Source organism: Pseudopodoces humilis, chromosome 16, assembly GCF_049639895.1.
Source record: "Pseudopodoces humilis isolate 2021_Gansu_Grassland_sample_001 chromosome 16, ASM4963989v1, whole genome shotgun sequence".
Taxonomy (NCBI): Eukaryota; Metazoa; Chordata; class Aves; order Passeriformes; family Paridae; genus Pseudopodoces; species Pseudopodoces humilis.
The window spans coordinates 8,629,889-8,774,067 of NC_142215.1; the positions used below are offsets into that span (position 1 = coordinate 8,629,889).

The 144,179-nt window shown below is 39.2% G+C and overlaps 3 protein-coding genes across 5 annotated transcripts; 1 reads left to right on the plus strand and 2 right to left on the minus strand.

Moving 5' to 3' along the window:
* Positions 1-7,235: 7,235 nt before the first annotated feature.
* IL16 (interleukin 16) lies at positions 7,236-36,810 on the plus strand. Of its 3 annotated transcripts, none has more exons than XM_088063103.1 (21): positions 7,236-7,285; positions 11,378-11,783; positions 19,418-19,554; positions 20,218-20,350; positions 21,578-21,671; positions 22,133-22,314; positions 24,125-24,235; positions 24,633-24,747; positions 24,947-25,020; positions 25,112-25,325; positions 26,333-26,450; positions 27,133-27,265; positions 28,003-28,090; positions 28,787-29,262; positions 30,750-30,891; positions 32,147-33,233; positions 33,737-33,920; positions 34,125-34,226; positions 34,857-35,109; positions 35,985-36,110; positions 36,355-36,810. In XM_088063103.1, exons 1-21 carry the CDS (start codon positions 7,236-7,238, stop codon positions 36,546-36,548), a joined length of 4,419 nt encoding a protein of 1,472 aa, XP_087919229.1. In that variant the 3' UTR covers positions 36,549-36,810. The 3 variants fall into 3 exon arrangements, with proteins under 3 accessions (XP_087919229.1, XP_087919230.1, XP_087919231.1); XM_088063104.1 differs by having other exon boundaries at positions 30,753-30,891; XM_088063105.1 differs by lacking the exons at positions 7,236-7,285; positions 11,378-11,783 and adding an exon at positions 18,513-18,577.
* Positions 36,811-38,646: 1,836 nt separating this feature from the next.
* On the minus strand, positions 38,647-43,785 carry STARD5 (StAR related lipid transfer domain containing 5). The gene is made up of 6 exons (XM_005521769.3): positions 43,679-43,785; positions 43,499-43,548; positions 43,265-43,397; positions 41,775-41,892; positions 40,623-40,716; positions 38,647-40,115 (listed from the first exon to the last, which is right to left on the minus strand). Exons 1-6 carry the CDS (start codon positions 43,766-43,768, stop codon positions 39,968-39,970), a joined length of 633 nt encoding a protein of 210 aa, XP_005521826.2. The 5' UTR covers positions 43,769-43,785; the 3' UTR covers positions 38,647-39,967.
* A 935-nt stretch (positions 43,786-44,720) lies between these two features.
* TMC3 (transmembrane channel like 3) lies at positions 44,721-65,723 on the minus strand. Its single transcript, XM_005521768.3, has 22 exons — positions 65,614-65,723; positions 64,168-64,311; positions 62,759-62,834; positions 60,136-60,217; positions 59,640-59,746; positions 58,477-58,575; positions 58,243-58,385; positions 56,631-56,778; positions 55,312-55,355; positions 55,007-55,154; positions 54,140-54,249; positions 53,908-53,986; positions 53,176-53,409; positions 51,506-51,634; positions 50,775-50,842; positions 50,414-50,542; positions 49,469-49,579; positions 48,951-49,076; positions 47,513-47,591; positions 47,293-47,335; positions 46,386-46,683; positions 44,721-45,668 (listed from the first exon to the last, which is right to left on the minus strand). Exons 1-22 carry the CDS (start codon positions 65,721-65,723, stop codon positions 44,831-44,833), a joined length of 3,345 nt encoding a protein of 1,114 aa, XP_005521825.2. The 3' UTR covers positions 44,721-44,830.
* Between the last annotated feature and the right edge of the window lie 78,456 nt (positions 65,724-144,179).

Below are 144,179 nucleotides of genomic sequence, written 5' to 3' on the forward strand. Positions count from 1 at the left end.
AGCATTCAGTCAAAAATGAGCTGAGGCAGATTTTTCGTGCTTTATAGTGCATTAGATACGGTTGGTAAGACTCAGCTAAGGGTAGTTTACCTCTTTGCTCAAGATTAATGCTGAGCCTAAACTGATATTGTCAAAGTCTTAACATTTTTCTGATACCAATTTTATATATTTAGGGTCCTTTCTTTAAGCCAGAAATAAGAGAAAACCCTCAACTTATGCAACCCTCAAAGGTCTAGGTATTCTTGACTGTTTATTTGAGTCGAGTCTTTAAAGTTTCAGTCAATAAATAAAAAGACAAAATTTATAAGCAGTTCAAAATGTGTTGAAATAAAAAAGAAAGAACCACAGAAAGAAAATCCTGGGTAATATTGCTGGTCATATTTTTGTCTTGGAACATGATTTTGGACAATTACTTGGGAGTTAAATCCCAAAAGAGGCTGCTTCTTTTGGGAAATCCAACTGAGACAAATAATATAGCATCAGTTCTTATAGAAATCATTATTAGGTATGCTCTGGATCAAAAATGAGCATACATAAGAAAAGGACACTGGAAATTTGACTTCCCTGAGTGCAGCTCTGTTGCAGGGTCGGGCTCATTCAGTGGCCAGATACACAAAGCCTGCTCTTAGTAGATGGCACTGTGTTGAGCCTCAGCACACACCAGCTCTTTGCATGAATCCAGCCCTTCCAGAGCATCAGTTCACAAGCCAGCTCCGTGTCTGGAGGCAGAAAGTCTGTCCCACAATCCAGGTTATAGCTGCTCTTCCATGACACCTCTCACTCCGTGGTTCTGTTGATATTCATAAAAAATGCTGGGAAAGTGATCATAGGTATTCAGTGTGCCGTACAGCAATAGTCAAGCTCTTTTGGGCCAACACAGAACAAAGGCAAATGAGGACACAGTGATAAAAGAAATGGTAACTAAGCAGCATGACAATCTGTCTGAGTGTATAGCAAGTTTTCAAGACTGGTGTAATAATGTCTTTACATTCAGATTTGGTGCTTATTTTAAAAGATAAACTTTAGCTAGGGTAGGAATTATTTTAATCACTACAGGAATTACAGGTTAATGTTTTCTCTTCAACAGGTTAATCATGCTAGATAATTAGAACAACTTCTGGGCTTGAAAACTGATTCTGTAGAAAAATCAAAACCCAAGATCAGGAATCCTCAGCTGAGATCTCTCAGCCACTAGCTCTAAACTACTTAACATTAGATACTGCTCTGGAGGTGTAGGCTGATTTCAAAATGTGGAAGAAAAGTAATGTCCCACAGACGCTAAATCCTAGACTTGGTTGTGATGCTGCAGCTGACCCCAGCACCATTTATGACACCTATGACCAAGGTATCATCAGATCTCATGAAGGAGCAGAAGCATTATATTTTGTGCCTTACCAGGAACCTATTTATGTGACGGATTATACTGTTTCCCTCATGGGAAACCTGTAAAATAACCTCATTTTTCTGTCAACAGTGATGCTGGTGAGTGACGTATGTGGTGTGCACTGCGACTAAAGTCAGTGTTAAAAGCTACAGTATGGCCAGAAACCAAGACAGCTGCGCTTGGAACTTTTTACTGTTATCTTCAACACCACAAACAAAACCTGTCTGCTCAGCTTCATTCTGATTGTCACAGCCTTTGAGATAAGGTGCAGCAGATGAAATGTGAAGGGTCCTCAAGACTTTTCTAATGCAGACTTAAGAAGCAGCCTGTGTTAAGTAGCTTTGCCTCTGCCAAGCTCCAGGGATGACAAATACTCAGAAATAGCTACTGCTTAAAACTTGTGCTTGAAATGACAACTCTACAAATGTGGTAAAGTCATTTTATTCAGATACAAATATCCAAGAGAAGAGGTTGAGCAATTCATCCCCAATCCCTCACACAGCTAACTGAAAAAAAAAAAAAAAAAAAAAAGAAACAAACAAAGAAGCTCAAACCAAACCATAACAACACCCTGCAATACCTTTTCCCCTTCAAAAAACCCCCACAAACAACCCAAACTAACAAAGTTAGCCACCCAGAGAGCACCATGCATGTTATCTGTGAAATGCTGAAGGATAACAAGCCCCTGACTCTGGTGAGCCTGAGAGCAGCTGGAGCAAGTGGTGCCTGGACCAGAATGTGAAATATGGAGCAAATTCTGCCACTGGTTCTCAGGTTCACATCTAAGTATATTCACCTTTTCAGTACTTCCATTCATTCACATCTGGCTGTTCAAGGAGTAAAGAATGTGACAAAATCCAACATGGATTCACAGTAAGAGGTTATAAAAAAAGGGCAGGTCTAAATACACATTTTAACTGAACTCAGGAAAAATACAGAGAAAATTTTCATATCACTTTTTTAGGTAGAGTAAATTCAGTTTTCTTTTGCTGTTTATGGTTTTTCCTTATAAATCATAGTTAGGCTATTGATAATTCTCCTTTCATTCAGCCTAAAGGGCCCTTTATATCTGCCTACAGTTTAGGGAACTATAAATTAAAAGAAATACTAAGTCAGATGAAAAAGGAGCATTGTGTGGAAAGAAGAGGTAAAGTCACGACATTTTAAAATATTTTTTTATATTTGAATGACACCATACAGGAGAGCTCACATAATGCTTTTACTACTCTGGTGCTGTATTAAGTTATAAACTGTGTATTGGTCAATGGTTTAAAAAAAAAAAAAAAGATGGATCTTTCCTTCAGTACCAGATATTTAGCAACTTCATAGCTGACATAAATATTTAGTGTCTCTCAAAGCCCAACATAATGTCACACATAGTCTATGTACACACTATATAAATATTAAAATAACAATACAGCCCACAACTCTTGGCTGAAAGGGTACCATTCTTGCCTCATGCATCCCTCCTACAGCCAACAAACTTTACACTCATAGTGCTGTACTTTTTCAGTCACACACTCTTAACACAATCACTTACGTACATCACATGGGATACTTTTTAAAAAAAAAACATTGTATGCATAAAGTAACATATTCTTCATGGAGCTCAAGGATATGTTCTTGAGATGAGGTAAAAATACTTTTTATGGGTGTGCACATTAGACCCTCTTGCTTAGAACTATATAAGCAGTGTTTTACTGCTCATCTCTGGGGCACTGCAGCAAGAGAGGTTAGTAATGACAGAGTGGGAGTGCAAGTCATGAAACACAAATGTTTCTGGCAAGACAAGGTGTAGGAAATTTTAGTTAATTCACAGGAAAGCAATTCACTTGAAAATAGTCTAGAAGGTTGCAGAGCTGGATACCACCATAAAATAGTCGAGTAGTAAAGTTCACAGAAGGAAGTGAATTTTTTCACAAAGGATTTGAAGAAAAAGGAGTTCCAAACATGTGAAAGCAGTGTGAAGCTGGAAGCAGGGGCAGAAGTAAAAAAGATAAAATTATGCAGAAGATAGAAGATGACATCAGTACAGAGATCAGTGAGAAAAAGATTCCACAGAGATGTGAAGATCAGAATATTTTTCCTAGTACAAGAACTGAACAAATCTTAGAGGCAACAAATTTCAAATTACAAGGAAGTACATTTATATGTAACATACGAAACTCATTGCCTGTGGATACTCTTGAAATCAAAAGCTTAATGGGAGCCAGAAAAGGATAAATTACAGTTCTATTAGATAGGATTAATTTCATGTGTAGAAGGGAAAAATTATCTTTGTGCTTCCTGGCAAAAGTTAGGTACTAAGTAATGAAAAGAATTAAAAAGAGATTTGACATTCACTGTGCAATACTTATCCAAGATGGGGCAGCTGTAACTTCTGCTGAAACAAGAGTATCATACCATATTATATCATCATTTAATATCATATCATATATTGACATGTCCAAGCATTTTGGAATAATATACATAACCCCATAATGCCAGTCTACTCTACCAACAAAGTACTCAGAAACTCTTCCTGAAAGCAAGCTCTGTCTTGATGATTTTTTTTTAAGTTAATCCCTTTAAAACAATTGCTACCAGTTATTGCTGGAGAAGGTTACTGGATTAGCTGGGCTAATATGGTGACTCAACACGCCATGTAGCCATGTTTTCATGGACGGAAAGGCAGTGTGAAAGTCATGAAAACAAAGAGATGACTTTGGTTTAGATCCAGCCTGGTTTAGAAGCAATGAGGGGATGGATTGTCTGTGCAACATAACTGTAGTCTGGAATATGGCAAATGTGAAAATTGTGGCTGCATTTAAGGCAAAAATAAATTACCAGTTTGCTGAACAATGTAAGGATAGGACAAAAACTTGAACACTCCAAACTATTGGCTTTCTTTCATATTAAGGCAAGCAGTATTTGGGGCTGGGTGGAGATCAGGACTGAAGCTGTTCCATCATTACCTACATCTGCTTTGCCCAGTACTTGTTTAAATTTATACATTCCTTTTTGGAAAAGGTTATCACCAGTAGCAACAGGAAAAATATTTAGTAGTGAATAGTCTGCATATTTGTCCTCTAGAACCCAAACCTGTGCATATGGAAAATAATTTGGAGAAAAGAGGAATCAGCTCCTGTATCTGTTATAGTTCCAGACACATCCTGATTTTAGTCATTCTTCAAAGAGAAGAATTGCCATAATTATTAAGTTCAGCAGCTCTTCTCTTTCCTTTACCCACTGCCAATAGACACTAAGTGCAGACATCTGAGGAGTTATTCCATCTTATGGTAACTATCCCATGGCAGGACTATCACTCTATCTGTAAACTGCATTGTTTGACTTTCATTCTGGAGCAGGAGTTGCTTCCCCCTCTGCATGTTATTCCCTTTATCTACAGATATATATTTTCATCAATTCAACTCTTGAGGTGAAATCTCTGTCTGATTGAAATCAAACAGCTAACTTCAAAGTGTTCATAATTTCTGCTGCCTTCTTGTTCCACACATTCATTATGCTTTATATTTTAAGTATTTCCTTTTATTTGTTTGAACACTCTTCATTTTACTGCATTCTTTTGTTGTCCCTCACATGAGAAGGAAGTAAGGAAACCACACTCATTTGCCTTATATTTCCTATTATCTCACAAACTTTTATCAATGCAGTTCATTTCTGCATAGGAGAGTCCACATAATTTCAATCTTTTAATACAAAATTCCAGCCTCTGATCAGTGTTCATTGCCCTTTTCCTGCTACAATACCTTTGAGCTAAGTAATGAAGATTGACCACAGTATCCAATATCAAAGCATACCATTAATGCAACAAGGCAGGCACAGTAGAGGTTCTCTCTCTCTCTCCTTTTCCTCATGGCTTCTAAAAACCTGCTTTTCTGTTCACCACTGGGCACTGAACAATTACTGTACAGAGGAGATGGAAAAAACTGCAAAAGGTTGAAGTAAAGCAACATGAAAAAACAGCCCCTCCTTGTGATATTTATGTTTCTGCTGCTGGCCCTGGCAGAGGTCCAGGCTTGGAATGAACAAAACTCCCAGTGGCGTAGGGACGACATTATTCAGCCCCTAGTCAGGAAGTGCAAAAGCATGTGACAATGGGAAGAAATAAAGCAAGCTTTCCAATGTTTTTGAGCTTCCAGCTCAATCAGCTTGGATCAGAACTCAGGGATGGTTGATATTTTGTATGAATGAGTTCTCTATTGCTAAACAAAAACATATGTGTGCTGTAGTGAAAGACAGTAAAGTGGTAAACAGTCTGTATGGCTTTGCTTCCATTTCTTTTTTACAGCACTAGCACTACATACAAAACCCCATTTTATGTACAAGGCCACTGTCCTCTCTCTTTAAATAGTGACAAACTCTTTCCCAAAATACAAAGTCAGCTCCCTAGGTGTCCTTCTTTCCAGGAAAGTTACCTCATAATTATTGATCAGTACTTAGTGCCAAGGCTTGGTTCTTCTGAAAGAGTTGGGTAATGTTCCATGTAATTTGTTAACCAGTGAGTCAGGTAGAAACTGTGTCCTTTAGAGAAGATTTCCTTTGGAGAATAATTATCCCAAAAGTTTAGATGTTAGGAAAATAATGTTAAATTTTCTTGATAAACGTTTAAAATACAGAATGCCCACAATTGTATTATCAAGGACAGAGTTTTCCAGGACTCCTGTAGACACTGTACAGAGCACAGATTTCATTTTCTCTTTTTCTCACAGAATGAGAGTCATTCTCATGGGACAGATATTTGTCTTTACAGTCCATGCTTTACCTAGAAGCCATAGGATCACTAAAATGAGCCCCTATTTGTGCAATATTTAAAACCTCTTCTATAATTCCTCTCCCTCTTTTGCAAGGTTAATGACAGAGCAATAAAAAAAAGACAGAACCTTCAAGACACAGAACATAGAGGGCAGCAGGTGTCTAAGCACTCTCATGTTGACCATTTCCATGACCAGACAGGGCCAGGTTTATGCTTACATTTTCCTGAAAAGCATGAGATTTATGGTTTGTGAGAACACTCTAAAGAGGCCTAACTATTTCAAGAAACTAACATTAACTGTTTCAGATACAATGTTTTCTTTTATGTTTTTTTTTTTTCAAATTAACAAATACCCGTATGAATCTTATCACACAAATTCATTGAGAGCAAGCAGCTTACTGCAGCAAGATTGTTATCCATCTGTCTGAGCACAACTGAGGATCAACAGCTGGGGATTGACATGATCTGTGTGATAAACAACAACTTTCTGAGTCCTTGATCAGGTGGGATCACAAAGTTGCAGATAGCCCAGTCTCCTCAGTTTCCCCTAGTCTTCCCCTAGGGGAAAGTATTTAAGAACTGGTAGGTTAAAGAGACTGTGTTCATGGTGAACCATACAGGGGTCTGGCATTCAAAAGTGGCACCTATTATGTTTTTCTCCTGGAGCAGAATTTGTCTAGGACAGTCTTACTAGCCTAATGTTAAAATATCAGATGAAAAATACAAGAAACATGCCTGGCATCTCAGCCTCAGCCTTCACTGGATTGGCACAGACTCTGCTGTTGCCCCAGCTCCCCTCAGGTAGGTTTAACATGCCTGTACCCCATCAGTCCTTGGACCAGAGAGCAATGGGTGAAAACAAATTATAAACTCCTTAAATGGTCCTGCCATCTCTGGGTAGCTGGGAGCCTGCTGGAAACAGCTTCCCCAATGCTGCATCCCATTTCTTTTGTTTATCTAGCCTTGCTGACATTTTCTTCAATTAGGAAACAATAGCTCCGTTCCAATGTACTGAGCAGAATTACTGAAACTGAGTCACGTGGCACCAGGAGAGTGTGTTTTCAATTATTCACTCTGTCTTTTTTTGCCAGGCCTATGAAGAAGAACAGCCTTCTGCAGGAGTCAGGTTTGTCTGCCTCGTTGTTGTAAGTTCCTCCTTTTGAATTTTTATTTTACCATTAGGGTTTTTTTAATTATAATTTTTTATTTCAACTCTCTGAGAGTTTCTTACTCTCTATTAGAAAACTTCAAAACCTTTAGCTCTTACTACTATGGAGAAACCCTAGACATCTGCAATAGTTCAGTGCTAATAGTACTGCTCAGTAATGAATCTGAGTAAGATCACAAGATCTAGATTAAATTAAGATGCAAGATCTAGATTAAAAGAGGATGCTGCTAGCACTTGTTAATGTAAAACTCATATTGTTCTTGCTAGTAAAGTCCTGTCTTTCCTACTGCCTGGTTACTAGCAGAGCATTCACATTCAATCTGGGAGCTACACCAGATTATTTGTATCTTGTAAATGCTTGGTTTAATATCCAACCAAAAATTTGAACCAAATGGCCACAGCTCAGATTGTGTATTTTGTTTGCAGAAGACAGACTGAGTTTGGGCTTTTAAGATTTAAAGCTGGAAAAATAAAGCTTGGGAAAAAAAAAAAAAAAAGAAACAGAGAAGGAACATTTGGTTTGTATTACAAACCACAGACAGCTTCCATCAAGCAAGCTGGAGGTATAAGAATGGCAGAAGAAAATGACAAGCAGTGAGTGCACTGGAGAAAAAGATGAATGGTTTGAATAATTGACTTTGAAGTAATTGTTCATGCCATCAATATCTCAAATTAAATTTGGTGGAAGATGGCAATGAATCATAAAGTTTCTCTGGCACTTGTGATATTGTAGGCTGTGTAAAATAACATTTCTGGATATTTTTATTGGAAAACTTATAGATTATGTTTTTGGTGCCTCTTATATTTCTGTCACTTATGCAACACTGAATCAGCAGCTGTGGAAAGAATGTTGCCTTAGTTAGGACTTGTGATCTAATACTTATATATATTATATAGCAAGAGCAAGTATTTAACTGGAAGTCTTCAGGTCTAGCGGGTTCATTTTCACATCAGCCTCTCTCTCCCTGTGAGATTAGGTAAGTCATTCAGGGTTAAACTTGGTCTTTGAGTGGATGGAGCTCTCATGGGGGCTGGGGAGGAGGAAACAGCTGATGGAGCAAGGCAAAGAGTTCTCTCTGCATAACATAAAATTCCTCAGGAGCATTACAGGGGGATGGGAAAGCAGAATGCACTTAGACCCGTGTTTCCTTCACTGTTTTAACAGGTGCTTCTATGCATCCCTGCATCCCAGATGTTAACAGAGCCAGAGAGGCACTTCTTGGACATTTAGTACTGATGGCTGTTCTCCCTTCTTAAGCTCAACAGCTTCAGGCAGGGCAAGAAAGGATTTCATTCTAGCATACCAGTGTGCAAAGAGCTGTATTCTGACAATTAAGCTATCAAGTCCTCTGCTTATCCAAATTCTTAATAGCTCTTTTTAAATTCTTCCTCTTTGAGAAAAGCAAGAATGTGTTTAATGTTTGTACAAAATTGAAATATTTGAATGAAAAGTGTTCTTTCTTTTAGTTTCCCCACATAGGCAGGATTGTTTAGGTCTGATTGTGCAGCTTGGGTACATTTGTGATGGTGTTACCAGTGTCTAATAGCAATGGCCAGTATCACAGAAGGAGCACTGATCCCTGTGGCAGATTTTCAAGTGATGCACACTCCACTCACCTCCAGGTCTGTTGCTTCCTACCCAGGTGCTGAGTAGAGACTTGCAGAAATTACCTTCACCCCAGCCATCCTTTTTCAACTCCACATTCTGGTCTAATGGGCCAGATTGCATTTTTGCCTTCATTTAAACATAAAGAAAACACATAATAGGCTTTAACAAGATTAATTTTCAAATAGTGGAGATGCTAACAGGGATTTCTGAGTTCAAAAATTTTGTTCATGTATATGATGGCAGACTAGAGCTTTAGGCTTATCAAAACATTAAAAAGTGCATTTTTTAAAAGTCACAAGCAAGATCTCCAAACCTTACATTTGTGTGCTCTGTGTCACAGGAAGAGAGCATGGCTGTGCTGCTGGGCAGTTCTCAATCACACCAAACTCGTCATTTATAAGAGAGGCTACTCTGAAAAAACGAAAAAAAGTAGAATGTCTTGTGAATTGAAGGGAATGGGGAATATGCAAGTCCAGTTTGACTCTGAAAGCTTCCCTCATGCCAGTGTCAGGGAGGCTGGGAGCCCAGTGACTTCCATTCCCCTGTTCCAATCCAGCAGGGTCAGACTCCCACAGGAGCAGAGAGGATCCCAAAGACACACAGAGAGGGGCAGAAAGCATACTGGCTTTGGGGATCTTGACATATTCTGGCTACTTTCAACCTCTGCCCTGAAATAGTGTCTTGCTAGGAAATCTCAGGAGTTCCAATAATGAGGGCATGAGTTTCTGAAGTGTTAGGGATTTTCATTTGGAAAAAGAGACATAAGGGAGTAGAGAATAACAGGACTGGTGTGATAGAAGATAAGTAATGATGGAAAGCTGTAGAAATATTACCTATCAAAAATACCAGAAAAGACTGCACAAATAAACATCCTTCTCCCTGGGACATTTCTGCTGCACCTGAAAATTGTTTTAATTTACAATTTCAAGCAAATTCAGATTCATGCTGAACTGTGGATTTCTCCAGAAATGCCATATAGTTCCCTTAGGCAGGTGCTCAGTGGCATAGTGTTTATCATCTGCTTTGGTTTTTCCTGTTTAATTGTATAAGGAAAAAAACAACAAAAACAAACCCAAGAAAAATAATCCTGCAGCTTTATTACAATGCTGACTTGGATTTGTTATCTGATTCTGGCTTGGTCTGAGTTTGTAGGCCTGTGTTTATTGTCATGGCTGAAAGGAGCCTTTAGAAAATCTCCTTCTTCCTTTCTGTATCACCAATGGAATCACTTCAGGTATAAAGTGCATATATATCTACTCAATTCTGCATAGAATCAGGGGAAAAAACAAAACCCCAAACCAAACACAACTCAGTTTAGAGCACAACGGACAAACTTTTTCTTTCAACAGGATATCTTAGAAGTGCTTTTCAAATTACATTAATTTTCAGTTTTGTATATAAAACCTACAAATTATTTATGCAAATACTTAAGTTTCAATTGGTATTTTTTCTAGAATGGCAACTTTGGTATCTGCTAGGTTCTGTGAGGAGAATAGAAACGTTTGTGTAGTAAATATGATGATAAAACTCAGGTGAGAGAGTCAAAGTAATTAAATTAGATGTTCTCTTGTTGAATTTTCATCACTGACACATACCACCAAAGCATTTCTAGAAAGCTTTTTCTGAGGGAGTTTTAATGGCTCCCCTTTGTTATCTTAAAATGCTCATTACATTGCTCATTTTACAAAAGCTCTGAATTTTGCTATATTTTGATTGTATATTTTGTTTTCCACTTTATCTTAATTTTATATGCTGAATCATGTGCTGAAAGAAACCATTTCTGTAATACGACACTTTTTGATTGATTTACTGGGGCTGTATTCCTTCATAGAATTCAAGCCCTAATCAGATATTCACTCCTTAAGTGCTTCACTGGATCTCTCTGTAACTCTTAAATGCAGTCTTAAGTGAGTTCTGGTTTGCAAAGGTGGAAGTTTTATGGCAGACTGACATTCCTTACTCTCTCAAGGCTAAGATCTACTTTTGCTAAACCACTTACAATGTGGATGTGCCAGGCAGAGAACTTAGAGTTGACAATTTGATTAATCTTCTTTGAATTATAGTGGTTTACATGAATCAAACTTCAGAAGGAGCTTCTTCTTTCCAAATAATATTAGGAGGATAGAATAATGCTTTTAAAGTATCTTCCTTTTCAATTTGGGATTTCAACATGCAAATTCAGCAGATGCCCAAAGCAAGCAGACAATTGTAGCACCACAAACATTTATTAAAAGCACTCCACTCTGCTTGGGTAACATGGCAAGAGAATGAAAAGGTGAAGGAGGATCTAGGAGAGCTCTGCACAGAAGTAGAATTAGCAAGTCATGAGATATCACGTGGCTGTTCTCAGACTGAAAGGCTCTGTTGATTTGATTTATTCATTAGGGCTTTCCAGTAGCGTAGGTTATTAAGTGGGAGAAAGTGGGGTATATTACAACTTTTATATTTCCTTTCCTGGAGGATATTTAGCACCACAGAAGCAGAGAAAATTACTGAAAGTATCATGCCACATAAATGGGAGAACGATAGAAAAAAGAACAGCAGCTCTCTGAAGATGGATCAAAAGAACAGTACTGGGAACAGGAAGTCAAGAAAGTTTCGCTCCATTTCAAGATCGCTTATACTCTGCAATGCCAAAACCAGTGATGATGGGTCAAGTCCCGACGAGAAATGCCCTGATCCCTTTGAGATCTCTACCAGCTGGGGTCAAGAGGATTTTGACTGCTGTCCCAGAACACAGGTGCCATGCACGTCAGAGGCAGAGGACAGCCCACCTGATCCTCCACGTGTGGTCACCAGCATTCTCCAGTCCAAAGCTGCAGCAAATGAGAACTGCAACAACACGAGAAGAATGTTCCTCACCAAGGTAGGCAACTCGTGCTGTGTATTGTAATGTTTCCCACTGCAGTAGCTCCTAAATGGATTAATTAATATTTCTCAGGAACTTAGGGTTCTACTTGGCTTTTTCAGAGCCTATGAGCCTGCAGTATTCAGGCTCTGCGTAAAAGGCAGAGCCTTTTAAAAATATACCGGCTTCCCTGCTGTGCTGTTGTGTTCTGCTGATGCACAATCTGCTGAAATCAGTGCCTCTAGGCCACTGTCAGTGTTCAGACAAGTACAGCTGGTGTGTTCTATCTGCAAGAGACTCTTCAGTTCAAACTATAAACCTGTCACTGTAGCGAAGCACACTTGTAGTGTGATACCATGATATCTCACAAGACATGCAAGCATGAATTATATTAATACTGTGTCAGACACAGGAGATGCACTAGGCAGATGCTCTTTCCCTTTGATTCAGGAAGAAGGTAGTGATGGCTCTAAAACTACCAGAGATGTCACATTTCCTAGAGATGTGAAAAGTCTAAGAGCCTTGTATTACAATGCTATTCTTTCATCAGCTATGTGAAACCCTAACAATCTGAACAATTTTTCAGTCTGAGCAATATATTTTAGATGGCTTTAGGAAGTTCTTTCAGTAGAGCAGCCTAATTTCTCCACTTTCTCTCTACCTTTTGCTGTGATGTGTAAAAGGGACTTTGCTGCAAGTGTCATCCTGGCACTTCCTTTTTTACGTGCCTTTTATCTGTGCAAATATGTGCTTATGTGAAAGAACTGATTCTTTCACATAGTTTTTCTTGTATATTCTCTTTTATTTTATATAAAATAGAATATATATTGGCTAAAATTAGGCATATATGTCTAAACACACAGTGGCAAAAGTGTCACTGAATCAGAATCTCCCCTTACCCTTGATAATGACCACAGCATGCCCAGCATTGTTAAGACTGCAGCAGGATGGATGCAAGGTGTTTCCACCCTTGGCAAAATCCCAGCAGGAAGACAAAACCAAACCAACTTGCTATGGCATTCTGACAGAAAACAAGACCCAAGTCCCAAAACTCACTCAAGTTCTCTGCAAAACCTTGCCAACTTTTTTGGAAACAGTCCATATGTACCCTGCTGATGTCTCTGTGAGGGAAGAAGGAGCTGGCCCCTGTGCACTCCCCCATCTTCTCTTCAAAAGTTGAAGCACTTTGGTGTGTGTCAGCTGCCACAGTCTATTTCCTTGCACATTTCCTAAGTGTGCAGGGCTCCAGTAACTGCTGTGATCCATATCCATATGCAACTACTCATTATCTTATTGCAGACTGTAAGTTTAGATCATTTGCTTTTATAGTCGGGAAGCAGCTAAAATAGGGATCTGGGGAACGGAGTAAGTCCCACAATGCCTTTGCACATATAAAATAGAACTGCTAAGGATATAAATCCACTTTTAGGCTGAAGCATCAGTGTCGCTGAAGAACATGTGTCAGATGTTGACATAAATTAGGGAGCAGCTCAGTCCCTCACAGCAGCATTTGGGTGCTTAGTGCTGCTGTAGACTATGAGTACCATTAAATTCTCACTCTAGAGCTCTCATAACAATCTAAACCTCTTCAAGTTCTACTTGCTAATCTTCCATACCTTTCAGAGTCATGGATCAATGAGTGGCTCTAAAGTCTTATCTTGGCACGCTAAGTAGGATGAACATTAGTAACAGCCGTACCAACCCTGTCCTGTGCTGCTGCTGCTGAGGCTTTCCCCCTGGAGTATGAGGGCAATGATCTCTACCTTCCATATGGAACAAGCCTGTCAGAACAATCTTCCTGTACCACATATCTTACAAAGCTTAAGCCTTCTCTCATTAAGAAGTCAAACAAGAATTTTTTCATGTCCCAGTGTAATTCTTTCTCCATTTAAATGTGACACTTCAGAAATTCATGATGTGTGACTCAGAGCTGAAGAATCCTTGTCTTTGTTCAAGAAAATTGATTCCATTCTTTCTGTGGTGTTCTTGAGGATATTCCACTATTCTTCTGCTTTCCAGCACCTCCAGCACCTCCAGCCCTGAGCGTGACTCTGAAGGTGTTAATAACTCCCACAGAACTGAATAACTTAATATTGCTGTCACAAGGAAGGAGAGAAGAATGCTTAAAAGTGCTGCATGATTTAATGCTCCCTGTGCATTTCTTCTCCAGAATAAGGGGGAACCTGTAACATCAGTACTCAAAATGCAAATTCCATTTTTTTTTCTGTTGAAAATCCTACATGCCTCTCTGAGCCATATTCTACTGACTGCAGGGGATTCACCATAAGCAATAAATGATTAGCAAATGAGTGTTTCAGGACTAAATAACAGAGGCATTTTTTTCCTTCTCTAATATTCTGTCAGCAATGAGAGCAGATGAAGAGTCTTTTAATTAATTTGGCTTCTATCACCCACTATTCACATATACTGACTATTGCTTGCTGTGTCTAGAGGCCCTGGGTTACCCAAGCATCATTTGCTCAGACGCTTTCTGAGATGAGGTGGGCTTGGTCTGGTCTCGTGGACTGCCAGCTGGTCTATGTATAAATAAGCAGATCTCCTGCACAGTTTGCTTCTCACAAAATCAGAAACTTTCACACAGCCTGAAAGAAAAGAAACCAAAGAACTGGTAAGCAGTATCTGATACCAGGAGCATAGATGCAGCAAACACTGTGGAAGATGTCTTTGATCACTTAACTGGAGTGATCTCAGACTGAAATCACTCCAGTTGTTGGAGAACTTGGCAGGAAAAGATATCAACTCCTTCAGAGAAGAGCAGGTTCTGCTGAGTGTGAGAGCTGCAAGAAGGACTTCTACTGCTCCAAGAAGCATTCCATTACATCTTCCCAACAATCCCAGAACCCTGGGAAGCACTGAGAACTGCCAGTGGGGCTGGTATCAGGGTAGAAATAGCATCTAGAATAAACTGGAATAGAAAAGGGCTGACTTCTGATGAAATAAGTATGGGAGCTAAGCTGACCTGACTGCATGGCTCTGCTTGGTTCTAGAAGCTTCTGCACCCTTTCTTCCTTTGAACCCTGACCCTCTGCTTGAAGGAGGGAATTGGAAAAAGGAAATTTTTCTCCTTTGGTCATCAGCAGAATATATTTTTATTAACTTGCCTTGATGCAAACACCAGTTAGCTGGCCCTTTGGTACCAGGACAAGTGCTATGGCAACAGACTGTAATGTCTCAAACACAAGCCCACAGGCAGGATGGAAAACCAAAGCCAAGAGAGGAGACTGCATTTATTTAGATAGTTATGTGTTCTCCTCAGTTTTCATACTTCTCTCTTTCTGTCTTCCCAGCCTTCTTGCTTTTGCTGCACATCACCCAGGTCATCCTCAGAGCAAGCTGGGAAAGCGTCTGTTCCATTAATACAGTGTGTGCTGCAAAATGCAGGCCAGCAAAGGCTCCCAGAAAAACAGACCTAAGGGCAGAGGATGGGTGGAAAGGTCCTTCTGTAACATCTGATGTGCTGAATTGTCAATCTAGGGCAAAGTTTGGTCTCATGCCCTGCTCCTTGAATCATCCTTGCTTTCCAGCTTCTGCCATTTTACTGGTTTCAAAGGGAATATGCTGCTGGGAAAATTAATTACATCTACTATAAATATTTTTAGAAGACCAAGGCTTATATTTTTAAAAGACCAAGGGTAAGGTACATCAGAGCCAGTGGAGTGAGTTTATGCCAGAGAGATTCTGGCCCTTTCTCTGTTAGAACTGATGCAGAAAAAAATTGCTCCTTGAAGAAAATCCCCAAAGACTGTATTGTCTTGGAAATCCCAGCCATTTCACAGTCATAAGACCAGAAAAGCTAAATATTTTAATACATTATTATACTGGTGTTAGATGTATTTCTTTTCCTTTTATTTTTTTCCTTTTTTTTTTTTAAACCAGCAGTCAATTAGCTCATTGTCATGCACTGGCTAAGTGAGTCCAAGACCTTACTTGAACTAGCCTTGTATAACATTTCAATTCAGACAATCTAACTACTGTGTCTTACTTTAAGAGTGCACAAAAGTTTTTCAGTTTTCCACAGATGCCATGGTTACCCTTATTTCTAAATAACATCTGGAATTAGATGTTTTGAGATGGGACTCTAGGCTAGAAATGTCTAATGAAAGCATGAAGGAAAAAAGAATCTTTTAAATGGCAGATAAAAAACATCCTCAGAAGCTTTGCATTTTGTACGACAAAAAAACAGGAACAGGAAGAGAGAGTTGGCCTGGATGTACAAATTACTTTTCCAGAACTAAACACAAGAAAAGTTAATCTATTCTCACCTGTGGAAAATTCAAGAAGGCTCTTAAACTCTAATTTTTTATCTTTCAGCCAAGCAGATTCAGTTTAAATAAAAATTTTGCTTTGAGTGGAACTTACAATGCAGATAAGAGTTTCCCCGGAGTCTTGAAGCACTGTGAGAAAAAGCAGAGAGTTTATTCACTCGCAGCAAATATATGCTTAAATATATGTTCTAATAATGAAGAGACAAGGTTGACCGAGGATCCACCTGCCCCCACATCAAACCTGGCAACCTTCTTTTAGCAAATTTTCACTACTCACTGTATTTAGACCTATAAATCACCTTTCAAAACAAACAGGACACTTTAAAAAGGAGAAGGATGCAAAAATAAGTATTGTCTTTACTCTTGGAACCATCAGCATTATTTATATGCATAAAAAAATCAGAGAGGGAAAGAAAATTAAAGAACTAAAGCCAAAGCAAATTGACTGTGGGCACAAGAATTGGTAAGACATTTATTTTTCTGAAGAACAGCTTTTATTAATTTTCTGTCATGTTGCAGAAACTTGGATATGAATATAATGATCTATATCCAGGACCCAAAAAATACAAATGTTGACAACATACAGATATTTGCCACATGTCCATAGACCAACAAAAACTTTATTTTTTTAAGTAATTCATCTAAATGAATTTCAGCAATGATTGAGACACAGAGATAATTTGAAATGTGTCCCAACCGGGTAAGATGACTACATATCTAAACAAAAATTGTTCCCAAGATTTTTCTGCAGTGTACAAGGGATTTAACCTCTACTTTCCTAGTGACTAAGTGCATGCAGCTTCATATCAATTTTGATTTGATGACATTTCACATGGATGTCCCAATAAACCCAGAATTTCCAGCCTGGAATGTGTCCCATTGTACAAAATACTATCCTATCCCCAAAGGAGTTACATGTGCTGCAATGAAAAAGCTCAGAGCCAAACCCACTGCTCTCTGTGATGTCCTGTGACACTGGGCAGAGGCACATCACTTTTAGACAATTAATTATGAAAATATTTATAAACACAGGCTATAGGAAATGTGTGACTCAGCTTTTAACAGAGACGAGTTGGGGACAGTCTGAAAAGGCCAATGAAAATCAATAAGAAAATGAAGTGTGGAGAACAGCTGTGCAAAGTTGTGCGTATGTGTCTGACAAGTGTCTGTGAGAAGATACGTGTATCTTTCAAGGGAGCATTTCACAAGAGTAGGGACTCCTAAGAAGAGAAGTTGGCAAGTCCAAACTTGAATTCTGACTACAGGAAAAATAAAGGAAATTACTTTTTTAAACACTGAGTTTTTAATAGCATTGTTCTTTTACAACAGCCCCAGTCTAAAAGCAGCTGACATCTCAGAAATACTCAGCCAAATGGCAGACACAATTTCCTACCTTTAATATCTATGTTACATTTCTCATGTTTTACAACAAGCACACTACCTTACAGAAAACCTTGTGAGTTTTAATGGATGCTCCATGTATGCAGAATCTGACCTGTAATGTCATAATCATACCTGAAATAAAGGACAGTGCAAACAAACAGAAAAGGGAACTCAGGTTTTTTGCTACCCAAGATCTCAAATTTTAAGGCATCAGAATGTTAAGCTTTATTTTGTTACCATGCCGAAGACTTCAAAGAACTGCCATAAGACCAAAAAAAAAAAAACCAAAAAAAAAACCCTATAATGTAATCCTGATTTCAAGTAAGTATTTCCCAAGATATTTATCTTGGGTGAAAAGTACATATAAAAGCTCCAAAACTAATATTAGAGTTCAAGCCAATTGGTTTAAGATAGAATCCTGTCCATGCTTATATCCTTACCAACATATTACTCACCAGAAGAATTCTTCACGAACAAAAAAGGCTTCGTAAAATTCAGACACTCCTCTTTAAAGTCAGACAATCTGGAACGTAAGCAAACCCACAGAGTTAACGAGTCAGTCAATACAAGTATAGCCCTTATCCATTACCTACTGAATACAGCCTGCAGTGAGCCCAGGGCCCCAAGTTAAATATTTCATTCATTCACAGCCTTAGATTTACTCTGGCAGGTTTCAGAATGGGAGCCAGCCTTTGGCAGTCAGCCTGAAAGATAATGACCTTTATTGACATTGCTGTAAATTTGCGTTTTGTGTTTGCTGTCAGTCAGGTATGATGTGATCCCAATTGATTTGTGGTAAAGGAGCACAATGATTCTCATCCTCAGGGCTGGATGAGCTCTGCCTAGGGCAGAAATGAAGCCATACTGATGGTGAAAATGGCTACACACAGCTTTCCTTGTGCTCTCAGAGGACTACAGATTACTGGAAATAGTTTATGCCACTTTGACCAGGGGCCCTGGGAGCAACAAAGACAGTTGACCACTGTTATGTTTTGTGGCCTGTCCTAACATATGAAATTTGCCTCCCCTTCAGAAATCTATACCTCAGTCATACAAATCTCTTGGGAACAAGCCTGGATCCAGGATACACTGAGAGCCCTCTTCACTTTGTGGAGTATGGAGAGGCTGGCGAGGGCAGAGGAGGTGGGTTCAGTTGGGAGCAGAATGAGTGAATACTTGAATCAGGAGAAATACTAAGCAAATGGAAAAGAAATTCTGTGCTAACCTTCCAGCTTTCCTCATCTCTTTAGAATTTTTAGGTATATTTGTGCCACAAGAGTGTATTTCCTAGTCAAATGTGTTGTGCTTCATGAGCTTAGTTGCTCCATTCTTTGCTTTCCATATATGTCTCAAAGCACTACTTCTCCTTCTGAATGGCCCTGTGTTAATGATTCAAAACTGCATTAAAGATATGCTTACAATGAGTCCTCCAGATGCAATGCAGACTACAGCAACTTCAACCAGTCTGGAGTGGACAAAGAATTTTCCACTGCTGCAGACCTCTCTGGTCCCCTGCCCCCACTTAACAAGTCAGCAGCAGGGGTGAAGCTTCTAGTGTTTTGTATACACTTATTTTACTTATTTTCCATTCAGACCTCTTCTGTTTTCCAGAGCATTTAATTTTCTGGCATGTGTTTACTTTCCTCCCTGTCTTTTCTTACAATAGTTAGCATAGGCAAAGTTTACTCAGTTACTATGAAAAGTCTGTTATCTGTTTTCTTCCCCTCATGCAAAGGGACACTATATTATGATTCTTCCCTCTTGTAGCCAGAAGCCACTGAAGTCCTAAGGAAAATAACTTTTGTAAAACACTGACTCTATATTACCATTGTTTTTTCTCAAATGGACAGTGTTAAAGGCTCCTGTTCTCCTGGGAGGCAACCTGGTTCTAAACCTTTCTTAAAAGGGCTCAGAATAAGTGTAAGTGACTTTCAACAGCTTCAGTACATTTTCGCTCATGCAACCTTTTATCTTCTGGATCAGGACAGCTGCATCTGCAGGTTGTGTTCAACACCAGGGAACAGCAGCTCAGGAATCAAGCTCTCTAGGAGTCCAAGATGTGCATCTTTCTGGAAAGGGTTAACAGGCAGCCGAGTTCCTGCTGAAGGCCCAGCAAACAGGTACAGTACATGTGGAGTTAGCAAGTTATTACAGAGACATTTGCATGGACTTTGCACAACTAGCTTTCTGTGACAAGCTATGCCTTGCAGCTCAGCTCCAGAGAAAAGAAGTGATGTCTGGGAATCATTCCTTACATCGCTTCCAGTTGGAGACATAGGTCAAGATTCTAGAAAAATAAAACTGCGACCACTCAGGGATCTAATGCTGCTCAATTACACCAAGAAATAAGACCTGGAAGAATGAAAGAGTGTACATAACATCAGGTTTTCCAACAGTGATACCTTGTTAAAGGGCAGTGTGAGTGGCATCAGTCCCGCAAGGCCACTGGAAAGCAATGCAAGCCAAGGTTCCTGACAGGGAGTAAATGTAGTCTTCAATCAATTTTTGAATGCAAGATGGTGAGAAGAGAGGAATATCTTGCCTGAATGTTAGCTGTGTGATCACCAGGAGCCAGTGATCACCAGGACTAAGCACAGAGAGCAGCAACGGGAAAAAATCCTAGCAGGGGATGAGGTGTGTCACACATCCAGGCACCTCATGGCAGGTCAAGGCAAAGGGAGAACTGCAGCTGGCTCCTCAGATAGAGAGACAGGCAGCACATGGAACAGGGCCATATTATTCTGAGTGAAATAATATACAAATGGTTGTTTTTTTCCTTTAAGGGACGGTTGCCTGAGCCCAAGGGATGAGCTGTTAACACTAAATGTACAATCACTGAAAGACATGTCCAGAAAGGAGGCTGAGTCTCTCATTCCCCCAACAACACGGCTGGTGAACATCATGATGGCTCACAAAGTAAGCATGAGCAACTGTGGGGTGATTGGATATTTACTTTAGAGAGGAGGGGAATTTGTTCACCAGATGTTTGAAGAACATGGTTTTGCCTTTCCTGACAAAACCCAAAACCTCTTGTGGTCAGACTCTGGTGACTTTCAGCATAGCTTTTTCCCAGATAAACAGAGGCTATGGGGAGGCCGAGGCCCTGGGAAACTCTCACAAGGGCTGTTCAAACCCTTCTTTTAGAAACACACAGCTTGCCAACGTTAATTTTCCATTTAGAAGTTGAAGAAAGGCAGAAATGGATTTAAGGTAAGATCCATGAACCCCAGAAGGCCAGAAAGCAGGTCCTGTAACAAAGTTCTGTGGATCTAGGTTCTATGGTTAATAGCAAAGACTTTTCAAGATAGCTAGCTTGGTAAGAATAACACTGCAAAATAATTTTCAAAAATCATCTTTAAGGATCTTCTCTGTATTTCTTATTCTGAAGAGTTCCCTAAAGGAATGGGACTGGAAAGCCCAAGTAGGATTTTGTTACTTGGCAATACCCCCACCTGCTGTCCAAGAGGAAAATTAGCATTCCTTATCTCCTAACAGAACTCCAGAAATCAGGATTCTGAAACTAAGTGTTTGTCTTGGCTAGCTCCAGTTAGATTAGAACATACAGCTCTGCAACAGGAGATGACAACTGGAAGGTACTGATTTTTTTGAAAACTCTAAAACTTGGAACTCAGAGGTTTTTAAATGCTCAGATTGTATTTTGACTAAAAAACATCCCTCTGAATCAGAAGACACCTATCCACCATTGCATAGATGGGCTTAAGAATTTTCCTCTTGAATTTAACACCTCCCTAAGGTGCTTGAGTAGCTGAAAAGTATGAGCTATCTCCAGAAATTAGACAAGCATGGCTGTATCTTACCCATCCATCAAACCATTAATCTGTCTGGACCAACTGGGGGTATCCAATCAATTTTCTGTTCATTCTGTCTAAGGACCTGAATCTATTTTTATCTTATTCCTTTCCTATAATCATTTTTGTAGCAAACTTGAGCTTCATTCCCCTTTATTGTCCTATTTATTTTAAATAATGAATTTTGCTCCATGTTTTTGTTTTTTTCTTTTATTCAGATGAAATCTGTGCAAGCCAAATTAGATTAAGTTTGTTTTTTAAGAATAGATCATTTTGGAAACTTCTTGCATAGCGATGGGTTTTGTTTGTTGGGTTTTTGTTTGTTTTGTTTTAGGAAACACTAACACAAAAGGAAAGGCCTTTGGAAATACAGAATGGCTTTCTGCACAGTAAGGCTGCATGTCAGCGGACTCGCAGTAACTCCACCAGTAAGTCACAGAGCAATAATCTGTTTTAATGCTCAGGGAATGCAGATCACAGGCCCCCATTTTGTGATGGTACTGTGGTGCTAAAAGAAATGTTGTCCAAATTTATTCTGGGATCCTTAGCTAAGATTTGCTGATGCATAAAATCATCAGCTTCTGTATTCACAACATCCTGCAGCCAGGTTTGGTGCATAAGGTTTGCATTTTATGGTTTGGGGCTTTTTTAATGGTGTATTCTACTTTTTTGGTAGGGAATGCTTGCTTTTTTACTATATTTAACATTAATGGCTATCCCTAACCTGACAATTGGAAACATCAATCCCTTCACAAAGAGACCTACAAAGGGGAAAAAAGAGACCTACAAAGGGGAAAAAACATTTCTAAGTAACATTTACCTAAAATGCCTGTGCATATGTGTGTAGTAACCCTTGTGAAGTAACACGCTCTGTCTCCACCGCTGGCAGGTGTGAGCCCGTTCTGGGCCGGGGATGGGGAGGCCGCAGCGCCCCTCAGGGACCGACAGCCCCTCAGGGACCGACAGCCCCTCAGGGACCGACAGCCCCTCAGGGACCGACAGCCCCACACCCTCCAGGCCAGCCGAAAGTCACTGTCCCAGCAGCTGGACTGCCCGGCAGGGAGAGCCCCGGTAAGTGCCGCAGGAGTCACCTGAAGCACCCAGCGCTGTGGCCAGCAGGGCCCTCTGCATGGCCACGGCAGCGCTTTCCTGCCAGAACCCACCTGCCCTGCAGGCCCTGCTGTGCTCACTCTGCCTCCTCTGCTTTCCGCCCCCATCTCCTCTCTGAGGGGTAGGAGAGCGGGAGAGGCTCCGTGCCAGCAACCCCCCATTTCTCCAGCTTCTCCCTCGCATTGCCCAGCGGGTTTTACGGTGTGTCTGAATTCCCAAGGCTGGTTTACACCACCCACTCTGAGCCCGAGTGCCGCCGATCTTCCCCAGGCACCGGCGCTGGCCCAGCCACGGCCACAAGCAGGTACTGACAGCATGGTCCCCACTGAACGAGACAGATGGAAACACCTGCTAAAGGAGGCTGCAGACTGGCTCCTGTGCTCTCCAGCTGGATGCCAAGTGGCCCATCAGAGGCTGAGAGAGGTTGCGGTGTTTATGGCCAAAGGTCTCCAAAGTCAGACCTGGAGGAGGAGATGAAGGCAAAGCTCCTCACACTCAGCTCCCACCTCCCTCCCTGCTTCTCCCTGCCTTTTCCTGGCCCATCACTCACCCTGAAGGATCCAAGGCTTTAACACGAATAAGGAGGCTGCAAACCAGAGCACAAACCCCAACCAAACCACACGTGAGTGCACAGACAGATCCTCAGGGATTCACCAGGCTTCCTTCTCATCAAAGCTCCTGCAGGGCACATGCTGCCCATTTGACGAGGCTCTTTGGCAGCATCCTGGCTTTGGGTCTTGCTACCCACCACAGACAGAAATAAACAATACACCTCTTCACACAGAAGCAAAAGAAATTTGAAAATTTCCCATTTCAGATACAGAAGACCCATACTGGTATAAACAGTCACCCTGGTCTGACAAAGGAATGCATTTTGGAGGAATGCATTTTATGTTTTTGATGTTGCACACCTGTTTGCCCCTTAATCCCATTCCCAATCCCATGTTGAATAGATAATCTGGTTTTCATGTCAAAATTGAAATTGTAGCATATGCAGAAGCCAAAATTTTCTCTGATTTTCCACATTCTTCAACATCTGTTTCACTTTGCTGCATTAAAAAAAAAAAAAAAAAGTGTTGAACTCTTTCAGATGTGTAATGATTGCAATTAACTCTGACCCTGCTGAACTTCATGCACAGTTAGCTGTGGGTAATGACTTCTGTCAGTGCTTAAATTATCTTGTAATACCCAATTGCATGTTGAAATAGGAGGTTTTCATTAAACATTTCACTGAATATTTCATTAAAAGTTCATTAAAATGGGGCAAATCTCAGAGGCTGAATTTAGGAAATACAGCACAAATTCATATTTTGGGGGAAATGCTGAAAACAGGTTTGGTATTTGCCAAGATAAAGTTTTTAGTCACGAGATGAAGGAAAGATTTTGAATGTCTTGATTCTAGTTCAGTTCTTGAAGGCAAAAATGATAATACTTGTTTATATCCCCTAATGACCACAAATGGGGTTTTGGCATGGGGACTCAAGCCAGAGCACAAAATATCTTTTTACACCATTGCACCACTTCAATGAAAAACATCTTAATTTTTCTCCAGTTTAGTCTCTACAGAACAAATTCAGTGAGCAATGATTTTCTAAATAACAAATGGCTTATGAAAATTAGAATTTTTTTTTTAAAAAAGGAATTTTTAATACTATCAGTTATAAGGAAGAAAATTTGAAATAAACATGTTGCTGCAATGTATGTTCAAAAAATTCTGCTTATGCATAAAAGAAAATGGTGGGTTTTGTTGTTTTTTTTTTAATGTTCACAGGCAATTTCAAGGCCATCTAGATCCCTAAGTACAGCACAACTAGTGCACACATCCTGTGGCTCACAGGCTTCAGTAATCTCAAACATTGTATTGATGAAAGGACAAGGGAAGGTAAGACTGGCTCTGTTGATTTACTGTGAGTTTTCCTTCATCTCACAAATGTGATCTGCAAAGTCCAGAGAAGTGACTGCAGGTATTAATATTGCCACTTTTGGGCTGCCAATTCATATCCAAGCAAAAATTAAAAAAATAATTTAGACACCTTCCTATGTGCATATAATAGTGAATTAATTGATTGGAACAAACAAAAACCAAAACATGAGTGGATTCTGCTGAAACTCCCATTTACTCTTACTACAGGAATGTGTTTGACTATTTTTTTTTATGCATTATACTACTCCACTGACAATACTGCCCATGTAAGTAATGCAAAAGAAACTGCAAATGAATGAAAATTATTATGAGAACTGATCATGTGTTCTCACACACTTTTTCTTCCATAAATTAGGGTTTGGGCTTCAGTATCGTTGGTGGTAAAGACAGCATTTATGGACCAATAGGGATCTACGTAAAAACCATCTTTCCTGGTGGAGCTGCTGCTGCTGATGGAAGGCTACAAGAAGGTGGGAAATACATCTTCTCTCCCTTTTCCCACTTCCCAAAAAATGGCACTGAAAGACTGATTGAAGCTGAAATGAACCATGTCTTTTACAACACCTGCATCCATTTTTGCATTTGCAAGAGTCCTTTTGAGTGCATGTATGTTATCATGTAACTTATTGCACAACAATAAGTAATATAATTTTTTCTCTATCAAAACAGGTGATGAAATCCTGGAATTGAATGGAGAATCCATGCATGGATTAACACATTATGATGCTTTACAGAAGTTCAAGGTTATGTACTCTCCTTCCAGAACAACCTGTTTTTAGACACAATGTGCATGTAAGCTCAACCCATTCACTCACTGTCTGTTCCTTCTAGCAGGCTAAAAAGGGTCTTCTGACACTTACAGTCAGAACAAGCTTCAGCACACCTCATTCTGCTTCCAGCTGTCAGTCACCCCTCTTGTGTCAGTCACTGAGCTCCAGCACATGCATAACCAAGGAAAACAGCTCTTTCAGCTCAGAAAATGCAGCATTCTCATTAAATCCTACAAAGCCCAATGACAGGGTCATAATGGAAGTTACCCTAAACAAAGGTGAGTGTTGACATTAACTGAACACTGCCAACAAAGCAATGACTGAAAAACCACTGCTCATTTGCTCTCTGAATGTCTTTCCTCACTAACCTGATTATTTTTCTGAACTAAGTTTTTTCAATACACTAAATTAGATCTTGATGCCTGTCAGTGCTAACAAGTATCTATCAACAGCAGGATTTTGAACACCATCTGTCCTCAAGAGCCAATCATTGAGTTTTTTTCTCTCAAGCATTAGAGTCACATTCATATCCTTCATGTGAAAAAGGCTCTTGTCAACAAATGTGTCTTATTAAGCAGACTGTGCAACTCTTACCCATAATTATGCAAGCAGTTAATTTCACTCTTGAAAAGGCTTAAAACCAAATAAAATAAGTATCTATAGCTTCTTGTAGTTCTTTCACCTCCTCTCCAACTGTCATCATCTTCTATTTATAAACAATCACTGGCACAATTAAATACACTTTTAAATATAGGAACATCCGAGCAGCAAACAAAGCAAAGCCTCTATGAGGTACCAGTGACTTCCCAAACACATAGTATGGGATCTGACATCAGTGACTGTCCAGAGCAATGAGGGTAAACTCACAGAAGTCTGAAGTTGTATTATATAAAACAGAGGGAGGACTGAAATTATATAGCTAACAGTAGCCATATATCCTTCATTTTAGCTCCTTGTTTTCTTATTCTGTCTCCTTGTAAGGTCATTTGAATTCTTCTGTAATGACAGATATTTTGCAAAATAAACCTGCATTCCATTCTGTCTGTTACACTTTAATCATGAGGGGGACAAAAGCCCCCATGACAGCCCCACAATAAAACAACAGAAAGGTATAGAAAAATGCAGTGGAAGCAGCAACAAATACTGAATGTGCAACATTTATGAACATAAGACTTTGGTTCTGCTTTGTGCAGAAAAAAAAATTAAATTAATTTTTAAAAAGGTTCTTCAATGGTTGCTTTGACTGTTTCTTATGTCTTTTTAAAATGATTATTGATTCTTTCAGAGCCAGGTGTTGGCCTTGGAATTGGGTTATGCAGCATCCCTTACTTCCAGTGTATTTCAGGGATCTTTATTCACACCCTCTCGCCAGGCTCAGTGGCACATATGGATGGGAGACTCAGGTAGGAAGAGAAAAGCTGGCTGTCTTCTGCACAAGTTTCTCACTGATCTGTTTTATGGGTTTATTTTTGACTTATTTGGGCAGGAAGAAGTATTGATTTCTGGGAATTTGAGGTTTAAAGCACATGTGCTATTCTACAAATCAGTGACTTCAGTCAGGCTCTTAATGTGTGTGAGAACTAGAGCAGAATAAGGTAATCTTAGTTTCCATGTGAGCCAAATTTGGATTTTTTCTAGAAAGATCCAGTTTAGCAGATTTTGATAGCTTGTCATTAGGATTTTTCTTTTAACAAGTTACTCACATATGTAGCAGAAACATCCTTTTTGACCTTAAATTGCACTAACATAATATAAAGACATGAAAAGTGAAGTGTTAACTGGAAAGGAAGGAAGGAAGGTGTAGGTGGAAGCAGCAGCTGAGCTGCAGGCAGCAGAAAGAACACCAAGTGTGCACAGCTGCACATGCAGAAAGCTCATTTTGCATGCAATATGTCAGATCAAAGCCCCTTGACATCCAACTCATTCCCATTTCTGTAACAGGACAGAAAGAAAGATTAAATCTGTAAGCAAATTAGAGGTCAACCTTATGAATTTGCTTTTTGTATATTTTCAAATGGGTGAGACAAGGTCAGGAGAAAATCTCTTTTGTTTACATCCTTTCTCTTTTTCAAAATATCTCTCTAGGTGTGGAGATGAAATTCTTGAAATTAACGAAACTTCAGTACAAAATACAACCCTTAATGAAGTTTATGCTGTGCTAAGCCACTGTGATCCTGGTGCAGTACAAATCATTATTAGCAGACACCCTGAACCACAGGTAGCACAGTCCATTTTCTTTCTGACTTTTGATATAGCATGTATTGAGAACTAAGAGGGAGTAAGTGCTAATCTAATACAGGTGGAAAAATGTTGACTACAAAAATGCTGATCTCTTTATGATCATCACTGCACACAAAAAAATCTGAGATATGCACTCCTAAGTAGAATCATTTAAGATTTGAAGATTGCTGGTGACAGTCTTAGATGAGGTTCTATGCAGTGAATAAGGAAATTACAGAAATAACATTTAAGGAATAACTGAAAATATAGTTCTTATGTAAGAAAGAACTGACAATAATAAGTAAATAATTTGAAAGAGGGAACATACCTCCCTGAAAATAAATAAATGTTTATACACTTGTCTTTCAGTAATTAAAATTTAGGTCTTGCCCTGCCAATATTTATAATTAAATTAATATTGAAGTAAAATGTTTTATGCTTGCAAGGTTTTTCTACAAAATGCTTCCTAACACCAAATACTGTATAAATTATTATCAAGTTTAAACTGTTACATAAACTATGCTATATTGAGTTACCTTATACTGGTAAATCTAAGACTCTGCTTCTAGTGAAATCTGCAAAAGAATGTTTATCTTTGAAAAGTCCCATTTTACCTAAACAGCCACTAAAAGCAGCATGTCCATATATATACCTCATATATACTGGGATATATACAATTATAATGGTGTGCAATTAACTCGCCTCATGAGAGTAAAATGGCATGATATTTCTTAGGTGTCTGAGCAACAGCTAAAAGAAGCTGTTGCACAAGCTGTGGAAAGCAACAGATTTGGAAAGGAGAGACACCAATGGAGTACTGAAGGTAAGGGAATAAATGCATTCACTGAGACATGGTGATTTTGTCTTAAAAGATGTCAAGGATGAGTACATGGTGTATTAGAATCCTTGAAAACAGACAAGTAACCCAGAGCAGAAAGAAAGAGAAGGAAACCTCACAGGACAACCCTCCTAACATATCTCCAACATTACCAGAGTGATGAGAGCAGACCAAGTCTGTCTGATTACCAACAAAAATTGTTGTGCGAATTTCCTCTCACAGTTGCTCATCCTCTCCAATTCACAAGCTCTGCTTAGAGCTTTTCAAGCAATGATAAGACTATGACAACAAGAACTGCACAATGAAGGTGATGTCCTAGGGGTAAACTTTGTTAATCCCTTATTTGTGAGGAAAGGCATATGCAGTCATGGCTGGAGCTTTTAGCCCAGCTCAGGTATGACAGAAATGCATTGAATGATGCTCCTTTGAGTGTCTTCTAAAGGACTAATAGGTAACAGTCATCATCAGTAAAACTATAGTGCTTACATATATATAGGGAAAAGGTTATTTGGGTGTTCAGGAGCTTGGCTGTTGACTTTTGAGCCTACAAGCCTTCAATGCATAAATCATACCTTCACATCCACTGTGGATGATATTTAGCTGCAGATTTCATCAGCTGACTCCTAGAAGCGAGCACTTTGCATGTACTGAACAGACATTTTGAACATGTTCCTGACCCAGGTGTTAAGAGGCTGGACACAAGCTGGCACGGGAGGCACCCCTGTGAGAAGCACATGGACAGAAGCGCGGGTTACTGCAGCCGCAGGGCAGAGCGGCTCATGACCCGCTCCAGCAGCGACAGCAGCTACAACCCCCGGGCCTCGTGTGCCACTGCTGCTGTGCACCAGCTCACGGACTTGAAAGCGAGAGTACACAGTGTAGATGTACCAATCACACAGCAACCTGGGCTGCTGTACTCATTCTCTGCCAATAATTCAGGGAGAAATTCCCCTCCGACCTGTAGTGAAAGCGGTCGAGCCTTGCAAAACACTAAGAAGTCATCAGAGATCCTCGTTAGAAAACCTAAATCATCGAAGCCCAAGCCTCCACCAAGGAAATACTTCAAGCAGGACTGCACGTGTGATGACCAGGGTAATGCAGACAAAAAAGAAAAGCTTGTATCAGAAGTGGCTGCATCACCTTCTGCAAGTGTTCAGGTAAAGTAAAATTTACAACATTTTTCTTGTGTCTGCTTATTTGTGAGGCAGGGGAAGGAGGAAGGCAAAGTGGCTTTGCATGGCAGCAGGAAGAAGGGTAAGAAAGAAAGAGAAACACATGAAAACTGGGGGAAGAAGATGAGGCTCTTCTGTTTTGAAAAGAAGGTGTGTATCTTAGTGAAAGCAGTTTAGTACAAAATGCTATGTTCAAGGTAAGGTCAGAAGGCAGAGTATTGTCTGAAGAAAATCTTCCATACTAAGGTATCTGAGTCAAAATCCCAGTGAGAGCAGCTGCAAGAATGAATCTGAGTCCCTGCCCCTCCTCATGAGCGTGTGCCACTGGTGGTATCGAGCACACTCTGGTTCTGGGGTTATGCCCTAGGCTGGGACAGGAGGGGTTTACACAGCCTCTGATGCCAGCTTGGTGTAGCTGACCCCAACTACCTGTGCCACAGTCATAGCATTTATGAAGTAATCATGAAACAATAATTTCTTTGTTTCTGTAGTGGATTTTTATTGGAAGCACTAATGTTATGTACAGTAGGGAATCTTGGTCTCAGATGCATTAATGAGACCAGGAGGTATTAAATAAACCCATTAAGTTGTAGTGCACATACATATTTGTTGATGAGCTACAGTATTTGAAAAGAGTGTACTTTTGTGCGTTACTAAATTTCAGTTCCCTCTCTTATCTAAGGCAACAGAGAGTGTTTCTCTTTTGCATGAGCGTGAAGGATTGTGAGATTTGCATGTTGAAACAAAATTGTGCTTTGTTTAAAACTGAAACCTCTTTTCCCCAGGTTTAGTAATATGCCGGTAGAAATGAACTGTTCTCAGTTCAGTGCAAAGGAAAAAACCAACAAAACCCCACAAACCCACAAAACCCCAAACAGTTCCCAAGCTGCAAAGATCAATACAAAATTATATAGAGCAAACTGAAATCCACATATAATGTTACTATCCAAGAAAACATCAGTTAAGCATCTTAGGTAAGGTCACTTTTACCATCCCCTAAACAGAAACCACTGCTAGAAGATCAACTTTCTGAAGTAAAATTAAGGGAAATAAGTACTTGTTGAACTTATCACTCCCTGCAACTTCTTATTCTTTGGTCATTCTAAATGACAGTGAGAAAAAACTAAATCTTAAGGTCAATAAAATCCATGAAAAATCAAGGTTTGTTTAGGAAGACAACTTCCTCCATTAAGACAGTCTATATATCTATATGTACCCAAGAAAGAAAGTTTCTTGTCAGAATGTATTTCAGATCATTAAGAGAAGGTTATATTAATACTTTTAATCTTTTTTTTAACCTTTATTCCCCACAAAGTTTGTATTGGTCAGTCTGAGGCCTGCATACCACAATTTTATATGGGGTTTCTGGATTATTTCCAGATTCATATATTTTTTCAGACTTTTTTCAGATTCATATATAGTGTGGTTTGCATAATTGCATTCTGACACACTTCTCTTTCCTGTTTGTTCAGCAGGAAGTTGGAGAACCAGCGCTAGAGGAACATCAAACTGATGTAACTCACGGTATCTTCACCACTTCTCCTACAGCATTTGGTAAGGAACCCTCAACTGCTGCTCCAGTGGGCAGAGATCAAGAAAGAAAAGAAAAATTAGGTATGTTTAACTCCAAGAACTAATTTTTTTTCCACAGCTAAATAAATAGTATTTAGTTTGGATTCCAAAATGCTTACTGAGCTGACTTCACTTTCTCCTTAAATATAGTCTTCAAACCAAAACTGTAAATTTTGGGGCAAATAGATGAAATTTCAAATTATTGATTAATCTCTGTACAGAAAGGGAAAGTAGATAAAAATCAGCATAAGAGATGATTTACTGTATTTTTGAAAATTATTGATTAATCTTTGTAAAAAAGAGAAACTAGATAAAAAGCAGAGTAAGAGATGATTTCTTGTAAAAATTGTTAATGGACAGGTACAATATTGCTGTTTTGCTTCAGATGAAGCTGCTTATTTATACTGAATATCTGATATTAAAGCTCTTAGTTTTTAGCACTTCTAAAGGATATTTTTATGCACAATTTCAGGGCTCTGGTGTTGCAATGGCACAAACCAGTGACAAGTTACTTTTCTGCTATGCTAGTTAGAATTAAGGAAACTTAGTGTTAAGGGAACAAGACAATCTCAAGAGGTCTCTTACAACATAAAGGCTTATGTAATTCTCTAAGTTATAGCTCAGATCATTAAAAAAGTAAAAATGTTGCCTTAAAAAAGAAGTTCACACTGAAGCAGAAAACAGTACCTGTTTGCACAAACAGAAGTTTGCTGCCATTCAGCCTAACCATGTCTAACATTAAAATTCATAATTGCTCTGTGAACTAAAAAAATATTCCCATATTAGAATCAAGTTTTTACTTACCAGAAAAATCAACTGGAAATGCCTGGGGAAATTTGAGGAAGCATAAATATCGAAGATCTTCCTGTGATAGTCTTTTTAGAGTAGGATATACTTATAAATGTAGAAAATAAAAAATGTTTTTAAAAATAATTTATCGTAGCACCAGCTTTTTCTCCAGGCTGCAAACATTGCAGTTTTAACTTTCTCTTTTAGCTGTTACAGCCTGTATCAAGATTTCAGCACCCCAGAATTTCAGTATTTATAAACCTTTAAAAAAAGCAATCTTGTATTTAAGTGTACAGGAGCCTTGTTTTTCCATTTAATTTCAGTGTCTGGATTAAGAACTTAGAGATCGAGTTATGAATTTTTAAAAAGTTTAAACTTTCTAAAAACTTTAAAAAAATCTATCAGAGGCTTGAATGAAATTCAAGCTTAATGAATTAGTAATGGTGCAGTGAGAAGGGATGGAGAAGCAGACAGATGGTTGTTTATAATCGATGTCTCTTTATTACAGGGACTCCACTTTCAGCAGTACAAAGACCTGTACTTAAAAGACAAGCACGAGTAGATTATAGTCTTGATACAACAGAAGACCCCTGGGTTAAAATTTCTGACTGCATAAAAAGCTTATTTAATCCTACCATGAGTGAAAACAACGTCCACTTGGATTTACAATCTGGCAAAGACAAAAAAAAAGAGAATCAAAATCGAAGCAGCTCAGAGACAGTTCTGAAGAAATCAGAATCAGAATTAGTCAGTTCCAAAGTTCTAAAATCAGATGAAAATGACACTGTGAAAAAAGGTCCTCCTGTTGCACCGAAGCCCACCTGGTTCCGCCAAAGTCTGAAAGGACTGAGGAAAGCAAATTCAGATCTAAAACCACAGGCAGATCAAAGTCCTCCCAACCATGACAGTATTTCCAGCAAAAAACTGCCATCCAGCTTATCACGTGTGTCTCCTGGGGGATCATCAATAAAACAAAGAATAAGCTCATTTGAATCCTTGAGTGCTCCACAGTCACCTGAAAAAGCCCCCCGAAGGTTGAGCCTAAAACCATCGGTGCAGAAAGAACCTTCTCCCACGGCAGCAGGGGCAGAGGCAGCTCCAGTGTGTTCAAACCAACCCTTCCTCCACCATTGTGAAAACAGCCACCAACAGCCACCTGTGGCTGTGGCTACAAAGAGCCTGGATAGAGCTTCCTCTCGCAGGGAGCGTATTGCAGCCAGCTCAGAGAAAAACAGCAATGCCAGCACTGAAAATTCATCAAGCCTCTTAACTCCAGGAGCCACTGCAAACTCCCATCTTGTGTCGGTAGCAAAAGCACACAGCCTAAGGTCACGAAGCTTCCCTCTTTCTGCAGCCCAGGCTTGTGAGATAATGAAGCCGTGTGATGAGAAGTGTAACAAAATCTATTCCATCAGCAGCCAGGTGTCATCTGCTTTAATGAAATCATTGCTTTGCCTTCCTCAGTCCCAAGCCTCTTCTGGAAACAGTGCATGGGAAACTCTGGACACAGTCTCTCAGTCCTCCATGGAGGAGGATGGGGCTTCCATCTCACCTGCAAGTGAGAATCATCACCTAGACACTGGGTTTTCCCTAAAGTAAGATACCATGTTTAAAACTCAGATTTACAGGTTTACTGATTCACTGACAGATTAAAGTTCTAAGGTAGCAGCACACTTATAGAAGTAAAGCACAGATTAAGTTAAGAACTTTTGAGAGCATCAAGGTTAAAGGACCCATAACTGTTAATTTTCTTCCTAATTTGTATTATGTACATACATGCATATTTCAAACATGCTCCTCCAGCATTATTTCTAGTATCTCCACGATAAAGCAGATTTAAGTGTCTTTGCCTGAGGCCATGAGATTATTCTTATTCTTTTATGCAATAGATTCCACTTCCTTTAAGTTAACACAATTAATTTCCATTTGCCATTATATATTTTTAAATATATTTTCCATTATAATAGTTTGTAGGAGTTACCACCAAATTACATGCTAATAAGATAAAAAGGTGACTGCTCCAACATTGCCTTTTATTTAGTGGGTATGTTCTCTCATAGCTCAATGTTTCTTTTTTGTTCTTGTCACAATGGGACAGCCTCTCAGAGCTGAGAGAATACACAGTGAGCCTTGCAGACAAAGGGAAGGAGGAAGACAAACAGCAACAGGGCTCACCTCAAGCATCCGGTGTGTCCGGGCAGTCAGTCATCTCCCTGCTTTCCCCTGAGGAGCTGGCAAAGCTTATAGAGGAAGTCAAAGCCCTAGATGAAGAAACCTTAAAGGTAAACCTGCTTTTTTCTTTTTTTTTTTTTTTTTTTTTGTGCATGAGTTTCAGAAAGCTGTAGAGTGAATGTGTCTAATTAATCTTTGCAACCTTATATTTTACTTATGCTACTAAGTCTGATTAAAAAAATGCACAACAGATTTTCCAATCATTGTGCCATATCTTTTGGGAAGTTCTTGACTTTATTCCTTTCTCTGCCTAGGAATTTGATGATATTCATGTTACAGTTTTGCATAAAGAAGAAGATACTGGGCTTGGATTCAGCCTGGCAGGGGGCATTGATCTAGAAAACAAAGTGGTAACAGTAAGTAGCATCTTAAAAAATACTCCCAAATCAATGTTCTATCTACAAATACATACCTTACTGATTTTCTATTACAGTTTTTGGCTTTCAGATAATCAAAGCAGGCAGCTGTATTGATAGGGTTGGAAGGACCATAAGAGGTGAAAATGGGTTTCTTCTGCACCTCCTTCCCCAGCAGCTCTGAAAGCCGAGGCAGAACACACAGCCCTCGGCAGGAAATAACAACACCTTACTCACGTGCTTACAGAAGACCATGCAGGATGGTCTGGAGGAACAGGGTGGGTGAAAACATATCAGGGGTCTGGAGGTTAGAGATAAGTCTCACACCTCCTTCCTCTCACAAGCAGAGCAGCAAGAGGGTCAGGAAGTAGTATATGCAAGATACACAGCACGGGCAGCATGGCTGTACTAGAGCCAAAGTGCTCCCCTGGCTGCTTGAGGAGGGATGTGCACAGGAAAACTTCTCCATGCAAATTTATTCAGTCCTCCATCCTGAAATGTGATAGCAGCAACTTGCTCCTGGCAAAGAATGCAAAATGCACATGGTGTAAACTGTTAACTAAGGGATTTAGTGACTTGTCCTTGTTTCTTCTTCCCTTGTGTGTGTGTGGTGACTGGGCTCTTCAATAGGTTCACAAAGTATTTCCCAATGGACTGGCCTGTCAGGAAGGAACTATTCAGAAAGGAGATGAAGTACTCTCCATTAATGGGAAGTCTCTGAAAGGTGCAACTCACAGTGATGCCTCAGCAATCATGCGACAGGCCCGGCAACCCAGACAAGCTGTGGTTGTCACCAGAAAATCCAAAGATGGAGAAAAAAATCTCAATGTTTCAATCAGTTCTAGTACATCATCAGTAGCAAGCAATGCCTCACAAGAGTCTGGTAAGTTTAGTGGCATTATCTTGCAGCCCCCACCTGATAAGTGTTTACTCATCACCTGAAATCTAGGTGTTCATAAAACCAGTAGTGGCTGCAGAAACTGTGAACCCTGATTAAAGACAGCACAGTTAATAAAACATTCCTGAAATAAACACTGAAATATTTGAAATAACATTATTGAAAAGGGAAAAAAACAATGGATTTCTAAACTAACTCCTTAAAAAACCCAAGCAAGTGTAATTCTCCATATGAATTTCTGTAGATGTACAAAGATGGTTATTGTAGCAACACATCTAATTGAAGGTATAATGACCGCTCAGTGAACAGTGGTTCTTTATTCTAATATTGTTACATGACTTGTTCTCCATGAAAGAGAATTCCAGTTTGAACAAACAATGTGCTGTTGTTTGATATAGCAGGTGGCTACATCAGAAACACAGCAAGGTTAGAGTTTTGCAGAATATTTCACTTTCAGAATTATTTGGTGTTTTGGTTTGGTTTTGGGTTTTTTTTCTAAAGCATGATTTGGAGATCTGTAGCTTTATTTTCATACTGCAAATTAGCAGCCTTGTAGTCAACAACAACTTCATAACTAATACGAAGTCAAGTATTTCCCTTAGATTTTGTTAATTTAACAGATTTTTATAATTCCAATAACTGTCTTACATTTCCATCCTCCCATTAATTCAAATGTAATTTTCCCCAGCTTCCCAGAGGGTCTTATATGTGAAAATGAGAAATTAAAAGCTTTCATTTTCTCTTTCATTTGACAGTTTATAAGACCTTTGCAAACAATCCAAAAGTTATTATTTTGTAACAGATGTTTGAGCTTTTTAGACTGTGTGCTGTCCATGTGGTAACTTTCCATTTGTTTGCAGCCACTGGAGATACAATCTGCACTGTAACTCTAGAAAAAACATCTGCTGGTTTAGGATTCAGTCTGGAAGGAGGCAAAGGCTCTATTCAGGGAGATAAACCCATCATGATCAACAGGATATTTAAAGGTAAACACACTTAACATTTTCCCAACTCAGGCAGACTTGTGGGCTTCATAACTGAATGCTGATTTATAACTATGGAAATGTTATTTTTTCAAATGCAGCATTATATTGTTCGGTGCCAGTAATTTGTTGCCTGCTGGGATCAGGTGGTTTATAACATGCTGATGATCCATTCACTAGTAAGTGAAAGATCCATTAAAGTTTCTTCCACGGAAAGAATTAAAAGAAATGCTTTTTCTGTCCCCAGGGACTGCACTGGAACAGAGCAGCCCTGTTCAGCCTGGTGATGAGCTCCTACAAGTGCACACAAGTGCCATGCAAGGACTCACTCGTTTCGAGGCATGGAATGTAATCAAGGCATTACCTGATGGGCCCATCACAGCCATCATCAAGAGGAAGAATCGCAGCTCTGTTACCAGCAAGTCATCTGAAACTTTGTGAGAGGAGGGATTAGACTACTGCCAATATTCAAACAAAGGATTTTATTACTTGCAGACACTTGGCTGGTACAGCGATATACTCAGAAAGTACCCATGAGGAGTACACTGGAACTTACTGCCAGTTACAGAGAAAACTGTCTGGGATTAACTAAAATGATTCTTATTTCAGTCTTCTGAAACAGATGTTACAAAGCATATAATTATAAAATAATGACTTTGTTAATAATATACTGGTTGTAATAAAATACATGACAGCTATAGTACTCTCATATTTAAAGTTATTAACTTAACAAGTATCAGAAACAGATCCTGTGCTGAATTTTCAGTGCTACTCTTCAAGTCCTGTTCTCTCCCTTATCTTCCCAGCAACAAGAAACATGTCTATGAGCCTGTAACTAAACATTGCCTTTAGAGAATGGGTAGGGCACAGAAAAGGGTTGCAGCTTTGTGTGTCAAAACGTTCCCTAGAAAATTCTATCTTTCCTATTAAAAACAGAGCATTCAGGACAGCCAAAATCTGTGAAAGTGACTTTCTACTGGCAGCTGACAAAGCCATCTCAACTGCAGCAGGCAAACACAGGGTGGGAGAGAGTTCTCATGGTACTGCAAGGGGAAGGCAGGAAGCTGAGGGTAACGTAGTGGAAGTTTTCCTAACCCTCCTCTGGCCAGAGGTCTCAAGAGGACTACAGCAGGAGAATAACAAGGCTGGTCATAACAAAATCTTACCTTCAAACAACACTTTTTCTTTTAAACGTCTGTGTTAATTTTGCAAGGCAAAGTACCAGCAGGAGTAATTGTGCATCCAAGTACTTCTGAACTGTTTATTCTGGAAAGGCTAAATAACTTGGAGACAAATCTATGCTTCAAACACTGCCTCCTATATGCACTGTATGGAATTCTACCAGCAGCACAAGCACCTGTGGCAAAATGATCTCGTACACCCACTTGGTCTTCTCTGACCTGCTTCATTAAAGAGAGAGACGCAAGGGCAGGATGGAAGCAGTGACTCCCTAGCTGAGAGCCAGATGGCTGGCCTGGTTATTGTCCTTGGCTCTTCACCTTCCCAGAGATGGGAATTTTCTGTCCCCTCCTTCAATTACCTAATTTCACCAGGAAGAAATGAAGGAGCTCAGGAGCTGTTTTCCATACACCCAACACAATGCCTCAAAAACAGCAATTAAGAGAAAAGGAAGGATAATAGGCAGGAGAAGGTATTAATAAAATCCAGGCATTGAACTTCCTGTGGCCTTTTCTTGCAAGAAAACTGTAAATTAATCCTTGAAAGAACATTCTTGACAAGCCATCTGTCCCCACACTTCCAAACACTTCCTCAGCTGAGCTCTCTTTCCCTAAAAATAACCTCTATCTCAAAACAAAAATTTTATTAGTTGGGTATCAATAAGAGAAATATGTGAGAAAATCTTCCTATACTTTTTTGAACTGGTACCTACATAAAAAACTTTGCCAAAACATTTCCAACTCAAATATGGCAGGGCAGAAGGCTGAATGTGAAAGGCTCTTAATTCCTGGCTAGAAGGTGTTGAGCACTCACAAAAGGTGATCTTAAGTTATTCCAGTGAAGTGTCTTACCTTTATTGCTCAAAGCAATAAAAAAAATTATGAATAGCTAATAAGAAGCCACATTACCTGCAAAAATAATTTGCATTATTTGCAGAAATAATGAGTGGCAACCTCAGCTGTGCTTCTTGAATTTCTGCTAATTAAATTCATGATAATCCTGACAGGACTTGCCAAGATATGAGACTGCATGCCTAACAACCTCAGTACATTTACAAAAATATGTATAAGCCTCCGTAGTATCAAGGCCCACATCTCTTCTCAGTGAACTTGTTATTCTTCCTAAGTATAGACAGCAGCAACTGGAAGTAAATACCAAACAAGGGCAAAGAACCTTGAGGGAGTGTTCTCACCAAAATACCTCTTCCCTAGGCAGTAGACATCATCAGGGAAGGTTTTTCCCTCTCCTTGCTTTAAATTCAGAGAAATGCTGGAGCTCTAAGCAGCTCTTTGTCTTCCCTGATGGTGGAACAGGTGTACGAGGAACCATTTCAAAGGATGATTCAGGAAAAACAGTAAGATATAGCACACAAAATATTTATTTACCACACCCACACAAGTTTTTACATCTTTGTATACAAAGGAGACTGGACTAAAAACTGTTCCCTTGAAAAACTGGTCCATAGGATGAGGTTTACAGTGGAAAATTTATTGTGCAAGTCCATGCCCTATACCAAAGATAAAAAAATACAGGGACAGAAAGCAGAGCATATTAACCTTGTTAAACAATCGAGTCACCACAGTAAAATCACAACCTTAATTTAGCTTCCTCACTCAAAAACTATTTTTACTTCTGTAATTATATGTAATCCATAGTAATGGTAACATTCCTGCAGCAACCAGCACCATAGATATCTCTTCAAATGGACACACCTTGGCACACAAAATCAGGTGCTGATTTCCCAATGTAATGTTGGGAGGCAAACCAGTCTTAGAAAAAAGCAACATCCTTATGGCCTGTCAAGGCAAAGCTAATGAAAAGATTATTTACCCGTTAAAACCTCTCACCACAGGAAACCAAAAAACATTCAAATACGGTTCAAAATGGTAATTTCATGTGCCTTTTAAAAACTGGTAAGTAAAGTGCTTAATCCTCTTTATTTATTGCCTCTATGTCGGTTCAGTTTGTGTCGTGACACTATGAAACCACTGGTTTTGGTAGCAGAGAGGGGAAAGCAAGAATGTCTATTTGCCAGCCCACATACTTGTGCATTGATTAGCACTGCTGGACCTTGACTTACAAAAAAGCACTTAAGGCATATTTACCATCAATATTGATGTCTGCTGGAACAAACAAGTGAAATCCTCTACATAATCCCATTTTTTCTGGCGTTCATGATTTGCTGGCTGGACCCACTGAGGCATCTTAGCAGCTCTAGCTAGCAGCAGGAGGGATACATCTTTAGGGAGAGAAGCATTTTTCCACAGAAATCTACAGGGAACTTCAGAGACCAAGCAGAGCTGACCTGCACCTGGCTGTGGTGCTAAGTAGATTTGAGAAATGCTTTTCCTCACAGACACTGACAAAGAATAGATCCAGCATGTCCGTCTTCTCCTGCAGACAGTCACCACTGCTGCCTCCAGGATTTTTCCAGCCTCTGGTGTGGTATTTTTCTAATCATTGAAGTGAAGAATTTAATATTACATAAGACTGCATTGTTCTGCATGGAGTCAGGTAGAAAACGCTGTTTTAAAATGTATTGTACTCAGTTCATTGTTTCATATCTCCTTTCTTAAGTATCTTAGCTGATAGAAGAGTCCTGAGGCCAACTTTGTATTTTTTACCCACAAGCTGACAGGTTGTTTCCTACCCTCAGCTGGTGATGTCAGCAACTCGTCCTGTCATGCTTTTAATGCCTTAAGAGCTTTCGTCAGGTTGCTGTAAAATCCAGATATACTAGACGGAAAAAAGGAATCCACCACTGTCTGAGGAAGATAGCCACCAAGATCCGTCTGAAAGAAAGTGAGGAGCTCAGTCCTGTCTGGCTCCCTGCAAAGACAATAAAAGTGATTTTATAGCCCACGGTTTAAGAGCATTAAGAACTTTTCAGTGACTCTTACTTGTATCAGAATAGATATTTCCAAAAGCTTTTCTTTTTTTAAACAAACAAACAAATTTCAGTGAATGTCACTACAAAATTAAAGTTTATGTATGCCCTAATTAGCTACATGACTCCATCCATAAATTATGGCAAATCAACCAGATATTCATTCACCAAAACTTAAGACCATACTTGTACATTTTGCTGACTCTCTGCTCAAGAGGTCACGATAACAGTTCCTGTAACATTAAAAACTTCCCTCTAGGAAATGGAGAGAAACTAATTCATTGCACAAAAATGAGAACAGAAAGGGCACTCAGTTATAACAGTTACTGGGAAGACATTGCCATTGCCAAGAGCTTACAGGTCACATGTGGCCACACACACATGAAGACACCACACAATGGAGAAGAGGAGCTTCAGAATTTAAAATATTCAAGCAGATTGTTTCTTACCCTGGAACAGGTATGCAGAAACAGCCACAGGGATAATTAAAACCTCTCACAAAATTTGGTTGAGGAGGACACAGAGGGTGTTCCACGTTGGTGGCTGAAAGAAAAAGCATTGAAGGAAGGTGTCATTCTTCCAGAAGACATGAAAGATTTCTTGGTATGCAAAGCTCCAGATGGGAAGCAAACTCACTATACAAAATGTATTGAAAAAGAACTGCAGTACAACCTGTTCAATGTGGGGCTGACAAGTGGTCAGAAAAGACCATTAAAATGAACTACTCTGGCCTTAGAATGGGGAAATCAAAGAAGTACTGAATTTATAAGCAATTGTTACTGAGCTCTGAAGGAGGAAGCATCCACACTTCGACACAGTTTCATCGAGCCCATGTTGCGTGAGGGCACTGCTTTTCTTGAGAGATCATTTAATTTTCATTAGAGGTCAACAATTTTAATTGTTGGTTACTTCCAACAATCTCAAACCTCACACAGATACATCACTTCCCTGCTGAAAAGCTGCACTCAAGCAAGAATATAAACTCCTGACAAGGCTTTTCTGAACAGGATGGGAAAACGGGACACGATGAACAGTGGAGCAATAAAAGTTCAGACTTGTAACAGTTAAACAGAATGAAAGTGAAAAAACAAATTAACGTCCTTCTGTACAGTGGTAGCCCCTTGAAAATCAGCACTATTTGTTTTCATGAAACCAAATATTTTCACAAACAGGACTGGTACATTTATTCAATAGCTTCACTGAAACCTGTGCAGAAAATGCTCAAACAGTATTTAGTCTAAACAGGACTCCTTTTAGAAAGTTCTGTGAACTCATAAAACAAAGAAACACACTCAAAATACCCCAGAATTTAACAAAGTAAATTAAATACTTATTCATTCTCAAAAGCATAGCAAGGGAAAAAACCATAGGCCAGTCTTATCATTATCTGAGTGTTAAGATGATTTACGTACTCTAGGAACAACAATGTAGAGAGATTACTATTTTCTCTTCTGATCAAGATGAGGTCAACTACTGAACAGCTTGTTACTTAGTTTTAATTATATGTTTATTTCTGGTAGCTTTTATTTTATAGTTGTTTCCAGTAGTCGTTGGTTATCTCCAAATGCAGCATGAAGCTGTTTAGAATACAAGTGCCTTACCAGCAGACAGCATTGTCCCATCTTCACATTCCTTCATTACTACTACATCCACAAATTCCCTTGGTGAAATAATCCTCATGCAGGCTGAAGGGGTTGTGGTTCTGCATACAGACACAGTCTGGAAATCATAGAACAGAGTTATGTCAGTTGATGTTCTCAAAAGTACAGCAGAAAAATCCCTGTACTTTCTGGCACTCTTTTAGTTGCACTTTCTAAACTCCATCAAGGAGTTCTACATCCTTTGTTGAACCAGATGTAAATCAGCACAGTCAAAAGGCACTACCAAAATCAATCAAGAACAGGAAAAAAACAGAGTGACAAAGTGTTTCTTCGACATTCAGAGGGGACAGATACCACAAGGGATGCTGAAATGTAAATCTGGCATATCTGTGTTCCCAGGACAGTTAAAACCCTCGCCCTCCCCCGGACACTAGCAAAGAAAACTTCTTTGTGAAGTGTACACAGGATACAACCTGATAACTTGGTCTGCTACACTACACAAACATTAATGCTATCATCTGCTCCCCTGATTGGCTCCCAAAACAGAAGTTTCTACCACACTGGTAGGTGCTGGCAAGTCTGTGAATTTCAAGTGGCAGGCTGCAGCATTCCTGAAGTTGTCTATAATGAATACTAAATGCCTATAGGATTCCTCCAAGAAAAATAAACTTCCTGGAACTTCCAAAAACATTTCTGGGACTAGCTGTCCTTGCACCTGGCTGTCTCCCAGCACATACAACCACTTCAGACTGGGGATCTAAACTCAATGCCCTTTTAATTTTCCAACACACTTTAAAAAAAAAGGAATTAGACTGTACAAGTGTGACAGTAGAAGCTGCTGCTCATACACAGCCCTGCTCATCTGTCTGCTCAAAAGTGCAGCATCTCCATTTTAATGAAAGATGCAAACCACTGGTTGCTGAGGCAGGGTGTGATGTGCAGGCCAGTGTCACTGCTGCCATCGCAAAAGATGGACGGGGCCTGAACTGATGGCTGATGACGTGAATGCTTCACTGCTTAGCTAAGTCTATGTACGCTCTAAACGTTCTCTTCCCTCACACTGAGCTTGCTAAAAACAATTGTGCTTAGCTTGATTTGCAGCATTAACAACAACGTTGTGCAGGAATCTTTAACATTATATGTTATACATATATATATATATATATATATATATATATATATATATTACACATTTGCAGATTTTAAGTACACAGTATTTAGCCACAAATGATTTTCCTTTCCTTTCAGAAAGATGAGCTATTTTCTATATACATATATATGCTAATAAAATGTATAAAATTTATGGAAAAGGATAAAGAAAAAAACAAAAAACAAAGGCAAAAAGGTAATTTTTTTCCAGCATCGTTCAGCTGATCCAGCCAGAAACACAGCACAACTTAAGACTTGCTACCTCCCTGCATATAACATTGGCTGTCCCATAAGGCCCGACGCTGCATAAATCTTGCCGGAACAGTTTTTAAGGAACTCACATCACTGATGGCTTCGATGACCTCGAAGTCCTTCACGTTTTGGTCCCACTTGGTCCTGAGCCCGCCGGCCACCGGCTTTATGTACTCCCAGACATTCTGCGGGCTGGCGGGCAGGATGCCCTCGCCCTTGTACCTGCGGGGGACGAAAGGAAAGCGAACCGCGCTGCTCTACCCTGCCCGGCCCCGGCAGCACCGCGGGCAGGACCCCGCGCCCCGGGAACGAGCCGTACTCACAGATTCCCAGCGAACTCCGCCGAGGGTCTCCAGGACACCGCGACCTCACCCTGCGGGACGGGAAGCGTTCAGCCGCCGGCTGAGCCGGGCAGGCTCCCGCCCCTCCCCGCCGCAGCCCCCTGACCCACCGTGCTGCGGCAGCCCCCTGACCCACCGTGCTGCGGCAGCCCCCTGACCCACCGTGCTGCGGCAGCCCCGCCAGCCCTCGGGCTCCCGCCGGTAGAGCCGCAGCTTCTCCGCCGCCGCCTCAGCGCGCCCCACGCAGTCCATGGCGGGCGGGCGGAGCCGCTGCGGCGCCGCTTTGAGCGCCCGCGCCGCGCCGCCCCTGGGCCGATGGCGGCACCGCCCCTCACCTGAGGGTGACGCCGGCTCGGCCCGGCCCGGCCCGGCCCGGCCCGGCGGGACAAGCGAGCGCGGGGCTGGGAGAGCCCGGGCAGCGGGGATGGCACCGCGGGGATGTGCTAACGCGTGTGGGATCGGAGGCGGAGCAGTGCTTCCTCAGAGATGGGGCCGCCCCGCGCTCGTCACTGGTGTGATCCCAGTCCCAGTGGAAAGGAGAGAAACAAGCGAAAAACCAACCAACCAACCAATCTTCAGTATCTAAAGGAAGTGCAAAATTGCAGTGGCGTGTGAAAAACGGGGTAGAATTTAGAAACTACAAGTAATGAAGTGAGTCTTTTAAAGTCCACGGATCGAAAGTTTACCGCTGAGAAGTTTACTAGGATGGTCTGAGGCTTACCAGAAAATTAGTAGAGGATCTAGGATTTAATCTAGAAGTCTGACTCACGTTGTCAAATAACTCCCCTGCCCATGTGATACACTCTAAAGAAACTCACTAGTCTCTCTAGTTAACCTTTCTTCCTGATTTGTTTGGGACACAGCATATTCAAACAAAGCACACCAAGATCAACTCTAAGTAGCAACTCCGTTTGCAGGAAGCTGATTCCCTGCTGAATTTATTCAGGAAGCATCTTCAGCTCTGTCTGTGTCAGACAAAAAGAGCCTTATCTGGTGTATTTTTGTACTGGTTTAATTGAAGTGCCCCAAGTACATGGCTTTTGATTTTCCCATAGGCAGAGATTTTGGGTTCTGACAGTTTAAGAGTAAGGAATAAATTGGAATAAGCTTCTTCTCTAAAATATGCGACATATCAGTTGTGATATTAAAGCAAGGTACAGTAAAGAGTAAAACAGACACCTTTTCCTACCATGAGTGGCTGCATACGTGATTCTTACAGAAAGTACATCGCAGTTACTCTGACAGACATCAAACAGAAAGTAAAGTACAACACACATACACTGGCTCAAAACACAGCGAGGTTGAGGCACTTCCTCAGACATTTGAGCACACCAGTTCACTAGGCTCAGACACACTTAGATCAACACTGTTTTTAGATTTCTTTTTGTTGAGTTTTGCCCCAGCTTTTGGATACTTGTCCTTGGTATGAATGACCTGGATGTACTGGTCATTGCTGCTGTTCTGCGGATCACTGCTCGATGCAATGGAAATGGAATCAGACTCTGTTAGAGATTGCTCCAGCTTTTGCTTTGATTTTTGTTTCACACGTGGCTCCAGATAATTCAGGTGTACTTTCTTGTAAGCATATGGAGGCCTGTCCAGGTCCAGCTCAAAACCATCATCCCAGGATTTGTAATGTACTCGGGCTAGATCTTTGCTCATTAGAATGTGACCGTCAGCACGATCCCCAGTGTAAAACCGTGGTGCTGGGCGAAGGTCAGACAGTGAGCGAGGACGATGGGATCTGTTCATGAATTCTCTCTCAAGTTCTTCTTCATCCTCATCTTCACTGGGATGAGGGGAATACATCTGATGTGGTGTTCTAACCACATATCTTCTGATGTGGCGTGGGTACAACTCAATAATGTCTCCTGATTCCTCCTTTCTGAAATGCCTTTGGAGTCGGGAGGAAGAACGGAGCGATTTTTTGCGGGACTCGTTTTCATTAACCAGAAAATACCTGGTAGCATATGGTCTACATCCCAAAAACACAGGAGCCCCTGCCCCATGGGCATCCGAATTTACCTGCCGAGTGGCTTTTCTGAAGAGAGGGTCAGAATGAACATCTTCAGTGTGCTTTTTGAAAGTCACTGGTGTATAGGGCTTTGTTTTGCACAGCTCACTTGCACTCCTATGAACAACACTTGGGTATCTTTGAGAAGGAAGGAAAAGAGAGGAAATACTTATATACACACTTATCAGCTAATAAAATTGAAACATATAAGAGAATTCACTGTTCTGGAAGTCAAAGACTAGGTTGAAAAAGTGGAGATTATTATATTTCCACAGTTCCAAATTTTTAGAACTATTTTGAGAACTACAAATTAGGAGATGTATTTATTCTTGTCTAAGAAAAGGTAACACAATGGTCCTCTCAAGTTATATTCCTTTTCTGTTTTCTTAGTGTTCTGAGAATTTTTCTTTATTCACTTGGAAAAAACCCCAATAGTTTAAAGCATCCTTCTACTGATATACCAGACTGGTTGTCTTACAACTAAAGCTGCACAGACATTCTACAGAGAGTTTCTTCACTCTGTATTTGTTTTGTTCATGGAGATGGTATCCTGCACAATCTATTTTAGTTATGTGCCTGAGGGCAAGTCTAGTGTTTACCTTTGCTTGAGCTGTGTGTAAACTCGATCAGCTACATCATTTCAAAAGGTTTATAATCCCATCTCTGTTAAGGGAAAGTTAAGGATGTGGTGTCCCCAGTGCTATCAATAGTACCTGTAAATGAATCTGCTTTAAAAAAAATTCCTCTGCTGTCTTACAGCTCCAGACAGTCTGAATGCACAGATGTTGTGTAAATAAACAGGTATGGCATGGAGCTGCTGGAATAAATACGATTTCAAAACCAAAGCAGTCTTACCTGTTTGTGATATGATCATTTCTTGGTTTCTGTACACTTGACACAGAGGGAGCTGGTGTTAAAGAGGTCGAAGTTGTGGGAGTTGTGTTGGCAGGTCTCACAACATCAGATGATGGCACAGCTTGGGGCACAGACTGGGAAATGGTTTGTATTCTGGTGCCTTTGCTCACAGGAGATTCAAAGTTCAAGACGCTGCCATTCTTTCGGGGTGTTGAGGACCGAACAGAAGACTCCTGGCTGATAATATCGGTTTCTTGCTCTGGTCTTTTGTCATTAGCATCCAGATTTTGGATTCTGGCTAGAAAACAGAAATTGTTATAGGAACTTTCCAGGTCTCTGCATTTAGAAACTGCTGTATAAATTCAGTGGCTGGAATTCCCCCTTCAGTCAGGGATCCAAGTCCAGCAGAACCCCCTGTATTCAGAAAAGAAAAACTGATGTCACAGGGGAGACTTGGTGATAAAGGGGTAGATCTTCATACTACAGTACACAGCAGATGGAGTACTGGGGACACTGAACAAACTGAATGTTGCACTGTAGGATTCCAAAAGTAGCAACAAGTCAATTTTTCTTTTGCCTACCAGCCTCTGATTTGCATGCAAAGTCTGAGATTATTTGAATCATTAGAGATGCATCCCAGGTTCTTCTCTGTGGTGATAAAAGCAGGAGAATATCCAGTTCAAAGATTCTGGGTGAATTCAAGTTTAAACTACACACAATGTCTTTCAGTGTTGCCAAGATTAAGTCAAACTGAGCTCAGAAACCATCTAAAAGAAGGATTCTATGGGAAATACACTTTTTAAAATGTAGTTGTACTTCCCTATGTGTATGAGAAATCAAAATGGGTTTATGTGCACATGCTTTAGTGGCATTCTAAATTCAGTTTCTAAATTCATCACCAACTTACCTACTGCCATCTGAACCACCTTTTTCTTATCTTCAGTTCTTTCCTAAAATACATTCAGAAGAATGAGAATTTGTAAATTATTATGGATTAGAGTGATGAAAAAGACAGGATTTGTTTTCTGTTGCAGAACAGTAGAAGTGACTTTTGAGATTTAATTAGGCTCATACTCTACTGAAGACCCCACCAAATTACATGTAAAAGTGCTTTTCACCATACTCACTGTTTGTATCTTCATTCTTAGTTGATTGTTGGTGAATTTTAATGATCTTGCAATACTTTGTAGGTAGTAGATTAGCATGCTAGGAGTGAAAGGGGTGATATGAGTCACTTCAGACATTCTTGATGGTTTCTTTTTGAGGGTTTATAGGTCAAAATGATGTACAAGTTCAGCTGCTGCTCTGTAGCATTTCCCTTATACTGTAATAATGGATTACAGCCCTCTTTCAAGCAACCATGGATTAAAGAAAGAAATAACACTGGAAATAGACTTAACAGCAGCTCTAATTTCTCCTGTGTTTTTTTCAGGTCTTTTCATTGTGTTTGTAACCTGGGATGCATTTCTAGTTGGTTTTATTTGTTTTGTTTGTTTTGTTTTCATTAATTCTAGACAAATCATTTTGTCAGATATTGTTTTGTCTTTTTTTCCCAGTCCAAGGTTACAGAACAGAGACACCAGAGTTACAGCGGAGTTTGCACAACCATACCAATGCAATTTTGTTGGCTGGCTGACAGAACACCTTGTTTACCCTGGCACAGATGAGATCAGATCCTGGCAGATTATGGCCTGACATAATGGATTGCACTGGCTTTCAGACAAAGTCTTATAGCTAGACTTCATACCACAAACAATTACATACGTGCTTAGCTGTCAGTTTGAAGCAATCAGTATGAATAGTTAAATTTGTAAATATTACATGGCTGGAACCTCAGAGGAAAAGTTTGCAAATAGGAAATGTTGCTTTGGTCTTTCTGATTTGCAAAGCCACCAGTGGGACAAACTCTGCCTTTGTTTGCAGTTTACATAGGAAAAAAGAGGTACAAAGGTACAAGCAAAACAAAATAGAACTTTTCAGAGTAGCAAAGTGAATTACAAACAGCTCAAAATCAATACTATTTCCCAACTGTGAACAATTATTTATAACCCAAGTGAGAAAAGACTTCTACTGGAGGGTCTGCAGCCAGTTATATTACATTAACACTTAATAGCAGAGCATCATAATTGATTTAACTTGTCATAAATCAGGATGACTGAGTAGCTTCTTTAAACGACAGCCTGAACCCTGTTCACTGTCATAAACTGAACTAATGACCATGAAGAAATGGAAAATTTATTTCTGAGGAACTCTTAAGAGGGAAAAGGGTTCTTAAACTTCCTGGAACCATCAGCAGTGCAAGCCTTGACACAATACAGTGAACTTGCTCTAACAAAATAACCCAGAATGAGAAATTCCTTTTGACAGTCTTTTTAATATACTTTAATTCCTTTCTGGTCCATATACCACACATTCAGTGAGGTGTTGGAATTGTTTTTTCAGTTATACTTAATGAAACTACAACAATGTGGTGTTTGTTCCTCAGTATCCACATTTGACTCTCCAGAGATAAGGCCAGTATTAATACAATCAATTTAGCCTGCCTACAAAAGCCAAAGTACTTACAATAACAGTAGTAGTGCAGGGAGGACAACCACAGGACTGCTGATGTAAGTAATCACTGTGTTGAACCATGTGGGAAAATCATTTTGAATCGTTTCAGAAACAATGTCATATATTTTTTCTTGACCACTATAGAAGGTGTGTGAGGGAAAAAAGGTAAAATTAGGTTGTAATGAATGCTGAGTATATCTGTTAAGCAGTGTTGCACTGAATAATAAACAAGCTTGGAGGATGCTTGAAGGGAGACACAAGACAGTGATGTTTGGGAGATTGGTCAGTGGCATATTACCTTATATAAATATAAACTAACTAAATTATGTATATAAAGCAAATCAACTCAGAACTTTGACCTATTCACCTTATTAAACCTTAAAATGTAAAATACTGGTGGCAGAAAAGCATTGTCCTATCAATTTGTTTTGAATTTACATCTGTAATTTGCATATTATTAAACACGATAAGTTTATTGCAGGAGGGGGAAATAAAATCTTTGTAATTTTCGTTGGTCCATTATACCTTACCTGAAGGGGCCGCAGCTTAAGGATGGCTTATATCGGGCAATAGCAAAAATTGTCGGTAACATGCACAAGAACAACATAAACAGCAACATGGCCAAGTAGAAATTATTGGATCTGCAAGAAGGTGGAACGTGTTTCAGATTATACTAATCAGAGAGGAAAACAGAGACAACATAAAAGGTGCAAGTCTGAATCTACCTATCCAGTTCAAGATCAACATGTCTGAAAGATTAAAATCATTCTGCTATAATTAGAAAGTCTGAACAGAGATGGTTTAAACAGACTCTTAATGATCAAAATTTTATTTGTACTGCTTTCCAGATACCACTGTGGCAGCCAGAGAACTGGTTACTGCACTCTTTCACAAAAGCTGCCCTTACTGCCCAGTTGTGTTGGAGGCGAAAAAGAACAGCAGCAGAAGTTAACTCATCTTAAGAAAAAACATTAGAAATAACTGATTACTAAGAATTAAAGATGCCCAAAATTATCTCCATTTTGAGTAAACAATTAAGATATTCATCATGATAGAAGCAAAATGAGGAAGTCTGTTGTGCAGTTCAACAGACAAAAGCAGATATTGCATAGCTTTTAAAGAGAGAAACATCAAGAAATAGGACTTGCAACAGTTAACACATACAGGTTATTGTGCTCTGTCAGATTTGTATGGAAATAAAGCATTTATGTTAGGCCATAATAGCTATCTAGGAATAGTCCCTGAAATATTTCCTAGTTCTTGCACATCTTCAACTACTATCCTGCTTCACAAACCCTCCAGTTTCTCAGTAACTATGTCTTTTTTCCTTAGACCTTTGCTATCAATGTTAGTGTGAAATTTGGTTGTCAACTTTTAGAGCTAAAATCTCCTGTAATTTTCTTCATATTGATGAAAGATATTTCCATTGTCTGCTTTTGATTTTTTCCTTATCTTTGGTTCTCATTTTGACTCACCGAGATGCTCTGAAAACCTGCTGATGTGGTACATTGCACGTCAGCACAGCCCAGCTCCTCAGGTACATGAGTCCAATCAACTTGAGTACATTGAATGCTGGTAAGCAAGGTGAAAAGAAAGCTCCCATCCTGGAAAAATCATGTCAGTGCTCAGTGTTGCCAGAAGCCATTTTGATAGCAATAGAATAGACTAAACCCCACACCAGGTAAACAGATTAACAGCTCACTATTAACAAATGATCTCTTAATATAAAAGAATACACTGTCAATATCCTACTTAAATAGAGGTTTCATTTAAATCATCAGACTGACTAGCAATCAGTCAACACAAGACAAGAAAAAACTCGTTGGGACTACATACCAGATCATTCCTTGGTTGTAAACCAAATGCAATACATTCTCTGCAATTTTGAATTCTCCATATTCTGGCTACAAGAAACACAGTGTAAGATTAAAACTTTTGTCTTAATCTTGTTTTCAGACCATTTATTAGACTCATTTGACTGAATCTGTTTGCAGACAGTACATAGCCTGAAACATCCAGATCAAATACCAGCTGGTGGCAGGCTGTGGGAACACAGCAAAACCTACTCTGCAGCCATAGATTAAATTAATTTATTCCTCTCTAGTTTACTTCACATCTTTAAGGACAAAGAATAGTCCACAGCCTTTCATGCCAACAGCTTCTTGCTAAGCATTACCCACTGTAATTTCCTTAAAGGGCTGTATTCTGCTGGTTACTCTTTCTTGTACCACTGTCTGCATTAGATAAAGATGTTACAGCTGCAGAAGAGAGGATATGGGGAACAACTACACGCATTCTGTGTCACCTTAAACTTTAGGAACTGCTCTATGATGTTATTTTGTGTAAACCAAAAGTTTTTTGCACCAGAGCCATGTGAGTAGGCTTGAGAAAAACATTAATCACAACATTTATCCTGTACCCTCCAACTTAAGCTCAGTGTGACTTTATAGATGTGGGCTACCAAGAAATTTTTCATCTGTGGAAAGACTTTAAGGACATTTATTACTGAGGGAAGAAGCTTACCCATCTTCAACATCTTAGCTTGATAAAATAAGGACTGTACTTACAAACTTGCTTTCTAGATCCCAGCACCAGCAATCACTCAAATATCGTACACACAGTCCACGGAAAAAATCAATTAGCAGGATGCTTGCGACTGTGAAAATCATGTCGATAATTGAAAGCTTGAGCATCTCCTGAAATACACATTGTTCACACATACTGAGTCATTCTGAAAGAAAATGGACTGCATATGGCTCTTTTGCATTTGTACTTGTATTTCTGGCTCAAGATTGGTATCCTGACAAAATATGAATTGAATATATAAATTATTTCCTTTTAAAATTTTCCTGTTTGACTTTTTCCTTACTTATCTTTGTTCTGTTAAAGAGAATAAATATAATCAAGCTTCCAGAGTGCCGTTTATAGCTTGCAGCAGTAAAATTCTGATCATGATGGTATCAAACTTTCATTTTAATGAGTTTCTTTTTAATGTTCTAAAAATGTATCTAGCTAAATGGGTTGCTTTTTTTCTATTGCACCCATGCTTTTACTAAGCTGACTCTTGTAATACATATTTGCAAAGTGTTTCATAATGAGAAAACCTTATTACTCAGATAAACCCACAACCCAATGTCATAGGGTCATTAAGGCATAAAAAATAGTTGTTTAGTGCTTACAAAATGATGTGGTTATCCTATATTTAATTGAGCTTTAAAAAGATACAATTAAAATAGGAAGAATTCAGTACTATACATCTCTCGGCCATTCTGGAGAAAAAAGTCAAATATTCAAACCCTCTATTTTCTATGAGATTGTGCAAAAGGGATATGCAAGAATACAAGTCAGGCTAATAAAGCTCAAAGAGGTCTTTTCCTCTGAAACAAGACCTTTAGTATTCCTCATTCTGGAACAAGAAGCTCAGAAAATCAGAAGCCCACTAACATAGTTCTTAATCCAGTGGCCTAGATGAGTGATACTGCCAGAGACCACAGACTCAAATGGATCAGTGACATCTGCATTTTTGTGGTTAAAATTTCTCTCTGAATGTATTAGTCCCCCTGGAAGTCACAAGTAATGTTCCCTTCACATGTAGGGAAGCAAAAGGTGTCATATTAAATCTGCAGATTTTCTGCACCCCAAATATGGGAACATGGCACTGCCATCCAGCTGTCCCCATTCCTACAAACTGATGGGATTTTGAAACCCTTTGTTGTTGTTGTTCTCTCTCCCTCTGAAAAACTGAAGAGCACTTGATTGCTTAGAGGTTTATTGAGGCAGAATGAATAGAGACTTCTGATATTGTACAGCTGACCAAGAGCACAATCTCATGCTTGTTTCAGGTCTGCATCTCTTGAGGCAGCAATCTGAATCTGCACAGAGTGCATGTTACTGCTCATGTTGTTATGATATTGTTTCTCTGTAAGGGTTAGAAGGATGTACCCTGTTAAAATAGGATCCATATCACAGATCTGTACAGAGCTGAAGACAGAGACCAAAGCCTGTCAAAAGAGCATCTGAACAGCACTAATCATACTGTAGATACTGCAAAAAACCCAAAGCTCATATCTGTGGCCATAGCACTTTGCACAGTTTTTACTCTTCCTACATCATCCTTAGCTAAATTCTGCAATTTATACAAAGAAAAGTTCTAAAATTTAACACAGCACAACATTTTAATTTTTTGTCAAAGGTGGATTAAGTGGAGTAAGTTGATGACAATAAAACAATTACATACTTGACCAACATATGTCTCCCAGCACTGATCCTGTGGGTTCTGGGTGTTAAAGGAAATTGTTTGGTTAACCACTGAGTCTGAGACTGTCAGGCCTTGGGTGCGATGCTCTTCTGATGTGACAAAGCCATTTCTCTTAATTTGTACTTTGGGAATGGTTAAATTGTCATCCTTAGAAAGAGCGTTGGTTGCTAAGGAGGTGGTAGAATTACTTGCATTGTTGTTCACATCAGAGTCCTGAAATAATAAATGTCCCAAAAGCTACTTTTTAACTGTACCTAGGTGCAGATGTCTGCACCTTCTACAGCACACACACACACAGACATTTCTTCATATATTTCCAAGCAGCAGTTAGGCAACTGTTAAACAGCTGCCAATGGGCAGAGTCAGATGGAACACCAAGGGGCAGGACTTAAAGCTAATTTAGGTAGGTGGAAAAATTTGACCTACAGTGATGAGGTTGGTTTTTTTAAATAGTTCAGCAATGCACAGAAATCTATCTCGTTACATCAGCAATTACATAGATCCAGTTACCCTTAAAGACTAATTTAAAAGACTCAATAAGTAGTTGTGAATACACATTACTATCTAAACTTAACTCTACAGTCTTATCAAACCATAATATTTTAATCAATTTCTAACAGATTTTCATCTGACTTCATATACTTCACAATAAAAAGAATTCTATCTGTGAAGTCTACTAACTTTACACATCAGAAAACAAGTTAAACTTACAGTGACACTCATACTGTCCACTTTATCCAGGAGAGCAATGATTAAACTGTAGAGGTTTCCCAGGTATAGGACAAGAACCCTGAAAAGAGAATAAAACATGGGTTACCAGCATTGGTAACCACTGACATCTCATACGTTCTCTTGTTTGGCTGTACTAAAACATCAACCAGAACACACCTCTCCTTTCCTCCTTTTCTCTACACATATTTTTTACACTGAATAATGCCCATACCTGGCAAGCTGGAAGCGAAGAGTGGTCCTTGGATGATACATCTCCAGAGCTGCAACAAGTTCAAAAGCAGAGGGTGCAATCATTGTGATCAGTGACACAACTACGCTGACCTATGGAACAGAAACATGTGGCATTTTTGTGGTGTTTGATGAAGGTCTTCTGTGAAATCTTGAGGGATGATTGAAATACTGCTGAGGCACCTGCTTTGGTGATTGCTTTTCTTGGAGATGATGCTTTAAAAAGTTATTATTGATATTGTTAATAACAGTAGTTGTGATCAAAAATTATAGATCTGGAATACTTCTCAGGAGTCTTTACTCCAGATATTGTAGCTTCAAAGTTCCATTTCATTAATTCAAATTAAAAGTTAACATGTAGCCAATATGACACTAGCATCTTCCACTGAATGGGTGAGCAGCTTCTTCATGCCTATTCACTTCCTACTCTCGCTCATTTCTCTGAAAATAGTCACAGAACATTCAGTGTCCCCTGATACTGAATCAGTCCCTGTTATCCAAGTCAATTCTGTTCTAGTCCATCAGCCCAGTGTTTGCTCAGCTCAGTTCTGGGTGTAAAAGTAGGTTTATGAGTGACAGGAGAGATTAAGCTTGGTGCTCACAAAATAGGGACCTGCTAGAACTGCGGTGTCTGTGAAATGAGCACTTGCACTCCCTCTGCCCAGTTCAGCTGCGCTAACACCTGGCTGCAGAGCTGAGGGAGCAAGTGTGCCAAGGCAGATCCTGGTCTGCCCACTCAATCCTCCTGGCTCACCTCTTGCTATTCACACCTCTGTGCACAATATTGCTGCAGAAAGACCCCAGACAGCAACCCTGCTTCCAACAGAGAGGTGGCATAAAGACAGTGTACCTCATTTTTTTCCCAAAGAGTCAGTTCCTTTTTGGTGCGCTCTAACCTTTGGGATCGATCCACGACAAAGTAGATGATGTAAATACTTCCCGCAAGGGAGAGAAGCACGAGGATGTTTGCAATAATTCTTAAGCTTATGGTCACTGCCCTAGGAGAAATAGGAAGATACAACCAATACAGCAGATGACTTGTATGACACCAGGGGTCATTTTTAACAGGGTTTAGAAGTACAGGACAAGCAGATTAGCACTGATATCTGCATTGAAACAGTGCTTTGAAAAGTATCTCTTATCTTATATACATACAAGTTTTTGCTTTTCTTCTTTTCCTGCTCTTCCAATATAGCTTCCTTGAAAAAAACACAGCATTACCATTTTAATAAAGTTCAGCAAAAATAATGCACGTATCTTTCACAGAAATTAAAGTATACTAATAAAAAACCATCACATCCTGGAGGTGCAAGCAGATAAACACCACTGTCCTCATTGATTTGTAGCACTGATATGTGATATTAAAGAGTGATGGAGATTTCTGGAAACAAATACACAGTAATCAGATACTCAGACACTTTCAGCCATGCATGTTCAAGGAGATACAACAAGAGGGTTACACTTCCAGACTTTTTGGAAAGTGTGCCTTTAAAATCTGTGTGTCACTAATGTAATAAAGTACTGTCAAAAGTTATCCTCAGTCACTGGAATAAATAAATATCATAGGTTATTCATTTACCCTTGGCACAATTTGAAGTAATTTTTGTTCAATGATAGTGGGAATACACCAAGTTTGGGAAATAAATTACTTTTGATAAAACCACATATACTCTTAAATTCTAGATGCAAACATCTGTATTTTTAACAATTTTCTAATATTGAGAGACCTGTAAGATGTGCCTCCATTTGTTATGGAGAGATTAAATAAACCATAGAATTATAGAATATCTCAAGTTGGAAAGGACCCAAAAAGGCCATTGGGTCCAACTTCCTGGTACTCAGAGGAATACTTAAAACTAAACCATTTTACTAAAAGCATCATCCAGATGCTCCTCGGACTCCAACAGGCTTGATGCCATGACCTTTTCCCTGGGGAGCCTAATTAATAGCTGATAAAATAAAGAAGAAAGAACAATAAATTGTGTGCAGAAAGTTTTAAACCAAAGAGAGATATAAAACTTACTATCATGTAAAAAAGCATCTTGTAAAATATGAGCTGTTGTACATGGATTCCTTGAGGCATAAAACACTTCCTTTGCATAAAAACAATTATACATTCTATAAATTTGGTTATTTTCCTGCCAAATCAATTGTTAACACAAATTTGATTCCAACACTCAATGAAATTTCATCACTAGCAGATTTGTTTCTAGTTATCTAACTTCTTGTCACACATACAGGAGCATTAAATAAAACTCTCCCAAGGAAGGACACAGTGGCCTTGCCAGGATGTCAGCAAATATGATGTGCCTGTAATACCACACAGATGTGATCCTAGCCCTCCTCTAGGCAAATAGATCTGTAAATAGATACAAAAAGCAATAGGAAGTGCAAGGGGATGAGAGGAAACACTTACATGGCTTACAGATTAACAAGTAAATCAACTTGAAATAATTTGAAGGTCAGTTGCTCACCCTGATGCTGTTGACTATGGCAGCAGCTTTGCTCTCTGCAGCCTCAGGGTTTCCTATCAAATAGTCCCAAGCACAGAACAGTCTCCAGCAGAAAGTGTAATTTTCATCAGAGGCACTTGCTAAACTCATTCTTGAGTTCTTTGCCATTCTGTAAAAAAAATTAACAGGTATTTAACTGCTTCTGGTGTGTGAAGATGGTAATGAAGGAAGTCACTGGTTTGGTTCATGGTTTTCAGATGTTTATACATTTAGAGCTACCAAAGGTAATTAGTATCACTGAAATTAGTATCACTGCTGGCAGCTTTCTGAGGAACATAAAACAGGGTGAGGTGCAGCTCCTGAACTTGACTTTACATCTAGAGAGAAATGACTCACTGTGGAAGGGCATTTCAATATTTACAGTCTTTATAACTGACAAATAAAGGACATAAATCTCACTAGAACTGTGGGCTTACAGCTATTTCAGTTTTACAGCCTCTAGGTAAGTTCCTGCTGGAATATACCATCACTATGATCGCTGCTACAGGAATTAAATCTAGTCTGACATAACTAGCAATTGTGCACAAGATCTGTTTGTTTGCTGTACTGTTTTAACCCTCAAAATGTATGTTATTGTCAAATAGAAACCCAGTGCCATTTTACAGACCTTTAAAAAAGGAAGAAAACCCCTCCTACTCATGTCAGGTGAGCAAGATGGCAGAATATTGCAAAACACAGGAAATTAAATGAAGATTAATAGATTATGAAATAAAGGGCATCTGAAAGGACAGTGTTAAAGGGAAGCTGTATACAGCTAAGCAGAGAATCACTGAGCTAAGCCAGAAGGAGAGGAGCTGATCATATCTAGAAATTGCAGATATGTAGATCAGTGTCAAATATACCAGTGACCCTTGGCACAAACCAGCAGGTAGATTAAAAATAAATGAAAAGGGAAGGTTTAACATCAAAACTGAGAGCTATTAAAGACAGCACTGGAAACATCCCTGGACTGCGCTGTGCCAGATAAATAGGTATCCAGAAGGAAAGAGAAAGCAAATCAGGAGAGGATAGAGTGACCTTGCCCCTTCTCCAAGCATTGCTCATCCCTGGATTTATGGTCAGCACAGGCAGTCTTGCTTTCTCTGCTAAATAACTCGTACTCCTGTCCCTTCCACAGCAAAGAAATTCAGCTTCCAAGGTGATGCCACGTACCCACTAAAGAAATGCGAATGATATTACATTTAGGATGGAAGCTTTATATTTGTATATCAATAGAGGGGAATATTAATAATGCTGAAAGCATTACTCCTTCCAATATAAATTTCTGTGATAGCTTTATTTGTAACAGAAAAGAGGGGAAAGGACTTCCATGGGTGTTGGGCCTTAAACTGCACAAAGTATGCAGATGATCTGTGCTGCCCTCTTTTTATAGGCTGGGAAATGGAACAGAGAGTGAACATTAAAACAAGATAAAGGGCAGTGTAGAGCTGAGCTCAGTCTGCCTCCATGATACTAGCAGAGGTGAGCATGTTAATAGAACAACACAGAAAAAATACAGAGGAAGTGGAGTGAATACCATTGCTGATTGCCTGAACACACAAGTTTATGAACAGCAGTAAATGGGCCATCTTACTTTTTTAGGAGAATGATGAAGCTGTAAGCAAACACAGCCATTCCAACAAGGAAGTAGGCAAGAGGCAGCCGGTATCCAGCCTTCCCAATCTTCCTGTCACGACCATAATAGCCATAAAACAGAACAGAGTACTGGAGGTAGCCCTGCAAAGACCAGAGCCCGTCAGTGAGAGCAGTAACCAACAATTGCAACAGAACAGCGACAGCAAATAATAAGGAGTGGTTTGAGTCTTGCCCCTAGTGACCAGATGGTGTCCAGGTCCTGAGCAGATGCAATGTGCTCCTTGGGAATGGTCTTGCTGAGCGTGCTGCCGAACGGGGCTCCAGCCAGGAGCTGCGGGAGAGAGAGGAGGTGTCAGGAGATGGGGAAAGGAGAGGAGGTGTCAGGAGATGGGGAAAGGAGAGGAGGTCTCAGGAGATGGGGAAAGGAGAGGAGGTCTCAGGAGATGGGGAAAGGAGAGGAGGTCTCAGGAGATGGGGAAAGGAGAGGAGGTCTCAGGAGATGGGGAAAGGAGAGGAGGTCTCAGGAGATGGGGAAAGGAGAGGAGGTCTCAGGAGCTTCCCAAGCCCATCTGAGCCAGGGCTGCACATTGGAACCCATCAAGAGCTGCTCACGTGGGTGGTATTCCCAGGGTAGCAAGTACTGTGTCAGCACTGTGCCAGCTTTAAAAGCCATGCTTTCAATGTGAGCATTTTTAAATTAAATGGGGCAGTGTTTGATCTCAAAATGATTGTTCAGGATTAAATTTACTTTTCTTTAAAAATTAAAAAATGAATGTGAATATGTTTTGGGTTTTTTTCCCAGTCTACTTTTTATTTGTTTGAGGGGTATTTGTTTTTTATTTTGCTCAATGAAAATAAAATCAGGTATTCCCATGTTTTCTGATAACATTATTAAAGTACAGGGTAGGTGAGGCAAAATAATGTTTATGAATAATTTAACAAAGTTAACAAATTGCCTTACTTGTATGCAAGAATTAAAAAAAAAGTCGTGGCTGTTCAGAACTTGCAGGAAATGCTTTCTAATGAATAATAATCCAGAGTCTGGAGAGGGATGCTCTGTTTTTTTCCCTGTAAATGACACTAATGGGACTTGAATGTATTCAACACCCACTATGTCTTTTAAGAATGGGTTCTTTATTTTGGTAATCAGATAAAAACATATTCTCTAAAAGCATTAGTACCATGTTGACAAAATACCATCTCTAACACTAATAGAAAAAATGTGTTAACATTTGGCAGAGAAAAACCTCTTAGTAGGGGAATTTACTTTAAATAATTCATTTTAAAGCGTACATTTAAAACTGATGCATGATTTTAAGAGTGGTGTTTGTTCCATTGAGAAAGGAAAGTGCAACAGTCAGTGTTTCTCTGTAAATATTAACAGTGTGTTCTTACCTCTGGTAGGACTACAAATGCTCCTGTCATTATGGTAAGGACAATATTGATTCCAAATAGCCATCTCAGGAAGATGAAGTAAGAGGCAACTCCAGACCCAAAATGACCTTAAACCACAAAAACCAGTTACCTGACCTGCTCAGTCCATGAAAGCTTGTATCATTTATCCATGAAGTATTTCAGTAACAGATCAGAAAGAAAAACCTCTCTTATGGAGGGCACTCAGCAAACTAGAGAATTTTTTCATTTTCAGAATCCCAAAGGGAAAAAACTGACCCAAAAGTTGCCCCTCAATTAAGACCATCAATGAGAACTGTGCAGTCTCTGAGGCACCAGGAAAAGTGAAAAAGCAAAGTTTTAAATAAAGAATTCACTGCTGAAAATACACATTTAGCTCCCTCCCAAATATTATTTAATTCAATACATTAAAAAATACACCATAAGGCTCAGCATTTTAGAAGGAGTTTTACTAATACCATTAAATCTTTATACTTACTCTCGATTTTCTTTATTCTCATTTCCCAAGGAATGAAGATTACCACAAAATTATATGCAAGTCGAATAAACTTCCTCCAAAGCTGAGAAAAAAGCAGAGAAATATGACACCTCTCCACACTAAAAAAAAATGAGGTGCTGAGTATTTTGCTCATGTCTTACAAACATGATGTACACGTTACAAACATTGATGACTAAGGTCTTATTAGGAGCATGATGCCTCAGAGGAAATTCTCTTAAAGGAAAAATAAGCCTTTTTAATTTAACAGCAGCAAATTTGACTGCTGTATTCTCAGCTCTATATATTGCAGCCACCCCCTGCAGAAATCCTGTGGTTATATTTTGTAGAGTCTTTATTCAACCTCCATTTTTTGCACTGTCAGAGGATCTTCCTGGACACACGTGAGAGAAAAAGTAAAATCCACCTGTGCAAAAGTGAGAGCAATTTTTGAGTTGTTGAGTTAAGAGCCATAACTTTACAGTAGCAACAGGAAAAAAAAAAATTGTATTCCAGGCATTATAAATTTTTAGTACAGCTAGATATTAAAATCCCACCTCTATTTTAGGCCTTTTTTAATAGCAGTGTCAATATCCTATCTTGTAATTTAATCTCCTAAAATTATAGAGGAGTAAATAACATTTTAATTACTGAATAATATTTTTTAAAAATTAGTCTTTTTGGCCAAAGTTAATATCTATGAAGATATGGGCATTTAATTGCATGAATGGGAAGTATTTTAGTTAAAGAAATGGTAGATGCTGGGAACTGCATGGGAATTGCTGGGATTGCAACTTTCAGTTGAAAACAGGGTTCACAGGGCCGAGAAAGGACTCAAGCACCTGGTGCCAGCTGCACTACAGATTTATAAAGAATACCAATGTGTCCACAGTGAAGTAAAACTTGCTAAAATTATCATTTCATAGCTATAATCTCTTTTCTTCCCTATTGTGTGCATGAATGTATAATTTACACTCCTAGAACCCACAGTATGGGCATCTGGCTGTAACTGGGGAAAAACAAACAAACAAACAAACAACTACAAAGTGTAAAATAATTGAATTGAAAAAAAAAGAAAATACTTTCAGTGTCAAGAGAGTAAAAATGCATTTTAACGTAAATTTTCCTGAATAATGCCATGAGTGGATTGTCCAATCATGAACAGTATATATTTTGCAAATTAAAAAAAAACTTATGTAAATACATATACACCTAGTAGCTGCATTTTGTTCTTAGCACATGTTCAGCCACTGAATTCTTAATTTTGATTATGTAGTGCTTGTTTTGCTCTGCTACAATTTTTGTCTCCTTGGTCACCATGCTATTTTCTAAGAAAATATGTGGGGAAAAAAATCTCTTCCAGTTAAAAAAAACACAAACAAAAAAGCCCCCCCACACCAAAAAAAAAGGCAGCTCATTCTGTTGCTGTTGCTGAATTTAGCCTAATGTAAAGGCTATACCCCCTAATTTGTGCTAGGATAAAAGAATACAGATCCCCTACATGTAATGAATGGTACTAATTGACTGCTGAATTACATCCCTGTGCTGAATGTCTTCAAGCAAATACAATAGAGGCAATTAGATTAGACACAAACTTTTATTCACTGTGAACACTAAGATAAAAGCTTTTGGTTTTGTATAGGAAGAATTATATGAATAAGCCCTGAGCCCAGTCTCTGATTTATTGACATTCTGATTTAGCACTTCTCTTTCTAGCTAAAGTCCTAATTCCACTCATATCAAAGGCAAAAAATGGCATTTATTTTGTCAGCATTGCTTCCACTGCATTTTCCACACATGCAAAGGCAGAACAAGGAAAACTTACTCTTTCTATATTGGAAAGTGGACATTGCTTCTGAGGGCCAGCATCCCAGAGCACCAGATACATGTGCAGCTCTCCACTTGTTCACATGAATAAAATGCAATAAAATCTACTGACCTAACCCTGCTTTTTTGAATTAAAATATATTAGTAATTAAAAGTCTACTTGTAATGAGGCCAAAAATATTCTTGACTGCTTAGATGACTAAAGAAGTCTTCTCTTGGTTGCTTATTAAATATAATTTCCTGCATATTATAAAATTCCAGAAACTCAGGCCAGTGTCTATTTTCAGTGGTGTAAATAGATTTGCTAAGATTTTATTCCAATTCTCTGAGTATTATGCAAGCAAAACCCCCTCTTTAATAATGTATTTAACATAAGCTATTGTAGGATTGTTTTCCAAACCCAAATCTAGACACATTTTTCATACTTAGCTATTGAACTGTGGCCTCAGTTTGTTGAAATAGCTCTTCAGAGGATACTGCATCGTGTTTATTGTTATCCTATTCTAATCACCCCCCTCACAGGCATCAATATTTGTAGGCTGTCTGAAAAGAAAGCTTATACTGCATTAACAGGAGGATATTCATCCCTCAACACATGAAATTAATCAGCAAAAATGTAATTACTAAAACTACAATGAAAAAAAAAAAAGGAAAAAAATAGTAAAGAAGCTTTCAACTGCTTTTTTCTCCCTCTGCAATCCTGAGCTGAAGTATCAGGAGTGCTTAGCAAACACACACTTCCCTTTATCAGAGGTGCAAATGGCTATTGGAACAATAAATTGATAATAAATAAAAGTACCTCTGCCCCAGCAGCCTGGTATCCTCTCGTCCTCGTGAGCCTCCCTTCGTACTTGAGCACGATCTCCTTGGCCTGCCTGTGTGAGAGGGGAGGCTCAGTCTCCACACTGATCCCATTGCTCACATCTCTTACCCTGCACAAGCAGCAGCTACAAAGGGCTCCAATGCTCTGAAATACAGCCATGGGCTGCCCCACCATCAGCCCCTAATCCAGGCAGGGCTTTTTTTCTCTTACTGTTGAGCTTTTTACTGATATTTTAAAACCACTCAGACTTTTGTCTGAGAGAACTTGGCATTCGAGAATTTGACTGCAGGGAGGGTTTTCTGTTCCTCTAACTTATTTCTCTGTCCTTTTGTTTCAAAGTCTTTCTTTTAAAATGGTAGAACCCAAATGAGTAAAATAGCAAGATCCCCTTTACAGTCTGGTAATCTCCTGGATACTGACACCTCCTCTGCAGGTATGGAGTAGCTGTCTTGTGAGATTCAAAGAGGTGCACGTTCACCTGGCATAGACAGTCTTTGACCTCAACAGAAGGTGGATTGGAAGCACCAAGATCTGATCAAAAGGAATGGGAAAGCAGGAAGGCACAGACTCTGCCTAAGAGAGAAAAACTTCCCTTTGCTTTCAAGATTACACAAGGGCTCTTGGTAGGGTAGGGATTCCTCATGGCTGCATTGCCATCTGAGCACCATACAGGGTTTTGAGAGAAAATTCCAGATGAAAAGGGCAAAAAAAAAAAAAAAACAACCAAACCCAAGCATCACAGAGATCATGGAATGAAAGACCTTACACAGTTTAGACAGGTGGCCCAAGGAGTTACTCACACGCTCTTTCATTGGAAATCTGGAATTATAATAATTGAAATCCTAAACTGTAAAAGATATTTTTACTACACTAACCATACTTTTCAAACTTAAAAGTGTCCAGTATTTACTGCATCTACAATATACTGCATTTACATATGTTGAAGATATGACAAGCTTCTGTTCTCATACCATGTAACTACCTTAAGAAGGCAGGCTGGTTCTCCTTTTTGGGACACAGTGAAACAATTTAACTAAAAAACATATTATGGAGCATTATCAACAGTCTTAGACCAGTGAATAGCTGACAGTCTCTTTTAGTAGTTAATAGCCAAGGCATGATTTCTTGCTCTCTTTTGTGCTGTGACTCTCTAAAGGGAGCCACAGGCATGTGCTGGAGACACCTTCCCTTACAGACTGTCCACCCAGAGGCTGCTGCCTTCAGCCAGCCCTCAGATCATCCCAGAGCATCCTCATGGAACACTTCCCTAGCAGCTCTAAATCATTCCTGTGCTCAAACCCTTCCATCTTACACTGAAAATCTCCTGAGGCTGGAAGCACTGTGACAGTCAGTGAGCCTGAAAACCTCTGTGCAGGCACCTTTACCTGAGCGCCCTCAGCTTCTGCCTCATCGGCCACGGCCGGCAGCGGATATTGGACATAATCTCCTTCTGGTACTGGATGTTCTGAAAGATCTGCTCTGGGTCATGGCTCTCAGCCTTCTCTTCACCAGTGTCATCATCCGAGTTGCTGGCAGCCCAGCCCATGCCCCACGAGAGGAAAAAGGAGACAAGTTATTCCCGTTCGGATTCCCGTTCGGATTCCCAGCAGAGCGCTGATTGCACAGGATCCAACCTATTACAGCACTGTAAGAACAGGGAGCTAGGAAACCCACATGACCTTATTGTTCTAATGTTGATTAATAGTTTGGATGGTTTCCCCATCTCCAGGACATACATCTTTCCTTCCCCACCTCTTGCTCAGTCACTTATGGTCAGTCATAAATTATTCCCTCTCCTGACCATGAACCCCAGTCTTTCTTCTCCAAGCATTTCCAGCCATTCAGCTTGTACATCATGCTAGCAAGACTCACTGTATATTTTTTCTGGAACTAAGTGCTGTCTAAACATTTCCAGAAAAAGCAGATAACACTAATTTATTAATCATACCTATTATTTTTATTTGAATAATGATAAAATATTTTATTGCTAGAATGAGGAAAGCAGGTGATTCAGTTGTGGTCACCATTTAATCCTATTCCCTGCTGAGGGGCACAGGGGTGTGGGACCCCACATATCCAGAATTACTTCTGTGAAAAGATTCATGTGCTTTGATAGATTTCCATGGATGTTTATTAAATCGTCTGTTCTGATGCTGTCACCACATTTGCTAAGCTACAGCTCTTGCAATCCCCTGTTGGTCTATGAAGCAGCAGCAACATTCATTCTTACAGAGGCTTAGGTCTAAAAACCTGTGGGTGACTGCTTTTCCCTGAATGACATGAAGGGATCTGAAGTACTGCAGCAACCACCAGCCAGGAAGTTTCCCAATTGTATTGCTATGTATTTGTTGGTAAAGTTTCCTGCAATTTTGCTGAAAAGGCAGTATTTTAATCATTTAGAAATAAATCATAACCTAAACAATGTCATAGAATAATATTTAGGGGACATACTTCATCAGACCACTAATCCACTGGTCTGCAGTCCTGTCCCTTCAGTCACAGGGGACATTCAAGGGAAATTTTTAATTTCATAGGAAAAGAATAACAGACTTCTAACCATGTTATACCCTGAAGTCTTTGGAGTTACTTTGCTTTATGTATAGTGTTTATATTTCAGTACGAAATGTGACCTTGACAAAATAAAAAAACCCAAGGATGTTTGAAATAGATCTTAAAATACAGAAAATTATTTTTCTCATGCTCATTTCCATGCTACCACATTGTTACTCAAAACAGACTACCTTCTCCAGTCTGACACACACTCTGTCTGCATGAAAGTGAAAAGACAAGATCCCAGTGCTGTGCCAGGTAAAGCAGGGGTGATCCCTTACCTGTGGGGTGGCTCCTGGTAGGTGTAGATGCCAGTTTGCCTCTTCACCGTGCGCTGTTTCTTGCAGGACTTGGCAGCTCTGAGCGCAGGGGAGCCCGGCGCTGCTGCCATGGTGCAGGTGGGACTCTGCTGAGCTGGAAGGCAGCTTGGAGCTCGCTGCTCAGGCGTCTCAGCAGCAGCCAAACGTTATTAAGCAGAGAGCTGCGAGTGCTGTGGAGCAGAGCATCACTGCCTGGTGCTCCTGGCTGGAGGAGCCGCTGCCTGGCAGAGCCTTAAAGCCGCAGCACAGGGCAGCCCCACCACCGCCCCTGCAAGCCCAGACCAAGGTGGGAAGCAGAGCTCAAAGGTGGCCCAGCTGTGACCCTCAAGTCACAGCCAAATTTTTCTTGTTGTGGCTGAGGGCCATCACTCTGAGTGCCATCCCAGCATACTGCACTGCCCCACTTTGGGTGCTGTCTCCAACACTCTGTACAGGCAGTTGATGTTTCTGCTTCCTGTGCTTGAGACAAGGTTCTTGCTTAGGTAAAGCGAGATGGTTTGTGTTTTGGCCTTTAGGAACAGGGAAACATGCAAAGTCATTCTCCCCCAGGGCTTCCAGTTTTAATGGTGGAGAGTCCCCTGACACCCTTTCCATGGTCAGCAGCAGCACAACCTCTCTGCCAGCATCTCTGTTATACTGGGCTTGGTTGCCAGGGTAGAATAAACTGCTCCAGGTCCTGCTGGGGCCAGAGAAGAAAATTGTCAGTGTTTTCCTCCGTCATAGAAATTACAGATGTTCTGGTCCCATTGTTAAAACACAGCAAAATAGACCAAAAATACTAGATATTAATAGTTCCTGCAGCCATAATTTGATGCTCAGAAAGCAGGAGTGAAAGGAAGAGTTTGCAGAGAGTTTTTACTTGTTCCTAACTTGGTATTTTCTCTCCTTAATAGCTCTGCACACAGTGCAGCAACATTTTTGATTGCATAAATCAGTGGTCTGCTGTAGTTAACTTTTCTTTGCAGCGTCTGACAAAAAGAACATTTAGTTCTCTCTTCTAAATTTCCTGTAGAGAATACCACAGGCTGCTTTTTCTCTCTGTCCTGAATTAATCTAAAATATTGGCACTTGGTGGGAAGTCTTACTTTTTGACTGTCTATTGTCTTAGACTTATTTAGTTGAATAACTTAAGGGGTAAGTAGTCACGAGCCTTATCTTTTGTTACATTATTGAAAGAGTAAGTCCATTTGGTGTAATTCAATTTCTGAGTTGACAAGTATGGACCTGATAAATTTGATTCTGCATTTCAAAAACGTATCTCACAATAAAGCCCAGAGTTTGCTTGTAGGGTCTGGTTTGAAGCCTCCCCAGAAATCTGGGATTTCCATTAGCACAAAGCAGAATACTAAAGAAATGCCCCTATTCAGAGTTCAGCTGTATTTTGCACCACAGGATGTGTCATATGCATGACTATTAAAGCCTGCTAAAACCCACTTACTGTGTGAGGCTTTTTCTGTGAGCTGAACTCTCTAGTCCCAACTTCACTCTAAGCATCTCCTGCACCCACCTCCTTTAGCCATAACAGACTAAAGCCTCTGGACTCCAGTTTGCAGCTTACCATGGATGGATCACAGAAAAATTTATTTTTTTCTGTACTGTGTTTTACTATTTTTTGTTTGAAATCAGTAGAACAAAGGCTGTTAGAGCTTTGACATCTCAGTCTTTCTGTACCATTCCTAAATCCACAAACCTCTGAATGGCTTTCCTATTTGGCTTCTAGTTCACAGGATAAAGGACACATCCCACAACCCTCTCTCTCTCAGACCATTCATCAAGTGAAAGCAAACAGCCAAAAGGAGTAGCTATCAGCCCAGAAGCACATCTCCATTAAAAATCTTATCACTTCTTCCCAGCTGGAAAAACAAAAGAACTATTCTGGATGCCAGGAACACCCTTTAGAGCTTTGATGCTCAGAGAACTGCAAGAACACCCACATCACCACTTTTTTGACATGGCTCAAGATACATTTTCAATTATATAATTTAAAAGCAGGAATATGCTAGTTCAAATGTCCTTCCTTGGCTGTAGTTATTTTCCTTTGCATGTCAGCCAGTGGCACAGCACTGGGGGCCAGGCTCTGTGCCTTAGCTCATGAGGATAAGTACCCCTCTAGTCAGGCCACTCTACCACAGTCCATTAGCTCCTTGCTTATTCCAGCTATGTGCACAAACATTAATCTCATGTTGCAGATAAACACTCATGAAGGAAATGCCCCAAAAGGCAGGTTTTGGCACAACAATGGCCTGAATTTCCCAGAAGACATAAGCTACATCTCCAAAATCTGCAGGAGAGAGACACAGATATCTCTCCTTCTGTACTACCATTCCTGCCTCATAGTTTTCCTTGAGACTTTAGATGTCATACTTTTTCATCTGAAGGAGCCAGAGTGGAGAGATTAAAATCTAACACCATCTATAGCTCCTAGAGATGACTCTATTTCACAAATAAAGCAGTATCACCATGTCATGGTGTTCGAAAACCAAACCCATTAAAACACTGTCATTACTGATTTACATGGATTTAATTGGCTAGTCTATCTTTACGTGTCAATGAGGCAGACAGATTTTGTTCCCCTTTGTTAGAAGAAAGCTGAGAGTATAAAAAAAAACAAAGGGACAATTTAAGCCTGACATTTATACAGCTCTAATGGTGCCAGTGCTCGAGGCACATACATCATATGAAGTTACTATCAAACACCAAAAGCACAATGGGCAGCAAGAGACTTATGAACTCCGAGCCCATCTGACAGAAGGATGCAGGGAAAACAGAAAGCAGGATTCAACAGCTTAGCCCTGAAGCTGGCAACATCCTCTGTTGTCCATGATCCCTGCAGTAGTCTCTTTAAGGAATTCAAGCGTTAACTCAGGTCACAGAGAGGGTTTTGGTTTTGCTTTTCAACTCAGCCAGCAATTCAGCAACCAGAACACCCAGCTGCCCATTTCAATATGCTCTATTGAATCCAGAAACCTATTTGGGTTTGTTTTAGTCTGAGTGAATACTACAAGGGTTATAGATTTGATTTCAATTGCTATTAACGGGATGTAAAACAGGACATTAGCTTTTTACTGCAAAACTTTCAGCTCTCTGTGTGTAATAGGAAGACTCACATTTGATCCATAGGATCATTTTGCATTTTCAAACACTTACCCAGGAAAAAGCTGGGCTGATGAACTCTGCTTACTGAAAATTCAAGGAAACAGTAGGCTTTATTCTTTCCCATATACTCTATTCCCATAGAGGTAGAGTTTAAATTTTACCCATCATTCCAGCACTGCAGTTCAACTTGGGACCTTTTCAAGATCTCCCTGCCTGGGAGATTCAGAACATCACTGATCTCAATTTCAAGGTAAAAAATCAAGAAAGGGACTAGTTTTCCAGTCATCTTTGTAAGAAAAAGAGATTATTCCTCCAGATCCTTAAGTACGTAAAACAAAGGGGGGAAAAAGCATTTGGAAACACTGACCAAGACAGTTTGTGTATCTAATGTGAACTAATTATCAGTAGTGCTGAAAACATTCACAGAACCCAGTGATAGGTAATGATGCTGTAGAGCATCCAAGTTTGTGTGAAAACATTGAAGCTCCTCGTGGCTAGAGGACCTTTACTTGCCGAGCTGAAAGAACTAAGATGAAAAAATGCCTCAGTTAGACTTCAAAGACAGACATTTCATTCTCAAATTACAATCTCAGTTCACCTGTTTAGTCCCCAGAGGAAACACAGATCTGCAGCTGCACATTAAGTGCAGTTATGGGATTTCTAGGGTAACAGTGCCAAAGCCATCTTTTTCACTTACTGAGCATAAAATTGATCTACTGAGCTCTGGTAAATCATTTGCTCCCCCTAAGATTGTTTGGACAGTCTAATTTCATTCAGTAGGTTCTGCTCTTCAGTTTCACCATGTTCATAACTCTTGCTGACATTTATCACACTTGGATCAAGGGGAATGCTCCCATTGTAGTTTAATTTTCTTTGTGAATTCACAACCCACATAAAAAAAAAATCCATTTAAAAAGGTCCTCCTGTGCGGTTACCTGATCTTACAGCATCAAGAGATGACTATTTTTATTCTTGGATGAGTATCATGACTATTAAAATATACATTTCTGTGACAATGCAACTCACAAGAGAATATATTGAAATCAGGAAATTTTCAGGAGTGTTTAAGAGGCCAATGCTAAGACAGAGGCTAAGGAAGAAAACCAAGAAAACAGCCAAGCCAAGCACCCATGGAGGGACAGAACAGGCATGAACAGCTTTTACAGCCAGTTCAGCCCTGCCCTGGCCTGCCTGGCTCACTGTCCCTGGGACTTGAGGCTCTCTACTTTCAGGTGGCAAAGAAGTAATTAGACACCATCAGAAAACCGATTTTTCAAGCTGCAGCTTCTCCTGCTGTGAGGAAATCAGTATTGTGCAGCTTTGCCTACCCAGCAGCATGACGTGCATCCCACAGGCGTGTGCATTTCACCAGGGACGGTTTTGAAAGCAATGTAACCAAATTATTGTCCAGACTTACGTGAGTCGTTACAAGCCAGACCTAGGAGTCAGTGAAAGTGAAGAAGATAATTTTAGGTTATTTAATAAATAAATTAGAAAAAGATATAAAAAGAGAGAGAGAAGAAATTTCTCATTTCAGAAGAAGGGAGGAAGAGTTCCAGGAACTGACAAAGACAGAAAGTAACTGAATATAGCCAGGACTTTCCAGAGTGATGATATTTGGGACAACCTTGCTAGTCAAAAGTCTGGAAGAGGTGGGACGTATCTGGAGCAGCCGTAAAAATCTATTTCTATTTTCCTTTGGTTTTGTAACATACACTCAATTTCCCAGGGTAAAACAGCACCCTAATTTTAGAGGGTTTGGCATTGGAATAGTAAGATTAGTTCACCTACATTTATTGACTAACATCTTCACAAAGGAGATGTTCATAAAAAATGGGCGAGGAAAATCAGATGAGCTTAATTCACTGCATAAGGAATGTTAGTAATTCTATTACAACCCAGGAGGTTGTTTAGGTACATAATACTTAACTCATTAGCAAACAGTAATCATCATTTGTTCAAGAAAAAAACACAAATGCAGCTACTCAAATTACTGTCTGCAAAGAGATGAGTTTATTCCTCTTGCTCTCCAGGATATTGCATCAACCCTGTACTTGGGAAAGCTGGGGCTGTCAGGATGTGCTTACATGATCACCTAAATTCAGCACCTAACACATTAGTTAAAAAAAATAGATCAAGAAACTATGAAGGAGAAACTCTGAAAGTGTAACAAAACAAAAAAGAAAATCTTGGGAGACTTCAAAATATTACACCCTTGCAGAAAACTATTTTTAATATTCTTCACACAAAGACATTGTGTTACTGGCTAAATGCTGCAGTAACTCAATGTAATAAAATTGGTAATTTCTTCTTACCCTACCCCAAAGACACACCTCTACAGCTAAAAATAATGATGTTCAGACTGATATTTATTAAAAGCAGGCAAAATATTATTAATTTTGTACGGTCTCAGAAGCACTGTTCTGCCTGAGCTTACTAAATATCAGGTGACCTTGAAAGTGTCTGAGTCACGGGCAGTTCAAGCTGCAACCTAAACAACCATCCTAAATCTTGTACGTTGTCACGTGCTCATTATCTGGACTTTGTACTTTCCTACCACTGAGGGGTTTTCACGTAAATTACACAGGAAATGAAGCAAAATGCAATTACAGTCTCCAGCAGCTCCAAGGCAGATAGATAGCAAAGGCATGCAGCACAGTTCAAGAGTCAGCTTTCAACAAATGTCACCTATTAGGAAGAATCTAAATGAAACATATATCACTAAGACTCCCACTTCTAAATTATATCATTATCTCATCACTAGGAGAAGCAGTTATAAGGTTACAGTGATTTCAAATAATCAGCTTTCAAACAGATTTCTCAAAGGGACTTTTCATCTCTGCTTTTACACATCACCATTTGGACTTTCACATATACTAGAAAATTCTATTATATTATATTAAATTGAGTTATCCCAATGAAAACATCTCTAGTAAGGTTAACCCAGACACTTAATAATCCATTAGCACCCTCTCTTTTTCAGCATAACAAGTTTTCTCATAATAGCTTTTCAGTCTCAAAAGGAAAAGACACAGCTATAGAACTTCTGAGTGTTCTGAATTGATGGGATTCAGCTCAACAGTGGGAGCACTGCAATGATGAATGAAATCATATTTTTTCCCCTGCCTTCAGTGGATGGTAAATCAGCCCCACAGCCTTTGCATTAACTGCTCACAGGAGCAGGTCCTAGGAGGCCACATGGAACACTCACATCTTCAAGGGAGGATCCTTTCTTAACCCTTTTTTTAAAGTGAGGATCTCAGACTTTTTTTTGCTTGCATTTGGGGGTGCTTTTATGTGTTCTACATTCAGTGCAAAAGGATTAGAAAAGTAATGCAAAATGCAGTTTACAAACATTAGGTAAACACTAACAATATCTTGATACATATATTTAAAACAGTTCTTTCTTCCCAGGATCTCACCATGCAAATACCTTTATCTGCTGCTGAATTAATTATCACTGAGGTTATGGACATCAAGTGTTTGAGGCCAAACGTTACAAGAAAAGCCTCAAATCATAAAGCAGTGAAGAGACTCTCTTAGTTACTGTGGTAATGATCTCCTTCCTGCCAGCACACATTAAACACACGCTGGTTTTTGTAAGTTCATCTATTGTGTTCACTGGTCTCGTGGTATGTTTTATTTCCTCTGTAGGTGGAATGTTTTGAGAAAGCTCTTTAATAACCAGCATGGGCTTTGCCAAATTAACCCATCAAAGATTTGAGATGTGCTATGAAGATGCATATGAGCAGCCTCTAAGGCTCAGCTCCAGCAAAACAGTTTAAATCTTAATAAGAAAATTATGACTCACAACCTATCATTAATATTTAGCTGTTCATTATTATTACACAACAAACTAAGTCTGATTTCTTTTTTTCTTCACTCCCCTTTCTTGTATTTCCTGCTTATGGTGTAATCATTAAGTTCTCATTACAGAATTTTCACACTCTTAAACAACACCTTATATTCTTAAGGTTTTAAGATGTGCAGTTTTTTTCACGATTGAAAAATACTTTTAAAGTGACACCTAAATGCAGAATATATATCAACAGAATGAAATAATTTTATTTAGGTTTAATTAAATAAGTGCAATCTCTTCACAACTCGTAAATCATCTTAGCTGTAACTAATTCTGATTTGTTTAATTGGGTAACTGGTTTAAATGCTTAAAGAATTAAACTACACCAGCTCCAAGGTAGGAAGATTTTTTTATTTAATTCAGCCTGTGCAGACCTTTAGATTAATACTGTATTTCAAAGCACATAAAGGTGAAGAAGAAAACAGAACTACCAAAAATATTGGTTTATGGTTTAATTAGTCCTTTCAGGATGTGTACTTGTTTTTAAATAGATAACATATCTATCAATAGGAAAGAAAAAGTTATGAAAGTGGTGACAGCTGGAAAAAAAACCAACCAAAAAGAACATGAGTGAAAGTTCTTATAGAAAGTCTTACTTTTTATGAATAAAAGGATTTTCCTTTGAGTCTCTTATCACACAATGACTCTTCTGCTATCACAAACACAGATGTTCCCTTCAGTCTGCACAAACACCTAAAGCTCTTTGTCTTACCTTCACCCTGGAAGGGCTTCTGTGTTAATGAGGATGTATCAGCAGTTTATTGGGTAATGTTCCTGCATCTCCTGCTGGTCCTTAGCCTTTCCCTTCCACATGTGCCGAGTCAAGCATCGCCCAGGGTGAGGCTGGAGCAAGGCAGAGCACCTTGGGAGCTTTGCAGGCCTGAGGACAGGTGAGGACAGGTGAGGATAGGTGAGGATAGGTGAGGACAGGTGAGGATAGGTGAGGAAGGTGAGGATAGGTGAGGAAGGTGAGGATAGGTGAGGACAGGTGAGGAAGGTGAGGATATGTGAGGAAGGTGAGGATAGGTTGGGATAGGTGAGGATAGGTGAGGATAGGTGAGGAAGGTGAGGATAGGTTGGGATAGGTGAGGAAGGTGAGGATAGGTGAGGAAGGTGAGGATAGGTGAGGAAGGTGAGGATAGGTGAGGAAGGTGAGGATAGGTGAGGATAGGTGAGGAAGGTGAGGATAGGTGAGGAAGGTGAGGATAGGTGAGGATAGGTGAGGATAGGTGAGGAAGGTGAGGATAGGTGAGGATAGGTGAGGAAGGTGAGGATAGGTGAGGAAGGTGAGGATAGGTGAGGATAGGTGAGGATAGGTGAGGAAGGTGAGGATAGGTGAGGAAGGTGAGGATAGGTGAGGATAGGTGAGGATAGGTGAGGATAGGTGAGGAAGGTGAGGATAGGTGAGGAAGGTGAGGATAGGTGAGGATAGGTGAGGAAGGTGAGGATAGGTGAGGATAGGTGAGGAAGGTGAGGATAGGTGAGGATAGGTGAGGAAGGTGAGGATAGGTGAGGATAGGTGAGGATAGGTGAGGATAGGTGAGGAAGGTGAGGCCAGGTGAGGAAGGTGAGGAAGGTGAGGATATGTGAGGAAGGTGAGGATAGGTTGGGATAGGTGAGGATAGGTTGGGATAGGTGAGGATAGGTGAGGATAGGTGAGGATAGGTGAGGAAGGTGAGGATAGGTGAGGATAGGTGAGGATAGGTGAGGAAGGTGAGGAAGGTGAGGATAGGTGAGGAAGGTGAGGATAGGTGAGGAAGGTGAGGATAGGTGAGGAAGGTGAGGATAGGTGAGGATAGGTGAGGAAGGTGAGGAAGGTGAGGATAGGTGAGGAAGGTGAGGATAGGTGAGGAAGGTGAGGATAGGTGAGGATAGGTGAGGATAGGTGAGGAAGGTGAGGCCAGGTGAGGCCAGGTGAGGAAGGTGAGGAAGGTGAGGATATGTGAGGAAGGTGAGGATAGGTTGGGATAGGTGAGGATAGGTGAGGATAGGTGAGGATGTGTGAGGAAGGTGAGGATAGGTGAGGCCAGGTGAGGACAGCACCCTGCTGCTCTCTGCAGCCCAGGTGTGTGTGTGTCAGGAACCTGATGCATCCAGGGGGCTCAGTACAATGAGAACCCCTTCACCTGCACTTGATGGGAGGTTAAGAGTGCAGCCCTAATGCTGAAGGTAAACTGGATTTTCTGGCCTCATTTAAACTCAGTTAAACAATTAATTTCACATTAATTTGATGCTGTTTCTGGACCTGGGCAGAGGTAAAAGCTATTCCCGCCTCTTATTGCACGTATAAGCATAAATCTCCGTAAAGATCGGTGCTTCCAGGAGAACTTCCAGGACTCACAGCATCCCTCTCTGCTGGAGAACCCTGGCAGTGAGGCAGCTTTTGGGTTTTTCCCTGCAGAGAGCCGAACGCTCCACCGCGTGGCCAAGCTGCTCCTGCCTACACGGCTGCTCTGGGTTAACGGGCCCCTTTGGGAAAGGTGTTACACCACCAAGAAAATTCGATTAACTCTTGGGAAAGAAGCAAAACAGCCCGTCAAATAGATGCTCCTGATACAGTCACATCTATCTGATTTACTTATAGAATGTAGGGTAAGTGTATAATACAGATTATCAGCCGTGGGAAGCTGAGACAAACCCACCGCAGGAAAATGATGTAAAAGTCTAGAAGCAGTTACATTCCCACTCAAGGTCCATATCAGAGTTTAAAAATCAAGGACCATTCTTTTCATTGGTTAATAAGGTGTAAGCAATTAATAAGGGGGAAAAAAAACCAACTATATATTATGCAAAATGCTTTTATTATCCTTGTTCCTCTCTGGGATATATAAACTGCACCACTTTTTCACTCAGGGTTGGGGTTCTTTTCCTTTATTTTTTAATATCAGAAGCATTAAGAATGGAATGCTCTTTAACCTTTTTCCTTAAGTGAACTTTTTAAGCACTACTTCTTCAGTGTAGTACAAATATTCAGTGCCACATAAAATGTTTAATATCTGCAGGTGACTAGAAAAATAAATATTATTGTTATTAACATTTATCAATTAAAAAACCCAAAAAGAAGGGCTATTCAGGCTCCCATTTAGAGACATAACCTTCTGCTGAAAGGTGAAGTTCTCATAAGTAACTAGATGGTTTTGATACTGAAGAGAGGCATCTGATTCTGAGTAATGTTTCCTAGAAATGTGACTTCATTTTCTAATTTTCATAAAACTAATTTCTTTCTTCTCGTAATGATGACTAAGAAAATCAATATATCAGAAGTGTCAGAACATAAAACAAACTTGGAGTGCAGAGCATGTGATTTGTCACATTCATAGTCCTTTTTGAATGAGGTAAATGACAACAATGATATTTCAACTGCCAGAGCATACTCCTAAAAATTACTTTCTCAAATTCTGAGTATAATCCACTGTTTACTTATTGTGAAAAGTCTCCTTGAAATAAAATTAAGGGGTGGTGCATTCAATACTGAGTTCTCTGCTCCTCCTGCACACCCAAAGCAGACAAATTCTGTAAAACAAAAGTTTTTAAGTACAAGTTCACATTTAAGTCTTCTGTTTAAGCACAAGGAACTAATCTGATTTTCTTGTAACCTGATTTGAAATTTGTAACATGACCTAAAATGAAGAAACCAGATCAATGAGATTAAGAACCTGTACTTCTCTTAGGAAAAAAAAGCCAACAGAATAAATTTATTCACAGACATGCACACAGACAAAACAACTGGAATCTGAGATGAACGTAGCTAAACAAGATTCTATCATTTGAGATGACATACACTGATTTCCTGGAACATTTAACATCAATGTGATTTGCTGTAGATCAATTATAAACTAAGAATACCTGAAAGGGAAAGGTTCAAGTCACTGGATCATAAATCTCCATTTTAGAAGGTAAAATTTCTTCAGCACCCATTCCTGATGGTCATATTCTCCCTGTGACCACTGCAGCACCTCGCAGGAAATTCTCTAGTGGGAAGAAAAGTCAGGGCATGAAAGCAATGCCTAAAGCATTTGTCTCCTGGTTTAGGAAAGTGTTGCAAATCACAACTTGATAGAAGTGGGAAATGTAAGAGTGCAGCAAGCAGGCAGCAACAGGAGGGACTGGAGGGGAACAGGATTCAGCAGAGTTCCAACCCAGTCTGAAAGGAATTCTTCTGAGACATTGCTGTGATAAACAGACGTTGTTTAAATGTCCAGATCTCAGAATACATAAAAGATTATTTAGCAGTGAGTTTCACTGGTTGTCCATGGGCCATGTGTGTTTCAGCAAATAACATGAGTGACACATAGAGAGAAATTATCAGGTGAGGAAAATTATTGAGTGATTCCTAGGAACAGAAGTTGTAGGGGAAACATTGAGATGCCTGAAAAAAACATTTTTGAAAACCCAGGTATCCACATCAATAATTATTACACCTCTGGTAATTACACTTTGATTTAGCTTTCATATTTCATCCCACACCTCAGATCTGGTTAACACTGCTTAAACAACTTACGGTGCTTTTTTATACACACACAGGTGGTTTGGCTATTTAATCCTTTTCACTGCAAGTTCAGCTGTTGGGGATAATAGTCTGAGCATTTAAATGAGTGCTACAATAAACTGCAATTCCCTGATCAAACAGCAAGATTTTTATTTTTTTTTTATCCTTTTCTGTGTACACATTTCTGAAGCACAGTTGAGAGAAGAACTTCAGTGGGGGACAGAGAACTTTAGAAAGCAACAAGGCTACAGCTTCTGCAGCTACTCAGCTCTTCACCTTTTGCCATGACCTCTCATACATTTAGGACACAGGCACTTGTCCTCACCAAGAAGTCATGTCCACTCTGCCCACCAGGCCAAGGAAACAAAGTCATTAAGAGCCAAACCTGAGGACTGGAATCCTCCCATTGCCAAATGAATGGTTAAACATGGCCAGCTCACCTGGGAATGGTGGTGGTGGGCCATCTTGCTAGGGATCTGCAGGAACTTCCCCTAAAGAATTCAAAGAAATTGTATTCAGTGTGGTGAAGGTATTTCTACCTGGCTGGGTGAGCAGCCTGTGATACCTTTGTGTCCCAAGCTGCTGGTGAATCACTGGAAGCAGAAAGGGAAGCTTTGCCTGGAATATTTAACTGCACCTGCTGGGGCACAAGGCTGACTGCTGGCAGTGATATAAGCATAGTCAAAAGACATTAATAGCCCTTAGAAAAGAATCCATGAAGTGAATGGCCTGTACCTCCATCGCTTGATCCTGTCAGGACAAATCAGCTTGCTTGGTCTCTGCCTTTCTGTAAGCTGAGTAAACAAAACCCCCAGGAAAACGATTGCTATTTCCAGTGAAATGAGCAGCCTTTCTTTCACTGATTTGCAGAGGGAAAAGCTGCCAAGAGGACATAGAGAGGAAGACAGTCAAACAGTTATGAAAAAGGAAATACTGTCCCCAAGTTGAATTTGGCTGGTTAAGTTGGCAGGATGGGATCAGTAAGGGTATAATCAGAGAGAACAGAATAACAGAAGGCATCTGAGACGAAGGGAGGAGGGAGCAGAAATAGATTGTTCAGCCTTGCAGCCTGTTGGTGCTGCTGTCAAACACGGGCAGCCCTTCCAAGGCTCCTTTGGGAAGTCGGGTGCTCTGCCAGGACACGATAGATGGAGCTCCAGCATGGAAGGGACCTTCAGCTGCTCTGCAGCCAGTGCCCCAGGCTCTGCTTGCTTGCTCCTGCAGTAAGTCTGTGATGATTAGGGAGGGGGAAAACGCCCAGGATTTGGATGTAAGTGAGAAATCACCCGCCAGTATTTGCAGTCACTACTCGCTGGCATGTGCTGCAGGACTCTGCCCACTGTGCCCCAGAAAGAATTGATTGTGACAAGGAAACAAAGGCTGGAGATGAGCCTTTCCCAGGCAGGCTGTGCTGCTGACCAGCTCAGTGTCCAGCCTGGCTCTCCTCAGTGACCAGGCACAGTGTCCCCACGAGATGGCTGCAGAGCCTGTGGCATCACAGTGAGCACACAGAGCCCTCAGCCAAAGGGCTCAAAGCCCCTCACATGCATGTGGCCACTGCAAGAAGTTCCTTCATTCAAAAGTGCAAATCCTTGTGACATTTGTCAAAACATCATTATTTTATTTTTTTTTAAATGGAATTTAATAATTTGCCCGGTTTTTAGATTTTTTTCCCTTCCTGTTTGGTATTTTGTTCTGCTTATCTTTTGGTTATATGCTCCACACAATTCAAATGTTCAGCACCAGATTATATTTTCTTTCTGTTTTTTTTGAAATCATTCTCTTTTTTGGTGGAAGTTCTTTTGAAGCCTCTGCATCTCTGTTTTCTGCAATTAGCCTTTTTGTGTTAATTACACTGATGGTCAAACCTCCCATCTTTCCCATGCTTGGCTGCCATTCACTGCTCACGGTGCCTGTTCTCTACACCACCCATTCCTTTCCATTTTGGATTTCTTGGCAACTGGCCGTGGGTCTTAAGCTAACCAGCTTACCAGCTGTGGGTCTTAAGCTCCAATTCAGCCAAGAAACATATGCATAATTCTAAACACAAGCTTGAGCAGGAAAAGCTTGGCTGGTCACCCAGCCCTGGAAATGTTGCCCTGACAAGGAAGATCAACAGCACCTAAACAGCAACCTCAGCCAAGGACTCCCACTCTGAGTGTGAACAGCTGAAATCCAAGTTCTACCTCATCTGTCTGAAACAGTTTTAGCATGGGGAACACACTTTAGTCCAGGGAGATCTACATGCCTTTTTGATAACTGTAATTTTCTGAGGCCTGAAGGATATAGTGCTGATTTTAGCCTGGAAAACGCTTCTGTAACAGATATTAAATATCAAACAATGCAGAATCCCTTTCTTAGGCTATAGCTAATAACAGCCTTAGTTTGGAAAGTCCCACAGAGAAAACCTACATATGATTTCTCCAAAATCCATCTCTATCCCACTCTAGGTTGAACACAGGCTCATTGTAAGGTTTCCCTGCCATTCAGAATTGCTACACTTGTTCAAATCCATTTAATTATAACAATATTGGAGCAAACTTTGGCTAAACAGTAAACCAAAGCCTACCTATTTCTAACCAGCCTGGCTTTAGGCATGATTACCTACAGATTACATCTCCTTCTTACCATGAACCCACTTTTCAGACTGATTCTTCTAAAGTTTAAACAAACAAAAAAATTTGATGCCAGCCTCAGCCACAACCTCAGTATAAAAGCCAAAAACTTTTGCTGTTGTCAGTTTTAATTTTCTTCTAGATCTAACAAAATATCCTATTTTATCTTTTAAATGGGCCCAACCATTAACCAATTAAAGAAAAAAAAGAAAATCTACTGTCACACATATATTTAGAACATTTGGGTTTTTTACATCCTTTCTTTTCTGCCCCAAGAGGGAATAAAATTATTCAGTGTCAGACTTTCATGGACCTTGTTCATCAGGAAAAAAAACCCCAAAACTCTGGTCTAAATTTCAACCATGAGTAAACCTTCATGGCCTCATCTAAACCCAGTTCCTTAATTTTCATTATTACAGTGTCTGCAAAGTATGTGAGTCACACAGATATGCCCTTTGGATAAGGCCACAAAGACTTTGTTCTAAGCCCTGAATGAGCACATTTAACCTTCTGAAATCAATTCACATCGCCATTACTAGCTGTTGTTTCATGCTTGTGGATTTGAGGCTTGGCTCTTATTGGAGAGTTGATTGATTAATTTCAACATTGCAAAAGCCTAATTTAGCCAGGGGGACATTTCTGGAGTTCAATTTTCTAACTGAAAACCAACCATAAGAGTACATTAAAATTATCTAATTTTGAACCTCTGAATCTTTTCATGAGAACTTGCATATGGACATCTTTTGTATTTATTTTTTAAGAATACTTTCAGTCATTGTGTCACTGAAATTAGACATGTATATGATTTTTCCTCCTATTTCTTATTATAGAATCTAAAAGGGGTTCTCTTGTAGCTTGCTTGCAATTTAAAACCTCTAAAAAGTGTGAAAATTAAGACAAAGTTGAGAGACCCTAAAACAAGGTCCAGAACATACCATGTATAGGTTAAGGTTCTAGAATTGGGCATAAATACATGAGAAAAATGCTAAACCAGGCAAAACTGTTTATTTTAGAAAGATCTCATTACTGAAGCAGAAAGGACAGTTAATCACTTTGCTTCTGTTTCCCTGGGAAACTGTTCCATTAATGGCATTTCCCACCAAGAAAAGTTAGCACTTTAATAATATTTTATTTGAAATTAAATCAAACTATGATCATTTGAAGAGTGTAATATAATTGCAATTCAATCTCTTTTTCATTTCCCCTTCTAATTTAATTCAATATATGATAAAGAGTGTGAAAATCAGAGGGGGTGGATTTTTGTAGTTGTGAGAAAAGAGTAGGTAGTTCTAAATATTTGTGGAAACTTTAAATCTTGAAAAACTAACATGAAAACATGGAACACTTTCATGTGCAATTCAAAATCAGCCTTTGAGGTGAAACAAAGTGCCCTGCAACATTCTAAGACTTCTTTTAAAAGTACTGATAATTTTTATCTAGGCTTGCGAACAAAGGAAGCTGCAGATTTCTCAATAAACACAGAGATATGAAGAAATGATAACAGCAGAGGATGTATGAGAAAAGTTACTTCCCCTGCTCAAAAAATTAGTATTTTCTACCTTTCACTGAAGTACTGTAATGATTGACTGTAGAGTTTAAAAAAACCTGCTAAGAAATAATTTTATTATATATACATACATATATATATATAAATACATAAGAAGCATTTTCAAATCATCGATGAACCGTAAAATTTTTGGAATTCTGAAGTAGGATTTCTTTTCCAAATGATGACACATGGATTTTAAATATTTGTAGTAAATTATTATTAAAATATATTATGAATATAAACATTACTTCTATGTCCATTTGTTTTAAACAAAAAAATTATCCTGCATGTATTTAATTTTTCTAAGTGTGGCATTAATATTAACATATCTGTATATTGTACAAAATTATGGAAATAACTGGAATATTAAGATTACAATGGAATTGTATGTGTTCATAGCACTTATATCTGCTGTCTGAAAGGGCTGTATCAGATATTCTGAGCAGACTAATCAAGTGTTGTAGGCTTTTCTCGTTATCTCTTTTTCTAGATACTGCTTTAGTCATGACAAGTGACACAACAAACTGAGCACTGAACAAAAGGCAACTCTTGGACTGAAAATAAATCTTGTCTAGCTGGAAAAAAATCATGCATTGAGAGTAATTCCTTCTCAGGAGAGAAATGTAAACTGATTTCCAGACAAGAGCAGTCTCAGTAATCTCAGTTCTGGGGGAATCCTGGGAAGGCAGCAGGGTTATGGGTGAGGAGTTTGGGATGTCCTCCACAGCACTTATCTCCTCCTCACGTTGTCTGAGAAAGCAACATCTGTCTCTTCCTCTGACATGGTCAGCAGTGCCCCAGAGGTGGTTAACTCATAGGATCCAAAAAAATATCTGTACAAGAAAAAGAAATGCACTCCATCCCTTATTTGGCTAATTAAGGAGAAAACTGATCTTAGCAGCTTTGAGAAAATCCAAGACAAATTTAAGCATCTGGTATTTTCCACTCATCCCTTCATTTGTGCTCTCTTGGCATATGAGCTGTGTTTCTGGCTGATTTCCACTACAAGCAGAGAAGAGAAGAAGTCAAGAAGTGTCCTCGCTTTCCCACCATTCATCCTCACTCTTTTCCAAAAAAACACTGATAAGACCAGAGTAATCTCTATGGGCATCCAAGCATTGTGGGACATCTGACTTTCTTCTAAAAAATTTATTCTATATACAGTTGCAATGATTTTGACATATTTTCTCCATACATCAAAATTAGTTGGAGAGTCTTGACAGCTCTTTTGGCAACTCCTTTTCTTGCTGCCTCCTCAGCTACAAAAGGCTGTTTTTCTTGTCAACCCTAGTTGCATTTGCAAAAAAAAAAAAAAAAGAAAAAATAGCCAGGAAGAGATTGCCAAGAAATCAGAAAAAGAATAAAAATCTTCCCCCTTCCTCTATAAATATCATTATGTATCTACATTCTGTACCAATAACTTTATGTTCCCACATTTAACCAGGAGTTGCACTCATTACTGAAAAAAAAAATAAAAAATCATCCTATTCATCTTCAAAATGATGGTGTGTGAGAAAGGTTCAGCCTCTTAACGGAGCTTATTTGACTTTGCTTTATCAGGAACGTAAGTTTACAACAGCAGATGACCAAAATAAATAAAACCTGTTTCTTGCACATGAGGAATACAGGTCTTGCACGTGTTCCCATAAAACAGTTCAGCTTCTGTCAAGCAAAACTACAGTGAAATGTAGTTTGGGGTCTCATGATTAACAGCAGAAGAAGAAATCACAACAATATAAATTACAGTTTGATCTCCAACACAGACAGTTTAATAGGCCGTGATTTAGCAAAGCATTTAAGCAAATGTTTAAATCCCATTGATTTAAGTGGGATTTAAGTGCATATTAAGTACTTAGTTGAATTGAGGCCATACTGTGAAGGGACTCTTAGAACCAGGAAAGCACAGTAGGCTTTAGGGATCTTTATTTACAGCTCAGATGTTTAACTTTGCAAATTTGGCTTAGGAACCTGTATAATGCAAAAAGGAGCCAAGGACAGACTGCAAGAACATTTGGCTGCCCAGGGTCACTTCAGGATAATGCAACATACCAATATGGGATTTAGTTTCTAAAATGCTTTTATCCTGAAATTTACCACATATAATTTATAATTAAGCTGATTTGCCTTAATGTGGCATTCAGCAATTCATTGTGCATACAGATTTCTGATGCTGCCAAATTTCTTGTGCTCTCATTTATTTTCTCATTTTTCCCTCTCACTTTTAACCCCAACCTTCTGGTTGCAGGGTGAGGAGGAGGCATATGGCATTTGCTGTAGGTCAATCAACTCTCACTGCAGAACTAGAAACATAAAAAGCTAAAAGCAACAAGTGTTTAATCCTGGAACATGAAAACGTGTTTCCCTAAGAGGGGATCAAAACAGATATTTCACTTAAAGGAGCTCTGTTAAAATGATATGATTTCTCTCATAGGTGTATCAAAACTGTGTTGTGTCTATATGGACCTTGCTAAATATTGTAGGTGTAACAAAATATTATATTGACTATAGGGTGACTTTTAGTTATCTTTTCCTGACCCCAGATCTTATCTGACTCTTATTTAACTTATTAACTCTACTGACACTATTGCAGAAGACTGACCTATATCTATTTATCTTGAAGAGTAGGAGTTTGCTTTTGGGGACATTAATTACTCTTGTCAGTTTTTCTTTTTGGGAATCAGCTTATTTCTGGAGAGGTCTGGGAAGCTTGGTTGTCTTGGCCTGATTACAACCAACAGGAAACAGAACATTATGTCATGTCCAAACACTGCATTTTGTAGGGAAATAAAGACTCAAGGTTTTATGGAATCACCTAATCATATATTTAAAAAGATTACTTTTGAAAGAAGTTCTTATGTAGCAGTATACCCTGAGACTTATTAGAAATCTTCTTGGTACTGTTTTCATAGCATGTCCAAATAACAACATGATCAAATTTTAGATATGTAAAAAAATCTCTAATTTCACTGCTCGGACTTGGCTGATTTCTAATGAACATCTAGTTATATATATATAACACCGTAGAAATCAATAATATTCATAATTCCATAAATAAATAATAAAGAGTATTTTCTGTTAGTTAAGAGGGATGAGCAATGTTTTCAAGGCATTTAATTTGCTGCAAAGGGGAAAGTGTCCTAGCAAAACTAATCCCTGATATATGAAAATTCAATTTTCAGATTTGTGCTGAACAAGTTTGTGATAATGCTACAAGTAAATCTCACCCTTTCCCGACTCCTACCAGGCAGTAAATTTTCAGAAGAACATTTTTTCATTCCAGAGAAGACACAGAGATCCGTTTACAGTACAGCCACTACAATCAAAGTACTTACAAGTACTCACCCAGTTCAAAAACACACAAGTGCAAGGCCAGATTAACTACATGATAAACTGACTTTCCTGTCACTGCACGCACTTTTGCTGGTAATTAGAGCCTGATAAGGAAATTGTCTCAGCCATGGAGAATCCTGAGCTCTGTGGTGTCTGTGGAGATGAGCACACAGCCCTCAGCCCCACTTGCTCTCACCTGTGTGCAAAGTTCTCTAATGCCATCACAGATTTGCTCTGGTTTTCTTGGAACTGTGCTAATCCCAGCTTAAATCCCAGGACACAGCAGTCTCTGAGCTGAGGCCAAATGCATTTCCAATGATTAGTAGATAAATTAGGGAAATACTGAGCCTATTAAAATGATCGTACTCAGGAATGTAATAGGATAGTGAATTAAATCATTCCTTTCACACTGATTAAACCAATAAAACAGGATGATGATTCGTGCTCTGAAAGTGTATTACCTGACATTTCATCATACAATCTGTCAGAAAACAAAGAAGAAATAGTAACTAAGCTTAGAACAACATTCAGAACATTATGGCTATTTTAAAAACAGTCGGTGTTTCCACTGTAAATACCTCAAAGTAAATTTTTACACAACCCAATGTGTAAATATTTACAATGGAAAGAAGCTTAATTTTTCTTCATTCTCAGTCATGACAAAACACATTTGTCTCATTTACCCCCTCAGCTGAATCAAACGTTTTTGATAGTAGTATAATGTGGCTACAAAAATCTACTTTGGGAAAAGATTTAAGTAAATAATCAAAGCAGATTACATTTTCAGGAAATACACTAGAGGTTTCCAATACTCTTTGTTTTCACTTACAATCTCCCCAAACAGTCCAAATTCCCAAGCAGTAGGAAGTAAATAGCTTGTACAGCACACTAAAACAGTGGTTCTGTGCTGGAGGGGGGAAAAGCTTATCAATTTTTCAGTAAACTTTCTGTTCAGTATATTACTACACTGAGCCAGTGTCAGTTTTATTCCAAATTTGTGTTGAAAGTTGTGTATTTTAACAAAATAGATGCCAGAGAGGCTGTTCTCATTCAGAAAATTCAAATTAATATCCAATTTCAATTAACTGTGAAGTAGGAATCTCAGGAATTGCAGTAGGTGTGAGAATCTCGTGCCTGTGGAGTTGAAATACTCTCAGCACTCACGCCCCAAATGTCTTTGGGTTTTGTTTGTTTGTTTAAATGACCATGTAAGAGCTCAACGATTTAGGACAAATGTCAGTGTCTCTGTTTAGGGGGTGAAATGTGGGACTGATGGGCTCTAACCAGGGCAGCTGCACTTGGTTTGTGTCCTATGGAGAGGCTCAGTAAAAGAAAAATCTCAGGCACTGAGGTCTGCCACTGCATCCTGTGCTCTGCCCTCTGCGGAGCTGCCAGGCTGTGAGTGGAGAACTGAAGCAGCATTTATAGGATGTGTCTTTTTCAGACCACAGGAACCCTGAAGTACTCGAGCTAATGCTCCACAGGCCGGCTCGAGCCTTGGAAGCCGTCCAGCAGTCCCAGTGGAGAGATCAGGAGAGATTAATTTCATCTGCTGCTCGAGTCAAGTATCCTGCTGCAGGGTAAACCAGCACTTTTTGACCTCACCCTGGTAAGATTCGACTCTTCCTGGTACCAGAGTTATTTTAACACAGAGAAAGGCTCCACTGCAGGTTTCAGAGCAGGCCTGCTGCTCTCTGGCTTTCCTTGGCTTTGTGATTGTCAGTTTATCACATCGGGCAGCAGCCAGGGCTCCTGGCAGGTGACAGCAGCAGGCACAGGGGACACAGGGCAGTGTCACACCCCACTCTGCCACACTGGGACACGGCTGGGACTCACCAGGGAGGAGACTCCTAAAGGAATGTGCTGAAAACCCAGCTTGGCCTGGGAAACTGATGGAGGAATCATCCCAGATGAGAAGGGAATTTACTGAAGGAATTGACCAAATAGACTGGAAGGCTCTAAACAATGAAATATGCTGTTTATTTCCAGCATCTAGGGGATATATATATTTATATCCCTCAGCTAAAAACTAAATCCTTAAGAGGGGAAAGCTATTTGGTAAAATCACCACAATAAACCAGAAAGAGTCACTGTATCTTCAAAAGCCAAGCTATTTTCAGGCCAACAAAGAGAAGGATTTTGAATTTTTAGCTATAAATATTCAAAATATTCCATGAAGCACTTTGAGAACCCCCTAGACATGGCCAAAAGTCCAGGCCTGACAGCTGTTCCTGTTTCTGTCACATTGGCATCAGGTGTTTTTCTATAATTTTCCAAAGAAACCTTTGCTTTGTCCACAGCTGTGTAAGGTTACTGAGAAACAATGCCACACACAACAGTTTTCCCTGAAGCTTTCCTCCATTTTTATAGGTTATGCTTTATGGTTTATGGTACTGCAGTAGACTTAAAAGGCAATTATTTCTTTCAATGTCCTACAGGTTTTATACCAGAGCTGTGGTTCTATTACAGACATTTCTGCTCATCTCATTGCCAGTTGTAGCTTACTTGCAGATGACAGTGTGTCCATCTGAATTCCTGCTGATAGCTAAGAATAAAGCAACTAAATTAAACAAGTATCCTTATAGTCGAACCCACAATAATCTCTATAATTATCTCTTTTTATCTTTTTTGGTTTTCCATAATAGAACAGCAAAAGACCAGGACTTCTCAGACAGTAATAAGAATCAAGAACAGAAAACAGGATCAAATATCTTTGTTTTTACCAACAATTTTTAGGCTCAGAGACCAGCAAGTCTGTGGAAAAGTCAATACACAGACTTGTGGGCACCATTATATAATTTCCTGTTGCTTTTCCAAGAATCCCATGATCATTTAATGTGGCACTTGCAGGAAATATATAAAAAGGAGTATTGAAGACAGAACTGCAGCAGTGTGATGACATCAATACAAATGCAAATATATACCAACCAGAGATTATTCCAAGAATGTTATTAAAAAATAATCAGCTCTGTGAATTCTGGGAGCCCATGATGGGTGTGCCAAAGTAGCCCTTTGGAAATCCATTGCCAGCAGAGTACAGAAGGCACAATCCAATAAGTGAGGCCATTCTTTTGAAGAAATGCTAAGGTTGATACATTACCAATACCTGAAGAACCACTCAGGTCCAAGTATGGCAAAACAAATAATTAAATGAGTACAAAACCACATGACCTGAAGTTTCCAGAGGTCTGGGGAGACGCCCATTTGTCCAGGTGCAGCCAGCACAAAATATTCTCAAAACACACCATTTTCCTTTGTGCCAATCATTCTATGGAGTAACAGCCTCGAGGCCTGACACCTTCAGAGTTTCACTTGCATTTGAGGAACTGAGGAGAGGCACCTGTAGCTCTCCCCAGCCCCAGGCAGGTCCAGCAGCCCTTTGTGCCAGCCTGGCACTGCAGAAACACCCAGGCCAGCAAACCAAGAGGGAGGACCAATATTTGCAGCAGAACAGCAGCAGCAGAAAGCAGGGTGGAAAATCCAGCTCAGGCTGTTTTCATCAGGGTTTAATCTGTGCTAGCACGGCTAAAACTGTGTTAGTGTCAGCTGCTGCTCTGAGATTTATTAAAAAGGAGTTTCAGTGGCACCTTAAAACAGTATCTTTTGTTTGGAAGAGGAAAGCACTTGGGATTTCTAATATGATTCCCAAATACACTTAAGACTCCAAAATAGGCTATGGACAGTAAATTTTATTAGAATCAAGTTTTAGTAACTTATTTTTAGTCTATGTCAAGCACTCAGTAGAGGGGAAGGGATCCCCCACCAAGTATTCAATTAGTAACAATGATCTCACAATCTTTTCCTGCTTCCTGGGACACTCATTACTCATAAAATACTGAGCTCTGAATACTGGCTGAAAACTGCTGCCAAGTGTGAAATAAGGCAGTGGGAAAGAATAGGGAATAATGATAAAAAGAGGACTTCTGAAAGTTATAAACCTGTAAAAAGGAGTCTGAGCACTACAAGGTAAAAAGCAGGAGGTGTTAGAGAAATGCCCACATAGGAAAGGCCTCAGGCTTCTTTTATGCCACCTATCCCAAAGAACTTGGAAATCCAGAGGTTTACTTCAGTGTGTAGTAAGTACATACTAAAATATCACAGGTTGGATCAGGTACTGCAGTTCCCACCTTAGTGATTTTCAGAGGAAGGTGAGAAATTTGTGAAGGACAATTATAGGACAAACAGAATGGTATCAAAACCTCTGCATAGGAGGAAGAACAGTCCTTTCAGAATTTTACAATCCACCTGCAAGCATACTCTAAACTCTTACTAGCTGCTGTGACAGCCAGAGGTGTCTGCAGGATGCACATGTCCAAGAATTCCCCAGGGGCCCTAAGCTCAGCTGCTTTCCAAGAACCTCATTCTGCAACCTCTTAGAACAAATTTGCATTAACATCACAGAGCCCTGGCATTTCCCTTCAGCTCTCCCTGTAGTGTCTCACGGTGTGTACAATCTCAATTAAAGTAAATAATGTTTCTCTTGATGACTTTCACCTGGTAACTGAGAGGGCTCTGGTCATCCAGACTGGAAATGTATTTTCCCTTTGTCTCTGTCAGTGTCACGCCCCAATTTGTTTTTTCTGTTGAAGGCAGTCAGGGACTCAAGATGGCAATAGAGAGCTGGAAAACACATATTCCAGCAAAGTGCTATAAATATTCCTTTTGTTGCTTAATGTGTTGTTAAACCACTTGCTAGAGAGGCCTTTAGTGTTAATCAGCCCATCAGTCTCTCAAAAATTCCCATCTAAAATTATCAACAAGTAGTTTGGTCAGTAGAGAATGTTTATTTGCAGTTGCACAACTCTCAGTTTGCAGAATATTATCTGCTTAAAACATAAGCAAACAGCCACAGTCTGGGAAAGGCAGGACTGTGGAAATTAATTCATAACCTTATTTTGCAGTAAATTTTGTGTTAGAAGGCTTAGTGACATTTAGCATACTTTGGATAGATCATGTGCCTTATGAGCAAATATTGTACTCTTTTTTTTTTAATGGCTATCAGTAAAAAATAGGATAGTAGAAAGCAAACGTGTGTTTTTGTAAAGAAGAGGTTTCCAGTTCCCCATGTGTGGAACCACCCTTCAATACAAACTGGATTCAGGGTTTCTGGCTTGGCTTTGAAGCTGCTGTGCAGAACTGCTGTGTGCTCCCTGCCAGCTGCTACCTTCCATCCCAGAGGTGGCAGCCTGGAAATGATGAATGAACTAATTCATACACTCTGCAGAGGAGTGCCAGAGGTATATCTAATATACATTGTATATGTCTGGATATAAGGACACAAACTAAATGTGGGTTACTAGAACTGAAAAGCCAAGGAATTGTACAATTATTGCTTACCAGTACTTCCCATGTTAAATATATCCAAAAAAAAGGTAATATTTTCTACAAGATTATCCTTAATTAGTCTTTGTTCCTTGAAGATCTTGTAATAGTTTACCTCTTTCAGCCTAAGTGACTCTCCTGGCCAAAGAACGTGCTGTGTGAAGGGCTGGGCCAGAGCTGATAAGGGTTTATCCCTTTGCTTCTGTGGATTTCACATCAAGCCTACAGCTCCTGCCGGGAGACAAAAAAAAAAATATGTTTTTTTTAAATAGAAAAGGCTAATTTATGCCTAAGCTCCTGTTTCTGATCAGAGTAAATGTTGAAAGCTTTAAAGCTTTAAAGCTGATTACAAATTAAAATATCTCTGTCCCCAAATGCTTGCCTAACTTCAAACAATTGGCTGCTGAGCAGGAGCTGCAGGGACAGGTGTGCTGAGAACTGACACCTATTTCAAGATCAGAAGAGGGCACTAGGACTTAAGTTATATTCAGCATAATCCCAGACAAAGAGGGAAAAAAACAGTGAAAAGTGTCAGAATTTTTCTTTTGTTGTTCCACTGCTCCTCTCCCATGAAGTGAGAAAGCAGGCGGGGCTGGAGGCCCATGGGATGGGGATGTGTGGCAGCTCCAGCACAGCTCAAGGGGCAGGTTCTGTCACAAACATTTACAGCAGAGCCTCCAAGCTGTGGGACCTGGCTCTCCCAGCCCACCCTGCTCGGGTGGATCTCTGCCTGTCGCTCCTGAGCTGGGCTCTGTGCTGGCAGCAAAGGCAGCAGGATGGCAGCAGCTGACAGGGACAAAGAGCAGCCCTGCTGAGCACCAGGCAGGGTCAGGAGTTGCCCCTCGTAGGCTTAAGAGATACCGTGGATTTTACACTGCGGCGATAAAAAAGCCCCTTTGTGTCGTGCTCTCCTCACAGCCATGAAACTGTAATTGCATTATGATTGTCACTAGCTGCCAAAGCCAATGGGGCATTTTGAAACAGCACAAAATGAATTTTCAGCGCACAGGACTTTGCCACAGATGGTGCATGTCCTGTGGTAAGGGGTGCGTTCAGTGGTGGTGTGGAAGCCACACGACACTGTGTGGTTCATAGCAGCCAGCTCAGCTGTTTTATCTCCCTCTGCTATCATTGCAGAGAGGATTACCTGGACAAAGGGAACCCAAGGTTTCTCTGAAACACCTTCTGCATGGATATTTTTCCTCCCCTTTGGCTCTAAAGAGGATTTAGGAAGGTCTGCACCACATAGTATTAAAATGAACATGTGAATAACCACTATGTATCAATAAATCCATATAAATCTGAGTTAAAAGACATACAGGCAACTGTACTAGCTGAAGCCAAATTATCTTGTGTGATAAAAGATAAACACAGAAGACTGTTACAGGAGACCACCCTAATGGGAACATTTGGCTTTAAGCTTCCAAGACTTGGAGAAATCAGAAGCCAGAAAGGCCATTCAGAGAAGAGAAAAAAACCTTTAAAAAGACAAACCTTGAACACAAGCACTGTTTAAAAATGCATTTAGATCTTATTAAAATGGAAAAGTCAAGTACAGCACCAATGTTGGGACAATTTGTGAAAGCAGGGGGACAGATATGGAGTGTAGCAGCCTTCAGAGCACAGACAACAGCTCTCCAAAAAGCCAGTGTAGGGCCACTGCATTTAATCCTTCCTCCTGGCCTTAACTGTAGCATATATTGAAATATTGAAGGATTAATTCACTAGGAAATTTTCATCCTTGAAACTTTTTCTGTCAATTCTGTAAAAGAATTCTTGGAATCTATACACTAAAAGACCTGAATAATGTACATGACTTTTCAATAGAGCTTGTATTATTGTTAGCTTGCAATATATGTACATGTAAACAATGTGTATATTTAAGAGGCATCTCACAGTGAAAAAAAATTATGCATCAAGTATTTATTATCTAGTGTATATTCCTCTGTAAGCTGGAGGGAAAAAAAATTGGCTTATGCCTAGAAAAACAGATATTCTGAACCCACCGAGAATAAATCAAATTGCACTTTATAAGAAGAAATTATGGGTACAAGAGACCATCTGTCTTTGGTTTTTTAAATGGTGCTTTTCAAAATGCAAGATCCCCAGCCTGAGCCTATTTTCTATTTAAAAATAATTATTGTGTTTTACTAAAAATCGAGTGAGGAAAATCTGAATTCCTCATGCTTCTTGTAAGATAGACATGAACAGAAGGGGACTGGCACGTTTGTGTGTAAATCAGGAGCAACTTTCTCAAAGGAATTATTAATTTGGGTAGAATTCTGGAAAAAAATAATTAAAAATCAGAGAACAAAACATTTGGATTTCTGAAGCAGCCTGTGTTACAGAACCTCCCCACAGACTGACCCTGACAAAGCTTATCAGAGTGGTTTTCCAATGTGTTTGAGTGTAGCAAAATTAAACTAATTAACTAAATTAAAATCTTCTAAGGTGACTTGATATTGCTCTGGCCTCTCCCTTTGACCAAGACTTTTAAATCTTATTCTGCAGCTTGGAGATCACCTTGCCAGGTACCTGTCCTGTTCCACTGAGAAGGTGCTAACACTTGTCTTCTCAAACCTTAGAAAGAGATACACAAGAGATCTCTAGCACAAATATCAGCATGTGAAGAATCCACATGGACTTGAGAGGAAAGGGATGGGAAGACTGAATTACAGGGAGGTAAAGCTGCTGTACATGCTGTGGGCTTTCCCAGGGGACCTGGGCAGCCTTTGCTCTTCACCAGGTATAAACGAGTGTGGACGCTGGATATCAATCACAAATCAACAACAGAACATGCAGAATTTCTAAAATATTAATTTGGTTCACATGGAAGACCTTGTCAGAACTTTTTTAACTCCTCATGATTGAATTGTGACACCACTGTTTTCTTGACTGCCATCCCAGACTGGCTATCACTTCCCTCCAAAACAACCTCCTTTTGGTTGTCTTTGCTTTTCAAACTCAAACAGTTGAGCAAAGAACTTAAAAATGCAGATTATCAGAGGAACACAATGTTGTCTTTCATATAGTCCATCCCATGCTGACAGTACACTTGCCATATTTATCTGAGGACTAAAATAAGAGCCCATGTCTAGCCAGATTCTCCTTGTTGTCAGGGCTCTCACATCAGAATTCATCATGTCACATGAACACATCACTGAAATAAATTGTCTTACTGGACAATTGGTTCTTCACAGTCACAGTCACGACAGCAGAGGAGTCTGATTGCACAGATTAAAGGTATGATCTCCCACAGAGATCTAAAAAGGCAGTAACACCCACCAGAAATTTACTACAGTTATGATTCAGGATCTTGCCACCAACGTTTTGGAATGTCTGGGTATTTTAGGATATTCCAGGGGGCATACACTGTCAGAAATATCCAAAGGATTTCCACTAGCCAAGAAAAATGAAGAAAATACTTAAGGAGGATATATCCCTGACTGCAGTCAAAGTTACACTGATGTAGTTCTTAAAATTTTGAAATTGATCTCCCTACTCCACCAGTGTAAGGCTGGCCAGGAGAGAAGGATTCTTGATAGTACCTTAGGAGAAATGAAAGTTTAACTTGAAATGAAGTAGCTAATTTATGGCTAATGGCTGCTAATGATAGCAGCAAAATTGTGTGTTTATTGCAAACATTTAAAACTTTGAGGGCAGACATTTACAGAGGTGAGAGTCAATAGTGCCTTCATAAAGCTGGAAAGTAAAAAGACATAAATGAGTATTAATATTATGTTTAAAAGGGAAAAACCAAAATTACACTAATGCAGATGTAGAATAAGAAATGCAGCAATTGAAAAAAATAATTAGGATAAAGAGTGTGGCAGTTTAGTGGGATTGATTTGCTCTTTGAAAGCCAATAATAAAAAATCACTGCTTTGAAAAGGAGGGACAGGTTCACTAAAAGGCAAATGTTCATTACTTTTATTTTTAAAAGCGTGCAAAATAATGGGGAAAAGTTGAAAGCTTGGGGTGTATTTTGGGGGAATATGTCATACACTAAACATTAAATGGGAATAAAGACCACATGATTTCAAATTAGGACTTTTAGAGACATGAGATACATATTATATATCTCTTGGAAAAGGGAAAGTGATTTTATAGATCTTCCTTTAAATTTAGACCTTTGGTATTTTCAAATATTGAACATACCATCAGGAAAGGTTAGGAGCAATGTGCCAGCTTTACTGATACCATCCATTTCTATCTGATCAAGCCAGTAACAGATTGGACACAGACTGATCAGGATAAATTTGTACAGAGTTCAGTTCTCCCTGAAAGAAAGCACTACGTGAAGTTAAACATGCTTTCATGGTATTAGAAAAAAAATATGAAAACAGGACAGAAAAGCAGAGAAATGCTTTGAGAGAGTCAGAATTTGTAGATGAAGGAAGTGATAAAAATGGTGCAGGAATTGCCCTAACACCTAGCACTGAACCTTTTGGGCACACTCTGCTCCCAGAGGGGAAGGACACTTGTGTATTGATGGCTGCAGGATATCTGGACATGCACCCATCATTACAGCCCATCATCCCAGCCCTTAATTATGTCAGCAAAGGAGACATGAGGACATGGCATGCTCCTTTTGCTATGAGTCTCCTCTCAGAGCACAGTGGGGATTTGGACTCAGGGTTTAATTTAGTGCCAACTTGCACACAGCTCTCCTGAATAAACACCCAAGTGACCAGAGCATCCCAGGACGGTGCCTCTTTAACTATAAAAGATGCTTTTCCAATGACAAAAGAACTACCACCATCCACCCATTCCAAAATCCAAACCAGACTAGAACCTTGGAGAATTTACAATAAAATAAAACCATAACTCATTTTTAAGATCAGTGCTCTGTCTTTTCAAGCTTTGTGTCATTTGCTTCACCTTAATGTCATATTATATTATAGTTTGCTCCACTGTAGCTGTCTCTCTGAAAAGAGATCCCAAAAAGATTCAGAAAGGCATCTCTTTACCCAGTGTACTGACTGTGCTTATTGATGTAAGTGGCAGAATAATTTGCATTACAGCTATCCAGATATTCTACAGCCAATTCATAATCTTCTGTTTTCATGGTAGAGATAGCAACATTTTCATGAAAGAAGGCCAACTTATTTGTATGGATTTTTAACTTGGGGGATGACTTTCCTTTTAAAATTAAGACAAATGCAGACCTCAGGAAAAAAAGAAAAGGGAGAGAAGAACCCTCACAACTTCTGTTTCTCTGTGGAAGATGTTGGGAACTATCACATTACACTGCAGTCACAGGTGTGCACATCTGTCCCTCATGCACAGCATGCACAAAACAGCATTTGAGGTGATTGAATGGAAGAGTGTACAGGCTCACTCAATGTGCTCCTTCCTTTAACCACAGAATTTACTGCTTGTAGCAGCAGCTGAGAGAGAAATTTAAATTGTGGTTTTTACTCAAGTGCACGGCTAACCAACAACTCTGCCATAAGAAAAACTGATTACATAGAGCCATAAAGCATTGCAGCATAACAATATACATAATTAAGAAATTAAAAAGTAGTTAGGAAATCTCACCAAGACCTTGGCGGAATTAAGATAAACTTTCACAAACTGAGGAGCCAGCACTGAGACTGGAACAGTTTTCAGAGGGAGCACAATGTGTAGGATTGGGTTTTGTAAGGCAATGCTTATCCATAACTCAGGAAATGTTTTTGGTGAGCCTCATGGGGCAGAGACAGCTCCTTCCACCCTCAGGCCACAAGTCTCAAGTTTCACACCCTACTCACAATAACCATAAAGGACACTGTTAAAAAATAAATTAAAAAAAAAAAAAAAAAGCTCTATTTTCCCACCTCATCTATTCCTGCAGTGACTCCCACAGTTCTGAAGGCACAGAAGAAATGGAAGTTTCCTTCAGGAGAAACCTTATGAGCTAAAAGAATGGAACACAGATAATGACAACTCACTCCTTGACTAAATACTAACGTTTCCCTGCAGCAACACCTGTGCAAGTTAAACATCAAAACTTGGATAAAATCGCCATGTGTTTGGTCCCTAGAAGGAAAAGTCACCTTTTGAGAAAGGCAACTGCTCCTGCTTTATTGTAGTGGGTCTTTTTGATGCTGGTAAACAGAACATGAAAAATACTCCAGCAACACAAATCTCCTGAAGGTGCAAACACTGCCAGACTAAACTCGTATTGTCTGCGTGGCACTTGGGTTGATGTTTGTAACAAGATACTGTGAAAACACAACTGAACTTGACCTTGCCCTTATCTTTGGTCTTGCAAAATGATCTCTGCTGGAAACTTCCTCACATTTCCTTTCATGTGCCAGATCAAGACTGAGACCAATCAGATAAAGCAGCGTGCCTTGAAGGCTCGACTCGCAGCTGTCCCGACACTTAACCTTAGCTGTGGAAGAAAAAAATAATCAAACAATCTGTTTTCTTTGCAACCCTACAACTGCTGCATCACATGATGTGACACTAATTTCCCTACAGTGTATCCTTTGAAGCTGACAAGTGTTAAGCTGTGATTAAAAATTCCAGATGAATGTAAGTACCTGTCACACAGATGGGTCCCTCAGTTGTGCTGGTGACCACAGGAAAACAACCAGGATCCACCTGCCCATTTATGTAGGAAAAAGGTGCTGCAGAGACTTAATTAGAGGGTGCATCAGTTAACTTTCAGCAGATACAGACTTGACTCACAATCAGCCTAAATGAAAAGCAGTTAGTTATTATATTATCTTTAGGATTAAGGATTATACAGTAGACAAAAAAAAAAAAACAAACCAAAAAAACCCAAGCAAAAAACAACAACAAAAAAAACCTAAACCAAGCCAACCCAAACAACCAAACACCCTAAAATCACCATAGGAAATTTTGCACACCTGCTCCCAAAACTCATTGTCTATGGCAATCAGTTTTATTACCTGGTTCAGGAAAATAGCAGTTTTATCAGCTAGTTTAGATTTCTTCATGAAAAATCTCTACCAGAACACACTAACTGTAATAAACAAACAAATAGTGTAATTGGATAACTTCAGTACCTGCAGGGGAATTGTGACTTTTGAAGTAACCTCATGTCAGACAAAAATGACAGCTCCTTCTAGACAGTATTTCTTTCAAAATTACACTACAGCTAATTGCAAATGCTTTGAATATGCACTTACAATTAAACAAATATCTTGTTTCTTGTTAGCAGGACACAAGATTGAGCTATTTTAGCTCCTTTGATGAATCACTCATTCCAAAACCTTTCTAGAGTAATGAATGCTTTTTAAGTAAAATGCAGCTGAACTGTAGAGGTTGTTAAAGTGTATTAAACAGACATTCTAAACATTAAATACTGAGTGAACACACTAAGTAGGAACACTACAGATGATTTAAATCAAAGCCCAAAAGCTAGAAAGTGAATAGAAAAATTCAAAACATTTTCAATAATAGTTACAGAAAATATTCAAAACAGTTGTTTAGTCTAGATGAAATCCTTATTTGGGACATATTAGACCAAAAATGCCTTCTGATGTTCATGCGCTGGCTTTCTTTCATGGAGGAACAGGAGGAATGTGGGAGAGGAACAAAGACATTTTCCTCTCAAACACTTATTTGTATGAGTAATTTTACCACATGAGGACTCCTGTTGAGTTTTCCAGGACTATTTGTGTAAGAAGTTCCTCATGGGCATGATTGTTCACAGGTTCTAAGCTATTAAAGGCTATAAACTCTCCTCCATGGTAATATCATTATTTACATATTTATTCTCAATGAACAGTCCTAGCCATTAAGAGGAAGTAAAGAAAATATTTCACTGGACAATATATTTCTCAAAGCACAGTTATTTAAATTATAGGTTGTCAAAGCTGCTATCAAGCAAGGAGTTGACAAAAAGCAAATCAGAAGTTTGGAAGTCGCTTCTTTTTTTTTCAAACTTTTTTTTTTCCTGAAAATTAACCCAAAAAGAAGAGGAGAAAAAGTCCCTGACACAGGAAACATCTATAAATTATGAACACCCCTGCTGCAGAAGCTTCAAGTGCAAAACAGTTCCTTTTCCCTTTCTCATACCAAAAATGTTACAAAACAGACTCCTTTTCCTTGTTTTGACTTACAAAATGACACATGGATTTTGATACAAAGAACTAAATAGTATAGCATTTTACTCTTAAATTTGTAGAAAAAAACAGTACTTTTCAGTGTCATGGCCATTTTCTTAAGTGGTTATAAATACCCAGAGTAAGGTGGGCACATGTTTCTCTGCAGAGGGTCTCTGTGCAGTGTGTGTGCGGTGTCCTGGTGAATTCCAGGGTGCTTCTACAGCAGTGGAGGAAAAAACATAATCACACAGATCTCAGGGCCCTCCAGATCCTGGCTGAGAGATTTTCCCTTCCCCACACCTCTGTTCATTAAACTGGGAGAAGTCAGTGTTGGCATGGGATGCCTCCTTGGATCCCAGCATCGCTGTGCAATCACCACAGATGCTTCCAAAACAGGAGTAGGGATGGCCTGGTGCTCCAGGAGAGAGGACAGGATGGACTCAGAGTTATCCTATTTGCACATCCACCTACTGTAACTTCTCTTGCCTTTGCCCATTTTTGCCACTGAGAGTGATCCTTGTCCCACCCAAGAGCAATGGGCTCTAAGATACAGGGTTGTACCCATTAAAGACCACGCATGACAAAAAATTAATATCTTGTTAGAAACATGACACTGAAACAAGGGCATTATAATCACTGAAAGATTTAAGGGGACATGATTATAGTAATTTATCTCTTGATGTGATTACAGTAATTTGTGTCTATTAAAATTAAAACACATTTTAAATCTCTTGCCATGTTAACTTTTTTAAGGAAATGATATGCTTCAATTTAATAATATGAAATTCACCTCGAGCATGCTACTTATTTCTTTTCAATTTTGTTGCACAGCTATAACACAACCACAAAACAAGTGCCAGATACAGGATTGAGTTACTTCAATGTGATTGGAATGAAATTGTGGGCATTTCTGGCAGTTTTAGTAAAGATTTTTTTCTGGTGAAGGCTCTTCTGCATAAATGACATAACTGTTCTCTTCCCTTGACTTCACCTGTCATAAGCATTGCACTAAAGGGACAAATCAATATACCTTCAGTCCATCCCAGCATTTCCCCAGTCAGATTTTACCTCTGTGTCATTCAGATACATCCACATTTCCAAACTACAGGGGAGAGAGGATTTCTGATGAATAAATATATTGAGCAATTAAAATTAATGCCCGTGGTGGGATCTTGCTAGGATAATAATAGATAAGCAATAACAGATAAGCAATCCTCACACTTTGTGTGTTCAGAGGAATTTCAAACCAAGAATCACCTCAGCATCAGCTAGCAGATGTGCTATTGCTGTTTCACAGCTGAGGAAGATACATGGCAGCAACAGAGGCATTTGGAAGGAGGATTAAATAGTTATGGGGACAAAATAAGAGTAAGCCCAGCTTTTCAGACCCTGAAGTGAAGCTCTCTAGAGGCTTCTTTTCCTTCTTCTCTCTCCTGTCTCCCTGTGACTCGAGGGGTTTCCAAGTTGCCACATAACTATGCTAAAAAACTGGGAAAAGGATGTTGACCAACTCTTCAGTCTACAAACTTTTACACACTAGCTGAGGTTCAGCTGTTAATGCTGTCCAAACACTTTCTCCTGGCTTTGAATTCTGATTCCTGCCTTTGTAGAAGGATGTGTAAGCAGTGGCTTGGTTAGCACTTGGGTTAGATGATGATGGCAATGAAGGAAAATAACTAACAAACCCCAGAAACAAGATGAAAAGGTCACAGACCAAAGAGTGCCAAAGTAAAATGAATTTGGCAGAGGAGAAAAGAGAGGGCCAAATTAAAAAAAAAAAATAGCACCAAATTCAAATTATACTGTGTTCCACAACCTAGAGCACTCCCTTCCCGCCTAAGTCTTATCAATCAAATGCTATTGATTTTTCCTAACTTCTAGCAGATTTCAGGCAGAGAATCAAGTTCCAAGAAAACAAATCAAGTGTCAGGACTGTGATCCTTGTTTCTGTCTCTTTTCCCTTTTAGGTCTCCCTGGGCAGGACTGAATTCCATCAATTTCCCATTAATCATCATTTTAATGTTTTACATTTACAGTAGCAAGCCACAGCTAGCAGCACTTTTCCTTGGATCCTAAACTGGCTTAGTTTCAAAACGTTGGTGCCATAATTTCACAAAACAGGCTGGGGACACACTAAATTTGTCTCTATTGTTGGCAGCAGTTTATACCAATGAGACACTGTGTCAGGATGCCAAAATAGTTTTTAGCACACCTTTCAGTAGCTGGTTTCAAGCAGCCCATGTGTAGCACTGTTACATGCTGTCTCACAAGCTAACTGAGCTCTGTTATAGGCTGACTTAACATCAAGAACGTGTGTAATTTTAACTTAAATTTAAATCAAAAGGAGTATTTGATTCCAGATACAGCATTTAAATTAATGTACGCAACTGATAAAACCAAGTACAGAAATTATGTAATTTTTTGAAACAGCAACCGACAGCATAAGACAAAAAGTTACCTCAGGTTTCATATTTTTCAAGATGCCTTCCCAGGTCTCTCAACTCTCCTGTGCTGAATCACAAATCCATTATACTACACCGTGAGACCAGTCAGTGCCAACAGCCTCACCATGCCAGTGGCTGGAAAAGGTTCAGAGTCTGTCCCTGAAAGGATGACTGACTAAACAATGAAAAAGACAGAAAAAAATTCTGTGAAGTTGCACTCATGTTCCACAAAAACCACATCAGAAGGAAGGAAGGAAGACAGCTTGACTTGATACACTAAAGAATGCATTTAAATTTAAATTAAAATCTGATTATTGTCATAATGAATTTGTCTTTAGGAAACTCAATGATTAACTTAAGAGAAAGTCTTTAAAAGAAATTAAGTGTGGCCTACAATAGAATTCTTTAGTTGACTAGAAATGCAGATATCTCTATGTAAAACTGTTGTAGGTTTTGTTTGATTGGGTTTTTCTTGGTTGTATTTGTTTTGTGTTTTAATTTTCAAAAGACTTAACCTCATGAATTCTATGTGGAAAGAAATTTCAGTGCAAATTATTATCTGTAGCTTAATAAAAAGTACATTCTTAATAATGCAGGTATCGTGTGTTTAATTCATTTTGAATATATAAGGAGGCATACAAAAAAATGGTTGTGCTTCTACAGGTTGAAGGGAAATCAGGTAATGTCACTGTAATAGAATTTCTTGTTGTACAGATTTCATCAACATTTCTAATCTATCTGCAACTTCCTGAGCAGGTGGAATGTGTTTGGAATAAGAGCAGTATTAGCTTGGCAGTGCTATTTCTATAAATATGAAATTCAGACATTTTCTCTGGTTATTTTCATGTGTCTGTATCATCATCAGTGATGCCATTAACATTTTGACTAATATGATATATTTGTCAGTGTTGTGTTAATATTATCTTTTTTTAAAATAAAAAAAAATCCATTTATTTATTCATTCATTTGGGAATTTTTTTCAGTGTTCTGTTTTGTTTGTTTTGTTGTTTTTTTTAAGGGGCCTATGAACATTTATATGATATATAAAAAATTAAATAATAAAGAAACAGCTTGGACATTTATATAATAAATTTCTCTTCCAGCTGAGGCTGGGCAATATTTCCCCCTCTCACTGCAAGTGAGAAATAGGAACTCAAATCAGAACACAGTCTCCAGAAATATGAAAGATGAGATGACCAAGTACTAAAAGTCTGGAGGTGAAAAGTAAGTGGTGTGACACTGGGATGTATATGAAATATACTGAAAGGGTTAAATAGCATAGGAATTTCTGGTTGCTGTGATAACAACCAACCATCATGACAAAAAATGGTTGTGACAACATCAGTCCAAAAAATGGACTTCTTTGATGGAATCATGAGCAGTTGTCATGGTTTTCTTACTTCCTACCTTTATACTAATGAACATATCACAGTATACCAACATATATCTAAGTTTTATTATAGATTATAAACTCCTTAGATTTTTTTTGGAAGAGGCTGAGAAAAATCGTGTCACAAGAGAGTGAAGAGGACTGGAAACAGACCACATTCTTGTTCCAAGTAGCAGACGTGTTTTGTGAGTCAAGGATGTCATTCACATTGAGACAGACAATGCTTACCTAAAATATTGCAAAGTTGGTGGTGATTTAGTGCTTCTAGCCTTGCCAGAGATAGCCTAGCTCAGCAATGTGCTACCTGAAAACAAATCCACCACCCAGATTGAAGAAGTTTTATCGAAGCTTCATGAAACCCACACAGCAGCCAAGAGAGCCAAAAAGGCTCCACTGCAGTCCTTTGGGACTAATATTTGGATAGATAGGACACTGTGTCTTAGCTATTCCAGTCTGGGAAGGAGGAGACAACAGAAAGGTTCATGAGGTGCAAAAGCAGCAGCTCAATGCTGCTCAAACATTGGCACAGAATTCTTGACATCAGGCATGAGGATGGTTGCACTGCAGTCAGAAAAAGCACAGGGCTACAATTGAAGGTGCAATGACAATGGTCAAATGCCAGCATTTCATTTGATGGAAGCTGTCAAACATTCCTCTCTAAAATCACACAGTACTGCATCCCTCACCTGTGTGTTTGACTGTGTGTCCTGCTTTACCTGTAAGACTCAAGGTATATTTTTGTATCAAACATTCTTGTGTTTTAAACCAGCCGTCAGTGGTCTACAAGATGGAGACTAGAATTTTAACACAAACTCTCTGTGCAGTTTTTCTCACTGCAATATAGGACATTAGGCTGTTAGAGAGTATCCAAAGGGCAGTGAGGAAGAGGGTGAAGGGTCTGGAGGTGAAGCCATGTGAAGAGAAGCTGAGGTCACTTGGTCTGTTCAGCCTGGACAAGAGGAGCCTGAGGGGAGACCTCACTGCAGTTACAATTTCCTTGTGAGGGGAAGACGAGGGACAGGCACTGATCTCTTTTCTCAGGTGACCATGGAGAGGACCTGAGGGAATGGCCTGAAGCTGTCAGAGCAGGTTTAGGTTGGATATGAGAAAAATATTCTTCACCCAGAGGGTGGTTGGACACTGATCAGACTCCCCAGGGCAGCAGTCACAGCACCAGCCTGACAGAGCTCCAGAAGTGTTTGGACGATGCTCTCAGGACATGGGGTGATTCTTGGGCATGGTCCAGTGCAGGGCCAGAAGATGGGCTGGATGAGCCTTGTGGGTCCCCTCCAACTTAGAAAATCCTCTGATTCTGTGATAAATGAAAAGACCTTGATATATCAGTATTTCACCAGTAAATAAAAAGGGGCTCAGTAGCCTTTTTAAAAATAAAAATTGGCAAAATAGAAAAGAAAAAGTCATTGTCAAGGTATCCCTGAATTAAGCAAGTCCAACAAAGTTTGTAACATCCCTTTTCCTGTACTTGCTGCTAGGGGTTGCTCCAGACATTTACCACTGGGCAAAGACTCCCTTTCAATGAGTCAGAGCTCACCCACTTGCACGTGCTCTTCCAGATCCTCTTTCCACACGTTCATATTTTCTTTTGCTGGCTTGGAAAGTGCAGCCTCATTCTACCCTAAAAGATGAAGAAAACAAAGGGATGCTGTTCACACATTAGATCTCAGCAACTCCCCTGGATACTGTGGTTTGGACTTCCATGGTGGACCCAGGAACATTGTGTAGGCAGAATTTGATTTCCTTGTTTGTATGTTGAAAAAAATTTGCTCTTCTCTGCAACAAAGAAGACTGGTGTATTTTTAATGTGAACAAGCAACCCTAGGAACCTCAGAAAACCTGGGAAGCTTAGTAATATCACTGAAATTCTATGATGATAATGATTAAATCCAGCAGCCTCTGCAGTGAAGGTACAGTAGAGAAACTAAGTAATAACGCCCTAAACTTGTCCTCATTTTCCTTTATTATTTGTCAGTGTCTTTTGGGGCATTTTGTTCACCTCCTTGAAAAAAATTCTCCACTATTAATATATTACGGTTCAAGAATAGTTACTCTTCATTTGAAGTCTCATTAATGTTAAATAATTACAATGCAATCCTCTGATTTCCTGATTTCCACTGCCTCCAAAAGAGGACAATAAAAAGCATGCAGCAAGGTAACAAAACAAACTTATCTAAAAAAACAAAATAAGTAGAGATTCACAAGTTCAATAATATTATTTCCTCCTTGGCAATGATTCTCCTCCGCTTTTTTAATAAAAAGCAGAAGTGTTATAGAACATATATGGAAAATGTCAACCAGATGAAAAGGGTTCTGGGTAAGCAGCACTCCCAGCTTAGCAAATTGTAAAAGCCCAGAGTTGTTTGAAGCTGAGACCCCACAGACAACAAGCTGCTTTCATGTTCCAGCATTATCCCATCTCCTCCTGCCCTGGCTGCCTTTTTTGGGGCTATTTCTATAAATGTAACAAGATATTAGATTGCCAAGATCACCAGTCAGAATGCTTCAGGTCCTGACATCTACTAAGAGGGCCATTTGGCCACAAACTTTCATCATTTTAGATGTTTTGACCATGAAGTCATGGGCAGCATCACCTCAGGAGTCCTATTTATAGCTCCTGTGCTTCACTGTAAGGTCTTGAATTAAAGGTAAAAATTACTCAGTTCTTTTATACACAGTAGAAAACTTGTTGAAATAAAGTCAGTTCAGTTGAATTTTTATAGCAAAAGGAAATCAGGCATTCAGAGTACTGCCTTTTAACAGTGAAAGGAGCTTTTATTCTTTTTATAAATATCATATTTTATATGAAGTTTATAAATATACTTGGCAAAGAAATTCCATCCAAATGTTAGTAATTTCATATCTTTCATTTAAAGAATATTGACCCAGTTGATTTGTAATTAATTGCAGGCTTTTTCCCTATTAGCTTATCGATTGAGGAGTCTGCAGTGCATTCCTGACTGCATTATAAATTACAGCCATGCTTCCAGGGTACATTTGGTTGCAGTTAATTCCAATTGTCTACATTTTTCACATTGTAAGAGTTACCTGCTCTACATCTTGCCAAATCATATCCCTTACAGTAGAGAACTACAGGCCCTTTGTTTTTATAGATCTGCTTCTATTAGTAATAAATCCAATTTTCTGCTTATTCAGATTTAAGGATGCAACAGTGAAAAACAAAAATACTTTCATTCTCATGCTCTCAAAAAAGGCCTCAGCCAAAGCTTTTGAAAACTTCTGGAGGTTTTCCATTGATCTCAGAGAGCTTTGGATCAGTCTCCCAACTGAGTAGGCTGTTGCAAAAGTAGGCTTGAACACCATACTTTAAAAAAAGCCCTACACCTTCAAATCATAATTTAAGAAAAAAAAAAAAATCCTTTACTGGAAGCTCAATAAACCAAGCAGCAGTATAAAAATTAAAACCTTAGCTAAAATAAAAGTAAAACATCCAGGAAAGCTGTAAATTCCAGTTGAGTTCTAAAAGATGGAGGCATTAGAAAACAGCATTCATATAAGCTTGTTTTTCAGTAAAGATAATTTCTCTTACTAAAAACCCCAGCCAAATGAAATTTGTGCTTAAATAGCGTGTACCTGAATTCATAGTAGTAGAGTTCAGTAATGTGCATTGAAGTTCACAGGTAATCCACAGCCTGGGCCATCTTTAGTGCCTGCACAAAACCAAACCAAAAAATGAAAACAATTAAGAAATTAAATAAAAGGAGAACTAATTTAGTCCAGATTGTGTCTAGATTGTGGCGGGAGAGAGCAGTATCACACCCTAAATTTTGTTTAAGGACCAAGCCAAGAGCAGCTCTCGTTGCAGAAAGTAGAGCCATTTATTTCTCTGTTCCAGAAGTGCAGTTCTGTTGGTTGTAGGCACAGATGTGTGTCCTGAGCAGCACCTCTGTCAAGCTCATTCCCAGCAGCCCAGAATTCCATTTTAGTCATTTAGAAATAAGCTGCTTTCCCCAGAATGCATCTCCTTGGCACTACAAACTCAACATTCTGAAAATGAAAGGAATTCTTAAGTATCTAAATTACTGACATGTTCAAGTCATTACCAAGAGGAAACATCTCTTAGAACACTGGAATTATGATCCATTCTGGCAAACACCGAAGCACTGCATTTCCACCAAAAATGGGATGGCTTCTGTGGCCAGTCACATTTTGGAGGTCCATCTCTCTCTTGATCTTCACAGCAGGATTTCTACTAAGAACCCAGCTATGGAGGAGAAGATGGTGTCTTGCTTTTATAGGAAGGTTTTCCAACAAATGAGATAGAATTAAACTAGAGAGGATAAACCCATTCCAGCTGAAAAAAGCCTGCCTCAGAGAGGGTTTCTGTGCCAGCACAGGCTAAACCAGTTGCTAAAACAGAACATAGCTCTACACCAGAGAGTTGTTTTACATTTCTTTCAGAGTCTTTGCCAACAGAGCAGTATCAATTTAAAGGCTCAGCTGCTTTGCTTCCTGAGCAGCACAGCTACATGCATGAACACTGTTCAGTCTGCTGCATGAGCAGGGACAAGGGTCCTCCATGTGCAAATTCCTTTGGAGCTGACAAACTTGCCCTTGCACCATGAGCACAGCCAGGCCCATTCACTGCTCACTCCTGCCAGGCAAACACATGCAGCATAACCAGAAAAATTGCATCTGCTCACACAAATCTGCTTGGCAGGGATCAAACTCATCAAACCTGGCTTGACACAGCCCTGCAAGCAAACATCTGTAGCAGAGACATGGCCTAAAAGTCACTGCTTTAAAGGGAAAGGCCACCAGCTGAGCCTTGCTTTCTCTTTGATCTTTCTGAATGTTTATATCAAAGCAATACAAAGGGCCTCAGCTGAAGGGGTTGCTGCTGCACTGAAAAGGCAAAAACAGAAACACAAGAGGAGGTGAGGGATGAATCACACACACAGCGCCCCAAAACACCCAGAAATAAAGGGGGTTTGGCTGTATTAACTTTACTGTGGGTGCCTGTAACTGGCTATCTAAGGACCAACCATGCTTATATAATATCCAAAATGTCTGAATGCATCTGGCCAGGGATTACATGTCCATATGTGCAACCAAGTCATTAATTAAATAACTTATTTTTCTTCTGCCACTCATCAAAATTCTTTCAGAATGGTATCAGTTAAAATGTTTGCACAGATGGATGCTTCCAACAGCATGAAACTACCATGACACTGCGTTATTTCAATCTATGCACCTAATTGTTTCAAGCCCTTGTAAAATGTTACTGCTTAAACCATAATTTATGAATGGCCTCAGAGTAATCAGTGGCTGCAGCCAGCACAAAGTCACTGGTGAGGCTGTATCTGTTCACCCTGTTTGGGCAGAGGCTAACAGGCTGTGCAGGGCTGCTGTGCTGGTTCTCTGCTCACGAGTGGAAATTCCACCCACTCACATCTTCTCCTTTCCCAATGCACCAGCTGACATCAGATGAAGATATGCTGAGACGTGTTCTCACACAGCCTAAAGCACCCTGAAATAAGGATTCTGGATTTCTGTGAATGTACACTCGTTATCACACCGCAATTTCTGTTTACCTGGAGACCTTTGTCCCCTTGTCGAAGGCAAGCCAGCCATCCCCTGCAAGGAATGGTGACCTGGACACACATGAATTTGACAGAGCTACCATGCCTGCTGTTATTCCCTGGAGGAAACAGACAGTACTGACCAGAGTTCCTCAGAGGATGAGCCGTGTCTCTGGAGTGTCCTTGGAAAGGAAAACATTACCTCTGCCAAAACAGTGAAAAAAAGGGCTTTTGGAAAAGCAGTGACCAGACTGACTGGGTGTTTTCTCTTCTACAACACACAGAAGGACGAGATAAACTCCAGCTATCTCCTGAGGGGGGTAGAAACTCATAATCCTTTAAAGCAAATACTTAGAAAAACAGAAATCCCCAAAGGAATTTTCTTGTACACATTTATTAGCAAGACTAATCTTGGCTTCTTAACTCCCTGATTATGCTTTCGAAGAATAAGGAAAAGGTTTTAGTTTTCTTGGCAGTCCCACTGAAAACTGCCAAGATGAAGAACAAGTAAGAAAGGCCATTTCAATATCTAAGCAAATGGCAGAAGGAGACTACCAAAAAGTAAGACAGACATGATCTAAAATGAAATGTGCTGGACACAATTAATTCCCCCCAGCAAACTAAAAAAGAAGGTTGGTCCATATCCAGCTCACAGTCTGCTGGGTTCTGTTGCAGCCCATGTTGCCTTCCATCTTTGCTCCTCAGCAGTTTAATATTGTCCCTGTCCCTGCTCTAGGCCGTTCCCATTTAGCCATGCCTGCCTCTGAAGCACAGATGCAAACACTGATATCTCACACACAAAACCCCTCAGGGAACAGAGCTGAAGGTCTCCTCTGCACTGCCAGCATCTCACCTTGCTCTGATCTATTGCCTCATGTTTGCCCCCAAAACCACTTTCTTCAAAGTGACTTTGTGATGTGGTCTCATCATTAGAGAAACTAAACCAGGCTTACAAATTCCTACACACCTGAGCTTTGATAAATTGCTAGAGGCTAACTTAACTCAGGCCTGAGAGTGAAATACCCTTAGATAGCTTATAACTGGTTATTTTTATAATGAACTTTTTTATTTACAGCATCCCTACTGAAATCCTTGATGTTACACTCCTGTGCACAAACAGCAAATATTTTTTTTTTCATTTACTGTTTTGACACAGACAAGCTGACTCTACTAGTTAGCAGCATTAAGCCAGGCTTTCAGCTGTGTAACAGGTATTAAGATGAAATCACAGTTCATGGGTTTTGGTTTACAAATATCCCTCTCTGGGTGAGGGGAAGGACGAATTAGGCTTAGTTTCAACTGACATCAATTGCAAGGATTGAAAACACAGTATGTTAGGTCAAATATACAATTACTCACTAGAAAGTGCTTTTTGTGTGCTTGAAAAATCAGTCTAATGGACTGTCTCAGTGGCAATGGCCTTATTTTTGCATGCAGAGCATGAGAAAACTACAGGTAAACTGCCTGGTTTTGATGAAAGAAAGGCTGGAGGTGCAGACTGTTTACAGATGGTTACAACAACATAGCTTGTGCTGGTCAGTCACAAAATCATAAACTATAATAATTCACTTTAATGCAGTAACTGCACGATTTGTCCTAAATATTTATCAGCTGGGTTTCCCTCATCCACAAGAACAAACATTTAAGCAGATCACATTGGCTTAAGCAAATGGATTTTATGCAACGTTTTAGTAAAATTCATGCTTCTGGACAAGATGCTTCTGTTTGTAGCTGTGACCCAAAGACTATAATTCAGCATTCCCTTATAAAGTTAATTAATTGGCTTCCATTCTAATTTGTCATTTTATCAGAGACAGACAAAACAACAGGGTGGAAAGAAAGAAAACACAAAGGAGGGGGAAAAAAGGAAATCTTCCAGAGAAGAAAGTACAACTCATGTTTTGGTTTTTATTAACCAAATATGATTAAGCTATGTCCAATAGAGCTGGAAAGTCAATACACAGCATTCATATCACCAGTGATACACACCTCACCTCTCCAAAGGATGATTAAATGGGTGTAAAAATCCACTGGGATATTTTCAGTGTGACATTTCTGCCATGACTTTATCCAAAACACAGAGTATCAGCTCTCAGGAAATATACCACTTCCTAACTCAAAGGCTTCAGAAAGACTCAATGGCAGTCCAGATAGAACAGGAATTTCAGAATTTTCAGAAAGTTTGATCATGTACCTTGCTCCATAGGGCTTTCATTCCCCAGAATGTATCATAAGAGAAGAGTGTCAAAGTTGTCCAGGCTGTGAATGAGAGCAGGTTTGCAAACACAGACTGCTTGGGGCCTTCCCTTGCACACTCCCTGCACTGCTGACCAAGGAAATTTTCAGTGAGAGGAAAATGCAAGTGGCTGAATCGAGTCAGATCCTTCTCACTGCAGAGCAGGGGGAAAAGAGTATTACCAAGGCCAAGGCAGCTGAAGCGGGGAATTTCAGCTCATTGTACTCGTCTTATTATACTCTTAAATAATTCCCAGAGAAGTGGAAAATCAGGGAAAATTATGACAGGGAAAGCTTGATTGCTTCTCAGAAATCCAAGTTTAACCACATCTGACCTATCTGGGTTTTGTGGCAATTGATATCAACAAGTCACCTTAATGCTAAGAGTAGGGTTTTTTTTCAGGAGTGGATTAATTACTTGAATCAGGTGATGCTTCTGTTAGTAAAACTTATAGTCCATAAGATGATTAATTAATGTGACTAATATCAACAAGCTTGAGAGCCTATGTGTCAAAGACAAACAAATCATTCCTTCCTTTGCTCTTTAATGTATTTATGGTCTTGTGCAGAGGAGGAAAACAGTCAGTAAAGGAGAAAGCTATAAATAGTAATGGGCAAAAAAAATACAGCAATTTATTTTTTACCATGGTGAAATAAGAGTTGAAGCAGTTAATACTGGAATTAGCCCATATGTTGAAAAAAACCAACAAACCAAGCAGAGAGGGAAAAAAAAAGTCTTCTAAATCCCTACTTCATCATGAACAAGCTGACCTTTGGGGAAAAAAGCCTGGGTCTCTTGGAACAGGACCAGCCTGGATTTCTACCAAAGCACTGGCAGTGGTGGTTTTTGTGGTAAACCATTGGGATTAAAAAAAAAAAACATAAAGCAAAATTATATTCTCATTTCTTAATGCCAGGCCTTTGGAAAACTCCTGTAAGAACACAGAACATGGTTGGTTGTGTAGCAACCTATTAGTGGTGCAAGGCTCTTTTCACAATCCCTGCCCCATCACTCTATGCATTACTAAAAAATTAACCAGCACAAGAATTTGGAAGCCTAGAGGATAAAACAGCACAACAACACATTCAGACAGTTTAGTCAGGAAGAGTTCAGGATATTTGAATTAAAAGCATGTTGATAGGGTAGTGTCTGCCACTGAAAACCTTACAGAAAAGTCAGAACAGGAGTGCTTTGTGCACTGCCCAGGGCTAAAAAATCATAATGGCATCCACCTCCAGAGCAGAATTTTTCCACAAAGAGATCTAAAAATCCTCCCCCAAAAGAGGCTCTAATCTGAGCCCTGACATTACAGAAATCTCACCACTACTTGAGGACAATTTGTAGTTGGTAGGACAACGCCTTTACAATAAGCTGTTAAAATAGATGCTGCTGTACTGGGTTTTGCTATAAAAGCAAGTGAATTTGATCACCAATTTAAAAGTGTATTCAGAGTTGGTATTTGATATTTACAGAGAACCTTTAACCAATTCAAAACAAATTAATCCTACACAGAACAAAGAGCTCCTATATCAGCTTCACAGAGGCATATGACATATTCTCATCATGCACATGAACAAACAGGAAAGAACAGATTTATTGTGAACTGGGGTTTTTGCTATAAATTAAAAGGCTGTTCCCTTTTATATGTCATGTGTATTTAATTTCACTCCATAGGGTAATCCACTGAGAATTCAGAGAGTGCCAAGATCTACTTTCCCCATTCCTTTTATTTCCTTAGGCAAATATCTAGAATTAGAGACAGAGAAAAGATGAAAAATAAAGGAAGGCCAAAGGAAATACAGAGGTCCAAGAAAGAAAGTAAGACCAGTCTAAACAAGGATTTTTCCTGGTCTGTGCAAGCAGCACTGATTATTTATAACAGGCAAAGGCATCTGTCTTTGATTATGATTTCATGTATACTGAAGATGGTGGTGAGCTTAGTGTGTGCCAGAGAAGACTGTCATCCTGCAGTCTGAAATTCTAGTGAGAAAAACTAATGTTTCTCTGAGGGAGGGCCTTCTACCTTTGACTAACTGAGGGACAAATGGAAAGAGCTTTTTTGCCAGGAAAAACAAAACTGCAAGCTATTACAGAATGTAAGGAAATCAGATTTAATTTGTAATCAAAGATAGAGTCAAAGCACACAAATTTTAGAGAAATATCCCTTGAAGTGTAACGGTTCAAAGGTATTTTAACCAGTTTAAATTTAAAACTGAAGAATCCATATGGTGGAAAAGATCAGCTTTCCCTTCCACAAACCTTTTATTTGGTAGATTACAAACAGCCTTTAGTTTTGTTATTTGAGAAGCATAGGCACAGTGGCCTTAGGGAGCAAAAGCAGCCCAAAAAGGTACTAGGTAAGTACAGCATGAGGATACCCACAGGACACACATAAATCTGAGAGAGGCACTCTACCATCTCTCAGCTCATGACAAGATGCTCCAGTCTAACAATCTGTTAAACTGGCATGTAAAACATTAAACCTGCTGAATCTGTGTATTATAGTCCCTTTCAATGAAAATAGAAACTGCTGGACTTCTCCAGCCAAGCCAGCCCACAGGAGGAGGGGTAACAGCAGCCAGAAACACTTTGCAAGCAGAGGCTTTTCTCCCAGGGACACGGGTGCTACTTCACTGCTGTCCCTGGTGAAAGGGTGGAAATTACATACTGCAGTGACAGCTGTGAAAACCATCAAGACATGTGACACTGCGGCCTGAGCAAGGGCTCTGAGCATTTGTTTCATTTTCTAGGGCTGAGAGAAGCAGATCCAATTAGTCATTCTTGTCCTTCAGGACACCCCATCCCTATCTGAGATCAAATGAGCAAAATGCCAAAGTCTTCAGGGCTTCCTTCTTCCCATTGCCAGGTACATCAGCATAAGCATCCCTTGTTCCTCTCTACTCATTTAGAACTAGATCTTAGGCTTCAGTTACAATCAGAAACTCTTTCCTGCCTTTTAAAAAAACCACCAGCCACCCTAACTGTGCTACCAATAGTGCCAAAAGACATCTGCTGATTTGATGGACAAGCTACGGTTAAGAGTCATCTGAAATCTGTACAGCTTGTCAAGAGGCAAGGAGCTGACAGCATTTTGTTGACACATTTCCACAAAGTAATGTGCAATCTTAGAGATTTGATTTTGAAATACTCTGCATTTGAAAGTTGCCAAGTGATAAGATGTCACTTGCACTGAAGCTCCATCTCATCAGTTTCTCATCAGCTTGAACAAACTAGAAGGACGGAGTCTAGATAATTTTTAATTATGGTGGCAGGGTAATTATGGAAGTTCAGCCACTGGAGTAGAATGCTCTCAAAGAAAAGCTGTTTTATTGATTGATTGGCTACATCTGGTAACATATATAAAAACTATAAAGTCACATTAAATTATTTTTCTTGTAGCAGCTAGTCTTTTAGAGCTTCTCATTTAACACACTCCATTAAAAAACAGAACATAAATCCCAGATAAAAGAACAGAACTCCAGTCAGTAATCACCATTGGATTTCTTCAAATAATAGAGCTTCAGGCCTGAGCCTAGAGTGTTGATGTGACTGGGATTTTTGCCATTTCAGTGCCACTGGAATGGGATCAGGCTTGGGGTTGGATAGTTACACTAATAATGATAATGAATGATAATTTCTATCAGGCAGCCTGGGTGAGCAAGGAAGGCTGTCACTTTCTTTTATGTACCTGACATTGTGCTGAGAAATTACTATCACTGAACAAGCTGACTGAGGGCAGGTATGATAAAAGAAAATGTCAAACTGAATCCAAACTATTTTCTTATTCTCCCACTTCACCTCCCTCCTTTAGAGCCTGCTTAACCCCTCTGCTTTTATTTTCAGACCACAGCATTTCCTAGTACAAACACCCTGCCATTTCTCAAACCACTCCCATAATTTCTTTCAGCTCTGAAAATGGAGGAGGAAACTGCTTGGAAGAATCACAAGGGACAGGGCATAAATACTGAAGCCAGTATATATTTATTTATTTCTTGTCAGTAATTTTAGTGATGGATGCAACACACCCAGTAACCCAATATTATCAGGAAAGGCTATTCAGCATTGTAAGACCATTGGGTTTCTCTAAGTGTCCTGAATAGAGCACTTTAAGAATAAGGCCACAAAATTCCTAAGGGCCTTAAAGTATTTTATAGAATGCCCAGTGGTAGTATGCATTGAGTTTGCTTTGCACATTTTCAAAACTTGACTTCATATTACCTTCTTTATTGATTTCTGTGTGAGAGAAGGAATCAAGTGAAGCATCTGTTTCCTTCTTCAGGACAAAGAGGAATACAGCATTCATTTTTTGGAAGGCCTTAGCTGAAGGTTTTTTATCCTTTGGGTATATGAAAAGGTAATTTCTCAGAGGGCACAGATGAAATTTCAAAAGCAGAAGCACTGGCTTCTCAAACACTGAATATCCTCAGACACACCAGGCATTCAGTGTCTCTTACAGACTTACCTTTGCAAAGCCAGGTACAAATGGAGCTTCCAGATCTAAAACCTGCATCTGAACAGCTTAGAGGTTAAATGTCAATGTCTAGAGAAAGCAAAAGTCTTAACAGTGGTGGAGTACCTTACTCAATGCCTCAAAAGAATACTAACCAACATTATCAGGTGCTCTCCCATTTAACAGAGAGCAGGCAGGGAAAATTTCTTACATTTGGACTCTTACCTTGCTAATTCCTTTATTTATTTTGTTCCTTTGTAATTTCTGATACTCAGAAGTATTTTAGGCTTAACAGTGAAGCAAACATCACAAAAACTGGGAAGTTGCAAGTTATTTGTAAGGATGGATTAAATGCCCAAACCTTTTACCAGGTCTGAGAATCAGCCCTGGCCTGGGTCAAGAGAAAATGTTTTTGTGGTCTCTGTGGACACAGATGTGTTTCAGAGTGTCACACCACATGCAAATAGTTGCAGTCCTGGGAAAAAAAGAGCTCAAAAAATTAACTTCCAAGAATATTCTGGGTCAGGATGGCAGCAAGAGCAAAGGAAACATGTTGAGAGTTGTAGGGGGCAACCCCAGCCAGCTGCTGCTGCCCAGGTGCACAAACAGAGGTTTTTTTAGTACAGACTCCACCACTCCACTTTCTGCTTGCCCACAACTGCACATCCTTCTGTGATGTGTCGAGGGATTTTTTACCTGATGTGTGTCCAAAAGCAGCCCCTGGGCCCCAGAGAAGCTGAAGTTCACTCCATGCTCTGCCAGCCTGTTGAGGCTGGGTGTGACAGGAATTGCAGCCTCTGCTCCCCTTCTACCGCTGCCCCAGGCTGCACCTGCCAACATCAGTGCTCAGCACCAGGGACCACAGGGCAGACTTGATCACCTGGAATAAAAGAAAAAACAACAAACAAACCAGAAAGAGCCAACTTCAGAGACCATGCCAGGAGATGAAGGTGTCTGCAGTCACCACCAGCCTAACCTGGATCAGAAGCCATGGCCCCTTTTGCTCTCTGTGTTACCTGGTTGCTCTCTGGGATGGGTGTGGCATCAGTAGAGTCTGACACCTGTCCCATCCACTCCTTGACACACAGGTATGGTTGCCTCTCAATAAATTAAATGCCCACTCCTCACTTCCCTGCTCTGCTATTTTCCTCTCTCTGGAATTGCTCAAGTGAAATCTCTCACTTAAATGCATACATATGTTCTTAAATGCAAATGCATGGGCAAACTCCATAGGCAAATGTGAAATAAATGTGAATTCTGATTCAAAACTAATATTCATTGTTACTCATAAGAACTTATAAAAATCCCAGATATTGACATGATCATCTATTTTTATATGTTTAAATGAGCAGGAATTTCATCAGACACAACTAGAATTAACTCACTGGTCTGAAGTGATGCTTTTGATCACTGTAGCTTTGAGGAGTGTGTTTGCATTTCTGCTCAGCTGAACACTTAAGAAAAACTGAAAAAAAATCTTGCTTCCTATGGCAGTCTCACTAGAATGGGATCTACAGTGATAAAATTTCCATTATGTTCAAAGTCATCAGCAATCAGTCAATGGGACAGAAGAACTGGGAGCTGCACTTTTAAACAACATATCTAGGTTATTTCTTTTTTGTCTTAAATGTAGGCTTGGTGCAAGAGTGGTAAGAAAGGAAGTGTGGTTTCAGCATCACAGACAAACCTGGCTTGGATCTGCAGAAATACAAAATAAACATCTGGTCAAACAATTCTAAACTAAATAACCCTGTCTTTTTTAAAAATTAATAGCAGCACTAAAATATCATTCAAGTTTGATTATGCTGTAACATTCAAAATTGGGTGAATTTTTCTAAAACTGGGTGAATATTTGTGCATGACTCATGAAAGCCCTGCAAATCACAGCCAGCTCCCAAAATGGTGATGAAGCTACACCAGCATTTCACCTCTGCCATAATGAGCTTTAATTATGTAATTATTTCACACTTCAAGTGATCTGCACATGTTCCTCGTGATCCTAGAAGCCATAAGTAGTAACATATGAGAAATGATAAGGCTCTGTCCTCAAGGCTTGATGTCTGCAAGTAGCAGGAACAACAGAAAATCCTTAGAAATCTTGTCAAAGCTGAAACATCATTTTCTTGCAAGATCATAATGACTCTTACCCAGTTTAATCTTGCACTTTTTGGGATATTCTCTCTTAACAGGATGCACCCCTGCTGAGGCCTGAGCTAGATTAGCTCTCCCCACTCAGACTGAACTGCTCAGATTTAAATTGGTGCTACTGAAAGCTGGAAATGTATAGACAGCAGAACATAATTTGAGGTTTAACAACAAATAGAAAACAAGGAGATGCATTTCATTGCATTAGGCATATTAAAGACTGAAGATTTACTGCGCACACATACTCTCTGGAAATGATCAGTTATTCTGCTTAGGTTAAAAAACCTGCAATTGTCTTTGCAAAACAAATCATTAGATTTGCATACAATCATACTGGGTAGCCACATGAAAATAAATTATATTGCTGCTTGCATTTCTCTTGCAGATTTAATTGATGTAACAGTGCAGAAAACTGAGACAAAATTTTATTTCTTCTGCCTTTTAATTACCATCTGCTAACATAAGATTACATTTCTTAAAGTGACTGGGTCTACCTGCCAGCTGAATTTTTCGCCTGATTTCCTCAAACTCTGGCAGCTGCCTTCATTATTGGTGAAAATGGCATGGCAAAGCTAGCATGAAAAATGAGGCTAAGCACCTGTCACTTCATTTTTCTGCAAAGAAACAAAGAAAACACATGAAGCTCTCTGCTCTGCACCATCTATACTAAGCAACAATTTGCTGCAAATAGAATAAAGCATCAGTTTGTTCTTGCACAGAGGAAGAAACATGACATATAAAAGCACCTCTAGCAACCTACATATTTATGATAATCAGAAAAGAGAAGTCTCTGAATAAACAGTGCAAGGAAATAAAACAAAGAAATTGTGCTTCTATAAATAGAATCATTCCCCAAATACCAACTATTTGGTGATAAGAGCTTTACTACTGAACTTCACCTAACAAGCTGCAGAGTCAAGCCTCTTATTATTTCCTTCTACAGCACAAAGAGCCTCCTATTACAGCATGAATCAGCCAGGTACTAAGCACATTAAGCCCATGAGTAATCTCACTGCAATCACAAGTGTTTGGATGCTTCTATATTTTCTAGAATTGAGCCCTTGATCCCTATGAAGCATGGCTAAGACTTGATGGGTTTCAAGCCAATGCCTGCTGGAAAAGGTAACCATTACATCAGAACCAGCTGTTTGAACATCCTTTGAAACCTGGCAGCTTTTATGAGTGGGAGAACTCACCTGAAAAGAACCCAAGAATGGAAACTATGGGGGAGGGCAAGGAAAAAGGCATAAAAAGCACATTATACCAGCTTGTTTCTACTGAATTTTCTGCTTCATCACAAAATAAATGTGGTTATGTCAGCTGTTCTTTTCCAAAAGCAAAATAACCAGTTCAGGATGCCTGGAGCAGTGCTGATGTAGTTAAACTAAAACCAGAGCTGGATCCCCTATTTCCCTCAAGCTCAGAGTGAACATTTTGGCTAATTTGTACCAGGTCTTATCTGCACCCTCCCCAAAGTACAGAGCTACAGCAGGGGCTCTGATTGCCTGAGAGGAAAAAGAGTGAATCCATGAGATAATTCCTTTAAACAAGTGCAAAACTAAGGTGAAGAAGAATGGGAAGATTGTGCTATGACTGAGTCACAACTCGGTTTTCCCAATGTGTGGAATATCTAGAATCACCTGCCACCTTGAAGAAATTAAACTCCACTAAAATACACTGATTGTGAGCCGTGATGGCTCTTAAGAAATACCCTGAACAACCCAAAGGAACATGTAACTACATTCCAAAAGAAACACACTGAAGCAATGGGAATTTTCTGGTCAAGAGTTACCTCTGTGGTCTAACAATACCAGGAATTAAATTGTGACAAGAGATGTTGCTGATTTTGCTTGAAGATAATTTTCTGCCAGGCAGGATGCAGAGAACAGCAGTGCCTACTTTGCACAGCGACAGTTAAATCTCGCAAATCATAAGAAAGTAAAATAAAATAAAATATATAGATTCGGTATTTCTGCAATTGTGTTTTCCCCCCATCGTCTTATTTTCTGACAAATTTTGAGGGACCATCTGCAGATGATTTTGCTGAAGTGTGGCAGGAACTATGAACAATCTTAATTTTACAAATGTCCCAAAAGCTGCCTAAAGGAAAAGCCTGAAGTTATCAGATGTGAAGTTTGTTTATACAAGGTCACCAAAAAACTGTGATGCAAATATAAGCTAATCCTTTTATAGAATTCTCAAGGTATTTTTCCCAATAAGAAAGACCCTTGTTGCTCCCATTTTAAACTTTATTTTGGTCTCTTATTTTTTTCCCCCTAGCAGAAGTACATGAAAAAAAGCTTTATATTTATGTTTATATTATAACTTGTCTTTGCTCCATGAAGTTACTGTAGCCATCCTCTAATCCAAATGATCCATGAGAAGCCAAATCACTGTTAAACAAAAGTTTGAAGCTGTATCTAAAAAGTGTCCAAAATACTCAGAGAGATTCAGTTTTTAAATAAAACTGTAGTTGTCCTGTTTTCCTTTGGAAATGAATATGCACATGTCCAAAAATGGAATTTTTTTCCTTCTGCTTCGCCAAAAGAAAGATTTTTTAGAAGGAAAAAACATGAAGAAATCTGAAATTTCAGTCATCTTGGAAAGAATAGAAGAGTTTATGGGGTGAATATATATTTTATTTCATCCATATTTATGGAATGATAATTGAAAATTTTGCATGACAATCTTTGATGAAATTCACTTGAGCATCTAGTGGGAAGTGTGAGGAGTCTTATTGGTTTCATTCTTTTTAAAGACACTTCTAAATTTTGTGAGACTGAGACTGAAATATCACACCAATTAATAGTGAATTTCTAAAGAAATCCTTAGCAGTACATTTTAGCACTTACAGCAGTGAAGAGTTCAGATCAGGGTCAGATAATAGCAATGCTATGTGGGCTGTTGTCATCTGCACTTTTATTGCCATCTCTTATAATTAGTGTGTTAAAATACACCTTCTAATGCTTGCAACAAAAAGCAAACTCACATCTGTTAGCAAGTGCCAGGCTGCAGTGATCTCATCCAATGCAATGATGTACAGAGACGTGTCATTTCGGGACCGTGGCCATCACATATTCCTTACAATAGAAGGCAGGATTTGGTCACTCCTTGGGGTGAGAAATTGGCAAATACAGATGTTGCAGGCAGCAAAATCGGGAGTTCAGTAGGTGGCAGCCTTCCCTTGGAGTTGGTATGGAACCAAGGCACCACGCTGTTCCACCCAGAGATGTTCTGGGAGGAAGGAGATGCTAAAGAGAGAATTTTACCAGGCGAGGTCAAAGACCCCAAAGTCTCACCCAGAATATCAGTGGCAGTCAAGCACCCTGTTCAAGCTGCCTTTCTGGGGGTGGCAGCCCATCAGATTTCCTCTTGTCACTTCAGCAGGGTAAGGAATTGTGTGGTTTGTGCTGCAAATGGCCAAAAGGCTGAGTTTCCTGAGGCACCTGAAGTTCAGGTTGTTCAAACCAGGACAGTATCAGCACACTGCTCCCAGAGCATGTCACCACTTCCAAATCTCACTAGATTAAAGCTTTAATGAAAAGAAATATTTGTCACAGCTATTTCTCATGACTAAATACAACCCTGGGTGGATTCTTGAACTTCTCCCTTTTGGCCTCACTCGTATTAGTTTTAATTAAGAAAGAAAAATAAAATCAATGTATTTTAAAAAAACATACTCAAATCCCTGAAAAAAACAGTCTACATTATCTTAAAGATGTGGACAATAAAAACCAAGCTTTTCAGAAAGAAAAACAAAAACATTTGAACTTGTGCCACTACACACCAAGATTGAAGTATACAATTAGAAATGCACATGGATTTTCAAGGTGCTCTTACACATTAAATAAGTTATGCACCATGGGCTAAGTAACCACCTATGGCTTGTGTCATTCTTTTAGCCATGATTATCAGCATGTTACTCCCAGAACATGTCACCACTTCCAATATGGCAGCTTTCTATCTGTAGATTTACATTCAGGAACCCTCAGTTTTCATGTATAAAGCAATAAACTTAGTAAACAGTCATTTAAACAGTCATATATATATATATATATATATATATATATATATATATATAGTCTACTTAATTTGAAGGAAAAATATTCATGTTTTCTTTGTGCTACCTTACCTGAAGGTAAGTAAGTGCCTTTCTATGGCACTTAGAGTATTTAAGAATTTGATGTCAGAAGACTCCAAGTGTGGTTATCTATATGACAAAGCAAAAATCATCAGACTTTATCATCTTATGGGGCAGAGCCTTTGGAAAACAAATAGTCATATTTCTGAAGCCACAAAATAAATTTCCTATCATCTAGCCTGACTACCATATACCACAAGCTAAATATCCTCTCTCAATTATTTCTGGATCAGGTCCACAATTTCAGAGTGAGCTGTGGTAGCTTCTTCAAAACGATACTCAGACTTTATTGAGGGAAAATAGTCATCTCCCTATTTAGGAGGTTATTGGTACCCATGACACCAACATTAATTCCAGTCTTAACTACACCCTCTGTATGCCCATGCCACAGAGCCCAATCTCTGACCTCTTGTCCACATTTCCACCCTGTTCCTTTTGCTAGGCTTTCATTATCCACTGCTTGACCATTTCTTTTAAATGTACTGTACCCTAATGCTGGCTGGGGCTTACTGCAAAACTACAAGGCTCCAAAAATAGGAGATGCACTCTTCTCAGTTATAAGAGAGCATTATCCCATACAACATTCTTAAAATCTCAAAAAAGAGAGTATGATCAAAGGTGATTTTTTTTTTTTTTTATATTTTGTCCTTTGACTAGATCTGTGGTTTAATAAATGAAAGAGCTTAAGATACATTCAGTACCAAAAGCTACTGAAAGATTGACCCAACACACTATAGTAGCTGACAGAGCTCTTCCTTTCCCAACCCTAATATTAACCAAATTTTTGGCATTCCTTGACACTTTAATGACTGTGTTCATGTTTTTGTAGAGATACAGCTGAGATTCTGGGCTAGCAATGCAAGGGAATGGAAAGTCAAGGTTTTGCTTTCCCCAGAGAATGGCCAGAGCATTCTTTGACTCACTTTCTGAAAGACAGGAAAGTCAACACTTGTTCTTTTGAGGTATATTGGAAAGTTTCCTTCTCTGAATTTCAGAGGGTACATCACCACTTTCTCTAACTAACTCCTAAATTGCAAAATATGATCTAAAGCATTTCACTGAGGCACAAGGAGAATACTGACAAACATTCTGACAAATATCAGGTGCAGTCATTTTGGTTAGATAGGAAATGTTCTGATATATTTGCAGAATGTGCTGAAAATGCAGTGTGAATATCAAAAAGCTGAGTAGGTCTTTCAAGTCATTTGCTGTCCATATGCAACATCATTATCTAATACCAATCCAGTCTTTCCCAGAGAAATCAATATTAGACTGTGTGCTAAGTTCATATTTTATTAACTACTCCATAGAGCAGAAAGTGCATGTGTTCAGTTAAGCTCCCCCACTGGCTGTCATTTAAAGGTGATGAAATCTTTAAGATCCAAAACCTTTCTCAACATGCTACAATTTTACACCAACTATGACAAAGTTATTGATTAAAAGGATAGAGGGGAGATGTGAGATAGCATCCTCTCAGATCACCTGGGCAATTTTAAACATCCTTTCTGTTCCCGTAACATACGTGTGGAAAGGGAACAGAAATCAGGATTTATTGATGCACTACACCAGTAATCTGCACTACAGCCCTGTACTCTGTGTAAAAGAATAAACTGTTTGAGGCATCACAATTACAAAACTTTGACTGGCAAACTGCATTTAGCAGGCTCTGGGAGGTCTGTGTAAACAATAATAATTTGTGTCAGGACTTAACACAAGTGTCACTGTGACTTCTCTGCGTAATGATGTTAAACAGCATGACTTTCTTATTAGCAGATAATATATTCACAATATTTAATAACTAGTTATATTGTGGTCCTATGACAAATTCATCACTGGGTATGAAACACCCCACAATTGTCTACTATTTCCAGCCAGATCATTTATATTAAAGGAACTCTGGGAACAAAAAAACTTCTCTGGTAATTCAATTTTATAGCATGTTACACTGCATATTAAGGTGTATATCAAAAATTTGCAGGAAGCTGTACACAGATGATTGTGACTCTGCAAATCAGAGTGAGATTACCTTCTAAACCCAGCTCTTTTCAGAAGTTCAGTGAAGGTCAACCAAATTCACTTGACAATATTGGGACAGGACTCTTCTTGTCTCCAACAAGGAGATCCATTTACTATTTCTTGATATCTTCCTTATAATTTATTACTGTCATAACTTTGTCTTTTTGCCATGCCTTTTTCAAACTACTTCTGACCATGAACCATTTGATAATACATTCACATCTGCTTTTTATCTAAAAATCAGTTATTCACTCAGTCTCATGGGACACAAGAAGCCCCAGACTGCAGCCTACATGTAGTCAAATAGAGATGAGTGACCAGAAGGGCACTGGTTATTTATACTCTGTCCTTCCTAAACCTTTCCAACAGTCAGCTTTTGATGCTGTCCTCAAAGAGCAAAATCTATATTTGAAGTTTTTTCTGCTGTTAGGCTTTATATACCTTTGCCATTCTTCACTGCTTAAGGCTCTGTGCTTTCAACCTCTTTTTTTCCCCCAGTTTCTATGCTTTTTTTTTCAGGCTGGCCCATCAATTTTATGCAATTGATGTAAATTTATTTATGGTCCTCAGTTCAAATCTGATCTACATCAGGATTGTGTGCATGCAACTAAGGTAGTTCAGGAATGTGGGGGAAGTGAATCTATTGATATATTGTCTTTTTCTATAGAGGAGTTCAAAGGTAGAACGTTCTCTCTGATTCTGCTGCCACTGTCTTCAGCTAAGAACTCCGTTTTACTACCTCACTAAACATCACAAGACTCAGACCTTACCAAGAAAGTCACAAAGATTTTAACAAAGAAAACCAGGATAAAATCCCATGATGGGAAAATCTACTTTCCTTTTGCAGAGCTGGATATTGCAGGTTGGGAGAAATAAGAAAATGTTCTGGGTGAAAGACATGAAATGATCTGGGAATGACCATCCAAACCAAGACACTTAATCATCTCCACAGACTCTTATATTTTTATTACCTCCTATCACCCTGATTTCCTACCAGAAGGTTTACCACTATTTCCATATTTTCATTATGATTCTTGCTCAGAACAGAATTAGTTTTGTCTAAAATGATCTTTATACTCCCCTTTCTTGATATTTTTCCTTCCTTCACACAATTTAATCATGTCTTGATTAAGCCCCTCTGTAGAAGCTCTATCGTCAACCAGATGATGTCAAAAGATTTTTACCTTTCCATCCTTCTATTATTTCTCCCATAAGTAACAAATTTAGCAGCATGCTGTTCAATCCCAATAACACAAATTCCTGCAATGCAAAATATCATTTAGCACCATGTTTCATCACTGAATATGTAAAAGCTTTACTACTCTACTACTGACTCTTACAGGAAGTTAAACCTTTTCCCTACACTTTTCAAGTCTCCTATCAGAACTGCTCTGTATTTATACTACTCCTGCTTTTAATTTACAGCTGTCTTCTCTCACTCAAGTCCAACCTTTGCCTTGCTTGCTATCTATATGCAAGTCACTTTTCACAGTTCTGTAAAGCATTATCTCATTATTCTGTCTCTCACTGTTGAGCATTTTCAGACCCTCTGTGTGAAAGATGAGATATAAAAATAAATTGAATTGGAATACATGATGCTAAGTCCTGAACTTAAACAGACTACACCCACAGTGCATATATAATTTGACAGCTACAGGCTATGCTTTCATGGTGTACATCAAAAGGATTAATGCAAGGGAATTAAAGTTCTACCCATCCTGAGTAGTCTGACCTAGACATCAGACTCATGGCCACGTAACACCAGGCTGCTATTAAACAATCTGCCAAAGAAGAATTGGAGTGATTACAGCAGTGATTGCTGTGTGCCAGAGCCAAACTTCCACCTTCATCTGGAAACATTCCTGTCTTCTGTTCCCAATATCCAGGTATCATTCAGCCTTCCTTAATACAACAAGAGAAAGTATTTGTAAGCTCATAGGTTTCTGTCAGACAAAACCAAACCAACAACAAAAACCCCACAACAAAAGCAGGATGATTTACAGCCCTTCCAAACAGGAAAGCTGTGTAGTATGGAGCTTTGGGTGTTGGCTTTGTTAAAACTGGACAAATGTTTCCATTCTAAGTAGAAAAATATTTTCAAGGATGAAAATATTGAGGATGTATCTTGACATAAGGAAAAGGAAAACCTTCATCCAATTGTGTGGTCTTAAAAAATCCAGAGCATTTTTGTTTTCCACTGGTATTTCAACTCACATAAGGACAGAGGTATAAGAAACTTCATGCATCAAATCCTGTAAATGTGATTACTTGAACATTAGAAGAACAGAAATCATACATCCCATATCAATGTGTACAGATTTAAGATTTTTAATTGTTTCACTTTGTGGCAAAACAATTAAAGAACACATCAGAGAATCAATAGAAGTCATTCCAATTGATCTAACTTCAGTTAACTCTCTTGGTGCAAGAGCTGTGACTTTGAAACTTACCCTCTTTCATATGGTCTTTAATCACAAAAATAAGGTAATACTAAAGTGATATGAAGAATAAATAATGAATGTATTTGGTTTTTTTATTTATAAATATATAAATCACTATGATCTAAATCCATCTAATAAAACTTAAATCTGATGTGGCTTCTGTTTAAATTCAATAACTAAAATGATCAGATTTTAAATTGTAGACACATAAAACACTCAGATTCTAGGCCTTTCTGAAAATTAAGTTCCACAGGACAGCTTTTACTGCACTGAATGCAATAGGATTTAAACTTGCATGCCTGCTCATTAATCTCATAAAATATCAAGCCCCAAGACAGACATTAATTTTTGAGTATAGAGAAAATTATTTTTTACTGCAGTGAAGCTCAAAACTGTAACTATGTAAGGACTTTTTATTTTTAAACACTGAAAAAATCAGTACTAAAAAAGCCTTTGCATGTTCCTTCATAGGCACATTCTGTGTTTCCCAAAAACAAACATCTCTCTGAGACTAATGGCATGTCACATGAGATGTGGTCCTTCATCATTTCATGTAGAATAAAGTGGTTTCAAGTTATTCCATTTTCAGGATTTATATTGTAAAATATAAATATTTTTATGCAGAAGGAACACCTGTTTCCACCACTTTTTTCCCTACTCAACATGAGTGATGTTTATTGTGGGTTATTTTCTCCCTGTAGACAACAGTGACATAACATTGGTAAAGCTGTCTAATAATGCAGGAGGAATTTAGCCAAGAGCAACAGCCATTGTGAAGTGGATTCAGTCCTTTCAGCAAATCTCCACTAAAAGTAATTTAACTCAGGTAAAACTTGATATTTTACCTCAAGCCTTCCTTTAAAAGTTAGTTACCCACCAGTACACAGATTTTAAATCCTCATGGCATATATTGAACAAAGTGAAATAGAATAAATGTTTTTAAAGAGAAACAAAGGAAGATTACGTACAAGCTGGCAAGTGGAAATGTTATAGGAATATTTATTGTAATTATCAGCCAACTTTCTATTTTAATGATCTAGGTTTATATTAGGGAGAAGCATAAAACACGTGCCATAAAGAAGCAATTCCATTTATTCCGCTAATAAGTTGCAACCTGTTTCCGTTTTATGAGCGTGCACATAAATGTATTCAGTTAACATGAATTATGTATGCATGCCTGAATGTTCATGAACCATTCCTAATGGCTTTAGGTTATTGCAAATCTGATATCCTGAGAGTAAGTTATCCACAAGTATGTATGGAAGTGGCAAACTCAGCCCCGTGCCCCATTTGTCTGTTTCTGCTTGAGCGTGCTGAGGAGAAGGGAATTTAAACTCCAGTTCTGGCTCTGCAGATGGGTGGCCTTTAGCTCAGGGGTTGCTGTAAGAGAGTCCTGATGCCACTGAGAAGCTGGTCCTGCCTGCTGGATTTACATAACTGTCTGACAGCTTCCCATAGAGAGATGAGAAAATCTGGGGGCGCTTCGACAAGACGGAGAGGTGGTCTGAGAAAGGGACATGATAAAAGAGCATTGTGCTGCTTGGAAAAATTATGTTAAATTATGCTTGGGATTTGTAAATAATGAAGCACAACCAGAACTATTCAGCTTCTAGACACAACCTTTTATTATTATTATTATTATTATTATTATTATTATTATTATTACCATTATCATTTTAGAATTCTAGTTTTCCTATTCTGTAACCTGAGTGCTGAAAAAAAGAAAATAAGAAATTAATCACTGAATTCACTATTCAAGAAAATTCATGCATATTCCTCTTCCTCTACAATGAACTGGCAGATTACCTGAGCCTTGGTTTTACTTTATGCTGCATTCACCTTTCTCTTTTCCACGGAGCTGCTCTGTTCTGCAAGCAGCAGACTGATAAAATGTGCTCACAGGTAGCACAAACCAGAGGAATACTATTTAACAATAATCTTACTAACAGAAGACAAGAAAAAGAAAATAAAGAAATAAAGATTCTTTAACCCAATACACAGCTTATCACAGGCCAAAGCAGAAATATAAAAGAAGAGACAGGAATTTAAGCTATGTAAAGGATTGTTTGTTCGACTGGTGTGTGGGTATGATGAAAAGGACAACAGACAAGCAGAATTTTAGAAAGAAAATCCAGATGCAGGCTGGGCAAATGTGGGATGCAGCACAAAGAAAATCCTAGACAGAGCTTTTGAGTCTGGGTACCAGCTGAAAACAATCTCCTGTTGTTTGATCCTCCTATGCTTAAGGAAAAGGTACTTGGCATGTCTTTTTAAATAAACAGGATTAGATGAAAGACATTTGTCTCCAACATCAAATTCTCCTTCTCACTGGAACGAACTTGTGAGACTGAGTGCTTGACTAACTCAAAACCAGTGACAATGTTTTTTTGAAAAGCTTTTCATTAACATCATATGCACCATGGCAATGAAGTGGCCTGTATTTTAGCAGTTCAAAAAATAAAATTTCATATTACAGTTTTACCAGTAAGCTGTAAAAACACCCATTCTGAAAGTCACTGTGAAATTTGATAACCCATTACACTAAATAACATTTCTGGGGGCTAATCTGTACTGATGACTCAAGACATGCAATCTCTTTCCTACAAACCTGATTTCTGGCACTGGAAATAACTGCACAGCTGTGAGATGTGCTGACTCCAGTATTTAACATCAAGAACTTTGAACACAAGATCTCAGTTCTAATCAAGCAGCTATATATGTTTAATGTAATTCTGTCACTGTAAAGCACAAGCTCTCTTTTCTTCGTAGAACTTGGATGAAGGACAGATCCAGAGCTATATTCTAAGGAACAGCCTGTGATACGTCTGTGTAAAATGAGCTGTATAACCAAAATTCTGAATTTACAGATCACATAACATGAATTAAAGGATGCATACTTAATACCACTGACTTTTCCTGAGAGATCAACAAACTACCAAAATATGCTGGTGGGTCCATTTCACAATGTAGATGATTTCTCAAACCATTCAGATGTTATTTTCAACCACTGCAACATGCCTACAAATGACGTATAAGAATTAATACCAAGCATAGTCATGGCCTTAGAGAAGATTTGGGTCTAGGCATTCTCAGACAAAACACATGACTAAGTCATCACTATCAGCAATACTAAATTTTATGAGTTTATGAGGGCAAGACAGAAACTGCCTGGCTGAGTAATAGCAAAGGCTGACTTAATTTATTTCCAATCTCCAACTGGGCCCATGATCAGATACGCTGGAGGAAGGGGTGACTATGCTGGCAAATTTACTGACATGTTAAACCTCATCTGTGTGATAAGTGAGAGCCCAGGGAGTGTCCCTGCCCACACAGAATCCACCTCCCCTGCTGGTCAGCCCTTACCCTTCCCAATGGCTGAGCTGGACTGGACTCCCAGCAGCTGCACACATTCCTTCCTTTTTCTCAGCTTCGTGTTTCTGTTTGATTTTATTGACTCTGTGGAAATGAAGCCAACTTTTCTGTCAGTTTTAAAGGATTTTGCCTTGAAATAAATAGAAAAATGCCCATCTATAATAGCTGCTAATTTAGTTCCTAATCTGTGTTATGCCAGACAGGAAGTTTCTTTGGCTGACTTTGAGGGAAACAGTAAGAAACAGAGAAATGAGAAAGGGCAAGATTTATCTAGGAGGTGGCAGCAGCTAAACTCTTCAGCTAATGCAGCTGCTGACATTTCCAGCCATTCAGTGCATTCCTTCCTAGGGAGAATAAAGCTAAAAGAAACTACTTAGTATGAAACTACTGGATGTCCATTAAAAGTCATTCTAGTGGTGAAGATGAAGAGGCTCATTGGCAAAATACTCTTTGTATAAATCTAAAAACAACATTAAAAGCCATCCAAAAAGCAGGCAGTTAAAGAGATTCTCTCACACTGAGAACCAGCAATACAGGAGACTAAAATGAATTCTAGGGGAAAAAAATTGCTTTTGATTCAAACCACTGATAAAGAGATTTCCCAGTCAATGTCTGTGTAATGCTGAAGAGAATGATTTTTTGCACAAAGCCCTAAGAGGTCCTAGAAAATATGATTCAAAGGACAGTTTTAGAAGCAAAATTCAAAGAAAGTCTTAGGAATGGCAGATGACTTTCTTATATTAACACATACAGGATAACAGAAAAAAAAATAACTCTATTCTAATGAAGTATGGGACTTGAAGGTTCTGTCTTTTCAAAGACTACAGAAATGAGGAAGTCTGAGATAGTAGTAATATCTGATGCTGATGAACTTTAAAAATTAATGATGATTTAAACAAGTTCAGAACAAAATTTTCTCAAAATATCTTTAAAATAACCAACCTATGAAACAGGTTAGGCAGTTTTGGGAAAAGAAACTTTGTAAGGTACCTGCAAATGAAGATATCCAAGACAAATGAGAATACACCAATCATCTCTCTGGACATGGCTTTCCCATGGAACATTCAGTAGTAATTCCATAGACCTATTCCCTTATGCACAAAATATTTCTGCACAGTAACCCTTCAGGATACAAATCAAGGCCAACACTTTGGTGCCCCAGGCTTTTTACAAAACAGCAGCAATTCCTACTCCCAGAACTCCAAACTTGCTGGCTTACCCATATATATAAGTCCTGTTTCCAGCAGATAGCTCTGGGAATGGGCGAAGACTGTACGAAACAGGAACGGAAAATGGCTCCACAGAAATACTGTTTTACCTCCATAAGTAGATACCTTGGTCAAGTCTATAATTTATGTTCCCTCTGGACACTACAGTCACAAGCAAGGCAATGCATTCCTGATTTAACCAGATTTTCTGAAGGCATGCTTTAAGTGCTGCTCACTAACCTCCCTCTTCATTTGAGTTCACTGCCCATAATGAGGTTTTGTGAACTTCACTGTTAGATTTAACACTTTTGTTTCACATTCATCTTATCTGTTCACCACCTCCACAGTCGGACAGAAAGTCAAGACATTTAACCCTCTGTAAAAGCTGGCAAGATTTATCAATCTTTTACCTTGTTATATAAGCCTGAAATGAAAAGCTAAAAGAAACAAAAAACTTAAGTGGGAATCTTTGTCAACTTCTGTGAATGCCATTTAAGAAAACCGATCAGAAAATAGATGTACATGGAGAAGGCGGTTAAGGAAAACATTTCAATTCATTTTCAGCAAATCTGGTTTTCTACTTTGCTGTTGAAATGAAAGCACAAGTGGCAACAACTCCATGCCTACGCTTGTTATTGCCTACTCAAGAATCAAGTGCTCTTTCACTCAAGACTTGATTGTTGGAAAGAAAATAAACTGTCAACCGGTGAGACTTGTTATCAAGCTGGAAAGTGAGAAAGGCTTGCTGGCTGCTGCTAGTCTTGGGATTTCATCAAAACGGCTTTTAGAAGCACATTCTTTTGCTGTAATCCTTGAAGGAGTTCTCTTAGAGAAATGACATGCAAGGAGATCAGAGGGAAAGAGCCCCCCACCCAGGCCTGTTTTCCTTAGTGTCCTTGTCCCTGTAATTGAGACAACATGGTCCAACAGAGAAGAAAATGGACTCCAGAGGCTTCAGCTCTTCTCTTAGTTCTGTTAGTGCCTTATTTTTACACATAGGAAAGCCATTTAATCTTTCTCTTCTTCAGTTTTCCCATCTGTAAGACATGACTGATATTCAGCTTTTAATGACACACTAGGAGGTCTCAGATGATGTCTATTTACTCAAGCTAACTTGCAACAAATTAATTTGGCATTTGATCAAACCTCATGTTCTCTGTTCTCTTACGAACAGCCTTCTCTGGGCCGTAATCCCCTTCCATACTCTGGGCAGCAGTTGCTCTCTTTTTGCTGTTCACCACCCAAACTTCAAGCTAAAGATCAGTTTGCATGAAAAATGTTAAACAAAAGCTTCTTGGCCTGCTGCTGACTGTCACACAGGTGTGAAAGTCTTCTGGGAGTAAACCCTAGGAACAGCTCCAGGATGCGTACAGCATCCCACTGTGCTCACCACTCAGTTCTGGCTCTCTAAGCAGCACTGCAGCAGGAGATTGAAAATATTGTTATTCTAAAGAAGACAGAACAATGGGGATTGGAGCAAAAGCTATTTTAAGTGATGTGACTAATAAGTCCAAAAAGATAGTAGCAGTTTCATTAGATTTCATTTATTAGTTGCTTGTGGAACAGCTTTCAATGAGACCTATACACCAGGGTCTGCATATTAGTTAATAATATTTCAAGGTTATACTTATCCTAAAAAGATGTCTTCTAGATAATTAAAGATAATTGACCCAGGTCAGTATTCTTATTAAACAGCGACAGTGAAGTACCAAAAGATGATTTTCATAGACCAGATTAAAATACACATAATATGGGCCAGTGTCAATATAACCTGACAGAGAGAAGACAGTGCAGGACAGCACAGTGGGAAAAAAAGAGTCATAATTTTACCACTAAATTTAGCCCAAAAGATTGGGGTTTATTCACATGATTAAATAATACTGTAGATGAAAGAGTAATGTATGCAGATGTTAGAATTTTTAGGGCAAAACTGCATCCGGTTTACATGGTTGACACTTAGTGCAGGCCTGTACTGTATGGTGTAGCAAGAAGCCCACATGGCAGGTTAACCAAAGATTCATTTAGCCCTAGTGTCCTGTCTTTGGTAACAGCCAAAGCAGATGCTAAAGGAAAGGTTATGAACACAGGACAAGCATAGGGTATGTCCTGACAATTCTCAGCAAACCTGCAGTTTTGAAATTTCCTGAGCTGGAGCCTGGCTTTACATCAGTATTTTTAATAGCTCTATATGAACTAATTTTTCCATGAGTTTATCTAATCATTTTAAGAAAACGTTTCTACTTTGGCATCTTCAGCATCCTGTAGTAATAATTGCCACAATTTAATTAGGTGTTGGCTGATCATTTCATGTGTTTTTTGTCAAGTGAGAATAAATAATCACAATCTCTTCCCTCACTTATGTAGCTCCAGCATATCCTGCCTCCCCCTTATTAGTCACCTTTTCTCAAAATTGGAGAAACCCAGGTCACTGAATCCTCCCTTGCCCAGAAGCCATCACATCCCTCTGATCAGGTTGCTTTCTGTTGTGCCTCCACAACTTTCATCATATTCTTTAGGTGGGACAGCTGGAATTGCACAAAGTATTCAAAAATGAGGTTGCACCCTGTATTTTATTCTAAATGTGGAAAACATTAAGAACATCATTTATAGCATGCCCCAATTCCCCTTATTCAACTGTCACAGTATGTCTCTGCTCTTCATGTTTTGTCCTTAGCCCAGCTCTGTGCTTTCCATCATCCCTTCACCTGTGCTCTGTCAGCTCCACATCTTTCTTCTTCTCCTCCTCAATTTCTTCTGACCTCAAATACGAGACAGCAAGTTCCCTGACCCATGTCCCTGAAAATCTGGAGGATTTATGGTGCCTCTCCCTGTATCCAAGCTTTGTGCACTTCCCAGACTTACATGCTGCATAATATCAATTGCTACTTTCCTTTAGCCTGCCCCTCTGTCCTAGCAGCTGAAGTCAGAATTCTAGCTTCAGAAAGATTCCCAGCACACTTTTCAGACATTTTAAGGTAAGTTTTTATACATGTAAATGCCACAAGTCAATTTTCCCTAAAGTAAAGCCAAGTAAGACGTACTTGCTCAGGTACAATCCCAGACATAGTTACATAAATCAGGCATCACAAATCTTGGGTCTGGTCATATGCATGTCTCACAATCACATGGACAAAGAGAAGTTACCTTCAGGGCAGGCTCAGCTCATGCAGGGGGCAAAATACCCTTCAGAGATGCTTGTATCTCATTGACTATATTGAGAATCTGGGACATGTGTGATCCTAAAATTAACATCTCAGTTAAGTGAGATGACTCTGGAATTTTGCATTTCTAGGACAAAACAACTTGGGGTTATATGAAAACAGAGCAGCAGTTCAGAATCCAACCTAGACTGCCTTCACCCCAATATCGTAAATCTAAACATTACAAGCAATATCTTAAGTTTTAAACCCACTTTTTCCTAGGTAGATTTTGTATAGTTAAAGGCAGACCATACAACAATTGTTGTGGACTGTGCCAAGCAAAATTCTCAGGGTGTTTGCTTCTGTTGGGAATAATTGCCAAAGGGGCCAATTCATTGAAACTTCAGCTATCAGGTTTCTTGCTTTCCCTAAAAACTTCTACAAAATGGGCATTTCAAAATTATCTAGTTCATATCCAAATGTTTCTTCATGGCAAGGATTTCTTTTCAGGAACACACAGCTGGAGGTCCAAGAATAAGCAGCAAAGCCACAGCATCTGCAATCTTTATCCTGCTCCTCCTGAATGCTGTGCAGTTCCTACATTTGAATTGCATTTCTTGTCTTGGTTTCTCAGCCTTCTAGTGTTACTGTAATGCAATTGCCTAGTTAGCAGAACACTTCTTGCCATCCCTTTCCTTGGAGCAGCCTCATGCTTCAGATTGACACAATAAAACCAAACCTCAAGAATCTCTCACACAAATGGTACACAGACCAATTGGCTCTGGGTACTGCCTGTTTCATTTTTATTTTAATTTTATTTTTTCATCATGACTGTAAACCAAAATGAACTGAAGGGAGTGAAACCACAGACACCAATGTACATGTGAGACTTCAGCTGAAGTATCCAAAAAATCAAAATTACCCACTTCCTCAGGGGAACCTAATCTCTCACCCACATCTCCATAATCCCATGATAGCAGAGAATGCATTTACTTGCAGAATTTTATCTATGGATCTACAATATTAGTTCTTGTATAAGAGTGAGACTCCATAGAAAAATTAGGACAAACTGTTTATATCCCACCTGTAAACAGGGAATGACAGGAAAATAACTAAAAATACCCACCTAAACTAGTCAAAGCAGGAGTCCAGAAGCTTAGTATTACAATACTCCAGTATTGAGCTCAAGAGCATTTAATTTAAAATCAAAAATATTGATTCAAATTGTACTGATAATCCAGAATGCTTCCAGGCAAATGCTACATGAAAATTCTTACTTTTCCTGTATTTCAGATAAGGATGAACCACTCTCTTTTTTTCCTCAGTACTTTAGGACTACCTTTATCCATCTGCTAACTTGTTTATATTTCTTGTAATTATCACGGGCTCAAGGATGAGTACTATGCATCCCAAAACTTAATTAATTGGGAAAAAACCCTAAATATTTATCCAGAGTCATCTCCCAAATCCATTTAGTTAATTTTTTATTCTACTATCACTTTTTGTGTAGGAAAATTTGTACTAGAAAAGTTTTATATAAAAGAGGCTGAGTTACTCACTTTACACATGGAGTGAGCAATTGCAGTACAAATTCATCCATTTCACCTGTCCTATGAAGAAACTTCCTTCAGTGCTTTTCTCACTGTCCCCATTGCTGTGACAACAAATGCTTGTTCTTCCAACAAGTGCAATTGTTTACAATAATTTAATTCAAACACATCATATCACATTGCAGATTAAAAAGCAAGAATGGCAACACTACTGGAAAGCACCTCCCAAAACTATTATATATATATATATATATGTGTAAAGTATAAATGTTGCCATGTCATCAGACATAAAAGAAGATAAGTTTTTCACTCATTTGAACAGACATTATTTGCTTTGCTAATTAAACCACCACCACAGTGGTATTACTTTAGAATAACAAATATGATCAGAAGAGAGACATGAAAGTGTGACTCCAGATTTTCTCTGCATTAGTCAGAATGGTGAACACAGAGACCAAATGCCAGAGAAACAAAACACTACGAGCTCACAATAAAGGCTGAATATAGGTTGCTTCTGAATGGGCAATCACTGCTTTGTTGTAGAGCTTGTGTGAGGTAATCAGATCTGTGGTTTTTACAATCAAGCCAGAAGTGCCTCAGTGGGTTGGACAGGTAGCCTGGGTGCTGTATTTAGAAATGGAGGCAAAGGGAACTTGTTGAAGGCATTGAGATGTAACATCCCCACAAGTAATGTCTGAGCCCCACAAACAACAGAAAAGAAATCAAAAGTCAAAAGTATTGCCTGAAGTGGTCCTGCTGCAAATAGGTAGAAAAAATCACTTCACACAATAATTGCCAGCACATATTCTTGCCCATGTGTGTGCTCTCACCTCTTGGACTCTGGCCTTCACACTGAGCAAGATGATCCCGAGACCGAGCGAAAACAAAAAAGGAATGATTTGCCCTTTTGTGAAATTGGTAGAAGGTTGCCTTTTTTTCTCACCCTTAACAAGTAAATAAATAATAACAGAAGCAAAACCAAAATCTCTTTCAATCCAGTTTGGGCAATTCAGATGAGACAGTTGCACAGCAGGGTATTTTATGGATCTTTCTTCCTATACTATGCCATCACTGACAGCCTAAATTCTTTCTCACTCAGTTTTTCAAAGACAAGAGAACTCTCTTTGCTCTTTCCCAGGCCTCCACATCCCATTACACCAAAATCATGGGAAGACAGTTTGGCAGCATTTTTTCCAGTTTAGCTTTTGACAAAAAAAAAAAAAAAATGTTCTTCCTGTTTGCCATTTTGGAAAGGGGTGTTCATTTGGAAGCACAGAGCCAGGGATGGTGTTTTATGAAGTGGCTGCTCCTGTGGCTATAAATGGTTCCTCCCTTTGTTCAAGGACCTGCCCCAGTCCCAGGGTAACTGGCCAGATTTGGACATGCCTGTGCAGGCCTCTGCATTGGTGCTGCTCAGCATTACATGACACTCCTCCCAAAACAAGGCTAGCAAGCCCATTTCCCCACAGTCCCAGACCTTTCTGGGAGGAGGATAAAGATCTGGGCTGAAATACAAACCCTGACACAGAGCCTGACGTGCTGCCCTCGCTAACTCAGCCCTCTCTTATCACCACATGTTGCTAAACGAAGGCTGGATTCTTCTTGACTGAAAGTAAAAATAGGTTTTCAACTCCTTTCCCCATCAATACTGAATCCAATATCTAAATTTAGATTCGAAAAAGCTTCTCAAAGAGAACTAATGAAAATTATGTGACTTTTAAAACAATCTATTAATTTTCTCTCTTTGTATTAAGAGGCTGTTTCAAAAACGGTTATGGCCGAATTCCAAAATCCTGCACTAGAAGATATGCAAGGAGAGCACAAGACATCTTCTATAAAAAGATTTTTCATCTGGGAAGGTAAATGTGTCCATTTACCAAACAGAGTAAGCCCGCAGATGGGAGAGGCCTTGCCAAAATAATTGAAAACATAAGCTGCACGGCAGAGCTGGAGCAGAGCCTTGCACACACGCTCTGTGCAGCGATGCCAGGCATGGAGCAGTGCAATGGCTGGGATCAGAGCAGGGATTCATGGAGCAGGGATTCATGGAGCAGGGATTCATGGAGCAGGGATTCATGGAGCAGGGATTCATGGAGCAGGGATTCATGGAGCAGGGATTCATGGAGCAGGGATTCATGGAGCAGGGATTCATGAACACAGCCCTGCTCCTGCAGCCTGGCTCGCACACCCTGCACTTGATGCTCATTCTGATCTCAGCAGGAAAGCATGTGTTTGCAGAGCTGGCTTGGGCTGCACAAAGTTAGACTCTTTATTAAATTTTCTAGTTGGCAGTAGTCAGCAACAACTTTCAAGCAAGCTAAAAAAAGTTTATTTTTGAAATCCAGATTTATACAGTGGGGTGCAGCACATGTTTTCTGAATCAATGTTTTTCCCCTCCTTCCCTGTGGAGATCAGGGCTGCAATTTTTTCCAGTGATGTTTAAGAGTTTATCCCCCCCTTTCAGAAATTCTCAATTTTAACTGGCTATGATTCCTGCAGTGTAACCATTCAGTATTACTGGCACTGTTTTTAATCTTAATTTATGGTTTAGATCAGTTCATGATCAAGTGAGAGGTACTACTTCAGAAAGCAAGGTACAAGAAAATATTTGAGGTTAAAGATACTTTAAATGCAGGCTGCTATAAATAATTAATTTTGCCTTCTTTTTTTTTCTAATAATGCAAATTTGATCTTATTTGGAAATAACCACAACTTTTACGATGACTTTTTCTACCTTTAAAGCAGCTCTTTTCCAAACACCTGAAACCCTCAAATTTTTAAACTATCATTAAATATCAAATTCACAAAAAGTCCCTACTAACTGGGTAGTTACCTTACTAACTGGGTTAATTGCTAAAAGCATAAGTTAGCTCTTAACAACATATAAAACCCATGGAATTTGTAGCTTTATAAAATACAGTTTGAACTTTTGAAAGCTCAGATTTAACTAGCTATTGGCTAACTGCAACACACTGGTTATCGATAAAGCCAATTTGTGTCACTAAATTGATGGTATACACATACAAGTTAACACAAAATCTGGCAATGGTGTATTTTTAAAAAACATTGCCATGCAATTTTTAAACAAGCTGACTTAAAATTAAATCTCAGAAAATCTGTCAGCACCTATAAACATAGACAAATTGACCTCTCCACCACCCCCTGCACTCATTCTTGCCAAAAGAAAATTACACACAAAAAATGAAATCACTCTCAAACCAATCTGCCAAGCCCACAAGGGGAATTCACATCACATTTTCTATCTATAAATGTCCATTTTAGCCACTAAAGCAGGAGCTCCAAATATAGAACATTTAATGCCAGTGTCAGCTCTTAAAATCAACTCCATAATTTAAAACCTCTGTCACTCTGCTCAATTACATGTTGCAACCAAATCTACTTTCAGCCAAAACCCTGTGCATCACTGACTCCCTTTTTTAGGCTGGGGCACAGAGGCTTCCTACTAAAGAAACAGGGAGGACCCTTGCTGGAGGAGAATGAAGCACCTAGCAAGCTGCAGATTTAGCTCCACACCGTAACTTTGCAAGAAAAAAGTGTTGTCTTAAGACACACAGCTTATGTTTGCAGTTCAATCAATCCTGACATGACAAAATATATTGACAAGCTCTTCAAGAAGGCGCCTTCCATAGCTGTGCCCTACTGGGTTACGTAAGGCAATGACACACTGTGAAGAGCTATAAACTTTATAACCTTTGAGGCTGAATGCTTTCCTGCCAAGCACAACAGCAGCAGCACCAATGCACCAGGGAGCAGAGAGAATTATCCCTGCTGCCTGCACAATGCCGGTGTCTCGCCGGAGCAGTGAATCTCCTCTGTCTCCCCTCTTTTCCATCACAAGGAATGTGATTAGTGTGATGTGCAATCATGTACCTGACAACTTAAATCTCACATTCATTGTGCTCCAGCCCCTTAGGGTGGGTTTATGGCTAACCTGTGCAAGAGAAAGCTCCACTCTTATAGGAAAATGACTTGATGCAACACTCAGACGTTACCGATGCACTGAGAAATAACTGAAGAGCAAGACCCCTGAGAAGACACTTCATCACCCTCCCAAGCACCATGGAAAGAACAATTTACTGGTTTCTTGAACAGTGCTGATGCATTTCCTGCTCAGAATAAAACAAATCAGAGGCCCAGCAGCTCCTTTTCAATCAGGACGTCCTTTAGGTTGCACTAAAAAAAAAAAAAGAAAAGCAAAAGTTCAGGTATAAATGATGAGCCACATTAAATCAGTTCAACTGTTGAAATTTATGGTTACATAATAGGTGCAAATAGGTTCAAACTGCTGAGAGGGCAATTCAAGAACCTTCAAATTGAAGCAACAAATTAAAAATTCTCAAACTCCCTCCACATTATTTCAGCTGCACATATTTTAACATTTTTTACTTGGTGGAGATATAATTTCAGATAAATTATTATTTTTAAAAAGATAAAATTAAGTATAATAAAGTTTCTACTGAATTAGGTAAAATTATAACAACAAGTTGTGGGAAAGAAGAGGAATAGGATTTATATGGCAATGTTTTCTCTTTTTATAACAATGCAACACTTGTGTAGCTACAATGGAATGCTACTCCCACTAGACTTCAACTGCACTTCTGCAAACTAGCTCATGTAGACAGACAAAATAGGAAGTGTTCTTGGAAGGAAAGTACAGCTTTTCACTTGAAGAAACTGTGGTTGTTTATAAAACTAAACTTCAGTGTAAAAAGGTTTATATAGCACAAGCACATGCAGTTAAACTTAGTGTGCTCAAATTTCAGTTTTACACACACAAAAGAAAAAGGAGAATCAAGTAAATCGGGACATTTTTATGGAAAGAGAAGTAGTAGTGCTACATAGAAGGATTAACATTTGGAATTAGCCTAAATATGCCAAAGTGTCAATGGCAGTGGAACCAATCACAGAAAATCTCTTTGCTTGTAAGGAAATAGAAGGGGTACCTAACATTTAATTTGCAATGTAAGCTGATTTCAGAGTATTCAGCTTTAGCTTATGAAAATTAATCCATTACAAGAAACTACTACATTAACATATAGTTTCTTCTTTTGTGTCTTTACAACTTCCTAAAAATTAAGTGAACAGACATAAAATGTATTTCAAGAATGAATGTGATGAAACTGATGCATGACATGGGATCCCTGCTACACCAAAAATGCTCAAAGTTCTTTTATGTGCAAAACATTCTTAAAATGGAAGGAGAACTACCTGGGAAGTTCATACCCCTACAAAGGTATTGCATCACTAGGAGTCAGTCCAGGCACAGCTGGGTGTCCTGGTATTCTCACTTCCACCAGATCTTTACTGGTCTTGGAGCAACTAAACCAAATTCAGACCCTCCCTCTTGCTCTGCTTCTCAGCAGACACACTCACAAGTCAAAAAAGCAAGAGAGGCCTATCAAAAGTTTGCATGGAGTGCGTATTTCCTGATTAAAACAAAGTAATTGACATTACAGGTAAGGTTTAGGTCTTACCAAGGACAGCCAGCACCTCAAAATCAAGAGATAATTATCTAGCAAATAACACTGGAGACTGAACAAGAAAAAACAATAAAAAGGAAAAGGGAAAGTCTTTCAAAATATGTAACACCATTATTTGAAAACCTTCTTTGCTGCCTGGGAGTTGTCTGTGGATTGAACTTGGAGAACATTCTGGGATTCACATCTCATTCAGCTTTTGCTGCCCTGCACTGTACCTGAGAACCAGGAACGTTTTATTGGCAATGCCTTGACTTGAGATCACCCCTCTGCTGTCCCACAGCTCTTTCCCGGAGCTGCCAGCACTGCCCAGCTCCTCAGACTAGGTAGGTTTTTCCATGCAGTACATCTCCTTTTTTACCAGTAATTTCTCAAAATTTATATTAAAAAGCACACACCATGCACCAAGCAGACAGATTGTAATTAAGCTAGTGGGTACAGATAAGGGCAATAAGCAATTAATGACAGAAAGGATCCAGGCACCAGGTTTCATATTTTCTCCTGAAATAAGAAGGGGATGTGTTAACAACAAAACACATAAACCATTAGTCAAATACATGTTATTACTGCCCATTTATCTCTTTATGAGTAACTGTTTGAGGAGATACAAATACCACAATATTTAGGCACATTTTCTTCCTTGGCAAAGGTGGCTGCTGGAAAATAATCAAGTCATGAAATGCTCCAAGTTCTGCTTTCTGGTGGTTTAATCCTTTAAGTTTTCCTTTACTCTTTATATATATGCTTTAAAAACAAATTAATCCAACATGCATCTATGAAACAAACTGAAGATCTGATTCAAGTAAACCTCTCCAATTATCCCTAAGAAGTTGCTGAATTTCTCATCATCTTTAAAACACATTTTTCTCTGAAAAGATGCAGCTCCCTACTTAAAGGCAGGAAGATAGTTCTTAAAAACTCTGATTTTTGTTGGTATAAACATAAGCAAACCCAGGAGATCCCCCTACACCTGGCAATCTATCTGCTTCTTTCGGAGCAATTTTGGGATGAGGATAAGCAGTGGGAAAGGCAGAGGACAAAAGTGCAGCACATGAGCAAAGGTACAGCTGAGCAGAGGCACTCACCTCTCTAGGGACACACCAAACCATCAGAACCTTCAGCCTTGTCACAAATTGATGTCACCTACACATTTGGTGATCAGAGGTGGGACAATGCTATTCTGGAAGCTCACAATTACCTCTGAGTAGGGAAAGTTGCAGTTCAGGCCCAAGGGTGGAACATTGCTTGGAAAACAAGCTGTAAACTTCCTTCAAATTGTTCAAGTTTCTTCCAGCTGCCAAATTCAACTGAAAGTTTTACAAGGAGATAGTTTCCAATGTTGTCACTATCAGAGACCAACTTCCTTAATGCTTAAATAGGGTGATGATGAGCAGGCTACAAAATCTGAGAAGAGATTAGATGAGCCAGTCTTGCGTGACTAGTCACAAAATTTCCTTTAATTCAGTGCCAAAACCAAGAGAATCTGAGGACCAAAGCAGCCAGGAATATCACAAGAATTAACATTTCCAGAAGGAAAATAGACCTACTAATTCTCATTAAAAATGAACATACACAAAAAAGTATTGCAGCAATATTTCCTAAAAGAGCACCTAAGACTGCAGACCCATTTGCTTTTAATGATTTCATCTCTTTGGTCCTCTGGGATTTCCAGACATATTGACAAACTAAACTGGTCTAACTACTCTGGCATCTTGGCATGTAATCATTTAAAACAGAGACACTTCCTGACTTGTGCAAAATTGAAACATTTGTTTGAGAATAATTAGTGCCTTAGTCCAACAATGCTTGGCAGATTTTTCTCATTAGTTGAGAAAAATGATTGAGGCAGGCAGACAAGCAAGCAGACTTCGTCAGGCATTCTGTGAAAATAATTTGGACCACACACTTGGCTGCAGAGCCAGATAACGTATGTCGTTTTTTGCTATCTTAACAGGTAGGATTAAAAAAAAAAAATACAACAAGAAACAACCATCTGGCACATGAAAACTGAATTGAGAGGACTTTTCACATCTTCTAGTGGGCTCTTCCGTGTTCTCTGTGCAAGCCACAATGAGCAAGTCATCCAGTGTTAGGCCCCAGCAAGTCACTTATTTTCTATTTCCTATTGTACAGTCAGAACCAGAGCTGAAAATATTCATTGTGAATCACAGGCAGTGCAGGTCCCAGAACAATATTTGCAGAGTATTCATGCTGTGATAGCCAACTGTGCTTTCCTTCTCCAGGGATGTTTTAACGTGCAAGGCATGTTCAAGGCAAACTGGGATCAAGGAAATATCAAATCACCACATGTTTTAGTAGGCTCTACAACTTCCAGACATGTTTCCTTTCTGAGGTCCTTCCAGAAATCAGACTACTAGCAAACAAAGACAAAGCTCAAAGCTCCAGGTAACTTGACTATACCAAACCAAATGTCACAGGATTCATTCTATTAAATGTTACTATTTGCTATTTCAAGTTAAACATTCATACATCAATGCAACTAAATTAGGCACAAGATATAGATAAAAGCTTTTTGTCATCCAGGTATATCAAGAACTTATGAAGTATATTTTACTCTATTTCAGTCAGAAAGCAAATTTCAGGTTTTAACATGAATTTACAAAACAAATCAGCTGGTCAAACCATCAGATGTAAATTGATATAGGGCAATTTATAAATGTCAAATTATGAAATAATTACATTTGCTAGAAACATTTATATATTTCTCATGTCTGCCTGCAGCCTTTAAGTAGCCATTTGGCCTATTATGCTTAGATAACCACCTGGAACTCCTTCCTGGGAAAGGTCCCAAGTCTAGACACTAAAAATCACATATGTTTCCAATTATAAGGAACTATTACTATAAGGCTGACATAAATCTCCTACATCAACAATCAGTTGCCAATTATATCACATTCCACAATATGCCTTCTTACTATAACTAATTTATGGAATGCTTAGCCTAGAAAAATCAATAAAATTAGGAGAAAAGGAGAAATAAAAATATCAGACCTTGACATCAGGGTGAACATTTGAACCCAAAAGTTAGTCTTGTATGGGAAAAAAAGCTGCAATGAACTGGATCAACAGAACCATAAATTGTACAATATAAAAAGCTTCATTGTTCAAAGAGTGTTGGCTGTTATCCATCACACTCATTCCTGCATCATGCAACAGGATTCTTTATTTAACAAAAAATTGGTGCGTTTTTGTCTTGCTATGTCACACATCCACTACACAAGAGGCCAGAATTACAGTAAGGCTTTTTTGAACAATGTAACAAAATCCAGTGAGATCCGTTCTGCTTAATGTCACTTTTAAATACTTTTACCATGGTTGTAAACAACAACTACCAAAAATCAGATAATTTTTAGGAAATTCTAGAAAACAAATGATTCAAAATGCAATTAGTGGGAAAACACCCTTTACAGAGAGCAAACTTCATACAGAAAAAATGACATTTTATACATAATATGTATTCATATATAGAGAGATCACACTTTACAGGGATAGCAAAAAATACCTACAATTCACCTAAAGTATTAGAGCATTTTCCCTTTGTGTTTCCCACTGAGTGGATTGACTCATCTGCTTTCTATAACCATGCAGTATCACCTTAATGTTTATGGATATCACCATATGAATTTAAGCACCATTGAACTCTTTATGAAAATCTGTGATTTTTTTCAGTAGAAAAAGTGTAGCTTCAGTTTTAAATTGTGAATTTGTTCTGAAAATTATAATTTCCCTCAGTTTACCAATGGGGAAGAGCATCCAGTAATAAAATTATTGAAGTCTTTGGTTCCAGGACTAGTGACTCCTGAAGATTACAGCCCCTCTTTCCAGGCAAATCAATCTACCTTTTCAGATTATATGTTATCAAATATATTAGTTTGCTTTGTTAGCAGCATCTTATGTAGAAAACATTAAATGCAAGCAACAAAAAACTCTGCTCTTTTTCTACTTGTCCTTGTTTTGTTCTGACTAGCATGTGAAGTTGATCAAGATTTGTTTGTAGTCTATCAATTTTGAAAGGAAAATCTTAACAATTTTGTTGATTTTCTAGATTTCCTTATGACAATACTAATTTCAGCACAAAGTCCAAGTTAGATTTGGTCTAAAGAGGAACAAGAGCTTTAAGTCCCTCCTTTGCTACATTCAGAATATTTTGGTCCAGACTTCTGTATATTCTACTGGAATGTTTCCCTTTGCACAATTAACCAACATGCAGTAGTGGAAAAATAGATGTAACTATGTAAACCATGGAGGACAATCTTCTGAAATCTTAATCAGACTAATCCCATGTTCCTCTAGACCCCTGCTGTTGGGATCCCTCAGTATCTCTTGTCAGCACTTGCATAAAAATAAGAGAAGAAGGAGAGCAAAACTCTACAAAGCTGTCTTCTGAAATCACCAGAGAAAAGTTTAGTGTGTGATTGCATTTATTTAATTCAACAAATTCCTGACATTCTGATGACTGTAATACATTCTAGGGAAAATTATATTTGTCAAATTGCTAAAAGTATTTCTTTTCCTAAATACCATAAATTGCAATGAAAGTTGGTCAGAATCTTGATTTCAGCAACAGTTGAGAATCAGAAATATTTCTGATAGA

Bases quoted from the DNA above. Each gene is read 5' to 3' on its own strand.
- IL16 (XM_088063103.1), top strand. From the start codon at position 7,236: ATGAAGAAGAACAGCCTTCTGCAGGAGTCAGGTTTGTCTGCCTCGTTG. The intron at 11,784-19,417 runs GTAGGCAACTCG...CTTCTGGATCAG, and splicing joins GAAGAATGTTCCTCACCAAG to GACAGCTGCATCTGCAGGTT. The intron at 24,236-24,632 runs GTAAGACTGGCT...TCCATAAATTAG, and splicing joins TGATGAAAGGACAAGGGAAG to GGTTTGGGCTTCAGTATCGT.
- STARD5 (XM_005521769.3), bottom strand. From the start codon at position 43,768: ATGGACTGCGTGGGGCGCGCTGAGGCGGCGGCGGAGAAGCTGCGGCTC. The intron at 43,398-43,498 runs GTGAGTACGGCT...CGTCCCCCGCAG, and splicing joins GCGGAGTTCGCTGGGAATCT to GTACAAGGGCGAGGGCATCC. The intron at 40,717-41,774 runs GTAAGGCACTTG...TTTTTCTTTCAG, and splicing joins TGGGACAATGCTGTCTGCTG to CCACCAACGTGGAACACCCT.
- TMC3 (XM_005521768.3), bottom strand. From the start codon at position 65,723: ATGGCAGCAGCGCCGGGCTCCCCTGCGCTCAGAGCTGCCAAGTCCTGC. The intron at 50,543-50,774 runs GTATGTAGTCCC...TGATTTTTCCAG, and splicing joins TACAACCAAGGAATGATCTG to GATGGGAGCTTTCTTTTCAC. The intron at 46,684-47,292 runs GTAAGTTGGTGA...TCTGTTTTCTAG, and splicing joins GGTGGTTCAGATGGCAGTAG to CCAGAATCCAAAATCTGGAT.